Source organism: Astatotilapia calliptera, chromosome 19 (genome assembly GCF_900246225.1).
Source record: "Astatotilapia calliptera chromosome 19, fAstCal1.2, whole genome shotgun sequence".
In the NCBI taxonomy this organism is placed as follows: Eukaryota; Metazoa; Chordata; class Actinopteri; order Cichliformes; family Cichlidae; genus Astatotilapia; species Astatotilapia calliptera.
The window spans coordinates 25,001,600-25,123,495 of NC_039320.1; the positions used below are offsets into that span (position 1 = coordinate 25,001,600).

General features: G+C 41.9%; 1 protein-coding gene across 5 annotated transcripts; it reads right to left on the reverse strand.

Annotated features, from left to right (window-relative positions):
• Nucleotides 1-51,978: 51,978 nt before the first annotated feature.
• Nucleotides 51,979-121,669, reverse strand: kif26ab (kinesin family member 26Ab). Of its 5 annotated transcripts, none has more exons than XM_026151645.1 (16): nt 121,228-121,669; nt 119,128-119,346; nt 95,574-96,044; nt 85,089-85,288; nt 67,443-67,626; nt 64,650-64,862; nt 63,541-63,634; nt 62,645-62,907; nt 61,574-61,757; nt 60,682-60,841; nt 60,199-60,361; nt 56,122-59,374; nt 55,369-55,562; nt 54,498-54,521; nt 54,117-54,267; nt 51,979-54,030 (listed from the first exon to the last, which is right to left on the reverse strand). In XM_026151645.1, the coding sequence occupies exons 1-16, from the start codon at nt 121,360-121,362 to the stop codon at nt 53,849-53,851; spliced, it is 6,090 nt and encodes a 2,029-aa protein (XP_026007430.1). In that variant the 5' UTR covers nt 121,363-121,669; the 3' UTR covers nt 51,979-53,848. The 5 variants fall into 5 exon arrangements, with proteins under 5 accessions (XP_026007430.1, XP_026007431.1, XP_026007432.1 ...); XM_026151646.1 differs by lacking the exon at nt 121,228-121,669 and adding an exon at nt 119,588-119,859; XM_026151647.1 differs by lacking the exons at nt 95,574-96,044; nt 119,128-119,346; nt 121,228-121,669 and adding an exon at nt 91,253-91,280.
• Nucleotides 121,670-121,896: the final 227 nt, after the last annotated feature.

Below are 121,896 nucleotides of genomic sequence, written 5' to 3' on the forward strand. Positions count from 1 at the left end.
GTTCTGCAGTGAATCCGGCTGCAAACTCACAGAAGAGACTGACACACTTCACACATTTCAGGCACATTATCCCCCATTCTTTTCACCTCTTTTCAATTGCTCATCTCTCGGTCAGCTGGGTATAGATTTCAGGCCTCTCTATATAGACTCCATCCTCACATGTCTTAGGGCTATTAAACTGTCATCCAGGATTTACTCAAGATGGGTGGAGAGAAAAGCCAAGAAATTATCTACTCTTGCACATGGAAGGGGACAAAGAGTGAAGAAAAGGAGCGAGGTGGGGACATGAGTGTGAAGAAAAATGGCGGTGAGTAAATAATGTGTATAGCAGCACGGAGCAAGTGCCTCTTCACAGCCAAGCTCACAGCAGGACATAATGATTACACAATGAAATTCAGCTACAAAGAGAATGAGCATTTTAAAAAGCAGAAAAGGAAGAGAGGATAGCTTATTATTGTGCTGCAATAAGCCCGTATATCTCAAACCCATTTCTTTGCTTTAATTAAACCCAACAGTAAACATACACTGAATATATTCTTGCACATTAACTTATTTTCATTAAAAAATAAAAAAAATGTTAATTACACCTCTTATAAATAAGTTCAAGATTTAATTTATCATTAAAAAAAAATATACTGGGCATAAATTTTATGAATCCTACTGGTGAAGAATGGATGTGTTTTAATGCAAGAAATTTAGGGCATTACAAGCATTTTTTAAATTAGTTATAAATATTACAAGCATATGCTTTGTATTAAGAATTAAGACCACAGCACTGCAAGTCTGTTCTGATAAAGACAAGAAAGATATTATAGGATGAATATGTGGATTATGGATGATTCATAAACTTTCCTCTCCCATGTACACATACATGGTGGAAAAAGGTGAGATGGACTGAATGAGGCCAAGGATGTGGATATTGATGTCTCCATCAGGATACTCCTACTCATAAGGCATCATCTGCTCACTTATGTGTGTAATACTGACAGGCAGAATAATAATGCCTGTCACACATCAGTGAAGACACTGCTGGACCTTCACAGCCCATAATTTATTACTCTTATTTACCTTGCATACTTCCTTGCAAATGGTGGGTCAGCAAAACACGAGGGATACTCACACCGAAGCCTGCTCCAAGAAAGGTGCCTATGATGTGATGGAAGCACAGGATTTCAGATTTGCACACATTAAACCTTCTGTTGAAATCAATCATGACTTCCCCTGCTAGAAAAGAGAAAATAGTTAGCGTTAGTGTCAACTAACATACCTAATGAAATTAAGTCTTTATTAAAAAGAAATGCCTTGTTACAAATATGCAATTTTATTCTAGAATGAAGAAAATGTTTGTTTTCAATTATAGCTTAAGATGCAATGCCAGTGACTATTAAAAGGGATTTTTTTTTCTCCCACAAAGATCTTTTGTTGTTGTTGCTAAAAAGATGGGCAGCATTGTTGTCTAGCGATTAGCCCTGCCAAAACACTTGCAAATAAAAGATGGGCATGATGTCAACAGTAACAAGTGAGAGAAACACTGAGCTAAACATTTTTGCTATTTTGATCTTAGCATTATGAACCTGGATATGATGAGCGAGGGGTGGATTTGACTTCGGCACACCGGAAGCATATATGGTACATAGATCAAGTCTTTCAAATGTATAATCGGACTACTTTTGGTACCCACTAGATTCACTTCCTCGTGATCATTAGAAAAAATTAAAGGTATAAAATACCTACATTGGCTTTATATTTTAGACAGGTTTAGTGCCTGAGTGAGTTTTTCTCACAGTCCAAACACATGCATGTTGGAATAACTATAATCTAGATTGGTCATCCATAGGTGTGCAAGCATGAACTGCTGCTTATAGCTGTGCTAGCTCAACCTGTCCAGGATCTGCAGTTCCTTTCACCCAGCATCAGCTGGGATAAGCTCCACCCCCTGGTGAACCCAGTTAGATAAGCAGTTGTGAAATGATAGATGATTGGATGTTATGATGGATGACTTTATGGCTTACAAAAACATATCATATATAATATATATAGAGAGAGACTGAAATTTATTTAGCAAAATGTATTTTCAAATAACTTCCATAAATGCTCTGAAACAAAGTCAACAGCTAGTACACTTGATATATATAATATGTAAATATTTGAGCATCATAAAATAGTTCCCTAAAGTTTTATAGATGTTGATAATCCAGAAACCCTAGGCAGCAGTCTATATAGTAGCTTTTGTTTAGATTGAGTAACACATCTAGGGAGCAGTTAGGCAACAGGTATTCAAACATATGCTACAACCATCACAGTAAGAAGATGTCGTTTCACCACAACTGTTTCTTATTGCCATTTATTTAGAATCTTGTCAGACTTGATTAAACATTATAGCATTTTGGATTTGCTTGATAATGTTGCTAACATGCCACTTTGCTCTAGCTAGTCTTTCCTCTTAATCCTCACTCTCCGGTGCACAAAAACATACAGTTCTAACTTGCCTCTATGGAGCTTAAATAGGACAAACAGTCACACCTTTAGGCTCCTGATGTATTATGTGTTACAGTGAGTCGTCAGCTTGTTACTGGGGTAGGTAGAACCAGGCAGCCAGATTTAAGAGGATAAATCACTGATGCAGTACACTGTTGTAAGAAAGGAATTATGAAAATCTGCAATTATTATTCATTAAAAATACACTCTGACAAAGTAGGAATTTCCAATTCACAATAGGCTTGCCAAAAGATGGAATGAAAGAACATGCACCGCTTTATTGACAGCCCAGGGGAACACGATTCCCTTCAATGAATATCATTTGGCATATCCCATCCCACGCCTTCAATAATTTATAGTATTGATTTGAAACATAGTCATACACTGTGAAGTGGATAGCAGAGTACAGTGCTTTCATTTAATGCTTTAGTAATCTAGCTTCTGATTTGGTACACAACAACGAGCGACAATGAAACGTACATCTGAATTTGGCCTGTTGGGAGCAGTGACAAAAGCATCTGTCAAGGTGAAATAGGGACTGAAAGAAGATGATATCCAGCGCTGATAGTTCACATGTGACATCCTGATACCTCCAACCAGCACAATAACATTCACTGAGTGCCAAATAAACACAATACATATTTAAAGAAAGCACTTGATCCACAATTCTGAAAAATCCTTCAAGATATTAATGATATTTCGCCTCTTCTTTGACACTTCCAATCAATTACGGATTATATCCAGGTGATTTAATTCGATTTTGTGTTGCAGTGGAGCGATTTTGGGATGCACAGCATTAATCAAAAAATTATGCAGAGTAAAACTCAGGGGAGGCAGCTTGTCACCGTTACAGCCAAATCAATCAGGCTCTGCTTCTGCTGAGCCCCCTTCAGAACACAGCATTTTTATTTTGCTGATATCCTCGGTTGATAGCAGTATATGTCTGAGCTTCTGTTGCTTTTAGCACCACTTTCATTTTTCTTTTTTCTTTTTTAAACAATATGTATATTAAGAATTGATATCTATTCAAATTATACTGGACAAAACATTTCTAGGTAAAATGTAAGCATATGTGGAAAGAACAGCTATCATGCCATGTTTGCAAGCTGCCTACTCTCTCTCTCTCCTCTCCTTGCACTTCATAACACAAGGCTTAGAGCACTTTTTTTCCCCTAATATATGGAATATCAACATGTCATATCCCTTTCCACCGGCCCACCAGTGAATTAAAGTCAGCTCTCTCATCTTGATGGCACCCATTCTTCCCTTTTCAGAGAGATTCATGATGCTTCTCGCAAGGTGAAAGTCATATCATACCACCCACTTTGTGTGTATAGATATGAATGTGTGTGCGTCTGTGTGTCTCTGTTTAAAAAGACGCAGGGGTCTGTTTATCCAAAATATCGCCCAAGTCTGGCCTCCATGTGTTCAGCGATGTATCAGTGTTTTGGTAGTTAAAGCTGAGCGTGCTAATAATTTACATGTCTGGAACTTTTCCAAGATGCTTATCTAAGCGCAGAGCAATTAGCACGGTGCTCCCACACTGTTTTCACTGCTAATCTAACCTAACAAATTTCAATAGAAGCAAAACAAAAGGTCACCAATGGGCAATTTCTTTCAGATACTGCATGTGATTATCCAGTATAGAGGAACATAGGCATCCACTTGACTACCACACAGTAGGATTATTCGGTACACTTGAAGCCAAAGATTTCTCTGTCCTGCCTGAATCTGCATCACAGTAAATCATGTGGAAATTATTTTTTTTTGTCCTGGTCTACCAGGAGATAACTACTTGCAAACCCCAGAGATCTGATTTCATTCACACCTCTGAATACACACACTTCACCCACACATGGATGAGGAATATAAATGATTCAACCCGAGCGCCGTCTATCGTCCCTTCTTCATGAAATGCTACATTTGCTTCACGAGAAAAACCCAAGTGACAGCCGGAGGCATTGAACACCTTTGAATAAGTATCATATTGAGAGCGATAACATTCTGACAAACAGTCGGCTAATAACCCAAAGTGATCCCTTTTTTAATTTAACCAAATCGTATGGAGTCCCCTTATCAACAATGTCATATGTTCTGTGTGAAACCTCTTCCACAACAGGCTCCCAGCAGGAGAGCAGAAGATTAGAAAAGGATTCCTCTGACATCTCTAAAAAGCACGCTACGCAGCCAGCTGTCTTCAGTCAGTCGGCAAAGGCTGCAGCCCATTCACACCGAAAGGAGCCTCTGACTCAGGCAGTCCGTCAAGCTAGCTGCCCAGTAATTAGCCTATTAAAATAGAGATCCAGGTACAAGTACAGAAGCAATATAAAGATCAACCACCTTCATATCTTAAGACCCAAGTAATACAGAAGCGGGCTTATCTTTTAACTTTCAGCATGAGACTGGAATCACATTATCTGGTCTTTGTTCAGATATAAATAAAACCACTTTGACACTGACTAAAGCAACAGAAGTTTAGCATACACTAAAGTTTTACTTTGTGAATTCAGTCTATAATCCCCAAATAAAGATATTAATATAATAATAAAAACAAAACCTAGAACCAAAACAGAGGCAATATTTACGGTCAATGGCCTGTATTTGTATAGCACTTTACTTAGTCCCTATGGACCCCAAAGCGCTTTACACGACATTCAGTCATCCACCCATTCACACACACATTCACACACTGGTGATGGCAGCTACAGTGTAGCCACAGCTGCCCTGGGGCGCACTGACAGAGGCGAGGCTGCCGGACACTGGCGCCACTGGACCCTCTGACCACCACCAGTAGGCAACGGGTGAAGTGTCTTGCAAGGACACAACCACACTAGTCGGAGCCGGGGCTTGAACTGGCAACCTTCCGATTACAAGACTAACTGCCAACTCTTGAGCCATGATTGTAGACGATAGTCTACAAGAAAGGGAACAGCTGAAATAAATGACTTAAATGATGGCTAGATTAATGACTTAGTGGAAGTATACTACTGAATCCATCCATTCATCCTCTTAACCTCTTCTCCAATTAAGGATTGCAGGAGCAGGGTCTGGGGCCTATCCCAGCTGTCTTGGGGCAGGGTTCACAGCACATTAAGAATCTCCAGGTAACCTAATATGCATATCGTTGGACTGTGGGAGAAAGCTGAGGTACCTGGAGAAAACCATGAAGGCAGAGAGAAAACATGCAAACTCCACCCAGAAAAAGCCCGAGCTGGCTTCTCGCTTTGAAGAAACAGTGCTAACCATTGCAGCATTGTGCTGAAACGCATTTATGCTGATAGTCAAGATTTAGAGGTTAATCAACAAATGCTTCACAACTAGTATTGTCATATACCTTTGCAAGTAGTAAAAGAAAGAAAGAAAATCCCCAGCCACCATCAGCATGACATCATTAACTCCACCATGAAAGACCATTCCTCTCCTTGAGAAATTGCTGCCCGTCTGCGCATCAGTTATAAAGGACACATCAGTCTCTGGTATAACAAGGTTGAATCACTGACTGTTTCAACCGCCTGGAACGACAAAATTAAGCTCCTAAATTTCCCTAACAGTGTCTGATGAGTGATGAATCTCTCTGTCTTTTGGGCACTCTCATCCTTTACCAAAGACACACTGATTGTCTTTAGACGGTTCTCTGTCTGCCACACAGACTGATGGACAATACTGTATACATTACAGAGACAGCAAGAGAAAGTGCCAAACAGAAAAACTGAAGTATGCTATCTTTATGTGTGTTCCTTTGATTTAAAAAGGTTTTAAAGGCAGTCGGAGTGGTGTGTGATCGGAATTAATTGAATGACTTGAAATGCTGCTGCTGTTCCCCTTTCTGTGAATTAAAGCAGGTAGCTCCCTTTAATGAAGAGTGCATTAGACTGTGAATTGGAAAGTGAAAATGAAGAGAAAGGATACATTAAGTATTGATTTACACAGACATGCATACTAAAAAGAGCACTTGAAATGTATGTCTCCCTTACTGCACAAAGGAAGAAAGGCACAACCAAAAACAGTTTTCTAAAATGCAAATTGTGCTTTTCTAAAATGCAAAACCAAATGAAAGCACAAAGCCAGAATACAGATCATTTTAATGAGCATCACACAAATCTGCGGTAACAGTTGTGGAACTAAATGATTACAGAGAAGATTGTTCAGGTTAATTTTCTTCAGCCCTAATCTCCACATGCTTCGGTTGGCAGTTGAGTGAGGAGCTGAAAGTAGAACACTAATGATGTACATTTAACACATGACCTGCACAGACATCCCTGCTATTCTGACTTGAGAACAGTGGATGAAAAATTTGCATTCTAGATCATCTCAATCAATACTCCCATTAAGTCCTAATCAATTGACCATTAACAAGCTGTTTCTCAGCAAATCACAAGCCAAAGAATTGCGCCTGGTTACGCAGAGCAAACCACACACACACACCATAAAACCATGAATTCAATTAGATGCGATCCTAAGCCAAGCTGAGCATATGTTTTAAAAACCAGACAGTACGAACACATAGATTTTCAGTTCAATCATCAAAGATCACGGCATCATTTTCTCTCGGACAAACAGTCTTAAGATTAATAGTTAATGAACCACAATCCGGTTGTTCAGTGATGACGCGACGAATCCTACTTCCGGGCCTAAAGTAGTCTGCGTTTAATATGGCTTTTGTGTTGTTAACATGTTTAATGTTTTGTATTTTCTTCTATTTAATCTCAAAAAGCTCCTGAAACAGTCAGTGATCACTGTTGACCTCCCTCGGCTTTTATTACTGCTAATCATTTATTTAAGCTCAGTTTTTAAAACCTTAGGATGTAACTACAGCCCAGCCCATGCAGCAGTATATGAATGACTAACCTCGTATTGTGGATGGATTATCTCAGTTGTTCTCCTGGCTGAAGTTTGGTCCTTTTACAGCATCCTGCCATGCGATTACATTTGTTCCTGACCACCGAGAACACTCACGTTAACTTTTATCGAGTGGGAAAAAAGTTAGCTTGTTTATATTATGCTAACATAGCTGTGTCGCTAGCGGTCACGTAGCACATCATTATATACCAGCTAGCCCAACTTCAGTAACCCTACAAACGTCACTGCTGTTTAGTTTTCTGTCTTCATTTATGCTGGAAGTGATAACAGAGCTGTACATTTGAATTTGTTTCCAAAACCCCGCAGTCAGGACATGCTATATTGTATTTAGATAGAAGCTAGCGAGCTAACTCCCTGCTAACTTCTAACTCCGTTAAATGTCATAAATTCCGTTTTCATGGATGCCTGGATGTTAAACTCAATTGTTACACCTGGTAGAGCAGAACGCTGATCATTTTATTAAAGATGAAAGACTTTAGACAGTTTTTCAACTCTCAGTAATGCCATAGTGATCGTTTGATATATGGACCTGCAGCGGAGTTTAGGTCCAGACACGGCTAGTGACGTCAGACTGAACAACCGGATAGGACTTGAAGCAGGCTGACAGTAAGGATGTCTTGTTATTGCAACTCAAACTCTCTAAGAGTGACATATTAAAGTAGCTTAACAAGGACAAGGGAAGCGCAAAACACCTACAATAAAAGATTAGCTATCTAACTTTGAATGAATAAGCAGTTTAACTGAAACTGAAATGAAAGACAGAAATTGGATTTTCACACCTTTGCTTCGCTCTGTCGCTAACCTAAAAAAAATTTGTGAGTATAAAATGTGCAGAAACAAATTTTCTCCTACTTATTTATATTTTTAATGCACATAAATATATCTTATTCTATATATAACTACTTTAAAGTTGCTGTTGTGCACACAAATGCACATGTGGCCCCAATAGACGTTCCATCAACAAGCTAATAAACAAAGATTACCCATCACATCATCAACCCCTCTTTTTTTATATAAAGCCTAACAGCACTAACAGCACTGCAGAGCAGATCCTACTAAACTCTCCTAGTATAGTGTTTAAATAGGAATAAGAAGTCGTGCTGTATACACACTGCACCTCTAATCTCGGTTTTGAAGTACACAAAATGAAGAGTGAGATAGTTTTATCCACAGATGCACTCTTCCACTCTTGTGCTCTAGAGGTGTGGGTGCAGAGATAAACGAGGTGGTAGAGGGATTAAAATGTCCCAAACATTCAGGCTGTTTAATTGAAACCTCCCCTGGGACACTGCACAGGCGACAAGAGGGCAGGAAAGGTGTCTAGGGAGCTACCGCTGGAGACCCCTGTAGGTGAATTCATTCCCTCATTGACCCTCAATAGGAGATGATGAATAGTGTGACATCAGTATCTTGCAGGGGATGGGGGCGTGCCACTGTCTGCTTCAGAGCTGAACAGTGTGTGGGCTTTGTGCAAGAGCTGCAGCAGTGGGGAGGGGGGGGGGGGGGGATTCTAGTGTGATCAATAATTAATCAAAACATTAAAAAGCATTTTCTCTTTTTTCTTTCCATTTTTTGACAGATTTCTGAATCGTCCATCTTGCACACAGAGAAAGATTTCACTTCTCTCACTCTGACTCGGGTGGAAATTGCTGGCACACATCGTTGCTATTTATTGTAAGCCATTACTTTCTATAGCTGAACAATTTTCCACATGAATAGGTTATTTGTTTTTGTTTTTTTGTTTGTTGTTTTTATCATAAAACCCTATTCAGTAGCACTTCTATAGTCATATGTGGCTTTGTTTGCAAAACTAGCTCTGTCGGTATTAATGTATTGTGTCAAATTATATTTAAAGATCTATTTCAAAATCTATGAAATATATTTTATGTATTATCTTTAAAGTACACTCATAAAGCAAAAATTGTTTTATAACAACCTTTTCAAAAACTGTGATTTTTATCTTTGTCTTTGCATTCAAAATGCAAAATCTTTCCTGATTCTAGTTCCTGTTTCCTTTAAGCACTTCTTTTTGGTGAACTAGTGTCCTCTAACAATGCACACACAGTGGTGGCCAGTAGACCATGTTTGCAGACATTTGTTTATACACAGCTCTCTTGAGGTGTGGTCACAGCATTTCCAGTGGGTTGAGGTCTTTGCTTTGGCTGGGCCATTGCAATACATCGATTTTTTTTTCAGTCATTATGGGGAAAATTTGCTGGTGTATTGGGATCATTGCCATGTTGTCCTGTGTTTGGTTTTTACAAAACACGATGCTGTTCATTGTAGCCAAACACCTCCGCTTTGGTCTTGTCTGTCCAACGGACATTGCTCCAGAAATCTTGTGGGGGTTTTTTAAAGATGCAAACCTAAGCTGTAGGGATGGGAACTGATAAGAATTTAGTGATTTCCGATATAATGATTCAATTTTCTTAGCGATTCTCATTGGATTGTCTTTGGCTCTGATTTGAGGATCACCACCATTGCTAAGCAGCCAGTCATATCAAACATTACATTAGTGCAAATTAATTACATGCTGTGTGGTCAAATGCTTGTGCGTGTTGGAGGTATTTCCCCCCTTTTTATGTGTATTACACATATTACACTAAATACTTTTTGTAATGCAGTACATTACTTAAAAGTAATTCATTACACTACTCATTACATAACTTCTGTGTTCTTTTGTGAAATGTAAAACGACTTTAAACACGGTCTCATAATTATTATTTAACACTACAAACCTGAGGCTACAGCCCCACACAGCAACAAAAATCTCTATGTTAATGAGGACACACATATGATCTTTCTCTTAGTATTTAGGTATGAACACACAGCAAAGTCAGTATTTATTCAGTTTTATCTTCACTCTGGGTTCTTGGCTTTCTTACCATTAGCATGCTGTCTGTGCAGGTGCTTGCAAAGACCCAAGTTTTGGAGCATAATGCAGCTGTTTCTGTCTTGGATGCAGTTACTTTTACCATCACGCTGGTCCTTTTGTGCAATAAAAGTAAAAGTAATTTTCATATCCACAGTGCAGACTGCATCACTATTTTCCTCTTCCAACAAACTGAAAAAAGCTGATTGAAGTGGAACCGATAAGCAGGATCGACAGGCAGCCAGACTAACAATTTCAAGTAATTGAGCTAGTGGGAACCGGTTCTCTACAAGAACTGGTTCTCCATTCCCATTCCTACTAAGCTAAGAGGCTGTTTCTTGGAAACTCTTCCAAAAACGTCATACTTATTCAGTCTTTTTCTAATTGTTCTGTCAACATTTCACATGCTAACTGAGGTCTGCAGAGGTGAAGCAACTGGGTTTTTTGGGTTTTCTCTCAACATTGTACTTCAACTCCTGGAAAGAAAGAAGTAGGTGCACACTTGTGAAGCATCCTGCTAGCACACACATAAATGAGCCATAGCAGCAGACGGTCGAAACTTCTGCTGTTACAGAGATGCCTTTTCTGATGACTGTGTGCATATTTTCAACTTGGCAACACAGTTCTCAGGATGCATTAGCGGATTCAAAATTATTTATACAAAAAACATACAAAGGTTGAGACATGTAGTGAATATCAGAGTATTTTACACTTTATCTCTGGCATACAAACAATAACAATAGCAACAAGATTGGCACAATAGTAGATGTAATGTAACAAACATTCATGTATAATATATTTCCAAAGCATAACAAAAACATGTATCTGACGACTGCAGAGTTATTTTCCTGTGTGCAGCATTTGTACCAACTTGCACGTCGTTATCGGCTAATAATAATTTTGCATTTCGGACTGACAGAAATGGTTTTAAATTATAATGACAGAGACCACTGCAAAATATGATATTTTGTGCGTACCCATCCTTTCTATAACACAGCACTGGCCCATGTGACTGACACTGCTGAATGATGGCTTTTGTCAAATCAATGAGATGTGAACAACTGCTGTGATAATGTTGTTAGCCAGCATCATTTTCTCTTGTTCTTGGTTGAGCTGGTGATTGATAGAGGCGGTGGTCATTCTGTCCAAGGTCAACAGACCTAAGCGTATTAGATGTAAACTTGCTTTCCCATACGTGTCCTTGAAAGTGCACCAGAATAATACGGAAAAAAAGGGATGACTATTACAGCAGTTAGGATCGCTGACACATCAGTTTGAGCAGCACTGCTGGATCTCATCATTTTACAAAGATATTATGGGCATGAGTGGGTAGATATACCTTTCGGTCAGAGTACAAGGTGGTGAAAATCAAAGATGCAGAGGCACAGTGAGATATTCCTGTGAGATTGACACGCAAGTACTTCTAAATGCATCTAACTGTGACCTGTAAAAAGCCTGGAGATGAATAAAGAAAGCCGTTAATGGTTCCATGGACTGATGTGCATTTAATTTGGAGAAAATGGCACTTAGCAGTGATTCACCGTGGATACGAGGCCCATCAGGGCGAGAGTCACAAAGAATCCATTTGATGAACAGAAGCTTATCCTAACACTTTAGTTGGTAGAATGTTCTTTCAGGGTGATATAATGTAGTCACAAAGATTTCAGATACTGATGGTAGAATCACAGTTTCAGAGGCACAACAGCTGAATGGCTTAAATGCATCTGTGTTATTTACTGTTTTTTGTGTGATTTTTGGTGAAATCTTTGCGAGATTATTCCTTTGCATTAAAGAAAACATTCTTGTAAGCTTTAAGTAACTTGAGCTTAAACATATAGATCCCAGCAGTTCTTTGGGTGCTGTGGGGGGTGTGATTATATGAGTGTTAAACTCCTGTCAGTCTTCGTTTACACTGAACTCACTTGTGTATACCCCTTGTTGGATTTTTAATTAGCCAAACTGTGAATATTAATTAGCTGAGAAAATACTATTTATTTACTTTTTAGGTTAAACAGATTAGAGATGCTTACTCGGTTCTCAATTAGCTGCTTAAATAAAGCTGTATGCGTTTGTTTGTGTGAAGCCCAGTTTGTTCCAAAGCTAATACACAGTATGCAAATTTTGCTGTAGCAGCAGCGTGGGCTAATTCAACAAGAGAGAGATAGAAAACAAATGAATCAGTCTGGGTTTAGTTCCTTTGATCAACAGAGAAGCAAAGCATGGCGGTCATTTTCAATGAAAACGTTTGACAAGTCGTTATAGCATCAGGAAATAAGGACATGTTTTCCACAGAGATATATTTAATAAGCTATTATAACAACAGATTTAAGGCAATTCTAGGGGGACTTGATGAGAGACATGCTGTTAACACACTACAACAAATCATGCTTTAAAAAATTTTTTAACTTCCTACTAAAAGCCATTTGTTTAATTCAGGAAAATTAGCTGTCAGTGTGCATTTTCAATACAACATTAAATAGCAGCAGCCAATTTAATTTGATTAATATGTACTACAGGGTTTGTTTTTTTTCCATTGCTGAGGTATATTATTTATTTAAAAAAAGAATGCAAGGTCTAAAACAGCTTCACTTCTGCTCTTCACCATCTGGTGGCACTCTTCCAGCTTTTCAAGGCCCAAGAGTGAGCTGCATGCACAGTCCCATGGTGGGACCAAAGCTGCTGCGCCCACTGAACAAAGGCTTTTGTCAGGCAGATCACAATCACTTTATCCTTACTGTTACACACCTGTGTACTGTTTCTCTTTAAACTGATACCACTTCTGTAAAAGTCTCCTGGGTTTTTATTTGGAGTTTCAAATCCAATTTAAGTCCAAAAATGCATCATCTGCAACAACCACACACCAAGATGAATGAGAGGCATCATTTAATTATTATATCACTGATCAAGATCTATTCAGTAAATGGCCCATGATTAGTGTCATTTTAATGGTTTCAGATATTACAATCATTCTTATTTTCAATCAAAAAACATTAATTATTCATTTTTTCATTGCATGGTTTATGCTAATAATCTGGAAGCTCACAAGTTTTAAACACACATCAGTTGTCAGAAAACAATCAAGTTATATTAACGCACATTTAAGAGATTTAATGATGACAAAAACACAGCAATGGATCACCGTACCTACAAAACAGCCTGACTAATAAGGCACTAGAGGTAATGCAGCCCTTATGGCAGCTGTCCTTTGTGTCATATGATGATTTAAGGGCAGCAAGTCGCACCATGAGCTAACGTCTTCTAGAGAATCAGAATGGCCCTTGATGTAAAAGGACTTTAGCCTAGGCCTCTTCTCCCTGAGTGGCAGCGACCCCCTCTCTCCACACCCACTGTTTTGACTGTCAGCAGCCCCTCCTCTCCTCCCATCTCAGCCCTAATGAGCCATCTCCTGGGGCAGGGCCTTACCCCCACCAGGGGTAAAGAGGCCATCATGTTGCTCATCTAAAGACGACACATAGCCATGACTTCCCCCTAATTGTGTGCCTGTGTTGCCTCATTTGTTTTCATCGTTAAATATTCACCCTCATATTTTCCCCTCCCCACTGATAGACCGGCTGTAAGCAATTTGGGGGTGCGGATCGTTTCTAGCGGTATGGGAGGGCTCTGAGGCCCCTCTCTCTGTGATGTATGGAAACACCCACAGACATGCAAACAAAAAAAAGAGACTCTCTGAAGTAAAATAACAATACTGAACACAAACACTCTTCATTATGCTCACACCCAAGCAAACACATACACACACAAGTACAGGCACACACACACCCACACACACACCAGTAAACCCCTTAGGACTGTTTGCATCTGTGGCGAATTTCAAAGTAGTAAACATCAAACTGGGACCGAGTGCGACCTGTAGGAGAGGAGAGCTTTAGCTGCGCCATTAAATATTGATGTGCTAAAGTTATGCATATTGTTTATTGACTGGTTTCACTGAAGAAAACAGAGAGGGGGGAAAAATGGCATCTGACCAGCTAAATCCACGTCTAGTGTGATTTCTGAATACTGTTAAAGCATACTTCATCTTCATAACAGTTCGGTTGTGATTCAGAAAATAAACAAAAGGTTGAGAAATATCTGAAAAATATGCTGCCTTGCTTAAGTGCTTCCCCAGAGCAATGCTTCAATTTTCACAGAACAAATCCTGAGTGTAGAGACAATTAGTCTGTAATACATCAATCTCCCACAATTACGGCTGATTCGATGTAAACAGCACGTCCGTCCCCTCTGTTAGTTGGCTCGGCTGTGACATTTGCCAGGTGGTGTTTGCTTTTTCCATGCTTAGGCCATTATTAGTCTAATGCTCTATAAGCATCCTGTTTATCTGGATGGAGGAAACACAAGTATACAGCATTTTTATAATCCTGCAGTTTGCACAGTTTGCTGAAATTATACATTTTAACTGGACAAATATGTGCATCCGAGATGGGCTGTTTATCTGATCAGCAGTCAAAAGCCAAAATATATTTAGGTTACAGTCATAACAGACCGATAAAACCAGAACCTTCTCAGAATTAAATTGAAATAGTTTTCTTCAACACAGTAGAATTCCTCTATGTTGATCTATTAGTCACATTTCAGACATTCAGTAGGATACTGTTATATATTTTCTTTATATATTATATCTCCTAAAGCATAAAATGTCAAATTTTGAATTCAATATTAAGTCTCTAAAAAATCCATATGCTGTCTTTGAGGGCTGTTTACAAAGTCTTAAGTATGTTTTGATTATTTATGGATTATCATGTCCACTTTGTTTTTGATTACATCATTGACTTCATTTACTTATGGCATTACCTGATTTATGAAGAGCTTTCCTTTGTTTGTGTAATTGCCGACACTTTATCTTGAATGAACGGGTAATTTTCAGCTTGTAAATATTAGATTACCTAACATCCATAAAGCCCCAAGAAAACCACAAGGCAAAGCAAATAAAGGTTAGTTTTGTAAAAATGAGAACATTTTTGGGCTCCTTAAACCCTGATCACCTAATAAATGGATGAATTTATGCACTGAGATCATTATTGGGGCAAACGGGGAGAAAAGGCTGAATTACTCAGTGCTTTTTGTTCTGTTTATGTGAAAGAATATGACTACGAGTTGATGCAGTAATAGTTAAAATGTGCAGACTGCATAATTCAGCATATTATTTTTGGTGTTCTCTATCATGTTCATAAACGGTTCGCTTAAATTACATTTGGAGTACTCTAGCAGGAGTTTACTGGAGTGATAATGCCGTCTTCCTGTGAAAGACTCATTCCTCCGCCGAACACCACTGAGATGTAAATTAATCTGAGTGTTTCATTAAGGGCACAGGGTTCTATTGTCTCACAGTCTATCTGCCCGCTTCATCGAGCAGGGATGTGGAGGAGGGAAGAGGGTTTGGTGAGGTAAAAGGGCAAGCAGAAACACAACACGTTGACTCATGCAGTGTAAAACATATAACAGATGAAGACTTTCTGTCGCAGTTTTCTTCAGAAATATCCCTGACTGTTTCTTTATCATCACAATTTTTCCAGTTAATGCCACATTTCACAATACCATTTCCAATCATTGGAAAACCTCGGCTCTACTCTTACAGATCAAATTTGATCAGTCTGATAGTGATCATACCCAATTGAGTCACCTGTATCAGAAACTGTTCTGACAGCGGTGCCTGATATGGTCTTCAGTTCCTGGCATTGCCTGGGTGCTATTGCTAGCCCAACATTATCCAATGTTACGGCATGTCCTGACCTTCTGTTCGTCCATCCAGTCCAGCACAGGTGTATCACCGGGAACTAGTCCAAGCCAGACAGTGCCATGTGGTTAATCCCTTGATGAAACTGCACTGCCAAGCACAGCTACAAGGTTGGCAGTGTTGCGCGCGTCAGACATGTAGCCCTAGTACCGAATGCACTGTGTTGTTGCCATTTTATTCCAGAGAGCTGCAACAATAGATAAATACAGTTAGATAAAGAGGAAGACAGTGATACACTGTTTTTGCCTTAGGTGAGACACCTGTTACAGTCTTGACATGACAGAGAAAACAAAGATCAGAGTAGATGCTCAGGAGAATCTGCTTGCGGTTTGTGTGTGCATAACTGAGCACATATTGCTGACACACATGCTCAAAATCCTTTTCTGAGGCTCCTGTTACTTCACATACGCACAACAACAGTCATGTAGATGTACACGAACGCGCTTGTGTGATCACACGCACCAGCACAGATGATCATAAGCTCGAGGAAAGGTCCTTTTCACGTCTCTGCTTGGGGAAATCAATAACTTTAAAAACAAAAGACAGAATATTTCTTGTTTTCCCTCCTTTGCCTTTCAGAGATTTCTATGGAAGTCAGCTACTGTAAATAAAAGAAAAACCAAATCCAGCCAGACACACTCATACACACCACACTTCCAAAGCGGGCAAATAAATGCTGGCAGCCATGCTGCAATGAGCAGACATTAAATAGCGTCAGTGTCAGTTTATCTCCCATGTTTAGGTAAAATGATCCGTCTGACAAAACAGGCTGATATGTGCTGGTCTGAGTGCAAAGTACACACTGATAAAATCTAATTAGCTCCTATTTTCAAGCCTTGCCACAGCGTGAATGGCTGTTGTGATGGGCACATGTGTACACGTACCTATGGGAGGTATGATGTGATAGAAACACCAGAGCAGAGACAGAAAGCGAGAGCATGCAAGTGTGTGACTGCATGTAGGTGGAGGGGATTAGCCTCCATGCCTGATTGGCATGCAGGTGGAGTACAGCTTTCTGGCAATGCAGCAATATTTTTGCTGCAACCCTCTGACAAGCAGGTGCCGCTCAATCATGTGAGTAGCATTCAAGCCTTTTCTTCAAATGATGCAAGGCTGTAACATTAACTTAACTGGTAAAGGAGAGCTCTCATAAAGGCTAGCCTAAACAGCAAGCTGCTTCTGAATATTAGCTTTAAATAGAAAAAATCTCTATAAAAAATGATTTTCAATCCTCGCTAACATGACAGCTTACTCTGCAATACACTATGCAGTAGCAGCTGATTTCTCCTGCTCCTGGATCATGCCTCCGGGCGAGGCTTTTGCCAGGTAGTTTCCATTTCCACCCAGAGCTCACACTCAATACGGTGAAGGAGAAGGTGTCAAAGTCAGGTTGTGCTATCAAGCCCTAGATAATTGTGTGGCGTCACGGAGACCCAGCAAATGGGGTTTAAACTTGCCGTCAGCAACCCCTAGCATAATCAAAACCTAAGTGAGAGAGAATCTGAAAAAAAAGGGAAGACACCAAATTTTGCTACAGCGAGGAAATGATATAATCTTCCTTATCAGATCACTTGGTGGTTACAGCAACTCTGCTATGACAATCGAGGCTTTATTTAGGTGAAGAAGTCTGCAGTGCATTCACACAAAAGACCATTTAACCGTTCTCCAGAGCTGCACTTCATCTTCAGCTGAGAAGACGCCGATGCAGCGGAAGTATAGCAAATATTTTCTAACAACAAACTGTGACCACCAGTCTCGTTTTCAATTTGACACCTCTCCAGCCACTCTGACAGAATTGGACACCTGAAGATGGCCTCGACCTAATTCCATTTCACCCTCATCACTCCTCGCTACTTCCGCTTCACTTGTTTCTTTATTGGTGCCTAGAGCGGCAACATCCGTCTCTGAGGTTAACAAAGCCTAATGACTTGGAAAAGTGGCAATACAGCTCATGTCAGTAAAGCATAGCGAGGGTGAGGCAGTCAAAAATTTAAAACCTGAACAGGAATCGATACTAAGGTAAGACAATCAAACACGGGATTTGGAGCACGCATACAATGGGCAAGGATTACTTATCAATAAGTGTTGATAATCTTGCATTTTACTAAAGAACCAAGTATAACAGAAGAAGTGTTCAAAGTCAACACAGAAACAGATTTCTACTTAGATCATAATAATAAAGACTTTATAAAATTTGCATTCATTGTTTGTCACTGTAGCTGACATACCAGATATACCCGTTCTTAATGTTGCATAATAGTTAAAGTCATCAGTATTGATTGACTAGTAATGTGGTTAATCTTGACTGTGTGATAGCAATGGTTAGCATTAAAATCTAGTCTGGCAGCAGTTGCTTTTAAAAATATCAAACCGTCATGTAAAAGTGAACTGGTCAAAAATATAAATAAAACATGTTTGTGTTCCCAGCTCTACTTTATTCCCTAATATATTTTTTTTTATCAATATCTGCTCCATTTTAAAAGAAAATCTTTCTTGATAGGAAAGGATTCAATGACTTGTCATGAAGTAACTGCCTTAGTTTATAGCCTTGCCAGTGTTTCAGTTCCTGAGGGGCTCGCAGTAACATGCTGACACCATTTTATCCATTTAGTTGAAAATGAGAGGAGAGTACCATGCAGTTTTATGATCTTATCCCACTTGGCGAGATTTCTGGCACTCCTGGTATGTCTTACGCCCAGGGCATGGAAAATAGAAAATATGCTCTTGTGCTCTCCCCGTCTCCTTGTATCTCTCTGTCTGTATGTGTGTAACAGTTACAAACACCTACACAAAAATATTTGTTTGCACACTAAAATATATTTGTGTGTGTGTGTGGGTGTTGTAGCCCCTAAGTGCTTGCTCTTTGCTTTTAAAAAAAACAGCCAAACTGCTGTAGCTGTCATCTCCGAACCTATCAGCAACACTGTTTACCTGTTCCTGGTTTCTCTCTCCTGGACTGAAAGGTCTGCTATAAGCACAGTGAGTCAGCAGACCAGAGGGGAAGGAAGGCTTCAGGTTCAGTTTGGCGCTATGATGAGTGGCCTGTAAAGGGGTGGTGACAAAGCCACATACCCTCCTACAACAGTGGGGTATAAACTGATACAGAACAAAAGTCTTTTCCCAAGTCACTCCAAACATTCGTGTTTTTGTGCTAGTCAAGGCACAACAAGAGTTGCACAGCAAGTAAAATGATCAAAGAAACAATGTAAATATTTTTTTTAATAAAAGAACAGCCATATTGGCCTATCGCAGGTATATTGCAATTAGCATATTCCTTCTGTGATATGCACAGCTGCAGTGAGAACATTTTATTTTGAGAATCAAGTCCCTATTTAAAGTAAAGAAACCCAGTGAAACCCAGTATGCTTGGAGCTTAGATTGTGCTTAACTGACATGTAGATTCTGTGCAATTGTACAAAGTCCATGTTTTTCCATCCACCCCTCACACGTCATATGCAGCTTGAAAAAACACAGGATGGTAAAGGCAGAAATGAAAGAGTCTAAAAATCAGTTGGTTACATGATATTGTTTATGTCCGTCTTTTTATAGACAATGTACAATTCTTTAGAGGCAGGGAGCAAAAACATCTGGATCTGAATTTTTGGTGCAGATGTCCATGTGTTTTGGTTGTTGGTACTTCAGCATCTAGCTAGCACTGATGCCAAAGCCAAAAAATAGTTTCTTTTCCCATGTATTAATATTATTTTAGTGGTATATTAACATAGGACAAGGTTCATTTTGCTTTATATAGGTCTAGCTGATTGAAAGAGCTAGTTTGAGTACATTTCAGAGCCTGTACTTTTTCACTTTTACTTGAGTAAACATAGTTATGTGAACTAAGAGCATCAGCTGATATATAGTTTTTTAAAAACAGTCAAGAGTCTATGGAAACCCCTCTTAAGACACCTCTGTGACACTTAATTCTGCAACTGATTGGATTTTCTCCATGTTGCTGCAAAATCTTACATTTAATTATAATTATATTTTACAAAATATTTGTAAAATATAAGTTGTCTTACACTGACACTAGTGTGATTATAGAGACATTTAAACTATAGTCGCACTAGGCATAAGAGTAGTTTGCAATAGTAACGGTTGCACACGGTTGCAATAGTAAAATTATTGCAACCGTGTGCAATCAGCTTGCAATTCCTCTGTCTTCAAAATCTTAACATCAAAGATGTGGACCAGGTCTGCAGTAAGTTGTCATCTTCAAAATGACTTTGGTGCATCAGGACACTAATAAAACAAGGACAAAGAAGTAATAAGATAAATGGTCAAGTTACATGCAATTTATTTGGGGTAATATGGCTATTAACTGTGATAAAACAGAAATCTGCTGCAGTTGGATGGAGGTGTAGTGCTATACTGGAGCCAAGGGTGGACTGGCCACTCTGACCATGATATTTCCCAGTGGCCTAAGGGTCATTTTGCCCTAGCATGAATACTCAAGTTGATGAGCAAACAGTTTACCAGCTACACAAATTCCATACAACTTCCTCAGCCTCCAACTGGGCCCAGTTTATTAAATTGGGTAAGTTCAAAATGTATATTTTCAACAATGAGTAGCTGAGGTAACAAGTAATGTACTAACAAAAGAAATATAGTGTAAGTGCAGGATTTACACGAGTTTCTCTCTGAAACACGGAGCAAGGCTAAAGAGAACCAGTATGGTTTTGAAAGGTTGAAATCTTCTGTTTAAAACTGACTGGGACTGTGTGTGGTCTGAGACTCGGGTGGATTGCAGGATTTATCCAAAGATCTGCTTACAAACTGCTCCACACTAAACCTGATGTCTGTTTGTAAATGCTGACATGTAAATTGTGTTAAAGAACACAAAACAGTATTTGCCATCAGATCCTGAGCGTTGCACATGTTAACGATAATACCGTTACAGTGCCGGGTGACGTAAATACACACATATCTCTGGGGTTTTATGCAGGGTCTGTGAATTTGCAGGTACTCCTTAAAATCAATGCTACCTACTGTACTCCACACGTCTTTCTCTATACACTGAAAGGGGACGAAAAATAAACACTCATGCATAATAAACGCAGAGGCAGGATGACAGTTACTGTAATGTCATGTCTGTCCAGGCAGCCAATTAAAACTTCCTGCATGGAATCAAGTGACGGAAGGGAAGGTGCTTCAGGTGAAACTATTAACTATTTGTAATTTGGATCTGTAGGGATACATTTAAAGTTAGACGATGAACTATATTGGTATACAGAGACAACACAACAACAAGGCTCTAAAAAAGAAACTAAAGAAAGTCTGTCTACCTGTACCGATTGCTCCTAATAAATTATACCGCTGTTTAACAGATAATTATGAAGTTTTAGAAATAAAATATTTAGCTAAATGGATTCTAAATTGGGAGCACCCCTGATTTGATCCAAATATGCAGAGCACTTAGCAAGGAGAAATCAACTGGCAGCGAACCAAATCAAAGGCTGTGGTGAAGATTTGCTATTTTTACAGAAGTAAAAAACAGATGCAACGAAACCCACGAGACAACTCAGAGTTTCTACTTCACCACAAATGTAATAATCATTTACTGCTGCAAGTGACAGGTCGGCTTTGTCACGGAAATGTATGTGTCTGTTTATTCTCCATCTGTGGTGGCATCTGTTTCATATTGTTCTCGCTGTCTGTTTGCCAGCGTTTGGCACCAGCGCATTCAAATGTTATTTTTATCTGAATACACAGGAGCAAGCACATTGCTTGTATGAGGTTGACATGGTCGTATTCAAGATGACATTTTGTTTATATGCTTTTCTTTTCTGTTTTTTTTTTCTGTCGGTGTCGGGAGCATGTGCATATATGAAACACTCTGGCTAAAAGCCAGAGCCATCACAACCCTCATCTCTTCCTTATTCCATCTTCCACCAGGTCAGGACTCTGTCAAGTTCAGTGACACTGGTCAAGAGTCAAGATTACGGTCACTGGACACAGTTTGTTTTGAAAGAATCTCCATCTGTGAGCTGGCTGCGAGGGTCATGGACAAGACACTTTGAAATGTCTTTAATACAAGTAGTTGTATTACAACCACTTGCCTTGCATTGCAATGTGGTGTTTCATGCAGTCATAAATTTCAGACCGAGATATAAAACCGTCCAACCAAGACCACACAGTTACAATGTAGGGGACCCCCCTTTTAAATGCACCATAATTATATTTTCAGTGGAGATTTTGATGAAAGAAAAACTTGTTATTTTTATGATTTACATGGTTTTTTTGGGGGGGGGGTTTGGCTAAACTTCTACAACACCTCATACGCTGGCACTCTGTACTCATAATGCTGGCAGCCACCATACATTTTGTCCTTTAGTATGGTCCAGACTGAAGAGTAATGGAGCCTATGAAATCTAAAGGGGTGCTAGCCACACTAAAAGAATCAGAAGTGGGATTCACCACACACCATTTCACACATGGCCTCAGAGCAGTCAGAATGAATGTCAAGGTATGTGCTGTTCAAGAAACCTATGCATTTATACGGGCTTAACCCTCACTCAATAAATAGCGGGATGGCGCACTGTGCCAACCATGAAATTAACTACCTCAGAGACATGTCAGCTCAACGAGTGCAGCTCAACACAACTGGAAGGCTACACATTCCAGCTGCGCTAAACCACAATGAAAACATACAGTACTTGGCAATAAAAAATCAATCAATAGATTTTATACCATAGCTGCAGCACACTCTAATTTAACTGTTTGTTTGTTTGTTTTTATCCATTTTTCACCCAGAAAAAAAAGGTCTTCTACCAATACAGGAGGGTTGTTTGAACATCCTTTTCTCCTTTAACAATTTAGGATGTGCAATATAATGTCTAGACTTATTTGAATTCTAGAAGTTAAAAATGTCGACTGTAGGTTGGAAGAAAGAAGCCTCTTACTCGTGTTTCCTTCCTTTAGTTTTCATAAACAGCCCTTGATGTCCCTCAAAGCATTTTAACTTATATAATAAGTCAAATTGTCAATTGTCCTTTGATTAAATCTATGCTCTGGGTCAAAGAAAGGCCACATTACTGCAAACTCAATAAAGAGTACAGAGTTAAAGAGCCACAGAACCAATTAACTAGAAAGTTTTCCTGTAAAACAGAGGATGTGATGGGAACGAGCCGTGCTTAGTCACTCCAGCCAGGCAGGGCTGTTCACTCTCTCGTCTGTTCTCATGTAGGTGCGTGTTAGCATTGTAGCATTTAGTGGCATTATGCTGCAGAGTAAAGAGATGTGAAAGGGGCAGTTTTACTATGCAAAGCTGTAAACCCACTTTATGGTTACTTTCATAAGGCTCCTTCTATTATGTCACTTTATCCTCTTAACAGACCACAGCTTGACCACGACCTCTGATCCCACTCATTTGCTGTTTGCGAGCTCTGTCTTTGAAATCGAGTCCAGCTGGAGTTCATGAAGTTGAAAGCTCAGCCTTTGAAGCAGAGTGTGATTCACACATAATAACACATTTCTACATTTCTTTTAACTAAACCTACCCAGTTCTTCAACAGCTTAACAACTGTTGTATGGTCATATTCACACTGGTGGAGCTGATTCCATTTGACAGCTTTTTTTTTTTTTTTTTTTAAACTACTCATTTATGTAGTCGTGTCCCTATGAATTTATAAAACCCTGCTGCAGTGGTGTTAGTACTTTAGAAAGGTGACTAATGAGCATGAGGTGAGAAGTGAAACTTCTCATTAGAGTGAAGAATGTGAGGAACAAGCTGAGAGGGTCAAGCCATATGTGAAAGGAGCTGGGAGGGTGATTGAAACTGTGGGGTAAAACTTGAGCTATGGGGTTGTGATTATACTGAAAGGACAGACATTATGACCTTCCTATCATTTAACACCTTGATTGCATGTCTGTCACGTCTCTGTCAGGCTGACTGCTTCATCAGAAGGCCTTTGTCTGGTATGGGTACTCCATTAAGTCTGTGCCCAGATCACAAAAAGACAGAAAATTGACAAAGTAATTGTCCAAAACGTACAACATTTTTATGAAACCATGCAGATTTATTTAAAAAACACAGCTAAATTTACAAGAGTATATCATTGATAGATACTTTGATTATAGGGCTGTAATATATAAACCCATGCAGACATTCAAATAGATATTAAATTAAATTACCTCATCCCATTACAAGGATTTCATAAACACTTGAGCACAGGGGCAATAACATTTCTGTAATACCTTTAGATACAAAGGAGCACGGTTTTATGGATACCACTGTCAGTGTTTTGGGCTGGTGTTTGGTCTAGACTGAATTATATCATTTTATATCATGTTTAAGAAGGTTTTGCTATGTAAGACAGGAACAATTAAACTGATAAATTTCGTGATCCTCCAGCTCTTGCTGTGGTGTTACCATTAGGTCAAAATTTCATTTTGTCAGAGGCTTTCTTTTGCCTTCTAATCTTTGCCATTTCTATCATCCAGATGTATTTGTGCCATTTATCAAAGGCTGGCAAGCTAAATGATGGGGGAAGATTTTAAAGTATTATGTCTGCTAAACACCAGTCAGTCACTGTCATCACAAGAGTGTTAGTGCTTCACATTAAATGTTGATATTAGCTTTTTGTGGTTTTGGTTCTATTTACACTTGAAAAGTCATATTTTTAGTCCACTAACATTTAATATCGTAGTTTCACCAAGTATTTGCTAAATATCACTACAAGATTGTTTCACATGTTGTTCCTTCATGTGATAAAACATTATGTAATTAATATTTTAGTTTTAGTTTATGAAGTAGCATTGGAAAGTAAGTGTAATGGACTGCTCGGTGTGATGAGTCTCTTCTATAGATTAGCACTTTTATGCAGCTTGAGTTTTCTCCAACAGGCTTACAATATTGATACGTTTGTTCTGTTTTCTGTCTAGTTTGCAGACTGGACAAAGTGTGACCACACAAATACATTTGCATGAAATCATTTGTTTTTATTCATCTCTGGCTCTTCCTGTTAAAAGGGAGTTCTTCCCTCTCACTGTCGCCAAATGCTTGCTCACAGCGGGGTTGCAGGGTCTTTACTTTAAAATAAAAAGCACCTTGAGGCAACTATTGTTGTGATTTGGCACTATATAAATAAAATTGGAATGTATTGAACACAACTAGCATCTTAATCACTGCCTACACCCGATATCACAACAAAGCGTGTAACAGACACGCCTGTCATGCAGAAGTTGCAGTAATCTGCACTAATAACAAGGGGTATTTTATTTTATATAAAAGTATTTTATTTCCAGCCAACATGAAAATAATCATGGGAAAGCATTTAAACCGACATTATTAACACATTTACATGGATATACATATTAGCCACCTAGCTTAATCGATTCTGACAAGGACCCTGGAATAGTCTGCGTGCCTTTAGATAGATCATCGCCCCCTGCTGGTAATGCAGTTTCTGCATGCAGTAATACAACTTCTGCATGGGTATCCATTTCGCGTTTTAGAGAGGCGAAGTGTGAAATGGACACTGTAATAGACACCAGCATGTCTATTAGAATTTTTGATACTGGATTGACTTACAGTACTACCAGCCTGCCGCCATGTTTGCCTGTGTTTTGATTTTTGCTGACTATGGCAACATAATTGTGTGTGAGTATTTGCATTGTTTCTTAACAAGCAGAAAGTTAAATTTGTTGTGAAAGTCCAGAGCATCAATTGGTGCAAGAATTAGGAATATAGAGAAAATGTAGGTTTGTAGGGCTCTTGTTGTACACACCCATTTTTAAAATATTGTTTTGCTGTTATTAAATGGTTTCCTAGCAGCCTTTTTAGATTTTTAACCACTCTAAGTTAATACCACCACAAGTATCAACTTATCTTCAACAGGCAGGTGCAACTGTGGTTTTCTACCAGCATTATGTGCTAAAAGAGTGCTGAAGTGAACATATAAAAAATTTTTTTGGTGAACTTTTTCTATAAAATACAGATTAAATGCCGTTTAGAAATTAGCTGGGGGTCAAACTATGTCCAAATTGCATCTCCTCTTGGTTCTTGTAGTAATTGTTGCAAATTGTTAAGGGGCTCTAGGGCCAGAATACTTAGGATAAGGGCTACTTCACTGGTATGAAAAAAGAATCTGATTAGATAGTAGTCACAGGAGGAAATACTCAGTCTCCCCAAATAACAGCTTGCTTGAGCATAAAAAAGACAATTTATTCTGCACACTTAGTCGCCCTCTGTATTCTTGTTAAACTCAGTGTTGATAAAGCATAGACACCCTATTCTATTCCACACCCGGGAGGTCAGCACTCCCAGTGACCCCAGTGTACTCCATTGGACTAAACAATGATGCTCGGTCACCTCCTCGTGGCCCAAGACAGATGGCTGGCTCCTCTCTGTGGTAGCCACCATGGCCAAGGTCACCTCCCCTGTGCATGGTGCAGCTGCACCCCAACACTCCCATTATCACCATCTTTATTCCCGCTGCACCATCATACAGCACGGTGCAGACACATGTTAGCAGAGGAGAAAATAGCCATTTAGATTCTGCTGGTGTATGTCACACCACACAAAATAACAGTGCAAAAACAAAACTCCTGTAGATGATCAGCTTATAGATGCGTTTCTCCAGTCTTGGCTAAAAAGCTGCTCGAGTTTCAATAATGAAGTCATGATGCAAGCTAAGCAAAAGAAAAAAGAATGGAAATTGAATGAATAAACAGCAGATGCCTCCCCAGCAATACCCACAATCAATTGGCACCTGTGTCATTCTAAGAAATGCTTCACACCAGACCACTGAAGAGGAGAAGAAGTATTGACGATGGCCTGTGATCCATGAGACAGGCTACCTGTCACAGTCACAGGGGTACCTCCCTCACCCATTCAATACAGCAAACCATCAGATCAATGTCCACAGATGCAGTCTTCCCCCCCTGCAACACTAATTATCTGAGCATTTTATACTGCCAAGTCCTCCACGCTTTGTTTATGCAGGCTACAATTAGCGAAACAGTCAATAAAAAGGATGGGGGAGTTACCCTTGATGGAAGGGAATTGCCAGGAAGTGAGAGGTGGAGTCTTATGAAACTTGACTGCATAAGAAGTAAAAGCAAGCCGGAGGCACAATGGTGGGCCAGAATTTGTGACAGCCCGAGCAGCAAATTGGGAATTTTTCATGGCACGACGATTTGAGACGTGTTGTTCCTGTGAGTTTCTCAAGTCAAGTCTGTGCGAGGTGCCAAAGTACTTTGTTCTATGGCATCAATTTCCCAGAAGTGCAACAGTGGTGGGTCTTTATATCACTTCTGCACGCACAATTAAGTTGCTGTGAATATTTATGACAGGTTTAAAAGACATCTTTCTCTGTCCCCCAGGTGTCACAAAGTGGCTGTAATCAGGATTCAGGAGAGTCTCCTGTTTTCTGTCGATAGCCGGCTTTTCACCTGAGAGCTGTAAAACCCAGAGCTTCACTCTGCTTCTGCTTAAGCATCAGAAAGCTGCAGTTATAGCAGCAACTGAAAATTCCCTTCTGCTATTACCATCATTAATTCAGCATATACATGTAAGATGTGTCTTTCCGGCTATTAAACAGATGGCGAGGATATAAAAAATGTTGATACAAAGGTATCGTTGGAATTTTGATATTTCAATCAGCAAGGCTCTAAATTATACTGCTAAATAACAGACATCAGTGGGTGTGAAACAATCAATACAAACACTAACATGGGTCTTTGCTTTGTGTGTGCGCTTTTGCGAATGTGTGTTTAATGCATTTCTGCTTGAGTGCAGCACAGCAGGAGGGAGAGTGCAAAAAGATTGAATTTAGACTTTTTTTTCTCCACTGGGATATAAGGATTGTTTCTGTTCAGTGCAGGTCTAAGGCTTACCATCTGTCAATGGAGCTATTTTGAGTCAGAAGCAGATTTAACAAAGTGGATATAGTTCTGCATAAATCTCACTCCAAATCCTCTATGTCACTGAACACCGTAATGCTGGTGAATGGTGACGCTATAACTATGTGGCACAGTCCATAGCTCTCCATGTTAACAGTAGAGCAGTCAGTGTTTAATTTTCCTCTAGAGAGCTGCCAAGCCTGAGCCACCAGCTTGTAAAGTCCTAAAGACCTACACATTGCAATCTGTGTGCAGTCATAGCTTAATTAAATTAAAACCTTGATTTCCCTCAACTGAGAGTTGATTTCCTCCTGGTATAATTATGCTGGTCTAAAGTGTGCACTTGATGCGTTTGGTCACTGGACGACAATCTAGCCTGAAAGCAGTGATCCTTGACCGTCATAGCCCAGGATAATCATTACCTTGGTTTAGATCAGCACGAGGCATCTAAGACCCTGTAATGCATAGTCACTGTGAGCTTAATATCCTAATGATGAGAAGTTAATCTATGTCTATTATTCATTTTAGAGAGTTTACAATTTACACTTCTAGGCGTTAGATTTAGTACTTGACACTAAACCGAACTAATGGCTGGTTCCTGCTGGTCTCTGTGTGAAAATATTTAACCTGGACTTGGACAGGATGACATTTAATTGATCATACTGCAAATGATCTGGATTAAATTACTCATTCTTTGAAGAAACTTGGACTTGGCATTCCTTATTTAAACCTGACATTCTGTAATAGTTCATTGTAATACGCAATTGCCCCAACTCATGTTTCAGTGAACCTTGTTTTTCTCCTTTTAAAGTTGCTGGCAGTAATTGTTATTGTTACACTTTGGTTTGGTTTGATTAATTTAAAAAAAACAAACATTTTAAATAATTTACCTGTAGATGAATTGTATTACAATAGATCAAGGCAGCAAACAATATATAAGTAATTAAAAAACTGCATAATTTAAGAGATATGCACATTAAAAAATAAATAATTACGACCGAGTGAAAAGTATCATTATATTTAATGACTTACAAGTATTTAAATTATAGCTTGATTATGTAACATGTGCACTGTTAAGTAGGATTAAAACTTTTACTTTTAAGAAAAAGCCTAAATACTTTTTTCCACTTTGCAAAGGAATTAACCAAAACAAGATTGTGATTAAATTCTTTTGCATTATCATTTTTCACATACAAATGATAATGCAAAAGAATTTAATTGCGAGTCCATATCCTGGTCCCCCTCTGTGCCCCTGGTTCATGGCTGTTCAGAACCCCCCATTACAAATCCAGGCATGACTCTGATTGGCAAGGTGAACGTAAGCTGAATTAATGCATACACCAAAATCATATAGACTTTAAGATAGACTTGAAAATTCTTCCCTCCTTTCCAAACATTAACTAAGACCTTTATAAAAGCTTCCCATCACTTGCAGTAGGCACAGTAGGCTGCATGCCAATCTTCAATGCTGAGATCTATTTAACAGATTTTTGCCTATTTTAATTGTTTTTTTTCATGCATAGTAAACAGTGCATGGCAAGCTGAGTAAGTTCCACTGCCCTACAGGTATGCAAACAATTAGAAAAGGCACTCTGTTTGGTATTATTCCCTGCAGTCATTCTGCTGAAGGCAGGAGAGTGGTGGTGCCTTTTAATCAGCATCAATGTAGGAGGTTCCCATGTGTGACCAAAACCCCTCGAGACAATCAAATGAGTGAAGAAAAAAAATGTAACTCCCTCGCTTTTTCCCATACTCCTGTGCAATCACGTTGCTTTCCTTCTCCTGTTTTCCTCCCATTACTCTGTAGCATTTGGTTGGTGACTCTTCCCTTAGTGTTATCTACAGACAGCAGCCTTGGCAGTGACAGCCAAAGTGTGGAAAACACAAGATCCCGTCTCAAATGCAGCCGAAGAGTGGAGCCTTATCAAATGCCAGGTAGTCTCTGATGTCTCAAACAGGTTCAGAAACATCAACATCTTGCCATACAAGTGCTTTAGAGATCTGTGGGCAACTGCCTTTTTAATCCATCCTTTTATCATCCATTTACAGCTTATTCCAGTGGGGCTAGAGCCTTCACTAGCATAAACTGGGCAACAGGAAGGTAGACAAGCCACACAGTTGACTAGTTTATTGGAGAGAGCAAACACTAGAAAAAATAGCATTAATAGTCAAGGGGGGTTTTGTGTGTGTGTATGTAATTTGTTTCAGAATCAAAACAAAGGGTTTCCTAACTCACACAGTTTCCTGACATCTTTGGCATAACAGAGGGAGGCATACTCCTCCCCTTATCTTAGAGGAAGGCTGCCTTTGTTCATAACGCAGTGGTGAGATTCTTTGACAACATCAAAGAGTTGCAGAGCATCTCTCCAACTGCATTGCTAACGAGAGACGACATTTCTGTATAAGTGTGATTACAGCTGCTTCATTAAGGGGTGAACTGATATTGTACACCGAGCGCTGGAACTAACGCCTTTGGGAGCGTCTCTCCTACACAACTCAAAACTCACTGAAGATCAGGTCCGTCAGTGATGAGTGACTGGGTTACAACAGTTCTCTGAAACGCTTTTGATCTCCGAAAAACAGTAATGAGTACTTTTTATTGTAAAATCTTTAGAAAATATGGCAAGCGTGTTGAAAGAGGGTGACATGTAAAATCAGTATCCCTCTGAGGCTGACACATTTTTTTTCTTTCCTCGGGGTGAAAGCATCCACTATTTTCAGCTTACTCCTGTTGTCGTTATTGCCTCGAGCACTTGAAGAAGGGAAAACAAGAAGGAAGAACTTCACATGACGTGTCACAAAAGAGGCTAGCAAAGCCAACAAATCAGCTGCAATCAAGTGAAAGAAGAGATGATGAAATGAGAACTTGACCCCGAGAAACTGAATTTAATCCCTTCACTAAGAGACACCAGTAAGAGATTATTTCCACCACAGTCTTTAGCAGCCATGCATCACAACATCTAGTCTCTGTATTTACAGCCTGGCTCCCTTGCAGTGGTATTAATATGGATTATTCTGTAAAACTGGTCTTTGTAATTTATTATGGTTTACGGTTAGATTAATTCCTTGACCTTTTTGGCCACGTGAGAGGTTCTGTGTGTGTGTAGAAGATGAAAAACTCAGTGTACCAATTTTTCAAATTGCACAGTTTCATCACAAAAGACAATAAATTTTTTAATTAAATAAATTCGAGATAATCATCACATGGCTGATCGCTCGCCAACTTATTTCACCTGCTAAGCATCTAAACATCATTTCAGCAGAATCAATTCGTCACAACAGACCTGACCCTAACATTTTATATATAAACCATTATATAAACCATCTCCTCCCCTCTTCATCCTCTAAATCAGGGTGAATGATTCAAGATATCCCCCTTCTTCTCTCTCCTCTCTTCCTATAATTATTTGAGTTGCATTAGGTCTCTAATTAAAATTAGCAATGTTATATGGTAATTCTTTTTTAGAAAAAAAAACCCTGTTGCTGAGGGAGATAATTATCTCAATTATACAGGATCTCATACCCAGGATGCAAAGGACACGGCCTCCAGTTTGCTCAGGGCCGTTCCTGCCCACAAGTGGAAATAATTGAAATGTGGCGGCGAAATGTTTAATTACTGCCATTTTAAACACTGCAGAACGTAATGTAGAGTATATCATTCAAACATTAACAAACAAGATAATCACACATTTCATTCAGGCTAAGAGTAATTGTTTCCTTAGCAATTTCCATGTTGAACTAGTGAAATGTTTCTCAAGATCGTGCTTCGGCGCACTGAGAGAACCCCTAAATTAATTCTTGCTTTGGGGTAAATGTAGTTCCTGCTCTCCCCTTCTTAAAGGCAAATTCAGGAGTGAGCAGCAACAAAAAGTATAGAAAACGTGTTAAAAAAAATACACACCATCATACATGATGATGTATGTTATGTGCAATACCAAGGCAGCATGATGTATCAGTGGTCAGTTTCAAAAAGGACTTTCCAGAAGGACATCAAAGTAAACGTGCCGCCTGATATGATCTGGAATTCTCTTAATAATGAGTGCAGGCACAAGGGCACTGGTCTCAAAGGACATCATCTATTATTCATCTGAAGATCTCATGAATTAGAAATAAGGTAATAGAAACATATATGTTTTACATTAAAACTGGGAAAAACACGATTATCACCATTATTGTCCTATTTCCTCACAAGAAGATTATTCTGAATGGAAAAGGACACCGCGTGCATAATATCTGACTGAAATGAAAATAAGTAGGGGGGTTAAGCCAAATCATTTAAGACTCGTTAAACCTTTCTTCTAAAATCAAAGTTATTTGTATGAGTTGTTAAAATTGAAAGATGGAAGCCTTCCAAATTCCTGTGAGGCGCAGCCATCACCATGTTTTAATCCGATACCATAAAACTCTATTCCTCTGAGGCAGATTAGGCTCACGGTAACCAACAAGAATCACTTAACCCTGGAAAGCCAGAACCATCAAATAACTACCAGAAAATTCACATTTTTGACCCTTATGACAATTTCAAGCATGACAAGAAAAGAAGATATCAAATAGCATTTTTGCAAAATCTGGAATTTTTGTGCAATTTATTGCTTAAAGGTTTATTGTGCATTTATGTTGAACTGTGCATATAATACTTTCATACTTTGGTCACAACTAAAACATTCTCATCTTCATATTCATTAGCATTAAAGGACCCCATGAAGGTGTCCATCTGTCTTTGTGCGTGTGAGGGCAGATGTCTCTCACCTCATGGTCCACCTCTTACTCCCTGAGCCTCCCTCCTCTGAAGCAGGTCATTTAATTAAAACATTGTACTCGTACTGTATCTTTGTGCGTAACGCTTCCCTTTCAATTAAAGAGGCAGGTTGAGCCCAGCATCAACCTGCAAGTATCCTAAGTGCCTGCCGCGAGAGAGATTTGATAAGAGTGGACATGATACAAGCAGTTCGCTACAGGGGAAGTGAGGACATGGAGATAAGACTCGTGGTCCAGCTGTCTCAGCAAAAACAACTCGGCACAGAAAAACAAACAAGAAATTTGCAGGAGCAGAGCGATTAAAATTAAAATCATGGGATTTATTTTGAAAATATGAGTCAGCTTTATTTTTTTAACAAAGTTTTGCAGACTTTGGATCTAATCATCTGCTATCCTATGGTCGGACAAAGGAAACAACTAATCATGCTTTATGTACATTTGATACGGACTGACGACTACATGTGGAGTCGCAGCATGCCCTGCGGCTCTCTGCTCCTCCTGTAGATAGCAACATGCTTTGATCATGTATATGCTTGTTGTTATAAAGGTCATATATAGATATAAATACAATATGTCAGGGATGGTCAACATGCTGTCCCGGGGTGTCTGCCATCAGTATAACACAGTGGAGGCTCAGCCGGTGGTGTTGGGCATCAGCGCAGAAAAGTACTGTCAGAGTTTGATTCACCATGCAGTATCAACTGGACAGCACATCACAATCAGACGTGACAATGACCCCAAACACACTGCCAATGCAATAAAAGCCTACCTGGATAGAAGAACACACAATGAAACTATCAGTCATGGATTGGCCTCCCCAGAGTGTGGAACTCAACGTTACTGAAGCAGTGTGGGATCATCTTGACAGGATGGAACAAAAGGCTGCCAACATCCAAAGAAGAGCTTTGAATTTCTTTAAAGAAAGAGAACTACTCCTGAAGACTTCTTCAAGAAATTACAAGACAGCTTGCATAAGAAAGTTCAAGCAGTCTATGTATAGAAACAACATGGGAACCTCCTGAAATCAAACTGCTATTTCTGTGGTCGGTGGGAAAGTCTATTAAGGGCAGAAATCACGTTCAGTCAACACAACCTCCATAATATCTGAGCAAAGTATTTTAAAGATTTAATTTTGTTCCTTAGAATTAAACTAACCTTAAGAGGTGAGAAAGATTAACAGACATTTGCATGAATTTGCTCAAATGCAAATAACTTGCACATATTTGTAGGTGTTACACTGCAAATACCTATGGGACAAGATGTGCGTGCAGGTTTTTCTCTGGGAAATGCAATTACGCACCAATTTACACCCCCTCATGTTCCGATGCTGCATTTATCTCTAGCAAAGTGCACTTGGGTTGAAATGAGGCATGGTGATGGTCCCCGTTTATGAACACTATCAAAACACGGCTGAATTGTCTGCCATATGCTCCATCATGCTCAGGTTTCCCATCAAAATGGCTTCAAATTAGAGAGAATTCATCCCTCGTGTTCCTATTTGATTTGGGCTTTCACTCCAAGCTCACTTAGTCTCAACATATTACTGCTAATTGGTGTTTTTTTTCTTTCCAGGACAGTTGCCACAAAGCTTGAGCATCTATGATGTTGCCTTGTTTGTCGTCTTGCAGGCGTTAACTGCACACACACTATGGTTAGCCTGAACAGCTCTAACAGCCATAACCTGCACTTAAACACTGCAGTTTATACAATTGCTTTCTGCTAATGCTTCTTTGGAAGAATGACTAAAGAGCAAGGGTAAATCTCCTGAAGTGGTAATAAGTCTACAAACGACATTTAACAATTCCTGATGAATATTCAGAGCTCTCTTGCCCAGACGGGGAATCCCTATCAGCCATTTTACAAAGTATGGCACCTAATTATGCCACCTCTAAAATGGAGTTCCAACACCCAGTCATGTCTGATGCCCCCCAGCTTTTAATTAACAAAATTACTGCATACTTCTCCCTCCATTGATTACTGCTATGGGGATTGATTATTTACACACACACAGGCACGCGCCGCTGTTGGTGTAAAATTAGCTCTATGACAAATTTTTAAAATAGTAGGAAAGCAAAATCTTTACTATGACAAAGTGAAAGCAAAATACAGGCATTATGTTGTGTGTGAGTCTAATTAAAACGACTGACCTTATTTGACACACTCTCCTAGTGGGGGTATAAATGTGCGCGCTGAGACAGGAAACAGTTCTCTGGCTATCGCTACAGTTTTAGCCCCAGATCACAGCAGGTGAAAGCAAACTGCAGCACAACTACAGCGACAGAATATCTGTTTATAACTGCATTTACTCCACCTATGCAACTCTTTCTTGCCTCATATATGAGGAGACAAGTTGGAGTGGGTAAAACTGCATACCCAGCCCTGTGTAAAGATGAGCTTTTCAAACTAGAAACTGCAAAGTTAAAGTGGAAATGCGCAGGCATGCTCTGCCTCTCGGTGCTGAGGTAATGCGTTTTGTATGTTTGATTCAGCAGCACTTCCTGAATGTGGAATTACTGAGAAAAAAGAGAAAACTTTCTGGTTTCAGCCTCACCTTAAGGTTTTATGCAGTCTGAACCGGCAGTATTAAGAGCTGAATGACGCCCCACCCCAACGGAAAGGCAATTTTATTTAATAGCAGTTAATCAGATATTGAAACTCTGCTTCCTGTTTCAGACTCAGACATAGAGAAGAAACAAACAAATACCACCCCAAGGGAAACTGTTCTTCCAGGACAGTGCATAGGTACAAAAAGTATCTGCTGTGGATTATTGTTGCAAGCAGGGATTTACTGTACTTCCATTTACTGCATGGTTTACAAGCACTCATATCCTTATACAATATGAGACTGTGCCTCGGGGTTCCTTTGAGCACGCTGTGGGGCTTGTGCTCTCTGAATTATTGTAAGCATATAAGCACAGGGAACATGCGTGTTTGAAAGAACTGCAAATAAGTACAAACCTATAGGCTCATTTTAATACATACTGACGTGTAGGTACATAAACAGTGTTGCCCTGTAAAACTCACACTCAAAGCTATTGGCTTTGCTTTCCTCTGACATCAGAGAAGTAAACACCTGGTGACAAGCATGTGTAGAAGCTTGCCGGCCATTATTTTTATCCAAGTGAGCAAATGTTGCAGCTGTATGCATATGGCACACTTCGTGACTTCAGAATAAAAAGGAGATTCCAGTCTCCTCAACCAAATTGACATTCAACAACATTGGTTTCACTGATGATAGAATCCCCCTCTGCCCCACTACTACAGGCATTGGCTGCAACAACCTTGCTGCCAGACAGCTAGACAGCATCTCTGTCTCTCGCTCTCTCTCCCTCCCTCTCTCTTTCTCTACCCATGGGGTAGCGCTGACAACACATGATCCTCAGAGCCAAAGAGCCAGCTTGAGTGCTTCAAGAGAGCCTTCAGCTAGTGCTGACATATTCCAGAGCCCATTTCAACAGATGGAGTTTTACAGGTAGCGTTTGGAGTAAAATACTTCGCTTGAGGGTACAGCATCTGGTCCACCACAAATTGGATAGTGTATTCTACCTCCTTCCCCCCGCCTCAAATCTTCAACCCCTATCACCTCACTCTTTCTTGCCTTTCTCCTCCTCCATTATGTAGTAGATAGATGCTGTCCATCAGAAAACACACACAACATCCTTGTGAATTAAAAAGAAAAAAACAGAGAAAAGCCCAGTGGTAGGAAAGAGAGCGCTGGTGAAGCATCACTGTGTCAATTAATTTCAGATAAAGTTTCAGTCCATTTCAACAGTATAATGCACTAAACATCTCCAGCATTACACCAACAAATAAAATTCACTTCCACTCTGATTTTTCCCCTCCTCTGCTTAGCTAAGGTCTATGAGATGACACAGTGTTAAATCTCATTTCCGCAGCAACTTGAGCCTTGTGAACCACTCCAAGCCTCCATCACTCACGCAGCGCCCAATAACCTTGGACTCATATTTCTCTGGCAGTGATTTAACGACTTGCAAAATTACACTGCGGTTGGTTGAGCCTGTGTTGATGTTGATATCTCTACTCTTAACTGTCCGGTCGCCTGTCAGCCATCTCGCGTTATTTATCACGACTTACGCCATGACGCACGAGCAACACCCGATCGGCCATTCATCTCCCTGTTAAATAATACGTGCCAGTCTGGGTACAGATCACAGGAGCAAGGTGAGCTATGAGGATTTGAAAACTGCAGCAGATGAGTTACTGCCATCATGGAGTTCTTCTAAAGTTGTGCCAGTGTCTGCGTTTGGCTCTGGGCTGTCAAAAGGAAATTTACATTAAAAGGCATTCACTGTGATTAGATTAGAGAACCACTAAATCTCTTTCTTCCATTTAATTTTTTTATGTTACAGCGATTGCTACAAAATTACAGTTTTATGTACACATTTGAATCCAGAAAGAAACCGGAGGAAATCTAGAGAGCAAACAGACTTACAGCCTGACTCCTTTGTTTCGCATGTCACAGGAAAGGCTAAATCACAGGTTCTCTGCATAAAAACACTATTGGAGTGAGAGAGAAAATCAATATTTGAAGAGACCCAGTCTGTGCATCTTAAGCAGTCTGCGAGAGAATAGGCATGCATATTCCACTAAGTCTGAATTATTAACAATTCTATGGTTTGTCTCACTATTGGAGCATAATGTCAGGACTATGAGAGGACAAAGGCAACACTGGCTGCTGGCAGCAATGTGAATTTAAATTCTCAACAAGAGGTATTTGGAGCTATTCAAATATATTTGGTTTGAAAATATAAATACATTTTAGAAACAACTTGTTTATGGACAACAATTTTATATCAGCTTATATACTAAAAAAAACCCCATAAAATATTCAATATTCTTGCTGATCTCAGGCCAACACCCATTATACTGTAAATGTCAGCTACTGGAGGAGCATTCCTTCCAGCTGACACAATCGGGGACTATTTATTTACACACACTCTTTCAGCATAGTAATGCACACTGGTGGCAATTAATTCACTGAAAAGTGTGGTGCAGCAGCTAGAACACATGAACATATCTCTTACATATATACTGAAGATGTAAAGTGATACAAATATATACATATATATATACATATATATATATATATACACACACATATATATATATATATATATATATATATATATATATATATATATATATGTATATATATATATATATATATATATGTATATATATATATATATATATACACACACACTGCAGCATGCGTACTGCCGAGCCCACCTTGTTGCAGAGCTGCAAGACCTCTTCAGCAGTGAGGCGAGTATAGTGTAAAGCAGCACATTTGCCTATCATTATGACGAAGGCTTTACAAGGACATGCACCTGCGTCTTGATGCCACCATTGTTACAGAAGTCTAACTTTACAGCTAATGCATTTTGAATAATAATAATAATAATACATTTTGTTTAAAATAGCGCCTTTCAAAGCACCCAAGGACACTGTACAACAAATAAAAACACAAAAACTGGAAATATACACAATAATAAGAATAACAGATAAAAGTTAAGAGCATACAGAGGAATAAGATCCTGCAGAAAAATAAAAACCGAACTTGTCTCTAGTGAGCATTGCTTTTAATTAATAACTCATATGGTCTGAGTAACCCTCATCACCCAGGCCACTCACACAGACTCTACTCAGACCAACAAAGGGCTATTCTATTCTATAAATATGATATTTTGAGGTTTGTGGGTGTCCTTTTTTTCTTATTTCTGCTCAACGAAAAGTCAGATGTTTACAGTAGACAGATATAAGTTTCTCAAGTAATTTGTTCAAGTAATGAAGATACCGAGGAACTTAACTAAGTTTAACAGTAATATGTGGCATCCATATGACTAAGAAAAACCCAATGTGTTCATCTCTGCTTTGTCAAATCTCACGAAGCTACAATAGACCACACCCACTACAAGATTAACAATGATATGACAGAAAGACAATCATGGCAGACAAATGGCCACTAATTCAATCAGTGGTGCAGGACATGTCATGTCAGTCAGTCTATTGACTCTGACAGGCTGCACTGGATGCTGGGAGACTTCTATTGACCCGGCACAGACAAAGTGCTGATGCATCATTGTGTAAATGAGGATGAGTCTGGTCTCCTTCACCTTTGACCAGCATCTTATGAGAAACTAGGCAAAAAAAATTCAGAGGAACAGAGCATTCTGATTCTTAATTGCAATATTATTATATCCAAAACACCTCACCACTGACACCCAGCAGCTTACATTTGTCACTGGTACAAGGGAAAAAATGGCATACATTAACAACAATTCAGCATTTAACCACTGTTGGCTGTGAAATTTATCCAAAACCTTCTAATACAACTAATATCACAGATAACAAAGCTGATATAGCCTTGTTAGAGAGGAAGTCATATTACTTAGAAATACTAAGGAGAGGGAGGAACTAAAAAAGACTATACCAGTTTATCTTTCTTTCCCGTTTGAGCGCAGATGCATACACTGCCACACCAGGCCCAGATGCCATTCATTAAATAATTAATGTCTGGCTGAGATGAACTTTGATTTAATTGGTATGGGCAAGCCTGGTGGAGAAAAATTGATGGACCATGATGCTTGCATTTGCTTTAAACTGAGAGAGAGTCACTGTATCTGAAGGATTTATTTGAGACATAACAACACAAAGCAGAATCAGGGATCTCTTACCAGCATGCCTAAAGCCACTATAAACAGTACAACAATAGCTCGTGTTTAAGTAATTACTGTTTACACTGAGAACGCATTATGTTCATCTGCCATGTGGACAAGACATGCAGATTTTCTTTACTGTATAAACGTCCTCTTGATAACTAAAAGATGTGTTGTCCACTTTTCATCTTTCTTGAGGTACTGATATGCACAGGCATCCAAAAGGGATGATCATTTGACACCAGAGTGAGGCTGAGCAAAATGGTGGGAAGGTGGGAGGGTGGAGCTCAATCATGGACGACTCTTAATCTGTTTTCTTTGTTCAGAGGCACATTCAAGAACATAATGGAAACCTGCGCTATGTGTGTACCAGAGACAGACTGCACAATAACTGGGGGCACACTAGTGAAGGTGGCAATACCTTAGCTGGTATGAAGCAGGTGTTGCCAGCCCCAGGGCTTGGACCGTCTTTCATGTTACTGTACATGACATTATTCCACCACTGCATGCACAGCAACAACTGTGCACACACAAACACTGTAAACAAGTGTATACACAAAGAAGGGGGTGGGGAGAGGTGTTTGGAGGTAGAGACACAGGCAAGGCTACTGAAAGACGGCGCAGCACAAGAAAAGCTGCTGCTAGTGTAAATTGGCTGATGCTGGCTCCTCTTTGTCAGATTAGCTCCACGGGGCAAGGAAAAGAAGGAGGGAGGAAAGGAGTGCAAGTGGGGGGCTGGGTTCTGTCCTTTCATCAAACGGCCTTTCTTTCCTGCTTTTTCTCTCTCAGTGTGTGAGGGAGTGCCAACCCCAGAGTGGGCAATCCATTCTGCGACTGCATGTCAGGCAGCAAAAGCTAAATCATCTGCACAGGAAATAACACCTGACGCAAATAATGTCCTTTGCAAAAATTCTTGCTAAACATTAGGTATCAGTCACACACTTGCACAATTTATCTTAAATTTTGTGCACACAAATTCAAGCTCAGGAATTTGTATGCAAGTCAGTCCTTTGGATAAGCTTGAAGGCAGAGCACCGAGATAACAATGGGTTGTATGCACTGCACTCATGTCCCATTATTCAAATTTCAGGTCCTGCGCTGTGCGTTTGTTTGTGCCGTTTCCAGGCCCTAGGGCCAGGATATTTTAATCACTTGTGTGTGGCCTAAGGCCACGACGCCGACCCTCACCCTGGAAGACAAGTCTGCTGACACTCCTTTGCTCTCTATTGTGAGGCTGTCACATCACTCTCCCAAATCCGCAGCCCACTTCTGTCTCCTCCTCTCCCCTGAGTAGGTGTAATTACATTAAGGAGTCAATCCGTGCTCAACCTTGCTCCATGTACATCTTCACCCCACTGCATATCTTGTTGTTAGCTTTTCTATAATCCTGACCTAAGGCAATAATAATGACCTGTGTCCAAGGAGCTAGCCCACCCCATCCCTACCCCTTAACACAGAAAACAAGTCTAGTCACCTCTTCTCGTAGGTAGGGGAAGTAAATTGCAAATATTAAACAGTTCATTTGATTTCCCTGCTATGCCTTTTTCCTATATTTGGCTCTTCTTAGCAATGAGTCAAATATTTCCAAAATCTGCTCCATGCAGCTGTGTTGGAACTATCTGAAAAATCAAAATAACTTATTAGATTAATTGCAACTTAGGAGTAAGATTACATTTAAAGAAAAAAAAGTATCAGTCGTCCTATGAAAGACAAGCCAAAGACAAATGGAGGTGCAGCACTGCTCTTTATAGATAAATTGTGTCTTATTCAGTCTGAAGGGGGTTGAAGTTCACCATCGTAATCGGATCTGGGAATATTCACTCAGCTTGATAATTGCGTTAGCACCCAACCTGTAGTTGTAATTACATCACTTGGTTAAAATCAGCATTCGCCTACTGTTAATTCAATTTGCTGTGAAGTAGGTGGGCACTGCTCTAAAGTTGTCTTAATTCACTTACGGGGTATCATTTTCAGCAAATTTGTTGGGATTTCCACATCTCTAAAAGGATGATTCGCTTGTGTGGATCATCCCTGAGGAAATCACAGCTTAATCAGACATAAAACATAAGTGACAAAAGAACCAATGCATCAAAATAAAGCATTAATCACTGTTGTTTTACACCTGCTTTACTGTACAACACAATGAGCAATGCATACTTTATTAAAGTGAAGAAAGTTTGAAGGATCAATTCTATTTACTATGTCGAGTAAGCCTGCGCAACACAAGGAAAATCCACAGTGTGCGATTTTTCATCTTTGCACTAAACTATGTCCTATTATGTCCTAATAAAAAGTGATTTAAAGATTTCCTATTTCTGTTTTAAAAAGATGACATAAACCTCAAATGTGAAAATGCCTGCACCCACAGAATAAATATGCTTCAGCACAAAGTTAGGGCATCACTCCTTCTCTTCTTCTTATACATATGCTTCAAAAATATTTATCCACCGTTTGTCTTTGGAGGGTGAAAACAATGAATTTTGCATGGCTTCTCTCCAAAGACAAAAGTGCCAGGTTTCTGAAGAAGGCTGGCACTGGCACCTCCCTTCCCCCACCATCCAGTCCAGACCCCCCGCAAGGAACCTCCTCTGAAGTTTCACAGAGAAGAGAGAAGATGCCTGCCTGCCTCATCCAGGCCATGCTACTTCATATTCATGTGTGTATTTCAAATAGGGAAGGCTGAGTGAAAGAGAGCAAAAAGTTAAAGTCCAAGCACTCCTTTTTGGAAATGGGGGCTTATCAGATGTTTGCAGGGGGGGTGGGTGGCACTGTCATGGAAGAAAAGGAAAAGAACATACGAGGCATTTCCCTGTGTTCTCTTTTGTGCTGCAGAGAATCGGTCCATATAGCTGAAACTGAAATATAAACCAGAAAAGGTTTCATTCAAAAGCTGAAAGAAAAGCTCCAGAGAAGGACTTTAAAATCCAACAGTTGTGAAATAAACAAGTCAAGTGGATTTTTCCCCCTCCACTTATAACCTCAACCCATAAATGGATGATATTACACTGCAGTGTGGCAAAAGTGTGTGGCAGCCGCTTTTGATGGAAACACCTTCAGTTATTTATTTAGTTATTTTAAATCATCCCCTTGTCATTTTGAAAGTAAGCAGCTTTGTACAGAAAATGTCTGTAAAATACATATAAATCTTTTTAAGTGAAACACACACATAGACCAAAGTCAAAATGATCCCATTCAAGAACACTACAGAATCAGGTTAGTAGGTCTTAACAAGCGACTATATACACCTGTACTTGAATGGCTATTAACCTCTCTCTCTTCTAGTGGTGGGCGTGGTCTTCTAGGAATCCCAGGCAGGCACACGTCGTCCACTTGCAATCAACACGGCATTTAAACTCTTCACCACTACTCCTCACCAGGTTGTTAACCTGCTCATATGATAGCTTTCCCAGACCTTTAGTTTCTGATCGGTTTGCTCGAGTTAAATCTCACCTGTGTTCTCCTCTGCTCAAGACCTTTTGAAAAGTCTGCCTGAGACTCACCTGCTTACTTAAACTGCCCTCTCTCATTCCACTTGCTGGAAATATAACCTGTTTCATCGAGCCAAGTACGGCATTTCCACTGAGAGAAAGAGAGATAATGTGAATTTTTTAAATCCTCTCATAAAGAGTCAAATTTCATTAGTATTATAGGACTCCCATAGAGTCCCATAGTAATAATCACATATTACTGCAAAATCTGACCATCATATGAAAAAAAAAGGTAGTACAGGATTGTCACAGAAGTGGTACTGAGAGCTGAAGATGTGCGCTCATTTTTCAAAGTGAAATGGAGAGCTTCAAATCAGCTGCAGCAGTGCAGGAGTGCCCCTCAACACTTCAGCCATGATATACTGTCTGTGTGTTACTGCATTCATCCATGTCACATGATATCTGAGGCCGTGCACACTACTTCACAACTGTAAAGTAATGTTGAGACAACACAAAACAAGGATGAGAAATAAAAGCAGACTGGGGGTTTTTCTCTTCGAGAATTATTTGTCTTCTTGTTACCTTCTCTAACAGAGCATTTGGAGGTTTTACGGTGATGTGATTTATATGGGCTTGTGGCACATTAATGATGCCAGGGAGCCTTGCTTGCATCCATATTCATGAACAACTGTGTTTGAGGAGCTGCGGCGATGGAAGGAGGGACCACCATACGAGCGCCAAAAGTCTCCCAAGCAAAAAGTCTGGATGGTGGAGCTTCAGAGGCTCGTATGCCAGAAGGCATAGACACACCTGTCCAAGCAGGCAAGTCACATTCCCATAGAGAAGATCAATGATTACAAATGAGCAAAAAAGCAAGATGTAGAAAATTGGAGACGTTCAGTGTCCAAATGATCTGAAATAGTACTACTTAGACAACCATCAATAAGGACGGCTAGATAAAAGGCTGAAAAACAGTTCTTAAAAAACAGTACAGCACTGTAGTCCTATTTTAAGGCAGCCAAAAGCCTAGAATAAACTTTTCAAATCCTCAGATGGACTCATATAAACAAAGAATAACATCTATAAATGGTGCTCTAACTTGTCTGTGGCAGGATGTTCAGCCAATGTCTGTTTAATATTTAACGTACTGTCGATCGGGCAGTCAGTGGCACGTGCCTCCAGCTCCAGCAGCTCCACCTAATCAAAGCTGAATATGAAAACTCATGTTAACAGAGAAATGGCTCAGAGTGTTTGTTATGTCAGTTTAAATTAAGGTTAAATTATTTATTTTGCAGCTTTTTATATCTATTTATAATTAATTCAGGCTAAAAAAAATTATGGCAGGTAGACTCACAGCTTTGGTTGATTTTATTAATCTAGAGATGATGTGCATACAGCAGATAATCAGGGGTAATAATTCAGACATTGTGATGAAGAATGAGCTACCTATGTGGTCATATAACACATTTTGCTATTTCTTTGCTATTGCTTTATTCTCTACGCTTATGTGTGGGGGTCGTGTTGATTTAAAACCTCCATTCATTGTCTTCTATATCAATAGAGAAGATTTCACCTTCTATTAGCGATCATGATGTAATCAATGCACTGTGCCTTAAAACAGCTGACAGCTAATCATGAGGGCAGATTTTGCCATTCAAGTAACCAGAGGTAATTAAAGAGAAGGAAGAAATATCTTCTGAAGGTTGCTCATACCACAACAGAGGCAAAGCAGAGTGAACTGCATGGTTACTCCCACATGAGGCCTAATTTGCTCCCGAGAAAAATCAATATAACCATTTCATCTCGGTTGCTATGGAACAACATATAGTAAAACACAATGAACACTACCTTGTGGAAATTGGCACCAAAAATAATCTCGCGACTGCAGTTTTGAACAATGTTCTTCGTCTGGAAGAGAAAGAGGCTGAGCACTTTCAAGGACATTATGTTTTGTTTTATTCTCAGCGGATTTTCATCCAGTTTATTTCTTTTTTCTTAGAGAACTAAAGTTAAATTACTTTCTTGTACCACATTTCGAAATAAAACTTGTTGTAAAAACAATTCGTACTATATCACCGCTAACCAAACAGAATTAGTATGTATGATAGCAACAAAACAATCGTAAAACTGCTTTCTACTCTGATTTTAATTCCTCTGGGGATCTGCGTAACTGTACTATCTTCTATCTGGGGCTCTATATAGCAACACAATCATATAAAAAATAATTAGCAAGTCTTCCTGAAGAATAAAGGGCGTCAATAGATCTTCTGATTTTGAGAGATCATTATAAGCTATTCATCACTTCATAACAATTTATTTCGCTATAACAGTCACCCACGTATATCCTTCTACAATTTCACAAATGTATGTTTTCTCCAGGGTTTCTCACAAACTATCACTGTCATTCAAAGCCTGTACCCTGTGTCTGAACACTTCTGTTTACTGCTGCAATAGTGACGGTGTACTGATAGTGTGACAAGAGTGGGCTGCATGTGTGAAACTGATAGGTCAAGGAGGTTATTTAAAAGGAAACTATATCAATATATGTATCAGTTCAGGCAGCAGTGACAGTGTTGCTGGCGTGTATTTTCCATATTTGAAGCTTTGGATAAGAGTCGATGTCAGCATATACGGAGGACTCAGCTTAAAGATGGTCTGTAGAAAGCAGAAGAAAACTAGGAAACGTAGCACTGTGAACCTTTTATAAGCTATGTGCTTAGTATTTTATAGAGTTGTATTGGATTTAAATCAGCTGCTTCTGCCAACTCGAAAAGGTCTCAGCCACAAGCAAAGCACACCAAATTTTCTGTCACTTTTCTGAAGGGTCAGCCTAAGTATTCGTGCACGCAACACCCAATGAATTGCCTTTTTTTATTGCCATACTACAATAGGAAATTACAGTTAGCACTGACAGCATGCTAACAGAGCCACATTCAAAATGTAATGTGGGGAGACAATCGACAACTGTGGAAAGTTTCAGATAGATGTGAAACCAACAAGTAAGAATAGTACACTGGAAAAATAAGCATCATACTGGAAGTTTTTGGAAATAATAATGTACTTGCATGAAAACAATTCATGTGCATGTGAATTGTTTTAGTAGACCTTTACATGAGTATATATATGTATATATATATATATATATATATATATATATATACACACACTGAGGTGCTGTAACTGAAATCTGTCAACTCCTTTAATCTTTATTAAACATTGGACAAAATTATTTCTATTTTTACACAAACCAGACACTAGAAGGAATGATTCAGTGTGTCAGTAATTCAGAGAACACATTATTTGCCCGCCTTCTTTTGGCTGTGAATGAATATGAGCTAAAGAAAAGAGAGACCGCACCGGTCTGCCAAACAACTCCAACAGGCAAACAGCAGGACATACGCACCCTGCCAGACAAGCCGCCATCAGAGCAACTGTTGCCGCGGCGCAGAGCTGCCAGTCTATGTTTGATTAGTGTGCGCCTGGGATGTGATTGGCTACAGTATGAACGGTGTGGCAAAGAAAGGTCTTGCATTTTGTTTAATTAACCCTTTACTTGCACGTATTCCACTTTAGACACTGCAATGACTGACAGCCTCCTGTCATCAACTTGCACAATTCACACTCTAATGTGGGAGACAGAGAGGGAACACAAAGACATGTTTGGGTTGTCACCAGTATGGTGCCTCTGGAACCGTCTGACAAGACAATGCGCTCCATCTCCATGATTACAATGAATGGGCCCTCACTGCAATGGAAACACCTGAAGAAAAAAAGCCTCAGAGATATAATCATCATCTACATGTGTAAATGAAAACAGCCCACGTTAAAGGAGTGAGTGACTGCCAGGTGAAAGCATGATAAATAGAACATGGCTATGAGTGATTGAAATGAACCTGAATACTGGACCATGTCTTTTGATTACATTCTTTTAGTCAAGGCAGAATTGCAAAATGTGAATGTGATACAAAAAACTATCACACAGAGGAACACTAAAGCAAATGCCAAAAAATGACAAAGGGAGTGGGAGTACATTATACCAACATTTCTTCCTCTGAAACAAATAAAGTCCTCAGTATTTTTGTTTTTAAACTATGTTTTACTCGACATCATAAGGGTGTCGATACTGGATCCATTGCTTTTAACCTCCAAATGTCATGAAATTAGATTGTTTTTGATCTTATGAACACAACTGAGGTTACATTTGTACCTTTTGACCTCAAAAGTGCACTGTTTTTAAGGCTGGCACACAAAACCATAACTTGGTATTTGCACTTACAGCTAAGTGCACAAATCAAAGAGTATACACTGATAAGATTTTTAATTTACAATTGAAGGTTTGTAGCCAGAGAGCTTGAGTCAATGCAAGAAGAAGGCAGAAGGCATTCAGAGCTTTAAAAACAGAGGTCTTATTAAACAGCATATATAATAACTTGTGCCAGGCAGGGGCAGGAAATCCAATTTATCTTATCAGTACACTTCACAAATGCCTGAAGTATGTTTGCTTTTGCATTTTGTGAGTTACAGTTAATCTAGAACTGGATGGAGCATTTAATACACTTACAACTGAAATGTGCTGAGCTACGTAGCAAAAAGAAACAGTTCATACTGAACAAAATGTTTTGGGGTTTTTTGCAGAATGATGATGAGTATTACCTTCTGAATGTGTCTTGCTATTTCAGAACAATTTAGATGAGGAGAATTATAGATGTAAGCCCATTTATCTGTCTATTTCGTGCTAATCTTTGATTTATTAGCATGAAATAGATAAATAGATACTTAACACAGAACACAAAGATTACATTATGCCTGATCCATCTCTACAGGACTACATATCTTGGTGCGTAGATTGATGGCTTGACCCCTGATCATCACACAGAGCAGCGAGGTACTGGATTAAACTGACTAAACCTTACAGGATGAGCTTTTGCTTGCGTCCTTGGGTGATGTGGTGGCTCAGTGGAGTGAGGATCCACCCTGTAGCCCCGGTTCTGCTGTACACCAGATGGTTGCTACTGGGAGCCAGCTAAGAGCCTTCCTGGTGGCCACTCAGACTTAACACAGAGGGGGCTGTCTGTTATGAAGAAATGTCTTCAGACAGACTAATTAAAAAAGGTCTTTTTCGTCACGCCTTCCCATCTGTTAAGAGCACAACCTGATGGAATGGCTGTTTCTCTATGCAATTAACAACAATATCTCAGTGAGCTTTTTTTTTTTTAATCAAATACTTTCACCTCTTCTGTAGGAATAATGAAATGTTTTATGATCACTAATCTCCTGAGTGCAATTTGCAGGCTTATATGAGTCCTGAAACCTTAAAAAGAAAAACAGCAAACGCTTTGATAGGCATGTAAGTGATTAACCTCGCTGTAGCGTGCTGCAACATGTCCAAAAAACATTGTAATCAATGATTTTATAGTTTATTTTTTCTGCTTAACTGTGTATAACCTATTTCCCCCCAAATAATGAATATTCATTACACACTGACTCCTCACATCAGTATTCTGAAAGCATTTTAAAACAGTGTTTCCAAACAAAGCCTTTATGTAAATCACTGGTTATCTACAAGCAATCTGGACCATGAGACTACAAGACCACAGATAAAACAAGGTGAGTGCACGTGGTGGGGAGGAGTAGTTCTCCTTATCATGCTTTGACAAGGTCAGTGCATCATGTACTGCATGTACTGACCAACCATGATACGGGATAGACTGCTGAATGAATAACAAGCATGTAAAAAAGATATAATAAAAATATCTTATGCACCGTAGTCACATTTATTCACTCACTGCGCAAAGACAGAGAAAATTACCTGAGCAGGAACACATGTTTTTGCCAAAAAATATGAATTTTCCCACCCTGCTATCCCTACTTATTCCTCTCTACTTACTTTTTCAGACCGCATAATGAATAGGAAAAAAGCTGCCAGCTCACAGTCAGACCGCATCAGGTTATGTAGGTGTGACTGAGTATGCATCATCGCTGAAACACTCATTACCATTTCAGCTCACAGCCCGTTTGAACTCATTATTATCCAAACCAGGCAATTCGAATGCAGACTCAGGAAGTCCAGTGATAGTGACACAAGGTACCTTATTCACATTTCAATTTGTACCAATATGTTAAATTATTAGCCACACACTACACAACTTATAATGATGATGGCCTTTCGAGCCAGCCTAGCCCCGATGTTTGGCAAAATCACAGAGCAAATGTGTTTAACTCTGACTATAAAGTGAGAATTCATTTTCACACAACTGATTGCTTTTGTTAGATTTTCTCCCTTTAGCATCAACTAAGCTCAGTGCCAAATTACTGGATTTGTCTGGCCACCCATCCTGAAAAAATCTAGAGCATGGGGCGAAGCTTTCAGGATTCTTAAGGTTTCTGTCTCGGTGCAAAACTGCTCACACATGCAATCCATTTTAGGGATGGAGATGTCAATAGTTACGACTTCCCTGAAGCATGACCAGCGACTGTGTGTGAGGCTTACATCTTGCCCAGGCTCTGGTAATTTAAGGACGCCAGCTTGTTTTAATTACTGTGAATAAGTGGCAGCATGTGGTCAGGTTTATGGGTCTTCTTCAAAGAGCAGGCTTGGTTTAGGCAGACCAATCTGTGGAACTGCAGGGCTGTAAATCCAAAACTGAGCAACTACCCACACTAACAATGCCCTGGGCACATTCAGACAGCCTAACAGGGTTGCAGGGGGAGTGAGGGTTCAATAAGCCTGCTTTAGTAATAATCCACATTATTTCAGCAAACGTGAGGCCACCTAAAATGAAAAATACAGTTAGATTAAAATTAGAGTTTTTCCTTAATCTAAATGGAAGTGTCTTTTAAGGATTTAGGCTGACATTTAGGGGATTTAAACTTCTAAGTGTTGAAATAGCGAGAAAAAAAACCCCAATTACAAAATAGCTTCTGAAACAGTTTGACAGCAGAAACCGCTCTGAGTACTGAAGTCAAGATAACAGACCAAAGAAGACAGAAAGGAATATAAAATGGACTCAAATTTGAGTAGACTGGAATTGTGCTTGATGAAAAAATATCAAATAAAAATGTCAGTATATATTCTTCACAGGGTCAGTGCCAGGTTGGGGTGAAGGAGAGGGGGACTCTTGACTTCTCAGTGAACTCATTTTTATTCTCACACAACACCCAGCTCCCCTACTTATGATCAGAGCCCCGAGGCAAGTAGGCTGGGATATACGGGGCTGACTGTGCTCAGGGGCCATCAGACGTCTGCAGCAGCCTTGGCCAAATGTTTCCACTCAGACACACGCTTCCCAAGAGCAACAAGGTACAGAGCTGACAGGCTTTTGAGTGATTTGTCAGAAGGCTTTTACTTTCTGCCAAATCACTGCTGGCTAAAGAATAACTTGAGAATTTTTTAAAGGATACAGTTTCCTACATTTTATATGCCTCCATTGTGTGTGGCGCATTTGATGTGGTTCTTCCATACAGTGACCTTTACAAGATGTGGAAATGTGTCAAAACCTCACACATGGGTCATTCGCAGAATTTGATTATAAACACGGTGACCAGCTGCTCTTTGCCAGTCAGCTAAACCAACTCCTCGTGTGTTTGATCAAAACAGAATTAACAAGGGGGAGACAAGATGTTACTGCACAGCAGGGTCCAGTTTGGCTCTCCATCCACACAGCAACAGCATATTACTCAACAGGACTTCACACTGAGCCAAGGGTTCTCCTGATAGTAATTAATCGCTGTAGTCCTCCACGTTCTCTTTTTACCCCGCTCCATAATATTCAACATTTTGACAGTTGTATCGTGTAGCTGCTATTAATGTAGCTGCATTGAATCAGCAAGTCCATTTATGTCAATGTCTCTCATTTCACTCTTAGTTTTTCTTTTGCTCCAAACACATAAGCAAAGTGCAAACATGGAGATAAACGAGAGGAAAACTGAGCCAAATTACAAATTCATAATTTGTTTGGGAGGTAACAATAATGTCCTTGTAGAAAAAAAGAACACTGAGTTGGCTGCTGTGAGAACACACTTTGATCTGACATTAAGCATCTTGCTTCCTATTTAATTGAACCGGTTTTATGATCTGCTCAGGTACTCTCAAATGATTTCAGTGCAGAGTCGGCTAAGTTACCTGTCAACAAAAGGGGGGAAATAATAGCGGACTGTAATCTTCAGGGAACAGTATAATGGACTTTTCCTTAATTTATAAGGATTTCATGAGAAAGAAGATGTTGAATATTATCAGGATTGCTACTTATAAATAGATGTTTCTATAAAGTCAATCTAGATTCACTGGAGCCACTTTATTGGTTACACCCCCTTCTGTCTTCAGATCTGCCTTCTGATCCTTTGTGCTACAAATTCTGTGCTTTGGTGATGTTACAATAATATCAATGCTTTCATTAGACGAGGACAATACAGTCTGTTGTGTGATTTTTTATTTTGTGGAAAAAAATCATTAGCAATGTGAATGTAAAAGTATATGGATCTATACTAGTAAATGGACTGGTTCTTATATAGTGCTTTTATACTCTGAATACGTCTGAGTAATATGAAAGCCCATTTCCGCCACTAAAATTAAAATATTTTTTTAAAAATCCGTAACTCAAAATTGAACGAGGTTATCAACCCGAAATTTTGAGAAAAGTAACTCGAAATTTCGAGTTGGCTCTGCCAATCATTAATCTATGTGACTGGCATTGTTTTCTTGTTATCCGGAAGGATATGGCTCAGAGGAATGTGCAACAAATTAGCGCTTTCGAGAGTACGTTTGCTGATAGTAACGCCATGTGATTCAGCTAATAACACAAGTCATTTGTGAAGCCAAGCTGAAAATACTCAGCAATTTGTGCCCTAATGACTGGCTGTAATACCGGTAGTTTAGCTGTAGCATTTGTACCTGAGGGCTTCAGCTTCCGGGTAACAAGGAAATGACGTCATTCACATAGATTACTGCTCGGCAGCGCTGATTTGAAATTTCGAGTTACTTTTCTCAAAATTTCGAGTTACGGATACTTTTTTTTTTTGTGGCGGAAACGGGCTTCCATAGAGTAACAACTTGCTCATTCACTAAAGCACTTTTTTCTACACGCATTCATTTTAAAAGAGAAGATGCTGAATAAACAAACATAAAACAAAAGGGCAAGTGTGCCATGTCTAGTTTTGTAATCCTGTGGCAAAGGTTTCTCCTGGTTAGTTGCTGTTTTAAGCTACCACTGTAGTAAAGGTATTTATTTGGAATTTTGTGAAAATAATTGTAGAATAAATAGTATTAAACACATGAAAGGGTGAAAAAAGTCAACTCCGAATCATCGGTAGGAAGGAACATTTTATTCACAAGTACTGTAAAAGTAAAACACAAGCTGCCATATTGTACATTTATACACAGGGTCTGAAAATCCTATACAAAAAGAAAGGTATTAGAAAATATGGGTTTTGATATGAAATATGACCTTACATATAATAATTTCTTGGAAAAAAGGTCTTGGTTTGGTAATAGTTCTTTAATTCATGAGCATAACCCCACATTAGTGAACACACAGAAATTATTGTAAAAAATTAGAATGGTAAAAAATGGAGTAGAAATCATTCTTAAAAGTGATTAAAAATCTCATGCAGCATCTTCAGAGAGGGCCTGAGATAGTCCATCTTTGTAAAACAAAGAAAACAAAGTCGTATTTGTCATAGATATAGAAGTCAAACACAGCAAGATACGTCAAAGCCAGTCTGTTTTTCTCAACAATCATTTTCACCAATCATCTTTTTTGTCTCCGTGTCAGCTGTTTGATTCATAAGCACATTCTGGCAGCCATGAAGAGCTGATGCCATGATTGATTTTGCTAAATAATGCCGCAATCTTTTGCTTTTCACTGTATCGTTTCATGGAGAAATTCTGGAGTCTTCGTTTGAGACATTAGATCAACGTCAATAATTAGTAGATTAGTAGAGTAGGGACAAAAGAGAACAAACTAGGTGGTTGCCCTTACTCGGTAATGAGGTTCTTATTGTAGTTGCAGTAAATGTATTGGAATGCATAGAGCTGAGGCTTGGTAGCACTTAAAAAAGAAGTAGTGTCTAACAGACTGGCTGACTTGTGCTCATCAGTGCTCCTTTTTATTTTACAGTATATAAAAAGCCCCCAGTCAAAGCCCATTTAGAGAAATAGTGGGCTCACTGATGGGCACCGGTAGAAGTGTAACCAGTCATCATATGATCATTGTAGGTGAGTGGAGGGAAGGTTACGTTGCATGACCACATACTGAGGCACCAGAAAGAATGGCTGAATCAAGAACAATCACTTATCGTCCATCACAGTGCCCCTCTGATTGATATGTTTTGGCTTAAACTTTTATTTTAGTGAGATAAACACGGGCAAGCACAGTTTGAATAAACTCTCCTTCCCACAACAAAACTGCTGCTCTACCTAAGTGCATCCACTGAGACCCATTTTGAACAAGGCAACTGGAGGAGAAAAAAAAACATTCACTCTACCCTGCAAGCAGCTTTCACAGGACAGCTGGCAGGAGATGAGTGATGACAGCAAATACAGTCCTTGATGAAATAACATAGTCCAGTTTGAAAATTTAGAAAACTACAGAACCAGAGAGTTAACATAAGGCGCAGGAGGCTGAATGATCATGGATAAAATGCTGACTGAGGTTTGAAACGAGAGAAAAGGCAGTCTGGGAGAGCAATAACATTAGCTTATTGCTTTTTTCTTTTTACTTTATTTTTCCCCATAAAAAGGACATTTGTACACATCACATATTCATTTAATACACTATACAATGGAATATAAAATATTTTTCTTAAAAGCAATATGTTCAGGGAGTAGGTACGCTTAAGATACCTGCGCCATAGGAAAAATAACGACTCGAAACAAAACAATAAAAAAGGCACTTCCAGGTGTTGTTCATTGACTCTTGAGTAGGTGATGGCCACTGCTTTGCCATAGAGGCAACAGCGTTTGTGCTCATGTGTCATTCCTCTGCCGTGTCCTGGTAATGAGGCACTGTAGCTAGGTGGTCAAGATTTCCTCTGTTTACATGTTAAGATCCACTCTCATCTCACTTCCGTCTTTTGCTCTTCTTCCCAGGGACTTCTACACACTGACTGCTACATTTCATCGTTCTTTTTCTTCTCACTTCCATTTCCTTTCCTTTCCCGCTCCTACTTACTTTTGTCCTCAGACTTCGACTTCACGTAGCCCCTCCTGAGTGCCAGGTGTTGACATGCTGATGTCAAAGCACGTCACCATCATGACACGGGCCTTGCACAGGTTGACGCAGAACTCCAGCTCCTCTGTGGCCTGTGTCAAGGCCTCCAGATACTCTGGAGATTCTTTATCCAAATTCTGGTCCACCTCAACTGTTGGAATGAGGAAAGCAGGATTTAGTTACATTGTCTGCTACCAAAGTTTATTTGTCATCTTACTCTCAAAGGAAGTGACTTACACTCTCCTATCCACTTGCTGGGGTCCATCATCAGTCGGGCCTTCGTGTCTTCCAGCTCCTCCAATAACACTTGATGCTTTGCCCTCACTTCCTTCACTTGCTGTTGCCTTCTCTCAAGCATCTTCAGCTTACTGTTAAAATACAGCAGGCCCTGAGGGGAAAAAGACAGATTATACTGATTTAAGTAACTATCAAAAATGCAGTTAAAAAGTTCAAACGGTTGCATTACATAAAAAAGAGAAGCTATCAGTAAACTTCATTGATAAACGTGAAATAAAGTCAAACAGATAATATACTGCTTGTATGTCACATTTGGCTCGCTGGTAATACAGTCTGTGCTGCTTTTAATTAAACATCAGTTTCTCTGAAAAACGAGCTCACCTTGTCAACGTCTTGGAATGGTTGCTGAACACGGGATTGGAAAAAAACCAATAAAACAAGTTAGTGTGTTGGACAAGACAGAGTGTTATATATTAAAACATATTCTGTTTGCAATGGATTTTAACTGGAATTTTGTAATAGGTGCAAAAAACAGTAAAAGAACTAAATTGACATTGATGATGAGGAGAAAAGTAAATCAGACTACCTCCTGTCATTGATTTCATATGTATAAGTTTAAAAATATCCCCCTCCAGCTGCACTTCATGGAAACAGTTAATGACCCAGGAGGAGTCAGCAATGCAGACTGCTCAGTGATGACTGCTGTCATTGAGCTGATTTGGGTCGGTGTCAGGTGTCCTCGCAATCATCGCACATTCTCTGACCAATCTTTTCACCGCAGTCTTCTTTTTCATTTTTACACCCCACCGTATCACCATCACATTCAGCAGTGAGGCGAGTAATCAGTCATACTCAGACCAATTAACCCTCATTGGTAATTGCCTACTGAACTCTTGACATTCCCAAGGAGTGCTGCCAAAATACCAAGCACTGGGAATCTGGAGACGCAGACATTTTAACTCCAGGATTTGCCACAGAGCTGGCTGAAGGTCAGACGTCTGGGACATATTATTCCTGTCCTGTTCTTTAAAAAGAAGCTGGGGAGAAGGGAGCTAAGAAATTCCCACACTGCAAGTCAGTGTGATTGTATCTTAATGTATGGCATTGATGTTGCAGATGCAAAATGCTGCTAAGGCTTAGCAAGTGGGATTTACACGGCATCAACCCAGACTTCACTTTACCCAAAACAGGGTTCAGAAAGATGAACCACTAAACCAGCAAAACAAGCCAGCTGTGACCTGTGTCTGCTCACCTCTGCGGTTTCCTCCTGACGGCGCCTTTGGAGCCGTTCCACATCGTCGATCTCATACACCTTGATCTCAAAGGGTTCCTTCAGTGGTCCAGACATAGGAGGCAAGTCCACCCACTGACCTGCTGTGCTCACCTTCTTCCCCAGAGATGCTGTGTCTGGCAGGGGTGCTGGGATTAGCCGTCTTCTTTGGAAGCCTAAAGCACCAGGCAGACAGGCACCAATTAGATTGCTAACATACAACAGCAGCATTTGCTAGGATCTATAGAAAAAAATATATAAATCCCACTCTGAGATATAAAGTGATGCAAGGCTTTACAGTGGTTGGTTGAGCTGTGGCGACTGCATACTTATAAGAGTTTCATGAGATATGTGGATTCAAAAGGTTGGTTTATCCTACATGAATTGAAACAGTTATACACGAGACAATGGCCTACATAAAAATCCCCATGTTCAACTCTTATTTGATCAATACACACATCAAAGATGCCTTGTCTGAAACATTCATTAACGTTTTTCGCATTTACTCTACGTATGAATTATGCATGCTGCTGATTCAGAAGGAAACAAAATCCGATGAAATGCCCATTTGTGGTTGTAATAACAATGGATCCACAAATTTATGGTTGATTTCCTCTGAGACAGCACATATTTATTACTCGGGTGTGTGCCACGAAATGTATATCACAATATTTGTGAATATTACCCATTTCTAGATTACTTGTAAAACCCCGAAATCCCAAATTAGTTTCTCACCGTTTGCTCTCTTCTTGGGATACTTGGAGCTCTTTGCTCTCCCTGAAGATGAGAAGCCGCTCTCGCTCATAGAGTCGTGGGCAGAGGAAGCGCTGCCTGTGGCTTCACTGTCACGGATCATGCTTTCATATCCGCTGCTGCCACCGCTGTGGTAGAACAGAGCTGTGCGTCCCATCGCCGGAGGTAGCTCCCCGCTCAACACGCTGCTGTTGTCACTGCCGTGGCCACTGCTGTAGCGCTGAGGTCGCCTGGGTGCTGTGATTTTACTGTATGGAGAAGGCAGCATGGCTACTGGGGATTTGTCATCACTCACATTCACCCCGCTGTCATTCCCACTGTCTGAGTCTGCTGAAGCTTTCACGTGTTTTCCTGATATGTTGCCTGTTGCCAGTTCACTCACACGGCTATTTGCAGCTCTAATGGCCTGCTTTGTGCCCATGATAGTGCCTCTTCCAGGCTTGCTGGTGACTGCAGCGGTGGTCCGAGGAGCCGATGTCCGTCCAGAAGGAGGGAGGTTGGCATTAGTGTTTCTGGTAGATGGGGCGGCCAAAGACTTTGTGGAGGAGCTTAAGCCCTTGGAGCTGTTGGCTGATAGTGAACGTGCCTTAGAACCATTAACAGCTCCCAATGACCTAGGATTTACAGAAGCTTTTACCTGTCCAGGTTTGCTGACATTTCCTCCACTTGGGGAGGATGGACAGGAAGCAATAGGAGCGCTGGATGAATTGGGAATACCGAATCGCGAAATGGACTTGCTTGATTTGCTACTACTGCTGCCAAGACTTGCCCCGCTGTTCTCTCTACTAAGCGCAGCTCTGGAACCTGATAAGGACAGACTTTCACACCTTTCCAGTGATATCTGACTGCCATAGTGCTGCCCAGCCTCTCCTCTAGGCCCTTTGGCCTTCAAACTGGAGGTAACTTTGGCCATGTTGAGGCTGGAGGTTTTGAAACTGTCTACTCTGTGGGATACCTCAAGCTCATCTTCTGATACAGCCGCCCTCGCTCCATAGGTCCTTCCTGCCTCCCCATATGCTGTCTTTAAGGCACTTTGGGGCAGCAGTGTCTTCGTTTTATGGTCAAGACTGGATTTTCTCACTGGAGGAGGAGGAGGCATGGTGCAGTCGGGTTTAGCGGAATTGCTCGCTTTCTGGGAGTTGGCCTTGTTTTTCCCCAGAGAGGAAAATTTAAGGCTTGTGGCAGATGCAACAATATCTTGGCTTCCCTTGTAGTCCGTGGTGGAATGAATGACGGGCACTGTTCCCAGGGTGGTGGCACCTCGTCTCAGCTGAGGCATTTTGCTGGGTGGATTCCTGCTGGCTGATTTCTCACAGCCATCAACCACCCTTTGGGCTGAGGTAGACCCCTGCACATTGGGAGAGCGAGGTACACTGTTGGTGTTGCTGGACGTTTTGCTGGAAGGGATGCCACTGGGGGGATTTCTGAGAAATTTGCTGGTATTGCTGGAGTCAGAAAATTGAGGTTCAGAGTGGTTGTCAATGCACTTCCAAGGATCTTCCTGTTTAACCTCTTGCCTTAGTGGCTCTCTACTGCTGCTGCTGCTACTGCTGCTGCTATGAGAGATAGATGAGGTAGGTTTAATCTTCCTGGGAAGACTGGAGTGGACTATAGTTGGGCCCTGTGGGGAGGAGCTAAGCGAGTGAGCTTTAGTTATTTTAGATGTAAATTTTAGGGAGCCTTTTGCTGATTCTGGTGATGGGGGGCACTTTGTCAGTGACAGCTTGCTTGAGGCGGCGCTATCACTGTCTAGTTCAGAAAAACTAAATCCGCTGTCATTTAGGGAGTTCTTGGCATTTCTAGGCGAGGAGACACAATTAAACATATCCAGGGAGTCAAAGTAAACGGTGGCCTCTGGGCCCATGTGTTTGGCCTGTGGAAGGAAGACGTCTGTGGAATGAGCCCCTTCGCTTTCCAAGGTGCAGACACTAACCTCACTCAGCCAAGAACTGATAGATGAACCTCTGCTGTCTATACACGCCATTCCTCCCTCCTGAGGGGCTGTGACCACTGAAATGTTCACCTCTGACCCTCCAGCGGCTGATGTGTAGGCATCGAATTCATCATTGATGCTACTGATGATGCTGACAGGTCGAGAACCAGAGGCCAGGGCCTGAAGAGAGCAGTCACTGTTAAAGCTAATAATGCTCGATGGCCGGCCTTGATCTACTATACTGCCTATAGATAGCTCCTCCACCACAGTGAACACCAGCTCATCCTCTCCGTTCAGCTCCACAGGCTGCTGCAGGGTGACGGTCGCTCTAAGGATGTCCCGGTCCAGACATCTTTCCCTCAACGTCGAGCGTACCTGGCACACCTCCACCGGAGCTCTAAGTAAAGGCGAAGTGCACGGATCCCTTCTTTTCGCAGCTTGGTGGCTCATTCCAACAGGTGGCATTCTGGTGCTTGATCTTTCCTCATTGTCAGTATTTTCTCTCTGCTGTGAAGGAGGCGGGGCTGGCTTTGGCAAGGATTTCTTGCTGGAGTAAATCTTCTCTCTCACCACAGGTTCAGTAGGTGGGGCAGCGGCAGGTGCCAGTTTGTTTGCACTAACCTTGTTTTCTGAAACCAAGGCCTTCTCACCATCAGCCCTGGTCCTGCAAACATTTTGAACACTCTCTGATGGTACCCTTTCCACAGGCATGCATTGCCTCTTGGCACTGTCAACTTTAGATTTGGCACTGGGACTGCAAGATGGCTGCGGGGGGACCGATTTAGGAGATTTTTTGGGTGAGATACCCTCTTGGTTGTAAGAAATATTTGCTACAGTCTTTGGTGAAACAGAGCTTTGGCTCTCTTTAGATTTGTCCATCTTGGGGCTAGCCTGGGATCGTTTTCCCTCTCCAACAAAAGCAGTAGGTTCTTCACTGCCGTCTATGCACTCAAGCCTCTCTTGCAGTTCAGCAAATGTGTTGCATTTAAAGAAATGGTCTCTGTCCAGAGGGCCCTCTTTTGCAGACTTCTTCTTGTTCAGAGAAGGGATAATTGGAACAAAGGCAGGTGGGCCTTCATTGTCACTAAGCTCCCTGTCTGAGATTGCAGTTCCCCCAGGGCCCACATAAATAACAGTATCACAAGACTGCTCACTACTAGAGGAGTATTCTGGGTCACTTAGCAAACAGGGCAGGTCTGGGTCCAGGGCTACTGTCCGAGGGTGAAAAGGCCTGAGGTGGGGGGGCCTCCGGATCCTCCCTTCCTCACACGAGCTTTCACCTCCAGATGAACTAGATGCATACTGCAAAACCAAGTTAGAACAGAGTAGAGATCTGTAAATGATCTCACAAAATGATAAAAGGAAAATTAACATAATAGACTTTGCAATTTACAAAATCACTTTAATTCTTATAATTTAGAGCAGATTCATATCTTACTAGTTTGCAGCAAAATCCATTTCAGAGCATATTTTAATTCCTATAATATTACCAGTCAATATTTATCTAGAGGTTAAAAGTGCACATCAATAGCCCCACAGAAACTAATGTCAATAATGCAAATTGTTGTCTGCGGCCTGCATCATAATTATAATGGGGACTAAATAAATACATGCTGTCATTTCACCTAATTATCTGGAGCATATATTTCCCTAATCTAAGGGAATACATCACACACTTCCTTAGGCGGTGGTATTGATTACATGATTATGTGCTGAGGAGCTGAGAGAAACTAGCTCTGACTTACTGCACTAATAATATTTCATTTGTGGGAGCATTAACACATTCATTTGCGAAATAGCTCCAAAATTACACGAGGAAGACAAATTTAAGGACTTTAATAATGCTGTGATTTATGATGAAGGTAATTAAAGTTACGCATGCACATTAGGAATGTAATTGCTACAATAGCAACACTTAATGATGAAATAATGTTTAATAATAACGATTACTCTTCATTTATCATTTATAAACAATGAGCAACATTAAATGGAGCTTTATTAAGATTTATAAGGATTATAATAAGTTCTTAAATTATACAAATGCATCGTTAGTGGTGTCACTGGAATTTCATATTGCTTGTTCATCGGTTTATCAGTGTGTTACTGCACATGTTTACATGCCGTACCTTAGATTTCTTCTTTCTCATTCGGTGGATCCGGGATGCCAGCTGGATAGTGGTGAGCGAGTCAGCATAGTTGGCTGGGGAATCTGAGATGTGGGCAATCATAGTTGTTCTGCAGTTGATGTTGCCAAGGGACTCCCTCAGCAGCATTGTCAGTTTGCTGTCTCTACAGGGAGCATTTACATTGTTATTAGCAAACAGCCCAGTAATATTTTACTGGGGCAGGCACGTTAAATCCTCCGAGCTGAAAAACACTCCCAAATGACAAGTCATTAATCTTTTCATACTTGAGTAACTACAATATAATCTTGTGCAACCCCAGTGAAAGCTGTTGTGCAGCTAACTAAACAAACTGAACAGTCGCACAGAAAAACCTGCAAGGTTGACAACACATGCGGTGACTTGCCTGAAACAATTAACATATAGATACAGTTTCTTGGAAGCTAAAACGCAGCCGACTCTAAAACCTCATGTTGGTGTTCTCACCTGTAGGGTACATGCTTCGCTCCATTTGTTAAAGCCATTATGACGTTTCCCAGTGCATTCAGGGAAAGACACAAGCCTCCTCCTCCATCTCTGCTTTTACTCAGGACCTTTTCGCAGCTCCCCAAGTCAATAAGGTGCAGCCTGCTTCGTCCACCCGACACTGCCAACGGCAGAAGAAGAACCAGGTGAGCAAAACAGACACTCCCTATGTGGAGTAAGTTGCCTGTACAAAGTGCCCTGATGACAGGAGTGGCATAGCTGTGTTTGAGCTGTCTGGATTATTTATGAGTAAGACTGCAGCCAGACTGCTAAACCTCCACCAGATGTGTAACTCATGGCAACAAGGAGTCTCCTTTGGTGAGACACGTAAAACGAGAGAATCTACTGACAATTAGAAACACAGTCCCCCATCGAATAATTTAAAAATGCAGACAGGGCGAATGCCAGCGTCTGTCCTTGTAAATCACAGAGCTACACATTATCCTGTTGGTGATTGATGTTGTTCATAAACCAGCAGGCTTTACTTACTCTTAACCACAATGTATTACAAGCATGCAAATACATTTCTGTTTTGCAGAGACCAGAATGAATTCATCAAACGCAAAAAAGAGCCTGCGATTTTCCATTAAAAGCTAAAGTGCGATCAAATCCACTTAGCCATCTAAAGAGCTTATGTTTTAAAAAAAAACCCAACAACAATTAGTGATAACTAAATGGAGGCGCCTTTTAATCTAGATTATCTTGTATTTTAGTACTTTTTAGAGCAAGTGTGGACTTCATTCACTAATCTGGCTGCTTGCGCATGGTTCACTCTATAATTTTCTACTATAAATTTGAAGGGACAACTTTCTGGTCCTATGCTGCAGGGCAGTAGTAATGCAATAATACTAACTTCCCCCTTTTCCAGTCTTCTCCATGCGGTACTGGTAAATGTGCAGTGTGAACAGCATGTGGGAGTTCCGTCGCTCGTCCTCATCAACATTCGGTCTGCTGGTGCTCCGGGCAGCAATGGCTGCATCCAAGAAGAAGGCGGCTTTCTCAGCAGTTGGGGCACGAAGCTCACTCTGGTTTTGAAGCTGAAGGGCGGGAAAGGAAAACCAGAGAATAAGGTCAGGGTATCCGAAAAAGGACTGATGTTTAAAAGAAAGAGAGACAGAGAGAAACGAGAAAGAGAAGGTAACCAGTTAATTGGACTCTGCCACACATTTCTTGCCCATTAGATTGGGTCTCAGGGGCTATTAAAACAGCAGATATGCACACAGTGGGAGGAGGATTAGGAGAGGTAATAGTGGAGCAGGAGGCAGGGGCTCTTCACCTCAACATGATGTGATGATGGCAGTGGTGGGATACAGAAGGAAAGGAAGGAGGAGGCAGAAGAGAGAAGGCACACATAGCTGCTGAAGGAAAGCGCAAGAGGGAGATTCATAGTACTGCACACCCTTTGAAGTTAGAGTCCATGCATATCCCCCAAAAACAACATCTGACAGCAACACCTGTGAGAGCCTTCAAACATACAGTCACAACCCCCCTCTGCTATTCCCACTCCCACCACACACACACACACACACACACACACACACACACACACACACCCAGTAATACTTCTATGGCATTATAGAGGGCTGACACTAATACATCAGTAATAGATTCTGACGGATGCTGACAGAAGAGTCAATACAAAGGTAAGAAGAAAGCCATCAATACCACAGAAGGGTTGGGTAGAAAATATAAAGCAAGGGTTTTAAGAGCAGGTAGGGTAGGAAGTCACGGGAGATAAAAACACACACACATATATATACACACATTGCACTCGAAGAACTTTAAACATCTTTGAGGGGAAAAAAAGAGCTAGAGCCTAGACAGTAAAAGATCAATACTCAGTCAGACTAATATTTTATAACCCACAGAGAGAATGAAAGGATCAGTGAACAAAGAAAAAGTGGAGAGATGGAACACTTCTCACCTGAGTGCCACAGATGGGATCCTCTCTCAGGTGGATTCCCGGGGATTGGCCTTCCTGCAGGCTGCCGGACGACACCTCAGACAGCAAGTCCTTTAGCTCCTCATCTTTTCCAAAGATTTCCACTGCAGACACGCGGACTGAGAAGCGCGTGCCCGTCTTCTCCTTGCGCTCGTTGATGAGCTTGAAGAGCCAAGAAATGGCACAGGGCACAATGCCTAGGCTTTGAGTGGAGCTGTCTTTGCCAATCATGGTGTATGTCTTGCCTGAGGATGTAAGAAAGGAGGGGGGGGGATAAAAATATTGCCTTGTGTGTGGAAGCCGGCTGCACTCACTATATGTTCAAAATAAAATTGCTTCTTTTATCAACCTGTCTGAAATAGGCCTGAAGTTCACAAAGAAATAGGCACTGGCATTGGATATTTTCTGAAGGGTTATTCTGCTAAACAAATGGTGCTGAAAAAAAATTAATAATGGCAGATGTGAAGGATTTGAGGTAATATTTGGAAAGGCAAAAATAAAATAATAATAACTTTTTTCTTTTAAATCAAATGCTAATCCAGGGACCTGTTCCAGACACAGTCATTCTGCACAGAATTACAGAAACTGGAAACAGCTGCATGAGAAAAGCAGGCCCTTCAGCCTAAGAACACTGGCCAGGCCAATTACTAAGATTTTAATTACAGACTGAGCCCTGAAGCCTGAATGCAGCACTTTACCCCTCACCCCCACACCAGACTCACTATCCATTCCTTTTCCTTCAATCACCCATTCCTTGACTCACCCCAGTGCACCGCTAAGCCAATTGTGGACATCAAGTGTAGCTAACAAAGAGCAATGAGAGTTTTCTTTGGCTAACAAAGGCACTTCTCTAATCTGTTGCCAGTGGAGAAGCTTACCGAGCTTTACTTGGCCAAAGCAGAAGATGCAGCCGTCTGCACCATTCACCACAGATTGGATGACCTCAGCTACTGTCCCTGAGCACACCTCAGCCTGTGGAAAAACACAAAGAGACAGGCCCTTCACAGTCAGTTTGCAATTCGAGGAACACTGTAAAACAGGCACAGTGAGCATTTGGCATTGCTTACACCAATTCATGTTATTAGTTTCAGTATTTTTCATCACTCAAGTGCGTGTGTGTTTGTTTGTTAATGTCTGTTTCCGTGTCTTGCATGTCGAGGCAATCTGTTTCAGCAGAGGTCCTCTGGGGCAAGGCTTCAGCAGCAAAGGCCCCTTCCCATACATCACACAGCAAACAAGACCTCTAACAGCAGAACAGCTTGTTGTTACTGTTAGCCACCAGCAGTGCTGCCCCAGCAGCACAATCTAGCAGCTTGGCCTCAACTATGTAGCAGAAACATTTAGTCTTTAGCCATCAGCAGCTTACTTAATTTTAAAAAATTGCTCAAAGTAGGCAAAAAATCTGAGGTTTTTCTGGATATCCTACACAGGTGATGACATCCTACACTCTGTTGTCATAGTTATTTAGAGTTCGCTGCACCATGGCGACATGCAAACAATACTTCAGATTACCGTACCTTGGATTTTCTGTTAATTTTGTCTTTGAGCAAAAACAGATTGAGTCATTCTCTTAAAAGATTTTGGTGTTTGTCTTAATATGAGAAGAGAGCAAATCTGATCCGCTCCTAAGTCACATGTACTAAACATACTGTATATCTGACCTTTGACTTTGATCTCAGCACTTATGCCTGCTGTGTCTTCCAAATGGCTGAGGTTAGATATAGCTGTCCTATGAAAGGAGTGGTTAGATATAAGTGGAGTGGATTCAAATCATTCCGTAGAGGGCTTAAAAGCCCAGCTGTTAGGCCCATGTTGCTAAGAATGCCCCTTGACCCAAGAAAGGCATTTTTTTCTCTAAGCCTCTGGTCACACCCTGCAAGTATAAAGACGTCCCTTTGCCCTTGAGAGGCTGAATTCCCTGATAACAAATAGAAAAATAGCTCTCTTGCTCTAATACACACACACATACACAAAGACTGGCCCTTACTTGTGAAGCATCCTGGGTAAAAACAGCATCAAAGGCAAATATCTTTGGGACGGCCACAGTGGCGGATCTCCTGTGCCCTGAACTAGAGTGTGGGCTGGACGCAGGATCGTAGAGGGTCAGCTGCTTCTTCCTACTGTCTACTTTCAAGAAAGACTGAGACTCTGAGGAGTCTGCAGCCTCCAGAGACGGACAGATACGCATCATCACTTTCACCTAAAGCAACATCAAATAAGCAAAAAGAGAGAACAGCGGTGTGTTAGAAATTGAGATGGCACAAAAACACGACAAAAAGACAGACATTTTGATTATAGTGCACTAAGCGAAGAGACGGGAAAAACATATGGCAGGCATTCAATATAAAAGTTGCAAACTGAAGGTCCTTCAGCGTTTGTGCATTAAGATCACGTTCACTTTGTCAGAGCTGATGGACACTGAAAGTTACCATGGAAACTCTCCCTGGGTCAACACATTGGCTAATGGTGTTAGTAAAAGGCAGCAAGGTGAGTATTGAAAGTCACAGCTGAAAATGTTAGAAATTGGTGTGTGTGCAGCTCCCTGCTGGGGGATTATCCCACTAGAGATTGTTTTTTCTGGACCAGGAACAGCTCACCAGCGTGGGAGTGCAGGAGCATATGCCCTCCCTGCCTGTTGTTCCACCTCCTAACTCTCCTTTTTCTCTCCTTTCCCTCTATTGCCTGCAAAACGACTGGCCGTCAAGTGACCCACCCTGCTATATTCTGAGACATATTATATTTATAAAATGAGCGTAGATTCTTAACACCTTCCCCAGGTCAACATATAGTTCTTGATGCCAACATGGTATGCTAAACATGATCGCATCTTGCATCTAAAGATGTTGATTCACTAACATGCCCATTCATGCCTTGTGGTAGGACCTCTTTTACAGACAACCTATGTCTCTAATGCATAGATGCACAGTTTGTGGTTTGTGTGGGTGTGCTTATGTGTGTCAGGCTATATGACACCTCTTTAGAAATTCTGACATCTCTATATTCCTTTACAATCTGATGGTCAGATAGCGCCACTTCTATTTCTCCAAAGGCTCTCTGGAAATATATCTGTGAATGACAGGGAACAGAAATGGCTCTTTGGATATGTTTAGCAGTCTTTAGAGTCCCTGTCAACTCCCAGAGTATTTAGTGCTGCGCCTAACATTACATCAGCTGAATTGCTTCTGTCCTACAGTATACATGACAGGGAACTCAATCCAGAGTCATTTTAAAGCTTGTTAAAAAAGTACCTATGGTGCCTCTCAGGCACTGAAATAAAACCCTTAAAATACAACCAACTCTCTTCCCTTTTTGACATAGGGCTGCTTTGCTCAGCTCAGGACTCTCCACCATCTTCACGCCTACACAAAAGGACCATTCTTCCCTGACTCGTATATTAATATTGCACTCACAAACAATGTGGCTGGAAAACCCTTTCTTTCATTGAGTGAATTCATCTTGGATACTACAGGCCAAGTGCAAGCACTCTTTATACTCCACAGGGGACTCTTGTTGTGACTGACAAGTGCATATGTTGAGTGAATTAGATTTGCTATGTCATTTAAACAGGGCTTCCATATATGACAACCACATGTCTGTCCACCAGACAGAGGCTACCAAGTGAGCTAATGTCCCTGTTTTATTTACGTTGGCAGAGATCAGATAGTGGAGGCCACAGAGGATTGGCTGTAGTATTTCACACCGTGCTAATGGCCCCTGGTTCCCTGTCCCTTGATTCCCCACAAAATCCATTAGTGAGGCTTGGCATGACTCCGTCCACTCAGCTCCTTACACCTGAAAGAACTGTGTCTAGGTCAAAAGTGGAGAAGTGGAAGTGACCCACCTACACCTGATTGGAAACATTGATTGAATTCGAATGAAACAGATCCGGAGAAGCCGTGAAAGCGACTGAAAATGTTATTTCACGTGCGATTCCACAGGTGAAAGAGAGGCAGACAAACCAGGAAAGCACACAGATCTGTTTACTTTACTATAAGAAAACCTGAAAATCTGTGCAAGCAGACTTGGAACAATATCATAAAATGTCATAAATCCTGATCTCCCGTTGAAAACCAGCTGCTTAAACGGCACAGATGGATCATATACATCAGGTGTGAGCTTGAGTAGGCTTGTTAATAGCACAGGTTTTTTATGAAGTCCCCGTGTCAATGGGAGATTTACAATATGTGGCAAAATTTCAACCGTCTGGATACCTGGCAACAGAAGCGAGCACTTCCTGTCCAGGTGGGATCTAATCTTGTTAGGGGACTTCTTCTGCTTTATAAATACAGGACGCCAGCTCAGACAAACAATACCCAATAAACCACAAAGGAAGAGAGATGTGTTTATACAGCTTTGTTTAATGACTGCTCTATCGCTGGCAGCCTGACTTTCAACACTGCACACTGCACCTAAAATGGAATTAGGAGTCTTGATGCTAACGTGACCACAGATTGGTGAATTATAGTTTTTACTGTCTTTTCTGTGTTCACAGAGAGGAATGCTGGTCACACAAACTGAGTGAATTCATGACATTCCAGCAGGCTTATCTGGCTGCATCTGCATGGACTGGACCAGACAGCACGCTGCCTGCAGACCAGTCTGTCGCCACTCTGCATTCAACCCTCCAAATAGGGGTTTGTGTGTATCCATAAATGTTGGCGCACGCAGTTCTGCAGGGCAAGGGAGGAAGGGAATGGTGGCTTATGAGAGCACGTGTTGTATAGCTGTTGTGCATTAAAAGCATTCTGTCTCTGGTGCCTCTGTGTGTGTCTTTTCTCACCTTTCCCATCCCTGGATTTTCCTTCACTTTGGAAACAGCACGGAGCAGACATGGTGGGGCAGGGGGTGGCGAGACCTGCAGGATACCGCTGAAGTTGGTCGGGTAGATGGAGGGTTCTTGCGGGTTAAGCAGGGAAGGCAGGTTTTTCTTCCGCTTGGAGGAAAGATTCAGCTTCTGAGCTGCCCTGGAGGTGGGAAGGGGGAAAAAAGCCTTGAAAGTAAAGCTATACTTAGAAAACTACCAAGCTGTAAAGTTAAGCAAATCCTTTTTCTTTCTCTCTCAGGTAATGTTTTCTTGAGGAGGTACCCTACCAAGAGGTTATTGATTTTAAATGTCTACCTTGACAAAAACCACACGCTAACACTTTAACATAAAGGTCAACAATCTGCTCTTAGTCTGCCAAAGTAAACAAAGTCAGGAGGTGAGTTACACTATGCCACCACTCCCAACCCTTCTCCACTCTAAAAATGCTTTTCCCTCAACTCCCAACTCATACTCCCATAACAAGAAGGATAATGTTTCAGCTCTCGACTTAAACTAAAAGTGGAATTCTCTTACACCTTTATGTTTTTATACAGAACAGCTCTCTAAGACAAATGGTCACCAGGTTCTCTGCTCAAAGGGACCAGACGCAGACTGTAAAGCCACAGGAAATACATGCATGTATTTTGATCAAACACAGCAAAAAAACTGTCGTGGATGTGACAGCTGAGGACTGTTGAAACACTTCCCTCTACCGCATACTTGTGTCCTTCTCTGCTAATCATTGCAGCTAAGCAATGATGACAGCATCATTTGGGTGGCTGTGACTCAGAAGATGGAGCAGATGATCTACTAATAAGAAGTTGTGGTTCAATTGCTGGCTGCATCCCAAAGTATCCTTGGGCAAGATACTGAGCACTGAGGTTCTCCTGATGTGTAATTGTTAGCTAGAAAAGCATTAGAAAAGACCCATATTGTTTTAGTATTTAGTATTATTACCTTATTGTTAGGGTTGTTTTTGTTGTGCATCTGCACTTTATTGTTGTCAATGTCTGCGCATGGGACAGTGTGAAACGTAATTTCAATTCCTTTGTATGGCAAGAACATTTGAAGAAATTGACAAATAAAGTTTTCTATTCTATTCTATTCTATTGAGACAAACCTACAACATGTATGTATTTTGGAAGTTGTAAACAACCTCGATAATCAGATGTTAGTTTAGTGATATCTAGATAGTCACATGACAGTTCTGCTGATACCAAACAGAACCCAGTTCTGTAAGTGAATTGACCTTTTTCACAGTTTAAATTCCGCTGTCATTCTGGTCTCTTTTCAAAGTCAAGAAGATCTCCATAGAACAATCAGAAGGAGTCATTCTTTTTTGTGCAAACTTCTTCAACTTTATAGGCAACACCAATATCTCTGCCTGGCCTGCAGGGACCCCGGTCCAGGTGGTTCGAGTTTTTGCTTTGCCCTAGATCAGTTAACACACACCTCAGGCAGTAATTCAAGGTCAGTAAGGAAAGTAATACCCAAAGGTAATTCAAATGCACTCAAATGGGTTTCATTTAAGCAGTCAGATTTCAGAGAAGTACGGGGAAGACAAAGGGGCGGTTGTCAACATGAAGGGAAGTGTGGCGCGGAGAATTAAGACCTGAAGTTGAGAATAGAATGTGAAAAATCTGCAGAGCAAGGTTTTTGAGGAGAGGTAGAATACATAGAGAACATGAAAAGGAGAAAAGAGGAAATCTGGAGTACAAAAAGGAACAGATCCATGTCCTGGTGAGTAGCATTTTTCTAAAAGGCCAGCCTGAGCTCATTAGCTGTGTTCTGGGCTCCTCTGGACAGGACTAGGTGGGCTGCTGCCAAAAACAGAACCCACCTCTCGTCCCTATCTCCTTGTATCCTGGAGTGACAACCCACCCCGCTTCCTCTTCTCCACCCCCTCCCCTCTCCACTGTACACCCCCTGCAGTGACAGCCCAAGAGCACAATCAGCGAACACACTGCTTGCTGATGGAATAATTATTGCATCCAAGAAGACTACAGGAGAAGCCGCTCCCCGGGGAGCTGCCTATGTGTGATAGCATGCGAGACGGATCGTGTGACACGGAGTGAGATGGAATAGATGAATGCGAGATGGAGAGAAAGAAAGGGGAAACTATAGCAGAGTACACGTGGCGGCGCGAGTCTGCGAGTGTGTACGCGCATTTATGAGAGGCATCCGCAGCACATTCATTCAAGATAAATCTACCCTGTCCCTCTGTCTCTCTCTGCCTCTCTCCCTCTCTCACCCCTCACCTCATTCTCTCTTCTCTTTGAGTTTAGACAGAAATCAAGCAGCACCCACAGAGTAGCATAGAAAAAAAGCCACTCCACTTCATTTATAATTGTTTTGACCAGCGAGTAGCGTTCACAGCCCAAAGCTGCGATTGTAACCTTGAGCTTTAATTCATGCAACACAATGACAATCAGTGCACATGTTCATGAATGGAAGGTGAGGGATGATTATGCTAGGGCTTTGTTTTTTTCAACACAGTCACACGTACACAGGTAAACTGCTTGTCTCTCCCCACCTCTCCCTCCCACGTCCTCTCATTTCTCTCTCCTCTCCTTACACAACTATATGATCAGTCATTGGAAAAAAAGAGAGAGAGGCAGTGAAGAGAGGCTCAGATTTCTTTGCCCACAACAGCTTGTCCACCTGTTCACTCAATCTCAATGCTAATGAAGCTGTTTTCCTTCACAACTTTCTCTAAAATGCTCAAAGGAGACTCTATATGTATGAGGAAGTGAAGCCCGAAAACACTTGAACATACACTCATGCTTTATGAATTCTGTTGAATGTTAGAAAAGTGAGCCAAAGCTTCCCCCCCCCGACATGCACACATTGTGAGATACTTACAGCTCTTTCCAATCCATTATCTAGTTTATGCTCATAGTCAAAAAACAGGCAACTGATAGAGTTCGACTTTGCTGTCCTTGTCCGTGTTGTCACTTTTCTCCATTATTTGCACATTTGCTACGCCGGCACACTCAGCAATTACACAGCGAGGTGGGGTTGCTTGCTACTCAAGGCACAGAGGTCCTTTTCGCTACGATCATCAACGTTCCACTTAATTTCACAGAGGCTTGTGAGAAGCTCGGGGGGCAGAGGGAGAGCGACGAGTGGGAGGCGTGGGCGTCATAGTAACTGAATGGAACAAGCGGCAGGTGGGGCTGGGTGGAGGTGGGCAGGCAGGATGAGTGCCCTTCAGGAAAACCAGTAGGTGCGCAGTGAAGGTGTAATCCAGAGAGTTTCTTAAGAGAAGGTGAGGACGAGGTTAGGATGAGGATGTGCACCTCCTGTGTTCATGCACTACGAAAGCATCTCTAACTCCTTGCGTGTCTCCTTCACCTGCAAAAGTTCAGACGCAGTTCAGAAACCGCAGAAACTTGGCTTGTCCTCCAACTCAGTTTTACTTTTTCTTCGCATCCAATTCTTCAGTCATCCCATAGGCTGCTTTTTTCCCCTCATCCAGTTAATCCACCGTACTTGTCTGCTGTGAGTGGTTACAGATCCTTATGCCTCGGTCCTTCCCAGACGCTCTACTGCTTACAGGCAGAAGGCAGGGAAAATAATCAGCGCTCCTGGCTGGGCTGCAAGATTTCCTTGAGTAGCTGAGAATGAGAAGAATTCCTGCTCCTGTTCCACCTCTTAGTCCTTCTCCTGCAATCGGAGAAATTCTGGCAGCTGTCCTGCCGTGTCTCTCTCTATTTCTCTTTCCCTGGCTCTCTCTCTCACACACACACATCCACACACACACATACATTCCCTCCTCTCTCCCTGCCTCCCACCTCTCCCTCTCTCTCTCCCTTTCTTTCCTCAGCCCAGCCCCTTTTCCCTCCGACTGCCAGACGAGGTGTCAGCGCTCGATTGCTGGCTGCTTGCGGCGCAATTTGCGAGTGCTCTCTTTCTCTCTCTCTCTTTCTCTACCCACACGCACACACACACTCACTGTCTCATTCAGCCTTCTGCACAAACACACATGCATGCACCCCACCACACGTCACATGAATAGTTAATGCATGCAGGAGCCCTCTCTTCTTTTAGGGTCCCACACTTCAAACAGATTTGGTTAGTATGCCTACAGTGTATGCATCCATGAGCCCGAGAGTACATGTGTGTTCCTGTGTTTTTGGGGTAGCATGTGTACACTACATATTTGTATTATTTTATTTATTTTTTGTCGTTGCTAACAGATGTAATTAGCCGGAAGAATGAGAGCGGTATTAATCATAAGGAGCGAGACAGGATAAGGAAGGATGTACTTAAGAGGAGAAAAATGGATTTCTTCAATGAATGATGCTCTGACTAAACTGGAAAGCTGAGGGAGATTAAAAAAAAAACAAAACAAAAAAAGAGGACAGACAATGAACAAATGACTTCTTAGAAAGGCAGATTTATGCTGGCCACTAAGAGAGAATGCAGTCAGTCAATGGTCAAGGGTAAAAAGGGGAATGAAAGCATGTGAGTGGGTGAGCGCTGGGGTGAGAGTACCCTGTATTCCCTGGGCTGCCAATTTACCAGTAAGCCCTCTCAGCCCCCCCAACCAGCCAGTATTGTTTGAAAGGCTGCTACTTTGGCTGCAGAGTGCCTACTACAACATATCGGCAAACAGAGTGGGTGTGAGACTTGCCAGATGAAAGTACATGCAGCACAAAGCTCTATCGGCTCCTCTCCTTCTGACACAGTGCCCCTTATATGAACTCTGCTGGATTAAATTTGAAGGCAAACAATAAAACCAACACCACCTACATTTTTCGTACAGTAATAAAGCTGTTTGATATATCACATAACCTTTTCCTTCTTCCCTTTCTGCCCTTCCATAGCATGGTTACCTTTGCTTTTCTGCAGTGTTTGCTTTTCTGAGGTGGGCTTATTTTAAAGTGCTAGGACTGTCTCCTAACAGAGTTCTACATGCTTCACCACCATCGAATCCCTTTGAGCAATGATTGGCAACAGATGATGAGTAAAAGACAATACTAATGTCGGCATTGGTCACTCTGACAGTGCAACCGGTAATTATTCTCATCCCTACTGCTGCTACCACCAGTGTGCTTTTCACTGTTATACATCAAACTGACATAAAAATAGGGGACAGCCACAGTTGGAACTATCCTGATAGTCTTTCAGCTCCATCACTGTCTTCTTATGAACAGACCTTAGGGACAGATAATCAGAGTAATATATATAAATGAGCTGAAGCAAGACAGATGTAAAATCAAGAACCCTTTAAATGAAAAGGTCTCCCAGTGCCTTTGTTCGAGAAAGGACATGTAGATTTCATCCTTTACCTAAGGAGGGAGTGAGAGCGAGGGAGGAGCGGAGGTGGTCAATGGTGGCACGACAGAGAAAGAATGGTTAGGCTGTATTTTCTGACTAGATTCAAAGCTTCACTGTAGCCTGTCAATAATGTTCCCAGCCTTTTTTCTTTGCTTTGTCAAATTAACAAGAGAAATTCCTCTGACCCAGAGAGACATTAGTTGGTGCGCCCATTAGCTTGTTTGTACAAATTTGTCTCTGTTCTCCACGCCAGCTATACAGCTCTTTAGGTACCTCTTTTCTGTGGTTAATTACCATGTTGGCCGCATTTACTATCCTTGACACTTCCTTTCTGTGAATCTCCTTTTTTCCCCCTCTGCAGACAAGATAAGGCTGCTCTGGCCATTCATGCGCGGATCAGATCACTCAGTCTGATATGAGACTGCTTTACCCGCGCCACCCCACCCACAGCGAGTCTCCCACTGCTGCTGATTAGCAGGCTGGCATAGCTCTTCACGAATGGGAGATGGGAGTACTGGGGCTACAGCCAGCTTCAACACCATGCAGTGATAATGACTACGGCACAATGAGTTCACTCGCTCACTGGTTGCTAGAGACACTGAGAATTTACCCCATACCAGTGACGGCATTTGTGAGACTTTCTCTTTAGTTGAAGCCGGTATAGCCATGTTGCTGTTGTATATACTGAGTATTTTGCCCTCACCATAAATGCCAAATCAGCAGATGGTCATGACTGACTGGGCTGGATGTCTGTTGATCTATATCAGAGCAGGTACTGTGTTTTTGAGTCAAAAGATAATCATTAGGAAACCTCCCCAGAGCTAAAACCAGTACAGGCTGTCTTATTGATGGGCTGCCCTTGACATGATCAAACAGCTCTCTGCCCCAAAGGTGTGGGGGTATAACATAAATCTACTGTCTGTAGGAGAAATACAGACTTAGTTCTGTTAAAGCAAGAGCACCAGACCGAAGTTTTGTGTGCAGGCAGACATCGCTGTGTGGTTTTCTCTTTGCCAAATTTTAGGTAGGATTAACGCAAATCTGCATCCCTGCACTGGCCTCGCGGTCCCAGGTCACCCACAGCCTGACCCAGCCTTCGTTAAACTTTGGCAGTGATTAAGTGACCATGACATCAGCCTGTGAACACACACACATGCATACACACGCATTCATACGGTGTGCAGACGAGAGGAGGTGATGTCATCCTCTGCCAACCAGCGCTGGCAGCGAGAATGCCCACCCAGACAAGATTTACTAACAAGGTCAGGATGCCGATCATTAAATGAGACAAATGCTTCCATGCCATAAAAGCTTCCTGAGAGTTCATCCGTTGTAGCTGTATTTCAGAGGATTAGAAAAGACCCTTTGACTGCCCTGTGAAGCTGTAAGTGTCACCATCTTTCAGATGTGGAGTATAAACATATGCATTAACCTAACACTAAAAGCTCGGGTGGTCATATAAGGTAGGTTCTTAAACTAACCAGAGAAATGGTCAATGGACTTTATTTATATACCTCTAGCCTTGCTGAATACTTAAAGCATTACAAGCATCATTCATACATATAGCACTTGTGCTTTACATAAATATGTAACTAAGGGACCATTTTGGGGAATCAGTATCTTGTGCAAAGACACACCAAAGGTCGCGGGCGGAAAAGCCAATAAATGAAGCACAAGCCTCTGTTTAGTGGATAACCTGCTCCACTCCCTGAGTCACAGCTGCCCCACAGAGACATAGTTGGGTTACCTGAGACGCAGCACTGAACATATGGGGAGAACGCTTTAGAGCTGGCTGTTGAATAGATGACAGAGCCTCCTGTGTGGCACAGACGTTTAGTCTGATAATGAGCCCGTTTTCTTTCTAAAGTCTCCCTGCAATTAAAAGACCTCTGGTATAAACATTCATTTAGTTTTTCTCACTTCCTCCCTCTTATCCTAAATCACTCAAAACAACTGCCTGAGGCTACAGCAGCATGGACACTGAAATTAATGCCGAATATGGTTTTAAAAAAATGTAACTGTAGCACAAAAATATGCTATTTTATTTTACAGACGCTGCTAAAAAAAGGAAAAAAAGCTCCCACCTGGAGCTACGGGAACAGACATTCTCCTCTGTTCAGCATGGTTATCTTATCGTTCAGATTCAGATTCAGATGAGCATCTTTCCAAACCAAGATCTTTCCAGTAGTTTTGAAAAATGTGTTTCCTCACTCCTTTGGCAGCCCCAGGTACATTAAAATGGAAGAGAGAACTATCAGGCTTATCGGGCTGTCAGTTAAATCTTATCAATCCAAAGCTCTGAAGCTTTCAACTGACTGCGAGGCTGCTTTCTCCTGCTTGGCTGTTTTAATAGTATACTGAAGGTAGAGCTCCTCTGTGCTGTATTGGCTTACACAGCAGCAGTTTGCTGGAAGTGGCCAAACACCTCCAGGCTAAGATTTATAGACTTTCTATAAATCCTCAGAAATAGATAAACGAATCCCAGCAAAACCAGACAGCAATGAATGCAATGTCCAGTTAGCTGAGTGATACCCTGCACGGCACACTCCAAACCTATCGGACCGACGCTTTTCAGGAAAGCTCTTTGTTCCAACAAGGTGTTCAACAAGCCTTTTGTTCCTGCTTAGCGTCTGGCCTTGGACACAGAATATCAGATGGATCATTATTTGTGCGCTGACTGCTGACGGCCCAAGGCTGAGCATCTTCACTGCACCAATCTACAGCCAATTAAGTAAGGCCAAAAGCATTCATGTAACATCTGTGGATACAATGCGTCATCACAGAAAAGAAAGGATTCCGCACAAAAACTGATGTCGCCTTTTTGCAATTGACTTGTCGCATTTGTATCATAATGTGGATTCAGGGAGGTTTCCTGTCAGAAGAAGAAAAAGAAGTGCAGCTTTCCGTAAATAAAATCCCAAATTCTTCCCGGAGGTTGTAAACCTGTTTTGTTGCAATCTCCTTAGAACTCTTTTCAACCGGTCTGTGGACTGAGCTGGAAAACAAGGGATTAGGGTATCCTCTGGAGAATTGCTTGAATAACAGGGGATCATTTGGAACACGGGGGAAGAAAGGGATTCTGAGTGGTAAATGGAGGGAAAAGCACTGTAGAGGTGAGGAAGGCGTTAAAAAATGAATTGGGGGGATAGTAAGTAAGAGAAAGCTGCAGAGGAAGCGTAAGGAAGGAAGGAAGAAAGACGGAGAGCGAGGGAGGGAGCAGCAGGCTGTAGAGCCAAGTCCTCTCTTCGATCAGTGGGCCTGGCTCTGTGCCAGTGAAGCGCTGTCCATGAGGAGGTAAATCATTTTCTGCCTGAGAAAGAAACAGGGGAAAAAAATGATTGGTGGGGGTATGCCACAGCCATCTTGGAATTACTTTATTCCCAAAGATGGGAATTCCCAGTCGGCCAAAAATAAATGGAACAGTTGGCCCAGAAAGTGAAAAAACTCATCAATATTCAAGAAAACCTGGTTTGGTGATTCAGTACATGAGGGTAAACAACACAAATTTAAGAAGTGGCTTGTATCAGCGCAGACGTAAAAAGAACTTCTTTTTACTCTGATTTTGTTGAGAAAAAGAAGAAACTATGATTTGTCTGATTTGGCTCCTGTGCTTTTGGATGTCAGATCAAGAAGAACTGGCTCATGCCAGTAGACCCTCACTATCCCACTGCGGTACAGAGAAGGCGCTCTGTGCCATTGCCAATAAGGTTAAAGAGAGGTGGGAATATTTTTGGCAGACAAACACACAGGGTTTTTGTGTTTAACACGCTGAATATTAAGTATTGTGTCTCCAGACACCCTGCACAGTCACACACCCACTAATTCACCTCAACCCCGGAGTGAAAGGCCGCACAACTCTGTTGCCAAGCTAGGGTCTTAAGGAAGGCTTAAGATGAGCAAAGGAAGGAAAATGGTAGGGTATTGTTGCATTTACTTTCACTTTATTGTTCCTTGTAACATTGAGGATCAAGTCTTGCAAATATGGCCTTAACTAGCTTGAACACTGGGCCATGACGAGGTGAAGAAAGCACAGGCTTTAGCTCTGCAGGACATGTTTGTTAGTCATTTGGATAAATGAGCCAATTAAACTCCTTTGTGGAAATAACTGGAAATAACTGCATTGAAATTCAAAGGTCATCCAACAAAAATCTCTAACAATTGACTCTAAATTGTTTACAAGAGGTTTCCAAAAATGCAGCGTCAGTAAAATGCTCCGCTAATGTGTCAAAACTGGTTCATGCAGCAAAAGTAAAAGTCTTTGGAAGAACATTCACTTTTCAGCTGATGGGTGACAGATGATAATGAAGACATGTTCATCCCTGCTCCACCGACTGCAGTCTCCCCACCTCTGGCACTGCTGACAAAGATTAACAGCTGCTTTCATCTCTTCCAGAGCATTTTCTCTCTGCTCCTCAGACAGCGCTCCAGGTATTTTGCTATGCTCCTCTCCCAGGCTGCAGAGAATCTGGAATAACTCCACATTTTCACATGTTGAACTGCGATTCACCCGTCATCCCACCCACGTCTTGCCTTCAAAACATCAGGTAGGCTGTTGCACTCAGGGCACACAAACACAACTTTTGGAACACACATGAAGTTATCACTGACTGAGTGACGTTTCCTGTCTCGGAAATCGCTTCGGTGCTTTTTTAGACGCAGGATATTTGATAGACAAGCAACAAATGAGGCCTGTTATCAGACAATTACGAGACAATTCCTCAATCAAATATTATGCCCCTGTAGCTTAATGCTGTCAGAGGGGAAACTAACGTGAGAGCGTGATAACTTTGGGAGGGACGGGCAACGGGGGAAAAAGTACTTCTGGATCACTTCTCCACTTCATTAATCATTTGCTGCCAGAGTAAGACACCTAGCTATTATTTATTTGCACTTTCCCACACAGAGGCTATCACAACAAACAGGCCCACAGGCTGATGAGAACATTTGGGAGTGATTAATCAGTGGGCGGCCTGGCGAGACAGAAAGCAGGGGGAGGGGAGGTCTTACATGTGTTTCCTAATCTTTCATCTATATTCTGGTCAACTGGTAACCCAACTAAAACCAGAAAAGGTCCAAATCAGGTGAAATGGGCAGTACTGTCATGAAAGACCACGTAAATCAAATGAAAAGTGGAGACCAATCTGAAAATAAAAGCAGGGAAAGCAAAGAAACCGCGTGGCTGAGAAAAGCCACCAAAATGCCAGCGACTGCAGCCACATTATTCAAATTAAGCAGTTTATCCTGTATCACATACTGATAAACTGAGTCACCGAAACACACACAGCTACACTTGCTGGTTCTCATAGAGCGTATGGGGAAAAGGGGATTTTAGCACACCACAGCTGGCTCTCATGCGCTGGGTCGTGAACCGATTATAGGCTATAATCCTCTCCATTCAAGACGACGTGCATGTAGAAAACAGTGACAGAAACACAGGGGAGATCAACCGTCCTCGCAGCTTTTAATTTGATACGGTGGTTTTGCACGTCCAAGCCGCTCGCTTGTCTCATACATAAGTGGACATGAAAAGGTGGGGCACAATATCCTTTACAATTACTCTTAATCTTCATAATTCTCCACTAAGAAGTAGACTGTGGAGCAAATAAAACATAGGCGATGTACTAGAAGGACCATTAGGCATCCATCCTGTTTTAATGTAGCTTATTTTGCATTAACTGCTGCAGACTATAGTGAAGCCAGAAGTTAATACTGAAAATGTCCTGATAATAAACTGTCAGCAATATTTTTCATGTTTAATTTTTCTTACAAGCCCCGTTGTTACTTGTTTTAAATTCCCCACAGCTACCATCAACCCATGTGAACCCTTTCAACCTCCTGGAGCCAAGCTACATATAGATGGAGATTAAAATAAAAAAGACAGTGTTATCGGAATGAAATGATTCAGCTACTAGGGCTGTGGGTAATGAGGGAAACCTGTCCTAACAATGCCCTTATCCTCAGTGGTAATCCGAGCTACATCCAGGGAAAGCTAGCGCCTCACAATTGACTTATCGAAGGACGGCGGGTGCAAGGTGGTGCTGTGCATATAATATTTATGTGTTTCACAACAAAATAAAGCTCTAGCACATGGGGAAGTCAACCTACAACCAGTGTTTAGGCAGATATTAGTTATTCATGTTGAATAGAAGTCTGTGGCGTGGCTGAGCATTGTGATGCCTGAGAAACCCCACTAGGAGCCTTCCTTGTTTCCTTGGATTCTGAGGCAAAAAAAGGCACTTGTGGGAGCTCATGAGGCCACGGGCGTCACTCTACAACTGCACACAATAGGTCATAAAATTCCTCAACATATATTCCCTGCCACCAGCTATTGCAGTTTACTCTCTCATTCCTCCATACTCTCACTCAGTGTCTCACACCCACAATGTTAAAGAGAAAGTGGTTGTAATGACAGAGATAATAGACTCCATTTGCATGACACTTTTCACTGAGGTGCACTAAAGAGGTTTAGATGGCATCCCTCAGCCCCTACAGGCACGATGCATAATATCCATTCAACAGGCTGAGGGTGAGAGAATTTAGTCTAACGCGATAACTAAATGCTAATGCGCTGATCACGGAGCCCAGTGGGCAGTTATCAGAAACATGCCGTTAAATGGGGAATGCTGGACGTGGGCAGGCAAACAGAGACGGAAATGGATTGATGCTGGGAGCGTGACCTCACCCTGCCCACGTGAAGCAATCGCACACAATTAAACCTTATTTATTGTCTCTGTCATCATCCTGAGTGACAAAAGAAGCCCAGTGTTAAGTGAGAAGCCTGCAGGACAGAGGTCTATGCTCCACATTTATTCATGTATGTTATCAATCTGTCAGGCGAGGATGGCAGCGCTTTCCCCTCTCCCCCAGGGCTTAGGACACGTGGACCCAGGGTGAGCACACAGACTTGAGTCAGCACTTCAGCTCTTTGTTTGTCACCCCCCTCCCACTTTAACTGCCCCCCTGCAGGCTATGTGAGTGGGCCAGACAGACTTCCTGACTCAGGGATTTATTTGGCATATTGGGGAGGGAAAAGGCATCAGGCTACCACGAAGGCAGGGACAAACCCTTTGCTTTTCTTTCAGTGGAGCTGTTTGCCATTTATAATGACAGGCACAAGTGACTCTGTGTTGCCCACCACACCACAGCACATCAGTCTGCTGCTGCAGGGGGCACAGCACTATCACACCATGTTATCATATCCCAGGGAAGACACAGATGCCCAGAGAGTGAGAGGGAATCTGCAAATGCAAATCAGTACTTCTATTCATTTCTAATATCCACCGAGGCTGAACACGGTTTTCTCTATGTCAGTCTTTATATCAAAAGACAAATTTTCTGTTACCTGAGAACGATGGAGGATTATGAGTCAGAGTGGAGCGGCATTTTGCTTTTTGCGGGTGGATGAGAAGGTGGATGTGGGTAGTGAGATGTATCTACTCGACACAGATGCCCGAGGCTCCGAGGCCAGGCAGGATCTCCATCAACACCTCAGCCTTGACGGTGCCCGACAGGCCTTGGTTCACAGGTTCACACCTGGGTTTATCTACTGAGCCCCAGCCCTTTTGTGGCCTCAGCTGCCACTGGGTCCGCCGCTGCACAGAGGCAGCCATTAGTCCCATCAGCCAGATTATGGCAGGAAAATACCAGCTGGTGTTTTATCCAACAGTAAACAAAGACAAATATCAGAGAGCAGCTCAACCATCCCAGCTACCACCCACTCAATACTTCTGATGAGCCATTCGCTGCCCTGGGCATGTGTTGCTCAGATTCAACAGATTGATATGAATCAATTCTCATTTGTCAGACTCCGGAGACAGAGGTAGTATTAACATTTCAGCTCCACTGTGGCTACTTTCTCAAAATGGAGCCAAGGTTTCTACAGTATGTTACACATGCTATACATTCCACTCACACTCCTGCTCTCGTGGTGGAATCCATCTCGCTCTGGCTTGACAACAAAACCATTAGCCTCTCACCTCCAGGGATCAGACAGTCCAACTCCAACTGCACAAAACTGCACATTCCACAGAGCGGAAAAGAGCGTGTGCCACACAAAGAAAGATAAATTGAGAGGGGGAGAGTGAGAAAGAGAGAGAAAGGGGTGAGAGGGGAGGGGAAGAGAGAAAGAAAACAGGGCACCTCTCGCACACAAACACACACGAATATCAAATATCCAAGTGCGCTCAATGATGTCTGTGCACAAAATAGCTTACTTCACTCTCATGGTAGTGAATCCAATATTCTTCTCCACAGGTACAGGTCTCCTGCTCTTAGTGCTGTCAGAAAGGAGCATCAGCCCGAGCACACCGTCTGAATGACAACACTTATAAGGAGCTGCTACTGCCCCACTCTTTATCCTCCCTGCCATGTGGGCCAGATCAGCTGTGCTCGGTGCACCCCTCTGGTTCACATAATCTATCCTGCCTATTTGTCATTCACTGAGATCCCTGCTGTCGATCACAGCACAGCCAACCAAAGCCAGCAGTGAGCTACTTTGTCTGCTCTGAGCCTCTCTATACAACTGCATCACTGTCTCTTTTACAAGCAAAACGAATAGGCCGGCTCAGTTTCTCGCACAAACTCCAGAATAAACATAACTGGACACTGGCCTTCAGCAAGTCATCTGTTATTCAGAGCAAGAACAGCTACTTGTCACCCTGCTGCGCTTCCACTGTGCAGCATGTAGGACTCATTACTGAAGAGATGCTCTTCTTCTGACTAAATTATAGTCCAGTGGAGTAGAGAGGGCTGTTTCAACTTCCTGATTTCCAATCTTCACTTTTGAAAGAAAAATCAGTTACATTTTATTCCCACAAGCTAATGACTTGTTTCTATGGTTACTCAGAGCAGCCAGGGGATGAAGGGCAGAGTGAGCGTTCCTGACACAAAGGCACAGTCTTGTGTGTGTGTGCAGGAGAGCCGAGGCTAAATGGCCCTGCTGCCACAATTACAGGAGGATCCCTTCTGCACAATCACAGTCATTAGTGCACAAACACTCACCTGGGCAGCAACTATAGGCACCGGTGGATGACCATGAAACCACTTCCTCCTTCACATTCCAGCAAACAGCTGTCCGCCCAGCCCCTGCAAATCCCAACCTTTCAGCCTGCGTGCCACTTCTAAAGTCTGCATCCACCGACTGTCGTGTCTCTGAGGTCCTCTATACTGCTCTAGTCATTATCTCCTTGCATCTTAAGAGTGACTTCATTGTCCATCTCTGGGGTATGATAAGAGACGGTAGATGGACAAACTTAAACAGGGGCCCAACAACGTAAGATAACACTATCTCATACTGCTACACACAAAATTTGCCAGCTGATCAAAGTTGGCTGCAAACTGAGCAAGCATCCCCTCTCATCTCATGGGCCTGGTGTGTAATAAACACACTGCCACAATCAGCAGATGTTAATGGAAGAGAAAGATGGGGAGAAGGTTGTGCGAGGCAGCAGTTAGCCGCACCGTCTAGCCCCTGCTGTGAGCGTCGCCTGGTTTCATTACACAGCGGTGTGTCAATACACTAATCATATGCTCTGTCACAAGACAATCAGTGGTTAACGTGGTAGTCAGCTGAACACATGGCTCTAAATTCATTACCCCAAGTAACACACTGACGTAGCCAAACACACATAATGATATGCACACACACACACACCATCCAGTCAGAGTTTGACCCCTGACTCTTCCTGTCTCTCTGCAACTGTAAAGTCAGTCTAATTGCAAACTGGTCGTTACTGGCCCTGGGGTCATCTTTTGGTTTCAAGCTATTTCCTAAGATTACGAGAAACAGGAAGTGGGACAAAAGAACTGTTTTTGAGCTGGAATTTCACATAAGCCTGAAAGAAGCATTCATTAGATGATCAAAGACTTTTACTATTTTCTGCAAGTGGAAGAAAAAGAAGCATCAAGATAATATAAATGGCTGATGGACTTGGAATAGGAAGATTCAGAGAATAAAAGCTACACTTGGATTTTTTTTTTTGACTTGCATTTGTCTACATAGCCTGGAAGGCATCTCTGTAATGCTGTTAATCAAATAAATTCATGTGAACAAATGAGTCATTTGGTCTCTTAAATTAATAGTAGTAGCTTCTTTTCCATAATCATCTGGTCTATCAAATAAATGATCTGTCCATAAATTACATTAAATACTTAAATAAGTCTTAGGGATGTGGCGAGAAGAGACTGAATTTAACATTTAAAATCCCAAAATATACTAGAAATCTGAGGCAAAGCTGCTCTTAGAACAATCTAACCATAAAAATATCAAAGTTTACTTGTTGTAAAGTTGACACTATTAGAATAAATTAAAATAATAAAACATTGAAGGCACAATTAGTCAATTCACAGGCACAAATAATTCATCTAAGGAGATGCAAATGCTGTGTTGTTATCAAACCAGTGTTTTTACCAGACATATTTAAACTAAATGCTTCTTTAACTAGTTGAATGGTTGACTTATTTTTCCGCTGCAAAATTAAACATTGTTAATCGCTTTTCTTTTCCTCTCACCAACAGCCTAGCGAGAACACCTAGACTCCGGCTAATTGCATTCTAATTAAAATTTCAGCTGTGAATGGAATAGTGTTAGTGAATGTCAAACAAGTGTCCAAGGAGCTGTTTCCACGCCACTGGGGTAAGAAAAAACTGCTGTTTGGTTATTCTGGTCTTACACCCTGGGCTCGAAGGATTTGCACGTGCATCTCACTAATTGTATCTACGGAGAACAAAAAAAGAATACTAATCAGATCTGAGTTTTCAATCATGTCTAAAACATGAGGGATGCTAATTTCATCTGCTTTTTTTTGCAGCTCCACTATCAGAGCAAATGGAAAATATTGTTGAATGACTCAATTTGTTTTGACTGTTTTACGTTTCAGACAACAATGATGTTTTTAAAAAATGAGCAACAACGATTTCACGATGATGTTGATGATGATCCCTGTTGCAGGGATAACAGCTGCAGAAGGTCAGGAAGTGGGTGTGCTTCAAATGGAGAACAGTGGATCTCCTCCACCCTATTTTTTTCTATCTGCAGAACCCAATGCTGTTTGAGGTTGGCCTATCATTATTGTATTTCTGCGAGCCAAGTCAAACAAAACATTCTTGGCAGCAAATTATCTTTTGGATAAAATAAAAGGTGGTGGTGGAGCGCACTCTCTACACCCCGTGTGCTCCACCAGGCCCTGTTGCAGGGAAAAGAACAAGTCCACCTTCCTCTTTTTTCCTGTCCACACTGAATGGCTAGATGCAGCTCTTTATGCTTATCTTTTTCTTTTAGCTCAAGTCCAAAGAAAACATGAGCGTTAATAAATCAATGTCAGGAATTTAACCTGTCTAGCAGAAGGTCATGCCTCACTGTTGTTTAAACCTCGTGCTCCTGCGACAGGAAGCAAGATACACAGGAAGTTACATATTAGGTGGAGGATTTGGAACATCCCCTTAGTCAAAGGAAAGACCTCATGGTCCCACTGATATACTTGGACCCTGTAAAAGCTGGCAACACAAACTCCATTTGGGATGCTTGAAGAAAAGCTAAGCCACATACTGATCCCCCATGGGCTTCCTGTCACACTCCACAAGCCCCTTCACCGGTTTTCTCTGTCTCCTGTGGTGCAGAGCGTCAATGGTCCTATGCATCATTCTTAGCCAGCTTCCCTTTCAGAAACGCTCATTACAACACAGCACTTTTTGGAGAGATGAGGCAGGGAATGTATGCACTGGCCTGCCAGGGAATCTGTCATTGACAATATTTCCCCAACCATGCACCCGCACAGAGAGGGTGAAGTCTTCTCCAGGGCAACGACAATACCAAAGCCAAGCAATGCTTTAAAAACAGGCTTCTTCAGCCTTGGATACACAGGGACCAAAATGCTTTTACAAAAAATGCATCCTGCGCTACACCTGTGGGAGCATCCAGTAAGTCTATGGCTGGAAAATTGCAAGATCCGTTTAAATTGGCGAGGCAAAACAAAAAAAAAAATAACTAAACATAAAATACCTCAGGACAATAGCTAGCTTTAACCTAAACCCCTTTCGTGAGACACTCCTTCCTCATATCGAATTATGCAATTCTGTTTTCTATTCATGGGCACTGGTGCCTGCAACTAAAAGGTTCATTTAGTTCCATGATGTGTATCCCAAGGCATGCTATAATTCAAGCATGGCAAGAACAACATCTCCAGTGAATAAGTGCCCCACATGGAGGTTAAAACCATGAGACCACGCGAGTCTGTGCATATCTCCTCTTCAACTCACTGAAGACTGAATGCATGCGGGTGTGTATGCAAACACATTTCAATTAACCATGCAGTGACTTGACAGCATGGGGGAGGTGCTTACCTAATGAAGAAGGAGGCTGCTGCAGATGAGGAAGGAGACGCGGTGGTTGATGTACTGGTAACGGGCGCTGGGAGTCCCGCTTGACTGGAGCTCCTCAGTCTGCAGGGCGTCAGGGTGCTGCCGCTGGTGCTGGTCATGGTGGTGACAGGGGCCTCCAAGGCTGTGACATCCCTGTCTGAATTTCCCATCAACCCATGGGCCTGTGTACACACAGATACAGAGATAAGACCACAACCGCCACTTAATGGTTTTACCACTCCAGCTCACCTTCCTTCCACTTTATTTGCTCCCCCTCTGCCACAGATGGATGGGCAGCTGCTGCAGCCAGTACCAGTTAGTGGGAGTCAGCAATATCCAAAGATAGCTCCCCACAGAACAGCAAGGATGCGGGACCATTCATTGATTCTGGCAACACTTACAAGGTTCCTCTGGCTGCAGCCTACTGTAATTAAGTGGTAACCCACATTTAATTAGTAATTAAATCACTAGTGATTTACCTCACTTTGCTCCTGATTATATCTATACCTGCAAGTTTAGCACTTTACTCCTCAGGAATGAAGAACGTTTCATCCTGCAGACTCCTTAAAGCTATCTCAGAGAGTTTCACAGGGAGTAACAACAGGTGGTGTACAGGTGGCATTTGTTCCATAGCTTAAATGTTTATGAGGCATGTGAGCTGTGCTTAAATGGCACACCTTACCCTGGAAACGAAAAGGACAAAACTGAGACATGCCGCATCTCTTTCAACCCTTCGGCTTTGACAACTCATGCCAAATCTATGAATGAACTCCTTTAAGGATAGACCTGTGTGTCTTCATATTTTTTTTAATTATTTTCTGCAGCAAGACATTCTGCATTAGAACCAGTTCCACAAGTTTAAGTTGTGTCTGCAGCGTAATAAATTAACAATAGATTGAAGAAGTTTTGACGAGATTTTTGTGAAAACTGTTGCAACATAAAGCTGTGAAAAATAACATTAACTATATCTAATGGCACTGCCATTGGTTTATTGTGTATGAAAAAGGCTTCACGCAGAGTTTGAGATGCATCATGTAACAAAAATTAAATACATGCAGTATTACCTTTTAGCTCTCAGAACTCAGGTTTTAAGTTCATTTTTAAAGTTGAGGGGAATACTGCAGGATTTTTGGAAAGCTGGACCACAGAAAGGGTGAGCAAGAGCTCCATCTTCAGTGATCCACTTCTTTTGGTTACACCAAGCCATGGCGTGCAGAGAGCTAATTATGCAAGTCAAAAGCTGACTCTGAGACGACACTGGAGCTGGAGTCACCATGCAGACAAAAGGTTAATCCCCACTGAAGCCTCACGTTTATCCTAGCTGACGAGAACCCATTCTCTGAGGTTTTAGCATCAGAAATTAAAGAAAGGCTGAAGCTATTCAAAAAAACATTTATAAAACTGACACACGACACTTTGTAATCAGCACTGACCTTGAATTCAGCCCAACACAGGGCAGCAGCCTCAGTGCCATTTGACAGGAAGTGTATTATAAACACAGTTCAGGCCCTCTGCATATTTACCACATTGGGGTTTGCCCTAGACTCATGTTTGGCAACAAAAATAACACCCCTTACAATCTTCTTTATAAAGTGTGTGGCCTTCCACCATTTGCCATTTGTCTACACACACTGACAGCTGCACTATTTATATGCCAAGCCTGACATGAGAATGCCATACATCAGGATGTGAGGACATAGTTACATTCATATATGACAGGCTTGGTTCTTGCTTGGACTCCTGCTACTGTTAGCTTTACACGCAGCTTTACAGCACATTGTACACGCAGTACAATGTGCTGCTATATTAAAGCAGGGCTGCATTATCTTTTCCTGGAAACGCTCCACTGACCATTTGTCAAACAGTAGCCTTGTGGTGTTTGGTCTTCATGAATTCCCACTTTCCCTTTTCTTCCTTTTGAGCTTGTTATCAGATCTTAGAGTCATAGCCTTGCTTTAAAGGTCTACTTTTGCTCTCTTGGGGCTTCATCATAGAAGCTAAGTCAGATATCAAGCTGTGCATTCCAAAGTTTTGACTTTAAAAGCATGAAAAACCAGGCAGCACACTGAAAGCAAACCACAGTAGTAGGCCGCGCACTATGCTGGTGTTAGCTTGGTGCATACCAGCGAAGCAGACCTGCTGCACTTTGTCATGTATGACTAGGGCACTTCACGCACAGCCATACAGGAAGCAGATGTGTACAGCCTATCAAATCTGTCACTGACTGAGTAGGTGCAGTGCCGGTTTAAAAATCAAGTAGCAGACAGTTTCAGGAGCACACAAGACAGCTGGTCACAGGTGGGGTTTCAGCGTGTCCTTGAAATGGACATGTACATTCATACACACACACTCAAGCTTAGCACAGTGCCTTTCAAATAGTATTCCCCTCAGTATTAAAACTGAGGACTTAAGCTCCACAGCCAAGCTGCTCTCTGTAGCCTTGGACCTGCACTTTCCCTGATTCTGGCTGAAAAGTACAATCTATCCCCTGGTCAAGTAATTAGGCTGTGTCACTGGAGCCATGTGTGTTCAGCCGTTTGCACCCAAAGTCAGTAATGAGCTGGCCTTACACCCTTTAACCCCTAGCCCTCCCTGATCCTTTTGCCTTGGAAAGAAAAGGAAGAAAAAGGAGGGGGGGAAACGAGACAAAGCAAGTAACCATAATGGAAAAAAGTGAATCACATAAGTGAAAAGGGTTTGGGAGAATGCTTCCTATGAAATGTGAAGTGAGCAGAGTAGGACAGCTCTTTTTCCACCCTAGACTACCAGGACTCCTCTGTGACCTTTGATCCCAGGAGTCAACAGACGATTACTGCTGAGGCGAAATAGGCCTTGCGTTAATCTGGCTTTCGTGCCTGGCTGGCTTCTGTAACCACCAGAAACCAACTGAGGCGAAAGCTGAGTTCCTACCATGTAGGACTAACATACCTTCTCATTTAGTGCCGGTATAATTAAAAGTTCTCTAGTGTCTTTCAGAAAATATAGTGTAACAGCACAGCATTCAAATTCTTTCCTAATCTGTGAAGAGTGGGGATTTCCTTCCCCTTCATTTCTGCATCATTTTCTTCTCTTGTCATTCTCTCATTCTGTGGCGCATTGCCATCAGAGCCCAGCTGCACCGAAGCAGCCGAAGCCAAGATCATCTGCTGGGCTTCAAATTGGTGGCAACGGAGCACACCGTGGCAGCAGGCAACCACCGGGCCAACAACGGAAACCCTCATGAGTCAAGAACACTTGGTTTTTGCAGATTAGTGTACATGTGGTTGTGGATTTAAATGAGCAAAGGGAAGAAATGCAGATTTGGATCAATCAATTTTTGCTGTTAGCAGCAGCAGCATCACACTCCTAGTAATGTGATTTCACGGATTACCTTAACTACTTAAAGATCTTTATTCAAACTGCCAATAACAGCAGGGATTACATGAGCAACTGTGAAGCTGGAGCATGTCAACTTTGGTTTTTGCATCCGACTCTTAGACTTGCAATAGACTGTTTCAGAAAATGCACATGTTTCTCATTCGCCCAATTCGAGGCAGCTACATTCAGTGGAACCGCTGCCAGCCAATTATAAAGATGGAGCCACATAGTTTTCAATTCAATAGACAACCACAAACATAGCTTCAGATGTTAACCAGAGCCTTTTCCCAAATGGGAGTGTCAAGGTGCTCTATAATGGTCTGTGTGTGGGAGTGCCTCAGGCTTGACACTTTCTGAAGAATTTCTGTCTAACACACACAGTCCATCTCTGCTTCTTGCACGCTTTCCTCACAAAGAAACTAAGAAGAAATCATGAATTAAAGCTTGTGCCTTTCGGCACTGTGTAACCTCCAATCCTCGAGAGTGTGTGTGGGTTTTTGTCATTCTAAAGGATCTGGTTTTAATGAAAGAACCCAGCTTGAGAAAATAACACCATTTCTTCTGTGTTTGTAACTTAATGTCCTGAAGGGACATTTCTCTCTGTCCAGGGAAGGCTTCAGCCACAGCTACAGAAACCGAGCAACTCATCCTGGCTCCACGGGCCGCTAATTGCTTTTAGACACATAGATGGAGAACACAAGTCTGCCTCTCCCTTCAGTGCCAGGCTGTTTGATTTGCCCTAGATTGCGTACATGCAGTTAAAAGCTTTTGATGGCCTCCCATAAACCATCTCTACAGGCACTTGTTGACATTAAGGGGAGGATTGAAAATCTGTCTTTAATTTTTCAAGCAGGAAGAAGGAATAACACTGCCAAGACCTGCAGTAGACTGCAGTTATCAGCGCAGCTAAAACAGAAATGGCACGATTTACAGCTTATGAAGCAGATGGAAAATATTAAAGTACAAGGACGAGATCAACCCTGGGCATGCATGCCACAGTTGGCACGAAGGGTTAACTGATGGCATGACCATAGCTGGACTGGCCACCGATGATTTTTTTATTTTTATTTTTAGTAATGGTATAAACAATGAAAGTTGGTGGATTGGCCAGATGCTGGCAGATGTGTAAAAATAACTGTTTGGTGGTGGCTACCACAAGAGGCCAGGTGGATGAGGGAAAGGTGAGGCAGGAGGAGCAGAGACCTGAGGTGGCCGCTGGTCCGAGTGTCAGGTGAACTGAACTTCAGGTAAGAAGTTCAGGGGTGGCTGTAGCTTAGGTGGCAGAGCAGGTCAGCCACTAATCAGAAGGTCGGTGGTTCGATCCCAGGCTGCCTCCTGGCTGCATGCCAAATATCCTTGGGCAAGATACTAACCCCGTGTTTGCCTACTGGTGGTGGTCAGAGGGCCCGGTGGCGCCAGTGTCCGGCAGCCTCGCCTCTGTCAGTGGGCCCCAGGGCAGCTGTGGCTACAATGTAGCTTGCCATCGCCAGTGTGTGAATGTGTGTGTGAATGGGTGAATGACTGAATGTAGTGTGAAGCGCTTTGGGGTCCTTAGGGACTAGAAAAGCGCTATACAAATGCAGGCCATTTACCAAGTTATGACCTGCAGTCTCTCTGGGTCAGATATGAACCAAGTTTAGGTGGAGTTTATTTTCGTTGTGCTGACTTTTTACAGTCAGTTACAATAACTCTGCGTACTAGCTAGCATGACGGAGTTTCTATTAGAGATGGCACGATACCACTTTTTTATGTCCGATACCGATACCGATATCATAAATTTGGATATCTGCCGATACCGATATGAATCCGATATAGTGTTTTTTAATCAACAAAACTGTTTTTTATATCTTGCTGCATTTTGTATAAGTTCATACTCAAGTTTAAAACAACAACTACACTAAAGCTATTCTGTTATACCTGTATGCAAAAAAAAATATTTCATAGTTCAGCAATACTGATCAATCTAATAAACTTAAACCTACACCATTCTCCCTATTCTGGTATTTTAAAGAGTACTTAGCATAAATATTAAGCAACCTAACTAATAGGGTTCCAACTCCTAGCAACAACAAAAATAAATAAATAAAAAATAGGGAACCACCCCTCACGCTCTACCTCATGATGCTTAATCGACGTAATCAACCTTAATTTGATGCAGTGTGAAAAAAAATGCACAGAAATCAATTATTTTTCAAGAAATATTAAATAGATTCAACATCTTTCTTCAACAGAATTGCAGACTGCACAGATGGTACCTTCCCAAAGGAAAAAGTACTATAGCTTACTAGGGTATATATATTAGACTTAATAGTTACTATATACAGTAATTGACTTCTATTCATTTTACATCAAATTAAAACTTTGGGTGTCAGATAATTATTTATTAAAAGCTAGACATTTTAAATGAGAATAAGAAAGAAAAGTATGTCTTTGTGCCCCCTTTTCCCTGTTAATGCCCTATCAGCCCCCCTGGCTAAACTTTGCTAGATCCGCCCCTGCACAGTTACCAGCCGTCAGCTACGTAGAAAAGATCCTCCAGTAGAAAGTAATATTATTAAATAAATTCTAACAACAGCTGATCAAGCTTAAACGTGCTGCTGTTGTTCAGCCGCTGGTTTCCTCTTTCTGGTGCAAAATGGGCCAAAAGCAAACTAGAGACACGGACTCGCGACAGAAAAGCCGATCAGCTGATCGTTAAGCAGTTTCATGATTGAAGTAGCAGCAGGAGAGGCAGTCGTTTGTTAAGCTTAACGCAGGAATGCTTTACAAACATTCAGAGATGGACTTACACACTTGCTTTACTTCTCTCGGGATAACTTTGTCGGAGATGAAATGCCGGGTTGCTAGCAAAGCTCCAAATGCTATCCAGACCACCGACAGGTCCCGCATGCCACAGCCGCTCTATCACGTGACCCATACTGCTCCGACGTGCTAACGTTCTGAGGTGAGTTACGGCGTGTTGCAAGTTTTGTGAGGTGCTTTCGTGATATTTAATGGATCGGATTACATTTTTTATTTTTCTCCGATATCCGATCCAGTAATTTAGGTCAGTATCGGACCGATACCGATACGTAATATCGGATCGGTCCATCTCTAGTTTCTATACAGCTGGGTGGGTGCTTTGATGTTACTGATAGTGAACTTTATTTTATTCATAAGGTTCGTTAGTCGAGTTGCCAACCGTGCCGTAAAAAACAGAATCGTCCCGCATTCAGAGAAAACATCACGTGTTTGGTATTGAGCTGAAAAGGAACACAGTTTGTCCTGGACTTCAGCTACAATGAAAAAGACACAAAGCTGGAGTTATTCTGCATCTTTACGCTGTCAGCTGCCTCTTCTTCTCTCATTCAATCATGAAACTGATCAATGATCAGCTGATCGGTATTTCTGAGCAAGTCCCGTCTCTCCTTTGTTTATCGCCCACTTTGCGCCAGAAAGAGGAAACCAGCGGATGTCGCGCTAAACAACAGCAGCGCGTTTAAGCTTGATCATTAGAATTTATTTAATATTAATTTCTAGTATCAGCTGATGTTTGCTGGAGCCACAGCTGTAAAAGCTGCTGGTCATGATATCGGTTTGTATCAAGGGCATAGATTTGGCATGGACGGAAGGGACATGTCCCCACCAATATCCAGCGATTATTGAATTGTCCCCACCAATAATTTGATCTCTTTGAGTAAAGAAAAACAAACCCGACAGAAAGAAAAAAACGATCTGTCAACGTCTCATTCCCCTAGCTGTGAAGAAAGAGTTAAATTACGTTCCATACTGGAGTCCTACATCATGTGACAAATATGGCCAATGTGATTGGTTGTGCCTTTCAAGGAGCTCTGTTTAGTTTTAGCAGCGGCCGGCAAGCCTGCGCCGCTAGGACCTGCAAGGAGGAGAGGAGGATGACAGCAAAAAGGAAGAACCTGGATATAAGAAAGTATTTTTCAAAGAAACCTGTAAGTCACTTAAAGTCAAGCTCACTCATAAAATGTGTCCGTCACAATAACGTTACAGGCTATGCTAGGCTTTGGCCCACATCAGTCTAAAACTGTATGTAACCACGAATAACGTGTTTTGGAAACTAACTGCACAACATGCAGCACTATTAGTTCTCTCAGTCTCAGAGCAGCATTTCTAATTTTGATTGAAAGTGTCAGAGAAAACAGCAGCCTCAAGTAAGCCAGGATATTAGTTTACAGAGGCTGTTAAAATGATATGTCTAAAGTTAAAATGTTGGTGACACAATAATTTCATCCTAATGGTCCTGACATATTTATAGGGTTAATTTTTTAGACAAAATATCATGAGATAGTCAGGATTTTGCAAATATTCCACCCTGTAGTGCAGTTTGCACAAATTGTTTTAAAAACTCACTCACCCTACAAACATTACTGATGAGTCAAGATCTGCACAAAGTGACAGAAACACTGAAGCAGCTCCACATTTTATTCTTATTGTCATGTATGTCCTATTTGTCAGGTGATAGAAAGTAATGGTGACACAAGATCACAGGTGAAACTGGATGATGACTTGTTGGTTCATTAGTGTATTTGAAGCACATGTGTGACTGCATGTATGTGGAATGTCTCACTGTTATTGATCAGGTGACAGAGGCAGCTCTGCCATGTTGTAGCTCAGAGGTGAAGAGGCGAGGTCACAGGTGACTGACTGATGAGTTGGTGCTATAGATGAACTAGTATTTATTATCATGACAACTGTTAGGCTGCTGATGTAAATTGATTCATTAGTGTATATTTGACAAAGAATCTGAATTGACATGTCTCACTTTTTATATGGCACGAATCAATTTTATCAGGTGGCAATATGTCCTAGTGCAGTCAGAGGGGAAGAGCCAGGGCCAAAGGTGAGGCACATCACGCACTTAATAATAATTTTAATCTGAGGATAAAACGCAGGTACTGAGGCTGAAAGAAGCTTCAGTGCTCTCAGAAGACTAAAAACATGGCTACGGTCAACAGTGACTCAAATGAGATTAAACAATGCTGCTGTGTGTCCACCAGGAGACACTGGACAGTATAGATGTAAAACCAATATGCCAGCAGTTTATCTCAGTTAACGAGAGGAGAAGGCCTGTGTTTGGCTCCTTCACATAGTCCACATTGAGTTGTTGTGTGGGACATGTCTGTTGTTCGTGTCTGTTGCTGTAACAGTAGTTCATGTTTAGAATAAAACATCCCAGCTCACTGATTTGATCGGGGCAATAGTGCCTAAAATGTTGCATAATTTTGCTGAGAGATCTTGTACTTTGTGGTAATCTTAGATGAGTAGTTTTATGGACAAAAACCAGCAGGTCATTCAGTGTTCCCTTAGTGCTAATGTATCAGAGATGTTGGTGCACTATAACTGAACTAATGTTGTTAAGTCCTTAAAGTCATATTCTTTTATTGTCATGACTGTATTTGAAGCTATTTTTATGTTTGTATGATACCTGATTTATATGAAATATGCCTGAAGTGAACTAAACTCTAAAATACTTAGTCAGTCATTTGTTTAATAGTAATTTAACATTATATAATTCACATATAAAACTATGAATTGTGATTTTAAATGGTTTAAAAGCATGCAGAATAGGATATGTAGGCAAGTATATTTCTCCTTTTTTATCAAGAAGCAAAGACAAAAAGGAAACAAAAAAGAAACAGGGCAGGGTTCGATGGTTGAATCATCTGTCCCCACCAATGCCAAAACCAAATCTACGCCCTTGGTTTGGATATGTGGTGAGAGGGAAACATGAAGATGAAACCAGGAGATGCCCTTACTGAATCATCAGAGTTGTGATGGAGAAACAGGTTTATCTTTTAGGTGACATGAATGAGTTGAAGGGAAGTTATGATCTGTTTCTGAGAGACAAATAACACCAGGATCCCTTTCTATGTAGCTGACAGCTGGTAACTGTGCAGGGGCGGATCTAGCAAAGTTTTGCCAGGGGGCCAGGTAGGGCATTAACAGGGAGAGGGGGGCACAAAGAAATACTTTCTTATTCTCATTTAAAATAATAATCTGAATCTTACAACCAAAGTTTTTACCTGATGTAAAACGTATAGAAATCGTATATATACCAACAAGACTGTACATCACTGTCACAACAGCGTTTGTTTTCATTCAAAGGCTTTATGGATTTTCCTGTAATACCTGGTGGGCCGGTCTCTAATCAAAATGCCCGGGCCGATTTTTTGTCCCAGTCCAGCCCTGTGCACGACACGCAGTAAATTAATCTGAGAAGGTGCATTAAAAAATAAATGGCCGGGCCAGCGGTGCGCATCGCAAATTAGCTCGCATAGACACGTTAGTTGTACTGGTTCTTAATGACGGTATCTTAGCTAACAACCCCAACTACCAGATTCAACTTGTAATTGGCTAAAAATCACTTAGCCTACTGGTGAGAGGGACGTTGCTAGCTCTGTTTTTTCAAGCGATGTTGAAATTTCCACATTCCGACACTTCAAATGCTTCAGGAGCTCTCCGCTCAGCGCAGTAACTGTTAATATAGAGCATTATTAAATTTATTGCTAATGCAATTATATGGCACATTGACTTCTGAGGAAATTTTAGATAGCACTTGTCATCAAAAAGGTTGCCTACCCCTGGACTAGATGATGTTAGCACATGCTGTATGCTTTGTACACTGAACCCGCCTGGTGTAGAATGTCACAGAGGTTTGTCACTTAGGTTGTCATCACAGAAAGATGCCCTCGTATTGCTTACCACAAAATACCTGGCAACGTGCACATAGAAACCTCAGCATTTACCTTTTAAGGTAAAGCTCCTGAAACTGTTTTGTTTGCTGCATGTCTTCCATGCATAAACAAAACAGATTAAAGCGCTGATTAGCTAAAACGAGAGAGGAGCTATGGTGACGCTGTGTTGTGATAATTTAAAATGCCCTTGAGGAAGAGGTCAGGAGTTTAGTGTTCAGATGACCTCTGACATTAGATCGCTCAGGCTCTGTGACTTCTGAGAAATAAGAGGTCAGCGCTCCAGTTCTACGACACAAATTTCCCACAGGGCTTCATCTCTTCTAACGGTATGTACTATTTCTAAAGTTGCTTTTAAATGCTAGTTGCATGAGGAAGAAAAAAGGTCAAAGTGAACACATACCAACTTGGGTTGAGGGAGAAAGTTGTTGACCCTGGATATGCTCCACATGCCCTCGAGGTACTGCTGGGCTTGGATTGTGACGGTGCTCAGAGATCCAGGGAGCTGCCCTCCTGCCACTGTCACCTGGACACTGGTCTTTGGCCCTGAAGTGCTAGCTGCGTTCTGGGACCAGCTTGGTACCCCATGGCGCTCCCCTACTGGCAGGACAGAGTGGGGAGAGGGCTGACTTTTCGAGACTTGTTTTGTTTGGATGCTGGAGGACGACACAGTGAATCTAGAAGGCTGTGGTATAAAAGATGTTTTGGGCAAGGCAGCCATGTTGGAGCTGAAGGCCAAGACAGGAGCATGGAGTGTCTGCAAGGCCTCCTGCCTCAGTTGGTGGAGAGGTGTAGAGCAAACTTGGCAGCATCCAGGTTCATGATTCCCAGGAGTTTGGAGCTGCTCGAACAGGAAGGTTGCATACCCGGGGTCCTGCAGAGAAAAACAAGAAATGCACTTTAGCTCAAAGCACAGCATTCGGAACAGAAACACTTTGAAGGAAACATGTTTTTTCCAAAGCATAACCACATTACAATTTTTTGTATATATGTATTTACTGTGGTGTCAGTGGTCTGCTAGCAATGTGGTCCCTGACTGCCCTCTGAGACCCTTACTGAGCTTTTGCCGACTCCCTCTCTTGGATGATTGTTTGTTCTGAGTGGCCTCAGTGCAGAGGGCTACGGTAGAGGTGTGTTTTCAGTACCATTTGTTTGTTTCTCTGTCAGCGAGATTAGGGCTACACAAATACTACCAGGCTGAATTTCCTGAGACTTGATGAACAGACACAGCATGGGGAAAGGAAGAACCCATTAAATTGTGCTGCTTATCCAAATCACCTTTAAAACTGCAAGATAAGGCATCAACCTTTGGTGGAGGATTACACCCTCTGCAAGTTCCCTTCTAGTTTAGATGCGCAGCCTGCATGCAACTTAAAACTGCTGATCCCCCCCCCCAAAATAAATCAGACATGAAGTAGAGTTTGCAGAAATTAGTGCTAAACTGAGAAATTAGTTAACATTTTCTACTTGTTAAAGACTTGTTAGATGCATGAAATAATGCATCAGCTCTACGCACTTTCACATTCTTGATTCTCAACATGAATTCAAAGTCAAATATTTGAATTCTGAAGTTTATACTTGTCCCAGAGAAAGTATTTGTTAACACGTTGGCCTGAAAAATAAAGACATTATCCCTGCAGCACTCTACAATGCTCAGAGGGGTTAGCCGAGCATCCCACAGAGACATTCCTCGCATTAAAAAAGCACAAGTGAAATGTGGCTGCTATTTACTTTTTGCAGTTTTAAAAGAGAACACCACACAGACTTCAGCTTATTACTGCTTTTAGCGATGGTGTCCAGTAGAGCTTTGTCCTCTCACTTCCTCTCTAAGAAGGCTTCCTAGGGTTTCCATCGCTGTTTGCAAGAACTAACAAAAGTATAAAACAGCCTTGGGGACTCTGCGCCTAAAGCTATAAAATTTACATATAATAAGTGTCCCATTGTGAAAACATATGACAACCTACTCTCTGGGAAGCTGGAAGCATACAGACCTATCATAAGTAAAGGCATAGGAGGGGAAAGAATATAACTTTCTGTCTGTTTTAGTGAAACTAACCTTCACAGAAATATACACACACACCTACACACACAGAACTAGAGAGAGTCTCTTAAGAGGCATAAAGAGGCACTATAGGATTCTGCCCAGAGGAGTAGTGGCCTAAGACAGAAGCTCACAGCCCCTACATAAATGTTTATGAGACCTTTGCTCCTTAGAACCTCCGAGGTGATCAGGAGGAGTGAAGCTGCGGGGAAACAACAATCCGCTGCTCTAATGCAGTGCCACTTAATACAGCTAACCCAAGATGGGCCCAGAGACCAAAGAGGCAGGCAGAGGGACTCTAAATCTCCTCCCTATGAAAGCCACTCAATACACAGACTTTTAGATTACCTTTCCCTGCAAACAGCATTAATAGTATGATCACGCAACGTTCCAAGGCAACCTTCTGCAGCCTTACAAATAAAAACAGACTCTTTTCTGCCATATATTTCCTCTCATCTCATAAAGACACAAAAAGCAATATAGTTTAAGTCATGCTCAATCTATTCTTTGCTTTATTCTTTACCTAAAGCACAATCATGCAAGAGAACCATTCTGGTTAATGATCTGCTATATTGGCTGCTTACTTTGCACATGGACAAATGTGGGCAGGACACAAGCACAACTAAGAAATGCAGTCAGAATGTAGAAAATCCCATAAATCCGACTCTAAATGAGAACTCTGGGGTGACAACTGTCTATGGTTGATCAGCTGTCTATCAAATGGCTGTTGTACATCCCAATGAGAAAAGGATTTAAATGTGAGAAGCTTAAGATATATGAAATAGGATAGAGCTTTAAAAATGATATCTAATGCTCTTTGATCCTGACACGTGAACAATCCCGGCTGTTATGCTCAGACAGGATATTTATGCACAAGACAGGACAGTTCTGCTGAAATAAGATCAAACGGTCTACGACAAATTGGAGTGAAATATGAAAGCACCGCTGGCTGCCGTTTCCACAGTCTAGTCTGGGTTCATGTATACGCTTCTTAGACAGGAAATTGAACCAAAGTCATAACAAACCAACTCCACCCCTTAACCCTTTTACCTTTCGACCACTCCTTACCCACCTCAGGGTGCTGGTACATCGAAGAAATCAACACCACCCCCTACCCATCTCTCTCTCTCTCAGCGTGCATTGTTAGGTGTTGATTTAGGGGAGCTAATAAAAGGACACACAAAGCTGAGCACATCTGCTATTCAGTTAGGATTCTGGAGGTTAGAGAGCAGGCTTCTCCTGTAAAGCTGTCTGTAAGCTTTACGTATGCTCGTTGGAGTGAATAAAGGGTCAGGGCCAGAAAGCTTATGAGGTTGATGATGATGGGTATATGGAAGAGAATGATGTGGGTAGGTGGAAACACAAGGACAAATCCATATTTATGTGGTACATATTTCACACACAGATCAGAATTCAGGTTTGGATGTAAAAATATCTCAAGTCAGCTGAAAAGTGGCCATAGTTAGGCATCGAAATATTTCACCTACAGGTTTGTACCTTCACATTTAAGCAGTGTGAGAGCTTGTGGATAAGGATATCAGAGAAAACATGAAATGTATGATACATGAGCGCACCCACCCCCAAAGCCATATTGTTTCTTTTATTATCCATTTGATCTATTACTGACGGGTGCAACTGGCAGCGAGGAGTAGCGCTGCTGCAGAGAAGTCTGCAACGCTCTGCATCAACACAACTCAAACGCTCAAATCATTCTGGTTGGAGAAGAGGCATGGAAGCTACTTTGGGGCTGTTACCTCTTGGCCATTGTTACTGTGGGAGACGGTTTTGGTTTTTCAACCCAAGGCCTGTCCACTGAAAAATTAAGCAGCACAAGCAAGGATAAAAAGACAGTGAGGAGTGGGAGGAGGTAGGCCAGGGTTGCGGCCCTTGCCCGGAGGCTTGTGGGTGGCTGTGTTGGTTTACTGCCTGACAGCATGGATCTTTATTAAACTCTGGGGACAGATGCTGCAGCCTTATTATGGAAAGGAGCTGTGGTGAGCACACTAGAGAGAAGCCCTGCTTGTGGATTCAACCTTTCACAGCCCTTAGAGACATAAGTTTGTCTTTGTCCCTCACACTAACTGTGATGAAAAGCAGGGTAGCAGCAGCAGGAGCGATGAGCCACCCGGCTGACTAGCTCTCTGGGTTGATGGAGAGTGTCATCACAGACATCCCATGCCCAGAGGCTGATGGAAACAAGCTCAGCCGTAACCACTTATGGATGAGGCGACAGGGAGAAAGATGTGCATGATTTCACTCCTGTGTGTCCTCAGGGTAGAAGCAGAACTGGTCAAAGTCACACATAGGTTTTTCCTCAAATCACACCTCATTTACCTTGCCTTGTCAGAGCGCCTTCACTCTAACCAGACAAAGGAAAACTGCCATCTAACAGTTTCCGCATTCGGTCTCTGATGTGCTTCTCATGTGGAGCGCTGAGGCCAGATATTGCAGGCTGACTCAAATCAAGGGAAGGTCACAGTGATTTGAAATGCATGAGGCCCCTCGCTAGCCGAGACACTTTTAGGCACGCTCCATTGAAAGTAAAATACTCTGGGAAACTATATTTTCTATTCCAGTTGAGCTCAACAGATATTTCCCAGACATAAAAGCGCCCCGTGACCCTCTGCAGCTCCAGCAGAATAAAAACAAAGCAAAATTGTACCAACATGTATCGATGACGGAAAAAATAAAGTGGAAAGTTCTGACATTCGACAGCCAGCTGCCGGTCAGCTCATATCTGAACAGTTTTAGAGCTGCCAGCACTCGGTGGCATTCTGCTGTCGGTGATTTGCTTTAATACTCGTAACATCTGTGAAGTCATTCACTACTCCTAAGTCCTTTGTGTGCTCACCTCAAGCATCCATTAAACTGAAAGACCTGCCAGGTTAACTCTTAAATTCAGTTTAAGATTTCTACCTTGTTCTTTCAGGTTTTTATTTTATTATCCTGTGAACACTGGAAGCATTCCTAAATACGAGTCAGTACAATGTCGTGCTGCTTTATATCTGTCCTCTCACCGGCACCAGTCCTATTTACACATCACAATTCTTAAGTACTTCCTACTGACTTTCTTGTAAAATCAAGACCACACAGCAGCTGCCAAATCTAATGCCCTTTCAACTCCTGACTTTCCCTTCCTCTCCTGCTCTGTAAGGATGTGACAGAGCCACGTCTGTTTACCCAGCCTGAGATAGTGTTGACCTAAACCACACATGGCCTCCTGAAACAGATTGCCCCCCCAATAAACCGCAGGAGCCCACTTCAGATCCCAGGTTGAGGACGAGAGCTTCCACCAAGCCCACTTTCCCACAGGTAGCACGGCTAAATCTGACAGCCATGTCGGAGAAAAACGAGCACAGCTGCTGGCCTTGCCCCGAGTGAGCACTGGGCATTAAGGCAGATTACATTCCCAGGATAAAAGCAACCACAGTGGTGTAATCCCTTTCTCGCCCTCCCCTCCGCTCCTTCTCAACTATCCCCACCACCTCCACTTCTACGACTCTACTCACATCCCCTGAAGGAGCGGAGACCCGGAAGGCCAGCGACTCTGATTAGATATCAGGTAGAGCTTTTAGTGCCACAGCATATCTAGGATACAGACCATTAAATTTAACCACTGCCTGCTCGGAGGCAGAGAAGACAATGACTCAGGATGTCACACTAGCATGCTATTTAACTCTGTGGGAACGCCTTTGGTAGAACACAAAATGGGACGGTTCAACAAATCACATCAAACAGATGTTTGTCCCCGTCTGCTGACTCGACAAGATTAAACAAACCTGTAATAAGGCTTTTCCCCCAAACAAGGCAACAGTATCTCCAGCAACAAAAGTACACTGTCATTACCTACCTGATAATACCACCTCAGACACACACACAAAAAGCATACACCAATACAGTAATGAAGTCATTCATCCTCTGTGGCTGTGTGAAAAACTCTGAATGCTTCATTTTTCAGCCGCTCTTCTGGGATTTTATTGGAGCACAATAGGATTCCATGAAATGATGATGAAATATCTCTGGTGGATCTCCAGCATTTCTCATGCGAAATCTGGCTTTTGTCTAAGCGCGGCTACATTTAGGCACATATCTCATTATCTGAGTTTAAGCTTTTTGTGAGAGATGCGGTTACAAAATCGATTCTGCTCTTGCCTTTCCGAAGCCGGGGTCTCACTGCTCCTCTTTCTCTTTGCCTCCTACTCTCGTGGGATTATCCCATATTTTAAGCTGAATAACTTCTATAAATCACAAGAACGCCTTGTGGTTTTATTAATGTAAAATGCCAAAGGAATGAATACCAATTAAGATATCTTGTAAGTCCGGGATTATTCATGTTCTAAATTACGATCTTTTAAACGTGATGTTGCAAAAAGTCGTTTCATTCTTGTATTCTACTGAGAAAAAAAAGATAGCTTTACATAATTCTCCAGCTATCATGATGAAAAACTGCTTATAACAATGCCAAAAACAAAATTACAATGAACAAATGTCTCCCTATTGATATAAAACAGATTACCTTGTTTTGAAAAGTGCATCCAATTTTTGATCTTCAGTGCAGCCAAAATTTCCTGTATTGCACATCTGTTCAAGAAGAGCTTATGTGAGGAAGAGGCTGATGTCAGTCTGCCTGCCCTGTGTGATTTAATCCTTTCCTGCCTTGAACCGTCAGTGCACTGCTAACAGAAAATGCAAATAGGCTTTCCCCCTTAGTGACACTTTCAGCACCACCTGTCCACAATATCACAGAGATAGACTCTTTGATGAACGGACCCAAGATGGCAAATAATCTGCCACTGGAACGAGCACACAAGATAGCCTATAAAATGCAGTTTTTTGAGATCGTGGAGGTCTGGGTGGATTTCTTCCTTTGCTTGGGGATTACTCGGAGCACGTTACAGCTCATTGTACACTAGATCGCATCCGACAGATTCTCTGTCATCCAGAAAACCAGATGTCGCTGTCAATCAGTAATAAAAAGGACCACACATTGATCCAGAGGTTAAAAACAGATAGAGTGAGATGTAATCATTCATGACTGTGTGTTCCAAACCACCCTGTAACCATTAATGATGCCATATAATGATATGTCACTCCTCCATATGTTCGTCCCATTTATAGACGTGTAATATCATAAAAGGTTCACTAACCCCGTCTTTACATATGAAGGAGAAATGGGTGAAAACCGTCCGTTGATGTGTGTGTGTGTGTGTGTCTATATTTGCTGCCCCTTGTGTGTCTCTTTACACCACACCCATCCATCACTCCAGCCTTTCGCCACTTGGCCAGTTAATTACCTTTTCCTGTTCACTCACGCACATAAAGAAAACAAGCCCCTTTCAGACTGTTTGGACAGACTTCATTCTCCCTCGCCGCCCCCTTTCCAACATCTTTTTCTTCCTCTCTCCTCTGTGGACACAGGGCAGCCTTCACTGTCCAAGATCCGTCAAGCTTTCATCAGCTTTGGCCAGGGTCAGAGTGCCGGGGAGGGTCAAACTGAATTCAGCAGCGCTGCAGTGAGAGACTTTAACAGGTCTCCATAAGACATCCGGTAGTGAACGATCACTGCTTAAACTCAGCGGCAACTGATTTGAGTGCTGAGTGCACAGACAGAACAACATCGACCTCTGAAGGTTTCACATTCGTGGAAAAAGTATTTTTCAATTTAGCAGGATAAAACATTATATTTCTCACTCCCCTGCCCAGTGCTACAGCAGAGGCTGTCTGGCGGCGGCGGCGGCGGCAGCAGGGCTGCTTGCTATGCTGTCCTCGCCAGAGACGCAGTGAATTGTGTTTACGTATACCTGCACAAGCCATTGTGCACTTCTAATTAAAATGGCTGATTTTTTTGGCTCAGAGATGCTCTCAAGGTAGTTCCTCTTTTCCCCCAACCAGACTTGCCAAAATGAGTGTGTAATGAAAAATTCAACAGGCAAGCTGTAAAGGCAGAAGCCAGGTGTTGCTGTAAACTGCAGGTGAAAGCAAGGACAGAAGGGAGGAAGGTGAGATTAGAGGGAGGGGAAGAGGGTTAAAATAGTCTGGCAGCTACACAGAGTGCAGGGATAATGAAAAGTATATAAAAGTATATAAAAAAGGAAAATGCATAGGAAGGAATATCCCACTGCCTCCAATAGCAAATCTTTGTTTTATATACTGAATACACTTATACACTGTATAATCGATGCTTATCTGCTTTATATTTAATTCTTGTAACTAAGATGTTGAGAAAAATGCTAAAAGGCCCACATTATCCAGTAGCTTACAGCATGAGGCATATAACTCTTATACATTTAAAAAAGAGTGGAAATCTGAATTTATTCCATGCATTTGTAAAGTCCTCAACAGTGTGCAGGTCTGAACTTGTAATCAGTATTCCTAACGGTCCACTAAAGCTCGTTGTAAGATCTATTTTTGTCCAAGTACCTACTCTAAACTCTCACCACAGAGCACATGATCCTGATACAATAGTTCTCTCCAACAGTCCAAACCGCTACTTCACTTGTACTTCACTTCAAAATGCTTTTTTTTCTAAACATTTTTTCAGTCTAAACGCAGCGATGACAGCCACCTGCTTCTCCTCTGTCTGAACTGTCACACCAAGAGAGCTGCAGTCGCTGCAGTTATGTTGTACGGGGGGAACATTTTCATTTCGACTGGAAAACGAGCACTCCCAGGTCCCCGCAGTTTATTTAGAGAGAAAAACAAACCTCTGCTAAAAGCTCACGGCAACTAATCTCCATCGGAGGGGTAAAGTGTGACAGCAGTGAACAGCCAGACGCGTGGAGTGCGCATATGAGTAGTTAATTATCAAAGAAAAAATGCAAAGGGAGTTGCTCATGCTCAAACAGAAGTAATTGCACACAGCATTTGATCAACATCCTCCAGATCGCATAATGGAAAAACTCTGGGACTAAACATCAACAACATAATTAAAATTAATCATTTTCAGATCAACATTTAAGTAGTTTTTTCATGCCAAGCAGCCCATTTAGAGTTCATGAGGTATAACATATGGATCTCTGCACCTCATCTTATGTCCTCATTGCAATAGTTCGTCCCTCCTCTTTGGAGAAAATGCAAAGCTATACATACTCCTAGTGATATAAAAAGAAAGTGACGGGGAGTGATGACAAGGTGAAATGTTGAGCATCCTCCAACAATAATTCTGCCCACTTTCCCCTTAGAACGGACTGTACAGTAATTATGCTGGCAAGCTGCCATGTGGATAATTATTATTCATTTTTCCGTTCCTGAGTGTTTGTGAGTTTCGGTCTCCCTCCCCCTCTCTGTCTCCTCATAGACGGACTCTGTATCTTTGTATTGAGCCACAGTAACTGGTTACTGATGAGCGTGGCACTTTTGCATTTGGCAGATATCTAAATTCTCAGCCAGTGCAGGATTATGTGAGCAACAGGCTAACCGATTAACATCACAAATGTGCAGGGAGTATAAAAAGAGCTAAAGGTGAGGCCGACATTTTTGCCTCGCTGAAGAACAAATCCTGAGCCAAGGTGAGCAGTGCTAAGCATTCCTGTCCCATCCGCTCCCAGTCTGCAGAGCATTATCTCAGAGAGTGACACGCTTTGTGTTTTCACGAAACTGCTGTGTGTCGGCAGAACAATGGAGCAGCAGAGATGCGAGAGGCGGAATCAGTCTGGCGCAACAGCCTCGTGTAGGTATGGCACAGAGAGAGAGGGGGGGAATACTAATTTATCATGAAAGATGTCATTACCATGCCAATGACTTCTCAGAGAGCACAATCATCGCTAATAATAGAAATTTAAACATCAGCGCAGGGCTTTCAGACAGGAAGTGGTGTGTTAATGGGAAACTGATGTGTGTTTATGAGAACTAGACACCAAACTAGACATTGGTGAGAGCACTGATAGAAGAAAACACAAAGATAAGCACTAACCAGTATCTGTTTTGTTTTGTTGTTTTTTTTGGGGGGGGGGGTTCTTGCTAATTGAGATGTCTAGACACATTCAGTTGAATCGCAGCAAGATAAGGAGGTAGGCGGAACTATCTCGGAGGAGCGTAGCACATACTAATCCACTTATTGAGTCTGAAGGATTTTCATTCACAAGCCTCGAAAATGCTTAGCTTATCAAAATTCTTTCACATGCACATTTTGCCACTTTGTTTTTCAGGAACAATAGCATCCTGCAAATGGCCTTATGGCCTACAACACTAAGCTACTCCGGCAGCTTCACTTAATATTAAAATGAGACGGTGAGGACGAGTTGAAGTGAAAGGCAATTTTAAACTATTTTTCAACCTTTTTGTCAATTTTATAGCATCCGTTTGAGTCAAAACACAGATTTAACATTATGTTAAGATGAACTCTGTAATCCTTTGAGATGCAATGAAGTTAAATTGAAACAAGACTTGTAGATGCAGGAAATAGTGAAGCTATTTGAAAGTATTACACAAGCTATTTTCACACATGTGTTGCAGCCTAATTTACTAAACATTGGAAGTGAATGTAAATGTCTTAGGACACCATAACACAAGATTGTGCCCACGCATGAACAGTGCAGGTAAATTTCCCGAGAATTCACAGCAATAAGAGGGCATCGTGTGTCCTGCCTCCTGCATCATCTACACAGGTGTCACCCCTTACCTAAACCAAATGCAGTAATTCAAGTTAGTAGGACCACATCAAACACAGAGAATCTTTTGCTGTGTGGTATGTTTGAAGTTCACATAATGCCAAAATGATTCTCCTGAAATTGTCTGGACTGAATGGCTTAGCTTGGTGCCAATCTAGCCTTTTGTCTGCATAACCAGGGACAAAACAAGTTACAAAACTGTCCTTATCATCATGTCTGGGATGTCAGCATGGGCGGACAAGGATATCGCTGCTGTCACTTCACATAATGAAATCAGTGGATAAACTTTTGAGTTGCTGGGGACTTTGTTGAATTCTCACTATGTCTCTAAAATTGTGCTCTTCACATTTTTAGGGGTGTTTTTTGTATGTAATGTCACAACACTGCAAATCTCAGTAAAAGCTTTGGAATTCAGCTAGAGTGAGACACTCACGATTCTTAAAGAAACAGTGGGAGAGTCGGCACAGTCTGCGTATTTTTGGCTCAAGGGCACAATGGCATAGATCTGAGTCCGTCTGTTTCCAAAGACACTAAGCGAGGTGAGAGGTGTTATACTGTCTATGGCAGAATGAATGTATCTGACCCTTTTTCATCCGTTTCCATTGAAAAATGAAAATATTTATGAATCGAGGAGAATGCAAAAGAGTCAATACACTCATGGTGCAAATTCATGCAAGTTTATTTTCATTTTGTGAAGTACACTGAAACAGTGGGACTTGGCAATTACATCATTTAAGACTGAATCAGATGTTACGTCAGTGTGTGCTTGAGCTACAAACACACAGAAACACACGCTCCCACATAAGTGGGTCTGGGGATGCAGAAGCATGCCCGGTCCATGCTCGGGGTTTGATTGCAGGGCTGAGGGGTCAAAGGGTAACTAATTGCGCGACTCATGGAGGTCAGCATTGGTGTGGCCTCCTGCCAAAGCACTGGAACACCACCTGAAGGTCTGTCAAGAAAGACAAATGAACTCCGACCCCCACTGCTGATGACATCGACCCCAGCCAGCGAGCGCACGCCACATCTTAATCTGGGTCTCGGAGACAGGGGCAGACGGCCGCCGCTGATCCAGATGTGACGTGACAAGGGCGCTACTGATGTTTTGTGTGTCTTTTTTTCAATAAGGAAGCACTCCTAGTGGGTCAATCCTTCATGTATAACTTAAAGAATTATTGTGGTTAGACTGGCCTGATCGTGCACACAAATTGCAGGAAAACAAAAGCAGAAAAACCCACTCGGTGTAACAATAGGATTCCTGTGCATGGAGCTGTTTCGCTTTTAGCAATGCCATAAAGAGCTAAACTTAGCCCTGCCATCAATTCCTGGAATGCCACAACGGCAACTCTCAGTTTTACATAGTGACTCATCAAAGTAGAGAGAGATGATTATCATTTTTCACCAGTCAGTAATTAGCTCGCTCCCTAATCAGGTGTTTGTGCAGTACGCCTGTCCATACCTTCTTATTAAGCAATATCGATGCATGCACTGGAGCTTTTACCTGCCGTGCAATCAGCAGTAAGCCGCAGCCTGAACCACAGTGAATCTGCTGGAATGCACCCATTGTTGCTGTGTGTGTGCGTGCACGTGTGTGTGGGCCATCCTTTTGTAAAGAATTAACAAATAAGTGTGACGGATGGATAAATCACTTGACGAGCCCTGCCTGATGAAAAAGCCATTGTGATTGAGGTCTAGGGATCATCCAAAACAAAAAAAACAAAAAAAGAGCATCTCGCTTTCATGATTAACAGAATGTCGAAAAGGATTTCCCTTCTTAAACAGACATTACAATCATGTGAGGCTAATAGCCAAAAGGACACAACCAGATGGGACGTCTCCCTCTCTCCTGTGCTGCACTGTTTGAGAGACAAAAATGACCCAGACCTGTGTCAACAGCTGGGAAAAGCATCCCTGCTTTACGAAAGTGATAAAAATAACACTGAAGTACCCCACTGTGGGTTACGCCCAGAACAGGTCTGTTTTTCCTGGCCGGGAGGGTCACTGTCAGACAGAGCTGGACCTCCAGCCAACACACATCAAGGCGGCACTTTCCAAGCCTCCATTTTCGCCCCTCTCTTTTCCTGTTTTGACAGGAAACAGGAGATGATAACATAGTCGCACAAACAAGCAGAGATTGCCTCCGACCTGCTGCCGTGCTGTCCTCGTGTGGCAGCGAATGTCTGTTTTCTTTAGAGGGCCTCGTGTCCGAACATAGGAAAACATGCACTCGCTGTCTGGCGCGAGCGTGAGCATGAGCATGAGGCCGCCGTGACGCACGGGCTTTCACGCGGGCACACCTGACACACACATCAAATTCACACCTGTCTTTACATCAAGCCTGAGTAACCTTTCCATAGCCTGGCACGGTGTCTTTTGTGCGCTGAGCACTTCCTCACAGGATCCCAGCGGCGTGCCAGCACAGCGTCACACAAAGAGCTGCAATAAAACAGACCACCAAAGTCACGGACACAAGACTGAAAGAGGAAAGATGAAAGCTGCGGTGGTCGCCACGGGGAACCAAACATACACGGAGGACGTGAGCAGAGGAGCAATGTCAATATCTGGCAGGGGGGGAAAGGGTAGGGAGGGGAGTGGCACTGGCGTCAGCAGGGTAGCTTTGAAGGCAAAGGGAGGTGAAGATGAGTAGCGTGAAGATGAGTAGCGTCTCCTGTCCGAGGCTCTTTTTGGAATGTGTGCCTTTTATGTTGTCAGGAAGCACACTGTGGTGAGACACAACAAGTGGAGTGATGGGGCCATTAGAGAAGGCTTTGTTGATGGTGTGAGAAGCTCAAAGGCACGGGACACTTTGATTGCCCTTTCTGATTCCCCTGTAGCCTTTGTTTACGAGCTAATTAAGCATTGTTCAACTGCTATAGCACCATGATGACTTTGAATGGTTACTGTAGGGCTTTTACAGCACCCCTAATAAGATAACCACTAACGTATAAAACACTTTCTGCTGCAATCTAGTGTGGGAACCAAACTCTATATGCATACGTTGTGTGCCTGAATGCCTGGCAATAGCTGAAAAAGAGAAAATGCATAAAAGAGAGGAAAACAGACACATCACGTGTAGTCCCACAGGTCAAATTCAGTTCAAATGTTACTGCTTCTTTGGGAGTTCAAGTGTACCCCAATTTCACCTCTCTCCTGGACATCACGACCCAAACAGATCCTCTCGCACAAAAGGGATGAAGACATAAACGCCCAGCGTGGGACAGTGAGGTTAAGGGTTCAGTGGCTGGACAGAAAAAGCAGGAGGAGGGCACCGTCTCGCTACATAGATGTGGTAATGACCGTGTGGCAGCAATGTAAATAGAGTAGAGGAGTGGATTTTGTGTAGGAAGGAATGCATTCACGTGGTGGTGAACAGGTACAGAGAGGTCAGAAAAAGCACAGGAAAAAGAAAAAATGGAAAGAGAAGTTCAAACTATCATTCCTAGCTAAATTAAATTTGTAAAAAGAGATGCGTTTGAGGTCAGGTCAGCATAGCTTAAACAGGATTGCTTAAATGTGAAACTAAAGATGGCAAAAACTGTAAATAAACAATAAAATGTAGTGTTTAACACCATCTAGCAGGCCCTCTGGCTGACTTTGAATGATATTAAAGCATGATCCTGCACTGTGAGTTCTGGCGTTTATGATCTCCTTGTTGCATCTCCTGAAAGACACAGGGGAGGGTTGAGCTGAACAGAGCAAAGGATCAGAGCGCGAAACACAACTACAGCATCCACTCCTGCTTCGAACAGTAAAACTTGGCAGGAATTTGCCAAGGCTACAAGTGCAGGTGCTCTCCCCAGGAGCTTCCCCCCTTTTCATCTGAGGAGGGACAGCATTTCCGCGTTGCACAGACATGTTCAAAGGTATTCCAGCAATGTTTTTTTTGTTTGATGCATAAATTTAGAGCGGTAAACAAAAAGCTGCCATCTATCATGTTGATTTAGAGGTGCCTGATAGAGGCACCGGGAGTGAACACTGCCAAAACAGCCACTGGCAAAGCGAATACAGCTGAGTACCTAAAAGACGGCACGTTAATGATGACAATTTCAGGCAACAAAACAACAGCATGTAGGAACAAAATATAAACTGAAAGCATCTCTGAATGAAAGTGATTTCAGAGCAGTAATCAGGGGTAGAAGCCGCTGTCAACTGAGAATGTGGCAAAGACACAATGCTATCGGTAAATCTACACACATATACAAACACTCACTTGATGACAAGTCCCTCCATAGGTTTTTGCCCATCATCAGCATGTTAGCTGGGCACTTACCTTTGAGTCTGCACTGTGAGGCCTCCCCGGCAAGTTCCCCGAAAAGCTAGGACGGCTCTGCTTTTATAGGTGGTACTGAACTGATACTGAGCAGCAAACGCAGAGGATGGAGAGGCAGTTTGGGACTCGTAAACAGAGAGGTTTAAGTTTAAGTGCTCGACACACACGAAGGAGATAAAACAGCCCAGAGCTCTTCAGCAAAGAGAGTGACATCATAAAATAGAGCGGCCGTAACAAGAGGGGAAGCATAAAGGACGGATCTATTAATGGGAGAGATGGTTCATAGGAGAAAGGCAGGGGAAGGTTTACTCCACGAGCATCTGCTGCTTGGGAGTAATGACAAGCTCGAGGTGGCACAGTTTATCAAGACAGTACATATCTGCTGATCTGAATATAAATCTAATTACCCTTCATTTTCTTTTTGTTTTTCCAACCAGTGACCTCTAAAGTGATTGTTATCGTGATACACTGTAGCTTATACATTAGCTCTTACTCTTTTCACTTTGCAGCCTGTTCAAAACACACTGCTACAGATTTCAAGCACTTTTTTCTTTATCTTTTTTATGATTTTTTCGTGGCTCATCGAGAAGAGATTAAAAAAAAGGTCTGCAATCACACTTTTGTGAGTTTGTCTAGCAGCAAAACATCATTGTCTTATATTAATGTCGATTTTACAAAACAAAATCAATAAAACTTTTTTTTTCACATTTTCCCAAAGTATAAAAGTCTAAGGAAAAGGACTTCAGCTGCCAATCACAGACAAACAACGCAGCTATTTTATGACTTTTTCAGTTGAAAATCCATTATGAAAATCCATACGGCTGCGATTGACCTTTTCGTTGTTCCGCCTGTTGAAAAATTCAGCGACAACAATTTTCCATTGGAATAAAAGCAACTTTGATGCCATTTGTCGAACGCAGGGCTATGCCATTTCCTTTCAAATGTCAGCAGACAAATTGCCAAGTCAGGTCATTTGATAATGAGAGAAAAGTCCAAATTGAAACACATTTCTTCTTTACTTTAGCTTCCTCTCACTACAGAAGGTTTACCTGCTTTGATGCTAAGCTGACATTATTGATATTCATATACATAATAATACTTAGATGCTTAATGGCATTTTAGACCCTGATATATAAGCTAGTGATAAAACACAAGGGGTAAAGAAAGCTCATCATAACTAACCCCAGCAAGTACTAGAGTAATGCTACTGGATGGTTACCTTCTCCATGACCACCACCAGGCCAGTGAAGATAAAACGCCGACAGTAATAAAGCAATCATAAATTGGTAGTAGTTAAGATCAGAAAGACGGATGCATTCAGCAGCAAACTGGAAAGGATGGAGGGACTCTGACTGTGCTTCATCTCTATCTTTTTTTCCTCTGGTACTTTCACGCACATTCACACATCATCAATACCCACGCTCATCCTCACACATGGGGCGGGACACTCAAGCGTGAAATGAACATGAGCAGCGTGAACTTTGACTGGCATCTTTTTTTTATATACCGCGCCAGGATTTATGGAGCACTATATACGTATCTGAATGAGCTCCTGACAATAAAGAATAGCCTAAAGCATAGCTGGGGAGTCCGGTGGAGATGAGTTAACACAAGCCATCTACAAGTCACACCACAACTCATCGCTATCCATCTGCTATTACACAAACACAAATAGAATCAGAGAGAGATGCATGCACACTATTGCTCTGACACATATGGGGAAATATGACATGACAGCAGACTGGTGCACTTACGGAGCAGCTGCAAACCGCAGCCACAGTTTACTACTCTTGGCCACTCAGGGGCTCCTCTGGGAATAAAAAGAAAGAAATATTACATTGCCCAAACAACAAACATGATTGCAGGCATGTTGCAGAGAGTAATTACTTTGCTTGGAGGTGCAGAAGAGTCTTTTAGGATTCCTTTAAATTCTCTAAACAAGCCAATTGTGGATAAAAATTACCCGTTTTTAAAAAAAAAAATGTAATATGTAAAGTGACACGTCCTGATTAGTGATCTCTAAGCTTCTTATTCACTTGCTTCTGTAGCATCTAACTCTTCGAGTGGCTAAATATTCCCAAAGAGGCCACACACTGGCAACTTCATGAACTGGAAGGTGAGAAGTAGATGCTCCATTAACATCTTGCAAAGAGGAAAACAAACAAGGCAATGTCAAGTCTAACTCAGGCAGCATACTCAACTGATCCACTGTTTGCTGTCAGCAAGAGAGCCACGCCCAAAACAGCCCTGAGTTTGCTGTCTGCACATCCATCTTGGCAAGGATACACAGTGCTGGCATTCTCTTTCAGCACATTGCTATAAGCCAGGCGATTTGTCTGCTACCACAAGGCCTTCTGTCAATTGAGTGCGTTTTATGGAGCCAGCAGGAGATTACCTCCAACTCAGTGCTCCTCAGTGTCTGTGTACCATGTTGAAAATTTATCTCAACAACTATGTTTTTTCTGCCTCCCAATACTCTGAATCAGACTCAATAATGGAGTGCAGTCTGCCCGGATTGTGTACATCTCACTTCAACATGACATATGGATCCAAGCGCCAGGAGTACCAAGAGCGCGTGAAACAAACACACACGTGCAATTTTCTTTTTCACGCTCATATTTACGCACGCGCACCTCACCCTAAATGAACAAGTCAAACTGATTAATTCCCACTGGTTAGACTTCTTGTTGCATTCGTGTTCGTTGTTCACTGACATTTCTGCCTTTGTTGTTCTGTTCTCATGCTCTGCAGACCTGTGCCGTGCCGTAACACATTGGCCTGTCAGCCTAGACTGCAAATCCATTGTTTCATTTCAGTCTGGCTCATTGTAACACATGATCCTTCACCAAATAGCAGCAAACCCATTCAGACACATGTTATTATGTATGGCAATTATTTTTCAAACCCACTAACAATAAGAAGCCGACATGGGATATAGGTGTTGTCACAGTCGGAGCATTACAGGGTGCTTTGATTCAGCTTAATCCTGTAAAGATGACTGATCATAAAATAAATGGGATACTAGCGTAGTAGAGTAAACATGTATCTGTGAACAACTGTTGACAGACATTTTAAATATTACTGCACTTAATTAACATCCAATCAAAAACTCAGAGAAGTACAAAGTATTTAGATTCCAGGGGACATATGTTTATTCACATTTTTTGGGATATAAAGACCATCTCTGTTTCCCTCTCATTAATTTCAATTACTCATGCCACTACAGACAGGTTAGCTTGGCAAAGCGACTGGAGCAGGTGGAAACAGCTATTATTCTATCCAGTTTTTAAAAATTGTTACTCCTGTCAAACATTGCCTTGTCATTTTTTTACACTTTTCCTTTCTTGTAGATAAAATAAATGAGATGCATGTTCATTTGTCACCTGCTATTTTCAGGTGATGTGTTATGCCAAGATGCAAACGGTTTGCAGCTTTATATCTAACATGTCAGTCATAAGAAGGGCACATTCACCTTTAACTCCTTGCAAGATAATAAATTAAGAAGTGTCAGGAAAAGTGAGGTTTCCTGCTTTTTATTAAAAAAGAGAATTTGTATTTAGTCAGCATATTAGCCCATGATTAAGGACACAAGATTCATGTTAGGACAATAAAGTGACTATCTGGTGAGGCCAGGACCAAAGGTCAAAACTGATGGTGCTGCGATTCTTGGTTTCCAGGTATGCCACAGCCAGAGAAAGCTCTTTTTGAGTCATTTAAGGTGATCTTTTATAAATAGTGACAAAACTATGACCAGCCAAAACCTTCAAACATGACAGCTGAAATGCCGTTAATAGAGGCGTGCAATGATTTTTAAATTAACTCTCGTTACTGTTAATAACGCATATTCCCCTGCCGATAATGAAATGATTTTACAGCTGCAGAAGCCTGGTAGTTGCTTTTACTCATACAGAAGATGGGTTAGAAACAAAAAGATTCAGATAATGTATTAAACACTGACATAAAATTTTAGTTCCAAGATTTATTCTTGCCTGCTTAATTTGACCTAATACCTTGACAGCAATGACTTCAGTTTAGATACAGTGATCTGCTACTTGTGAGACAGAGCTGCTCTTGTCTACATTTCTATCTCTTTCTAAATGCAAAGCTCACTTATTGGGAGTGTATATTTACAGTGAAGATCTAAGATGGAAAGAGATAACTGGAAGCAGCAGGGTAAATCCCCACATCTAAACAGCTCTAAAAAGCTTTGCTCACCTTGACAGGTAACTGTGGGAACATCTGCACGGCTCTCTGTAGACACTGCAATGGCATGCAGTAGCAGCAGAAAGGGCCAGATGGCCGAAGGAGGACACATTCAAGCAAATATGTGCGTGTGCCTGCTTGTGTGCGTACATTATGCGTGTATGTGTGTTAGTGGGCATCTGCTGGGGAGCCTCAGTCAGCTCCTGTTTCATCTTGCTCCCCTGAGCAAGGAGTGACATGCAGACTTGAGGAATGGAAGTTCCAGGTGGAGAATTCCGCAACCTCCTCCAACAGATTCCTGCGGTCTCCTCCTGATGAAAGGTGATGAGCATCAGCCTCACTGCAGCTCACTTTCCATCCAGACCCTTCAGACGTTGAATCTGTGCACCTTGAACCCATTTTCTGCTCTCTGCCTCATACCAATTTACCCTTGCAATTGTGATAAGTGGCAGACTGGCCAGCGACAATTGGGGTCAATTCACTTTCAGCTCACTAAATTAAAGATGTAAAATGAAACTGCAGCAGACACAGTGAAGATGTGGCCTTCATTCCAGAGTTGCCTGGAGGTTAAAAAATAAGGTTTGTGGCCAGTAAAAGTGCTCTGAAAGCAGGACCAGCTGTGAAAATCTGGAAGCAAGAAAGTGAATGAGAAATTCTTTACACTCCTTTAACTACTGACAGAGTTGTTCCACTGTTCAAATTTAAAGGGCTCTGGGAGCACTGGGCAGTTCAGAAGTATAGATGAAGATGAATAACAGGCTGAAAAATAATGGAGATGAAGGTTTTTGGAGGAGGTTTTTTCAAGGCAATTAAATTCCTGCAGCGCTCACAGTACTAACTTTGTGCTTTGTTCCACTGAGAAAAGAAAAAGGCGCCTGTCAATTCGGGGTGTCTCAGACAAATTTCGGTCTATACTGAAAAAGTATTGCCATTCCCGCAACACCCGGCACTGGATAAATGAAGCTGTGGGGATTGGGTAAAACGGCAGTACACAACTGCATGCTGCTGAGGCTCCCATATATAGTACAGCATGGTACCAGCATGACTGATGTCTATGGTCTCTGCACCACTTGACACCAGATTATTGCCCTACAGTTTAATACAGCCACATGCCATAAAGCAGAAGTCACACCGCATGCAGGGATAAAGCAAGAGCACAGCTCAGCTCAGAGTCTCTTCTATTCTCCTGCCTCGTCTCTCATCTCCTCCCAGGCCCGTTGCAGTGCTCACACTGCTGAACAGCCGCAAAGGTACAGACATACACGTATCAGCGAGGGCCTCGGGGGCTCAGGTGCTTAGAGGTGAATAGAATAATATGGCCATGCTCTGTTTTAAGTCTACGTCAGTTTGGGTTTTCATTCTGTCCTCTGTCGTCTGCCCTCCTACAGCGAAGCTGCAGTGTGCTCTTGTTCCTGCACAGATCAGCTCCTTGAAACCTTAACCCACCATAAAAGCTGAGAGAAGTGACAGAAATGTCAGAGGGCAGTCAACAAAGGAGAGGTAACGGGAACCAGGCCTGCAGAGCTGCAGTCATTTACCCATTTCTCGCCTATATGTTTTGGACACTTTTAAACACACGCTCGCTTGTGCACAATAGCAAAATATCATTCCTGAATCCTTAGCTGTGTATTCTGCCTCACCTATCTCTGGTCATCATAAATCAAAGACAAACATGCTCAGAACATGCTATGCCAGTGACTGTTTGGCCTGGAAACATTTGTTGGATGACATAAGGTTGATTAATTTCCTTTCTGTAGTGTTTCGGGAAATAAAACCTGATCCGAGACAGTTATATGGATTCACTAACGAGGCTGCATTTTAAATGGATCGAGGGTCAAATAAGGAGCAAAGCAGGAACAAATCAAACATGAATCCCAGTGAGTCATTTGTGAAAATTACCGTTCCTGTAATTTATGAATTCATCATGAAAAACCTGGCAAAAAGGCCTCGTGGTTCAAATTAATTTGTGCAGCCACATTCATAGTCACATTCACTCACCCTATCCATAATAGGCTGGAACACATTGTGCATATATCAGCAGTGCATTGTATTCTTGATTAGCTTGTGGTTTGCTCTCTATCAGCAAGATTTAACTTGATTCACTTGCTCATTATACTTTGATCTGTATGGTGGCCGGGGCAGAGGTCAGTGTCTCACTTCACTCATGGCAGAGGTGAGGCCTGGCTGCAATAAAAAACACCAACAGTTCAGCTTAATTCCAAATCTTTAAACCCTCACAGGCCCGCAGGACATTCTCTGTTAAGCAGTCAGCACACTCGTGCACTCCACAAGGTCCAAGGCTGGTTTTTACATTCATAGGCATCTTTATTTATGATTGTCTGTCAGCACTGACCTGCAGTGAAACCTCAGTGCAATGGTTTGGAAAATGGAAATATTTAAAATACGTCCACAACTCAAAATTTATATTATCAGTAAAAGTACAAAAGTCATAGACATCATTTGCAAATAACAGTTTTCATATTTGATCTTAAAAATAGTTTAATGGTTTTGCAGATGCACTTAGTCCCTTTCTTACTGAAAGCTAGGTGGAAATTGATACCTCACCTCTCCATATGGTGCTAAGCTTTAGCCGAAAGCTGGCTAATTTAGCTTGCAGTAAGAAATTAACAGGTTTCTTTGAAACTGAGATTCAAGCAATCGTTTTACTTTGTGGCATACCTCACCTAACTGCTGTGTCCAGCCACAATAAGCATGCTAGAATTAGGAAATCCAGACTCTCTGCTGTTCTCTAGTCAAGGCATTCATTATTGTAGGTTTTAATTATGCAAATTAAGCAATTGAAGTGCCTTGATTAAATAGAGTCTGGTGGTTGTCAGTGTCTCTTCTTTTTTTTACCTGTCCTTTCAGGAAAGGGCACTTTTCCACGAGACTTTTCATTATCTTCTCTCTGAATAACATAAAATGTGTCAAGGCAGTTAAAATGTAGGGGTAGTAGCTCGAGGACCCAATTTCAGAAAAGTTAATTTAGGCTTGACCCCCTTAGCGTGATGTCATAAAATGGTTATAATCAGAAATTCATTGTAAATGTTATGCAAAAATCGTTGCTGCTGCTGCTTTGTTGAACATTCAAAGCAAGTGGACTGTGCACAAAAACATCACTGCATTGCTGCAATTGTCCACTTACACCACTGGGCTCCACAGAGCCACAATAAACAACAGCGTGGAGGGGAGAAGGGCTTTACTTCCCCGAGTTTCTTGTTCCTTTAGACCCAAACAGGAAAATGCAAAAGCTGTCTGGACTTCAATGTGTGTTAAAAGTCAGCTTTCCCTCCAGTCGCTTCATGTCTGAAAGCACATTCACTTGACCCAAACACTTTTCCTTGAATTTTTATCTACTCACTACTACTACTGTATTCAAACAATAAGTCTACGGCAGAGAAGGGGGGGGGAGGGATGCCTGGGGACCAAGCTGACTTCCTCCTCTCAAAAACGGGACGGCGGGCGGATGGGGAGGGAGGGGAAGTGTGACCTCAGTAAACAGTCTCCGCACTCATTTTTCCCATGACGGCCGCAGACACAACACTGGCTGAACTCTAGCAGGTATCCCAGCAGGCCACCTGAATAACCGTGTTGACCTTCTTCCCTCCATGGAGGAAGTAATTTGGAAGCGATCATCCATAACTGCATCCATCCTATGAGGCCCAACAGGTGAGCAGCTCAAACTCACAAAGACAATGGTTTTATTATCCTTCACCTAGGGGAAACCTATACCATAACGCTGGTACAATAACAGCACCCTGCCATCACTGTTTGCCACCCCGGAATTAAGGCGCAATTTAGCCATCAACAAGAGCAAAATACGGGGCAGAGGGGAAGTCTTCGTCTCTTTCTTCAGCCCAGAGCACCTGTTGAAGGCCACAAAGTACTGCTGGAGGGTCCCACACTAAAAAAGGGGAGGTCAGTTCCCAGGGCAGATAATAATAGTTAGGGTTTGGCTAATGTGTGGACTTAACCTGAAACCTGACTATAGATCTGATACACTCAAAACCACCTTTAAAGATTAGACCACACATACAGGTGATTCAAACCGGAGCACAGGTGCTGTCCAAATGTTTCCTTCTCCCTTATGTATTCTGTTCCTGTATGAACATCAGGTGCAGGCGTATTCAGGGTGAACCTTGTAGAGCAGTAATCCAATCTAACTTTGAGACTTTCCCTCTAAAATGGTACAACAAAGGAGAACCGACCCTGGGGCAAAAACCAGCGCGCCACAACAACAGTGGTCTCAGGGCCTATATTTAACAGCGGTGGGAATTGTGGGAGCAGCAACACAGGAACACTTTCAATGCACAGCGAAGGTCGACTGGGACTTAACTTCCTCCTCAGTCTCCAACGTGAGCGGGGCCTGCTTGTTTCAGCCCCTTCGACCCCCCCACACCCAACAGCAAAATAAAAAGATAAGCATTGTTTAGCCAAACAATAGGCCACTTTCAAAGTCTCAAAAGCTTCCATTTTCACTTCCAGAGCCAGCATTTTGAAGTCAAGTATAGCAATAAACAACTTTGCAAGTGGACTGTGAGAGCTTTCTTGGTGAAACATTAGCTGGATCTAATTTCACTGTTCATGTTTCAATGCGAAGAGTAGGTGCAGGTGGACACAAGCATCACTACAGAGCTCCTATCACTATTCTGTGGTAATAGTTACTATAATTTGCTTGCTTGATGGCTTTTTATGAAAATTTTACCATGAATTACTGTAAAGCAGAAGTGCAACTTGGGTGATCACAGTACTTTTCAATGCAAACAAAAAAAGTTAAAATGTGAGCGACAGAATGTGCTAAAAGATTTCAAAGATTACAAATTATAACACCAACCTTCAGTGAATTCTGGTCAGCCAGAGCTAGCGCTTGTTTCTTCAGCTCTGAGACTTTCTTCTGGCAACTTTGGCAAAAGCCTCCCTTCTCCTCCGACTCGGAGATGGGAACCGACCCGGCGCCCTCAGGAGGAGGTCGGCTGCTCCATTGCGCTTCCTCCGCGGAGTGAAGTCTTTTCCTGGGGGTCGCGGGAGAGTCTCCACCCGGACATCCCTCCACCTTCGGAACAAGCAAAGGTTTGGTTAACTTTTGAGGTTTCAAAAAAGAGTAGTTTGCACTTAAAAAGCGTCCAACTGTGACGGTGAAACTGTTTTGCCTGTACCTTGACAACCCGTTTGAATACAGAGCACCTGAAGTGCGCACCTCACAAAAGCTGATGTAAATAAAAACAATGCAAACTGTATTTAAGAATAAGCAAATTAGTTTTTTTACACGTAATCCTGTGCAGGGAGACACTTACAGTGAACACGCGGTTGTCATGGTCTCCACCATCAAAAGCTGAACTGCCCCAAGAGGAGCTCATTCTCCCAACTCAAGGTTGCACCTTCAGGAGAACGTCTTGAAACTCACGGATACTGTGGCTGAAAAATGTGAGACCGAGCCATAGGCTGCACCGAAGACCGGACTGAAGGTTATCAGTCATCTGTCACATCGCACCGGACCGGTGGCGACTGGGCGAAGGCAACTTGTGAGTGCGCCCCATGAAGCTCCAAAGTTGTGGAGGAGTTTTGGTACAGGAGGGCACTCAGCCGTGCGCAGGAGGCGGTGTTACTCTCCGAATGGGAGGGATAAAGAAACTTCCCTGCTCATGCGGCAATCGAGTTGTCTGTGAAGTGAACCATTATCGAATATTATACTAATTTAATTGCATAAAAACGTTTCCACTATTTCTTTATTAAAAATCTCAGTAGTTTCTCTCTCAGCTTGCTCTCTTCAGTTTATCACACGCGGATTTAAATAGCCATAGTCTAGAGTACAGTTTTAACGTTTTACAACTGTATTAAATGTAAAAATATCTTAAGAGATATAAAGAGATAAAAAATATATATATATATATATTATATATGAAAAATATAATACTAGATGCCTTAATCACTTTAAGGTACCCAGTCTGTTATTTGGTAGGTAGGGCTATATAAAACCCTAAATTGGAGCTTAATTAAACTAATGTCAAAGACAACATCTTACATGAATGATAATGATAATATGAATCTTCTTGTAGGATTTTGTGCTTTATTCGCTTTCAGGGTGCACCGTCAACTGTTGCCTCTCAGGGAGCAGAGATGTTTGTCGCTGATGTTACTCTGGCGCCATCCTCCGTCAGAAATAAAGAACACCATCTCTCAAATTGAAGAGGGTGGGCTCTCCACGGTTAAATATTTAATTGATAAACTTTGAATATTTCATGCGGGTGATGTAAGCGACAGTCGCCACATGCCCTGCTGTCCTGCACATAAGAAACGGTTTCTCTTTTTTCTCTCCCCATAAAAAGATTTTAATTTATTTCACTTTTTTCTCGTCCACTTCTTTTGCACAAGTCATATCAGCCAATGGTGACGTTTTAAACGTAAATATAACCTCCAATATATGTTTTTATCGTCGGCTGCAACATTTCTCGGGGCTGAAAGGGGCTTGTCAAAAGACACTGGAAGATTTATTATTAGGAAATTAAGACTTAAATTAAACAACGCACCTTGTAATAAACATTTTTTCCACACCAGCTTATAAGTCATATTTAAATATGTTGGTAAGTTGTCACTGAATTGTCTACCAAGCCTTATAGGTGTATTTTTCCTCGTTTACTTTAACAGCAGTTAAAGAGAATTTAAGTTAAGGCACTTTTATTTGCTGCAAAATGCTGAAGAAAGTATTAATACGCAAAACTGGAGATTCTTGAAATCAGTGAATGAAGCTGGAGGTTAACAGGGATCGCAGATGCTACGAGGTGCTGCTCACGGTCCTGAATAGCGGACAGGACCCGTCAAGCGCGCATCATTTATCTGGCTCGTCACTGTTTCCCACTTGTGCAAACAGCGCTCCAGCAAGAACATGCTCTCTGAGATAGCTTTTGTTTCAAACATCCCTTGAGAAAACTCTTACCTTTGTTTTTCTCTTCAGCAGGTGACTTGTAAACCCAAATATAATGTCCGAGTCGACGAAGAATGTCCCCAGGTCTATGACGCTGGGGTTGGGCTTCCCAGCTTCGGGAGACCCCGGTGAGTTTGGTAAAGCCATGTGGGCTGCAAGTGTACCCTAGAAAATATTCCACTCCCTGGGAAACCTATTTGATTCTTACAGCCATCTATTTTATATGTCTCGTACCCCCTAAAAAGATCCAAAGGGGTTTTTAATCCGGACATTCAGTCATTCAAGCTGAGCGCTCGCACGTGTGCGTAAAATAGCCACGACTTCCAGCAGCCCAATAAGAGGGAGGGAAACAAGCACTGCAATCCATCCGGTGCGCAAAAAGGTGTTTATATCCACTGAAATACTTTTTTATTATCCATGATCTTTGAGTGCTGTTGCAGGTCTGAGAGAGAAGGAGCACCTTGTGCATCTGCTGCACTCTCATCTCATCTCCTCTCCTCTCCCCCTCCCTCCCTTCCTCTCTCCCCCTCACTCAGCCTCCCTCTCTCTCCATCTCTCTCGCTCTCTGTTCCCTCAGATAGAGATGACCTGCTCTCATAGCCGATTTGCTGGTGCGTCGTTGTCATCCCCCTGGACGAACACGTAAAACACAATGACAATCCGGCTATAACCCCTAACGGC

What these genes read in the sequence shown, in the direction of transcription:
- kif26ab (XM_026151645.1), bottom strand. Translation starts at nt 121,362, where the DNA reads ATGGCTTTACCAAACTCACCGGGGTCTCCCGAAGCTGGGAAGCCCAAC. An exon ending in CTTTGGCCAAGTAAAGCTCG is followed by an intron (nt 62,908 to 63,540) that starts GTAAGCTTCTCC and finishes TTACATCCTCAG; the next exon opens with GCAAGACATACACCATGATT. An exon ending in GAAGACTGGAAAAGGGGGAA is followed by an intron (nt 60,842 to 61,573) that starts GTTAGTATTATT and finishes TGCCGTTGGCAG; the next exon opens with TGTCGGGTGGACGAAGCAGG.